Below are 141,965 nucleotides of genomic sequence, written 5' to 3' on the forward strand. Positions count from 1 at the left end.
ATGGCAATGGCTGAGCCCATCATTCATCAAATCGGTGTCCGTTCCTGCAGGCAATCCAGAGGGGCCAAAGCTAATAAACTTGATACATTGAAGGCTTGAACAACATCCATTTGATACCGCAAATCGATTCACCCGAACATGCTAATCGATCGATCCGACCACAAATCTTCAGTTGTGACATTGCAATAATAATAATAATAATCTAAGAGAAGACCACGACGACAACAGCGATGCAAGCTAATTCCAGCAGAATCCATCCACATTGTGGCACAACCAAAGCTTCTTTTCTCCCCCATTTCCAGCAATCCAATCCCACATCGATTTCCATCCCAAAACGAAGGCCGAATCGACCACCGCAAGATCCGATTCGAACACACCCCCACCACCAACGAAACCCCCTTGGGCCAAAGATCATCATCATCATCATCCCAAGAACCGCCTAGCTAACACAAGGCACACGCAATGCGGAAGCGGGAGAGAGAGGGAGGACGCGTACACGTGGTCGAAGAGGTAGGCGCGGCCGAATCGGCCGCGGAAGTCCCGTGAGAGGATGGCGTCGGCGGAGGCGGCGTCGACGCGGCACCGGCGGCACTTGAGCACCGCCGACGCGGGGCCTCCCCCGTCGCCGTGCCGCGGGAGCAGCTCCACGAACAGCAGCCCCATCACCGGATCGACCGATCGAGGGGGGAGCGGGGCGGCGGCGGCCGGAATCAATGGCGAGTCGCCGGCTTCTTCTTCTTCTTCCCGGAGGAATGGAGAATAAGCTGGTTATTACCGTACAGTTTATTGGACAGAGGGAGGTGGTGTTTATTTACCGACAAGTTCTTTCTTTCTATTACTGTCTGTACGTATATCCGTAATTCATCCGTTACACGATATAAGATTTTCTAGTATTACGTAAATTCATATAATTAGATACTAATGATTCTAGGCATATATAGAAAACATAATCAGTAGATAAATCTAGATAACTAAAAAAAGTCTTACAATATAAAATGAGATGGAGGGAGTAATATTTTGGAATATTGGATATGTTTGGTTTTATTTTCTTGCCAAAATAAATATTTTTCGAGTTTGGTAGTAGTAATAAGAAAAATATTAAATATAAATTACCAGAGTTTGGTGGTGGGAAAAAAACAAAGGTTATTTGGATTTTCTAGTTTTGAAATTTATAAGATTATAATTCGACTAATTGAAAAGATGCCGCTGCAGTATTTCTAAAATTGGATACATGACATGTTGTACATTTTTTTCTACCGTATTTTTAGACTAAAATATCACGTCTCCTACATCTCGTACAATCAAGCACCATAAAAAAAATCAAATCGTATGGATCCATGCCGCTGCGACGAGCTCGTTGCCACCGCCGTACTGAGCTGTTGCTGGACACGCCGTCTCCAAGATCTCGCTGACGCTGCGACGAGCATGTCACGCTGGGAGTGGTCTCATGCACCGGTTTGTCGCCAGATGAGAGAGGAGGCGGGTGGGGAGGAGCGACGAGCACGCGGATCCAAGCCCCCTTGCCTCCGTCGTCATCGGATATGCATCGCCTGCCCTAGCATGGACATTGAATCCCGGAGCAACGCCCGACACCAGCAAGAGGCAGCTCACTGGGAGAGAGAGAGAGAGCTGCTCCTACTCTAACGAGGGAGAAGACAATCTTCGTCGCGTCGGATCCACACCACCTTCCTCCTTACCCGGACATGGTTGGATCTGCTGCGCTCAAACACCCTCGCCGGTCACGGCCCGATTTGCCACTGGCGAGAGCAACGCTAAATCCCAGAGCATCGCCCCCACACCTTCACATTCGACGAAGGCAGCTACATCGGCCCTACCTGAGGAGCCCGAGAGTGCTAACTGCTACGTTCAACTCATTGGAGGTGCGGAGACAGTGGAACTCGGCGACGAGGAAACGCGTGGGCGGTGGAACTCGACGATGGAGAGGCGACAGGGCGATACGGGATGGTAGACTCGCTTGTGTCGGCTATCAGCAGCCCCTCCACCTAGAGAGAGAAGTATGAAAGAAGGGGATGAAGAACATGGGAATTTTGTTCTAAAAAATAGAAAATGCTACGTAGTGGCATATTTTGAGTTCCTATGAAATTGTAATGACATGGATCTAAATAGATAAATAATAGATAAATAATGATGGTATTTTTCAAAACCATGAAAATTTTAGTGGCATGAATCTAATTAACCAAAAAAATAGACTGATCATGTTTGGTTTGAGACCTAATTAACTCATTTCCGAACTTCTACCTCTTGTTTTCACGCACACACATTTACCGAATTGCTAAATGATGTGTTTATTTTTTGCAAATAATTTATATAGAAAATTTGCTTTAAAATTCATATTAATCCATTTTTAGAGTTTATTTTAGTTAATACCCTTCCGTCCCAAAATATAAAAGATTTTGGGTGGACGTGACACATCCTAGGCTTCGTATCCAGATTCGTAGTACTAGAATGTGTCACATCCACCCAAAATACCTTATATTTTGGGATGAAGGGAGTACTTAATTAATCATGCTCTATCTGCCACTTCGTTTTACGTGCTGGAGTAAAGGTTACTAACCCTCACTCCCGAACTTGGCCTAACCATGCTGCCATTGTTTTGAATATTATATAACCCTGAACCGATTAAACTACCCATCCGGATTTTAATCACATAAGTACTCATATTTATAATTAATTATTCTTTCAGGATATACGACACGTTGACAACAAGACGTCTGTTGTGGTGACTCTGTCAATACTAAGACATGAGAATCAAGTATTCGAAGATGTATGGTGAGTGTATCGTGTGTGCGTGTATATAAGCACTAAGCGTCTGTTATGGTGACTTCGTCAATCTATCTTCGTAGGTGTTTATATGGGTAGGGTGAACAAAATTCCAAAAAATTATTTTCTATCCTTGTTTTATGCGACAATTAAATTATACATCTATCAATGTCATTATATGAGTAAATATGTATCTGTGTACCTTATGTATCACCGTATCAAGTTACTACGGACCTGTTCAGATTGGTACCATTTTAAACATATCATTTGTTTGGTAAATTGACAATCATATGACAATTAGTTTGCTGCCAACATTTGTAATATCTAGGGAATTTTGGCAACATCATATGTAACCCATTCTACATTTCTACTAAGAGCATATTTAAACTGCTACTAAAATAAACCTTATAAAAATTTGAAAATGCTAAAATTTTAATAGGTTGACAACATTATCAAGTTTTGGGTGGATGGCAATATTCCTTTCACATTACCAATGTTTAGTACTACCTCCGTTTCAGGTTATAAAACCTTCTAGTAAGATTCATTAACATATATAAGAATGTGGGCAATGCTAGAAAGTTTTATAATATGAAAGTAGAAAACTAAATGTAGTCATATGGTTATGAATTTTATCAAACAATTATATTGTTTAAAATGACACCAATCTGAACAACCCCTAAAACTTAGCAATGTTGCAATGTTGCTAACTTGCCAAAATTTTTGCTGCCAAATTTTAGAAAAGTTTATTTTGGCAGTAATCTAAACATGCCCATATCTTAGCGGGTGGGGATTCCCTGGAGTTCACTCCAACTCCACCCGATGGATTTGATCAAATCTCAGTCGTCTCTATATAACAACGGTTGGGATGAACTAACTAATTCCCACTACTTTTTTTTCATCCTAATATTTGTAACAAATCAACAAATACTATATATCTAAAGAATATACAAACTGATTTTACTTGCATAACCTAGAAATTTCATGGTTCATCCACGATATAAAAATCATATTGGGCTTGTGGCTCTAATGTTTTAGCAATATTTTTGTGTGTATATGGTTTATGCATGTTTACATGTACTAAATGTTTAACATAGTTTTATACATGACCATAGCTTCTTGTTTGGAGAAGAAGAAAGCGTGCAAACTTTGTTAATGTTGTTGGCAGAAACATACTCATTAGGAACATAAAAAGAAGAAAAGGTAAGTAATTTTCATTCAAGCCACTGGTAGAGATAACCTTTTTACTCCCGGTTGGTAACTCCCTATAGTCCCAATTTTCTAATCGGGAGTACGAATCCAGGACTAAAGATCGCTATCTTTAATCCCGGTTCAAATACTCGGGACTAAAGATAGATCTTTAGTCCCGGTTGGTGTTACCAACCAGGACTAAAGAGAGGAATCTTTAGTCCCGGTTGGTAAAGAGAGGGTAGCGGCAATGCAGATGGTCCTTTTTTTATTGTTTTTTAGAGTTAGTCCCTATATTTTCTCCTGAATCTAGTGCTATGTATATCCCCAAATCCCTAATTCAAAGTAACATCCCAAATCTTAAGTTACTTATACACATAAATCAAATATATCACAAATCCTAAAAAATACACCGAAATCAAATACATCACAGATTCATCTCAGATCTGTCACAAAATTATACATCTCAATCAATCACAAATTATTAAAAAAAGGAAAGACGTCGGTCGTCAGACGAGAGGGCACGGCCGCCGTGCGCGGCACCTCCGGCCGCCTGCCCACCGCCGGGCGCGCCCCCTCCGGCCGTCGCCGCGCGCGGCACCTCCGGCCGCCTTTCCGCCACCGGGCGCGCCCCTCCGGCCGCCGCCGCGCGCGGCACCTCCGGCCGCCTTTCCGCCACCGGGCGCGCCCCTCCGGCCGCCGCCGCGGCACCTTCGGCTGCCGCCTGCCATGGCTGCCGCCGGGCGCGGCCCCGTCGGCCGCCGGCCGGATGGGAAGGGAGGAGGGGGAGGAGGAGAGGTTAAGTTTGAGGAATTTGAAGGGAAGAGGATAAGTGTGAGGAAGGGGAAGGGATATGTACGTGTGAGGATGTTGTTGCGATTGTGGAGGAGAGGATAAGGAAGAGGGATTATATACTACGCATTAAAGATCATATTGATCTTTAGTCTCGGTTAGTATTACCAACCGGGACTATAAAGATGATTTTTAGTCCCTAAAGATCCTCGGTCACCTGACATCCTACTGACATGGAATGAACCGGGACTAAAGACTAAAGATCATAAAATAGCTATAGGGTTTTTAACCGGGACTAAAGATGATTTTTAGTCCCAGTTTTTTTGGAACCGGGACTATCGTGGTTTTGGGTCGACCTAGCAAAGATCGTTTCTCTAGTAGTGAGCATATGTGATTGAGGGAGTTAATTAATATAAGTTAATACGTGGCTTCATCTTAGCCAGAGGAAACAATTGATGGCATGGATTTGGTCAAATCCACCTGGTGGAGTTATAGCTAACTCTAGGGGATCTGGACCCCATCTTAGCTTGGGCCAATTTTAGTTCCAAAACTTCCAACTTTTCCATCATATCAAAATTTCCATACACACATAAACTTTCAACTTTTCCGTCACATCGTTCTAATTTCAACCGAACTTCCAATTTTAGCGTGAACTAGACACACCCTTGGTCATGGTTTTGTTTGGTGGAATTCTGCCTATGGTAAAAATTCAGGGTAGGTTTCTATTAACACGATCTTCAAAATACAGCCTTGATAGTCAACTTCTATTACAAAAAGCATATAAAAACTCCTATAAAATGTTATACTTTTGAGGACAAACTAGATATAAAATTTCCATACATCTCTTTAGATGTTTAAAAAAGGTTTAGGTTTTAAATTTTGGCGACCAGATGGAGTGTGTCTGTGTGGTTCATCGCGACCATGATAGAGATTAGAGAAAAATGCATCTTGTGGAAATCACGACCAAGAGAGTATATTAAACAAAACTACAGAAGGATTTAGTTTAGACGATCATGTTGCATATTTCGCATTTGCGCAGCTAGAAAACTGCATAAAAGTATAATCAAGCGTATACACTTTGTCATTAGAAATAGCAATCAGCAAGATCAATCCTATTCTCCTTAAAAAAAAAGATTAATCCTATTCAACGGAGTTGTATAGGAAAAATTATAGCACTGCGATGGCCATCATGCTCCAGGCAGTCTCTCATCAGAAAAATTCTTCAACCTGAGCTATTTTCAAGCATGCAGAACACCATGCTGCTGCATACCAAAGGCGCACGCACACACAAAATAAAAATATATATATATGTACTAACTGCATGATACAACACAGGTACACAAATACACGTGCCAGAAAATAGCATCATTAACAGACAATAATACTGATGTTATATAGCATTCACCCAAATTTACAAGCAACTACACAGGTACACAACTGACATAGAAAACTAGCAGCCAACTTGGGCCTGTCTAGCTTGATCACTGAACATTACAACATGTCAAACCTAAGAGCAAGAGCATCCAGCCTTGGATGCAATACCAGATTCCTATATTATACATATTTAGCATGGATAGAACAAGGTTACGACTTCTATGCTACGATTGTCGCACCAGCTGATGTTGAGTATCTCAGATGATCAGATAAGCGTTGAATTAGATGGATGGTGAGCATGGGGAGAATTGAGGACTAGAGATATCCACAGTTATAGTTTGCATTATTCTACACCACTGCAAAGCAAAGCTCGTGTTACATCTTGCACCTGCAAGCTGGAGATGGAGATGTGATGGGACCTGCGAAACGATGGCAGTGTACAAATTAAGCATATGATTTCAGATGTAGGAACATGCAAAATAATTTAAGTACAAATCACTGGAAGATGAAAAATTGTGAGATGCAAACAATGCACGTACATGAGCTTCTTCTTCCAAAGACATGTCAACACCATGCAGAAGATACAACCAATACTCTGTTCTTCCATCCAAGGTAAAGAACACCATCTCGCTCCTCAAGCCTGTAGAAGCTATTGTAAGTATGCAACAGCGTTTTGATGGTACTGTTCACCACTGAACTCAGCGGGTATGGCCGAAACCCTGCCATCGTTAATCTTGCCTTCCATTTTCCAAAGACCTCATGCCTCTCTACCCTCTCAGCACCCTCACATGCGATTAAATTGACAATGTCCCGCGCCACACAGTGTTGCTCTGCGCTCATCCGTCTCTTATCATCCCTTGGGAGAGCGACATCTATCGACTCAAACATGGCTGTGTAGTAGTCGAGAGTCTCCAAGTATCTTGGGAAGAATGGCCGTGTGTTTGTATTTGACTCCTGCTCAACAAGAGTCACCAACCTAGGGGAGAGGCTCTTGACCATTCTTAAAATCCTATCCCGATGGTTTTCTGTGCTTACACTTTCATCTGGAGTGTGATGCAGCTGATAGGCAAAATTCACAACAATAACTTCACCAACTCTTATATCAAGATGCTCAAGATAAACCTCATGGCTAGCAGCTGGAACAGCATTGAACTCAAAGGGCAGACCAAAAGACTGAGCAACTTTATACAATCTCATACCAACTATATCCAGTCCACCACCTCTGGCGTAAGCAGAATTCGAGTCATCTATACCAGTGATTCGTAGAAATGGTGGTCCTCCAGGCCTCGCTGCAAGGGCCTGTATTAATGTCATCCATTGACTCCCTTGTGCAATTTGGAAGTCAATTATGTGAACAAAGTTCTCTCCCTTAATAGCTTCAGCGATGGCGCCATTAGCTGACATATAACCAAATTTGAAGAATGGGCATATCTCGTAAAGAAGATGCATGTATGACATGAGCTCAGAGCTTGTAGGCTCCTTACACTTCAAGGATTTATATATCTTACTGCCAGAGGAAGAAAGTCTGGCAACAAGGCCTTCCAACATATAAGCCCCCAATCGTTGCAATGGATCACCAGAGACAGACACCATCTGACCTAACTCAGATATCAGTAGTTCTGTCAGCCGAACATCATTCTCGGCAACAGCCTTGCCACATGCTATGATTACTTGCTTCAAATCTCCTGTATTAATTCCCAGAAGCTGTCTCCAATTTTCTGGTGTTGCCATTATGTTTGGTTGCAAGGCGCTCTCAGGGCTGTCATAAGCTATGTCTAGCTCAGGCCCAAGAATTGCATTCTCCAGCTCCCTCAGTTTAATCTGGAGATCTGTAATCTCTGTGACACAGGATGCACTTGGAGGGGAATTGTACGTGTGGTCTGAGTGGCTATCATGATGAGACAGGGGGCTCCCGCTAATAGGAGAGATGCTGTGAGAAGATGCAGAGCTATGGGCAGGATGAGCACCATTTGCTGAGGATGATTCTAGAGTGCAGTACGGCGCTTCAAATGCTTGAGGGCTCGAACCAATCTTCTGTGACCCATCATCAGAAGAAGCGTAGTGAGCATCCTGATGATTTTGTGTTATATAGAACCTACCATTTCCCCCTGAAGGCACTGAGTTATTATAGTACGGCATTTGAGAATCATCTGAACATATATATGCATGGTTTGAAGCCCTAGCTGACATACTGGTGAAATCTTGTGGAATGGTACTCAACAGGGAGTTGATCCTGCCGTCCTTTTCACAAACATGTTCAGTATGTTGATACCATCAACTGCAATACAAACAAGATTGATCCATGTAAGAGACGGATACATAAGCACATTGTTAAAAAGGTTTTTTCATTTAACACCTAAGCTTCATATCGACTTCCACTATGCCATAGCATATGGTGTTCAACTAAAATTATATTTTGGAAAGTACGATTAAAGCAAACAGAATCAAGGGTATTTGTTCAATGGATTAGCTTTCAGCATAAGTTACATCTGAAATCAAGAAATCTTGCTAATCAATGAAATAGTTGGGACTTGGGACCCGCTTTGTAATAGATACGCAGGCATGGCCATCAACATATTAGCTATAAAAAGCAGCCAAAGACCAGACATAGGTCCCCAACATTATAAATGCAATTGGGAACCATTACAAACAAGAAGCATTTTTTCACATTACAAGTTATTAATGGCATGTGACCTCTTGCTTCAAAAACAAAATAAATAACCCATATAAGAAACTTAATCTTTGTTACCTAACAGGCCCGTTTGGTTCAAGCAAAGTAAGCTCAAATCATAAGAAACCTGCGCTATCGTGTTTATCTTTTATATTTCATAATTACAAAATCGTGTAACTATACAAAAGAACCACAATATGCTATTACCAAATTAGGGGAAAAAGGGAACCATGTGACACAAGAAAGCTATCCAAAAGAACCAGTTTTGTTCAGAATTAATGGAAAGCTATCCAAGAAGTTGATTAACTAGAAACACAGCAATAAATGTCCCAAAAGTTCAGTTCTACTGGGTCAACTAATTAATTTCTGTTCCAATGGATCCGGCAGGATGCGAAGAAATTGGTAGGGCATTGATCCCATTAGGCTGGCATTATGACAACTTTTCGCTAGCAATTGAGAGATCAAAACTCCCAAACATGTGGAGATCAGAAAAAAAGGCACACAGGTCACTACTACTTCTGGTCAGAAGCAGAACCCCTATATGAAAAAGGAGAACCTAGGAATGAAATCATTGGTGCTTAACTCCTGTGTATCTAACAGCAAACCAAACATAAATATTTTACTACATTAAAACATAAAAAATATACTAATATGATAAACCACCCTAAGACTAGGGCCAAAGCAACTAAACCTACCTCGTTCTTTAATCTCCCAACTCAAGGGTCTCACTTTCACCATAGGGTTTGGAGTCAAGATACACACAGAGCCAAGAATCCATGGCAAATTGATTAGAAGAAACGATTTACATAACAAACCAACAATCAGCAGCAAAATACACCACACACCCCTCATGACCCAAAATTAAGACGAACTAAATACTAATTATCACCACCAACCCCGGAGAAGCTACATCAATCGCACAACCCGAAATCACCCCCCAAAATCAAGAACAGCAAGAACCGCGAGAAAGAGAAGAAATGACATACCATCCCAAGAAACAGGCGTCCTCGAAGCCGGCCAGATCCTCCACCGGCAACAGAGGTAGAGGGAGAGAGCAGCAGGAGGAGGGAGGAGGAGAAAGGGGAATCGGGGAGGTAAAAGCGAAGGGAAGGAAGGAGGCGTGGGGGGTGGAGTGGAGAAGACGACGACTGCGGCTGCTTCGCTCGGTGACGGAACGGATGGATGGATGGTCTAAAAAAGACGTTTTTTTTTTCTTTTTTTTTGTTGAAAGAAAAAGAAAAGCAAAAGGGAGAATGAACTGACGGCCAGACAGTTCGCCGCCGAGGAAAATCACTTTTTTATTATTTACTTTTATTTATTTATTATTTATTTATTTCCACTTTTCGTTTTGTCCTTTATTTCCCTTTTCCCTTGAACGAAAAACTAATACGCGCACGCCGCAATGCACACACTCCATGCTAAGCTACTCACTAATGCTTCCTCTTCTGACTCATGTTATGAGCGACAACTTTCTCTTACTAAAGCTCGGCTCCCGTAGTTTCTCCAATTCAGCATCAACCGACGTTAAAATTTAAATTTTAAAAGTTAAATTTAAAGCTGATTTTAAAGTTTTTTCATCAAAAATTATTTTTAGCATTGGTATTTAAGTCGTCAAGAATTTTTTTATCAAAGATTATTCTTCAGCGTTAGCATTTAAGTCATCAAGAATAAACACACAGATATATACATATATATATATATATATATAAGTTTTACCCATAAATTATTATTATGCTAATACGTATCTGGTCAAACGATGAGAGCCTTCTATTTTAAATTCCCCCTAAATATATATTGAAAACGTATTCACGTGTTTATAAAATTCAGGATTTAAGTCTTGTTGAGTGGCTATAACATTAATATTTTATTTCCTCTTTCGTTCTGGGAGTAGTATATATTTTTTTTCTGGGCATTTTTTGTGTTGCAGCGCAGCCGTGGTAATACGAGCGCGTGATGTGGTGGACTGGTGTGTGTATGTCGTGTTGCCCGTGTTCTGTTTCGGATGATGGCAGACAACGACGATGTACCCTGTCCAACCCATCCATCCACCACCATCACAGAAAATCCTTTTGCTTCAAGCATTTCCCTCTATTAATGGCATGCCGTCACTTCAAAACCGTATCTTGACTTATATGACGACGGCCATTTCATCGAATTGTCCAAATGCGTTTTTATTCAATATGAGTTTTATAAATGACGAAACATGTTTTTTAAAGAAATATTAGTTTTCAAAAATCATGGACAAAGAAGCAAGTTTTTGTGTGAGTTAGAGACAGGTTTTAGTACCTAGCAAATATAAATAATGATGGGAAGCCGATGAAGAAAGTAGCTAAGTTCTAAAGCTATTCGGAAATGCTACCTTTTTCGCCAGAAATATATCGGATTGTTAAGCAATACGTTTTGTACAAAAAAATTTTCTATATAAAAAAGTTTTAAAAAATTAATTAAATAAATTTATCAAAGTTTATAATATTTAATACTCAACTAATCGGACGTTAATGTCCTATATTGTTTCATGTGGCAAAAAATCCTATCTGAATATCTAATTCGAACTAATTCTAAATGTTTTTTCAAGGGAGAACCATCAGACGTTGCGCATTAATTTCCATACAATCCAACACTATAAATACTAATTTGGAAAAAAAAAGACTTGTAATAATTGTTTATACCAAACAAACATTTGAACTCTGTTTTTTCTATAAAAACCGGTTGCTAGTACTGGTTTCCAGACAGAAAATATTTTTTTAGACACGACTAGGTTGCCACTTTTGATAGACATAACGGTTGAGCATGAACCCTGTTCTATTTCTCCTTTTGATATGTAACCATGGATAACTTACAAAAGAAGATGGATTTGATACATATTCAAAAACTAGAATCAAAATTAGTTTTGCCAATATATTGTCAGGGATCTACCGCCTGGCAGCCCTGGACAACCACCCAAACTCGTCGGGTGGATGTGGAATAGAATTTAAATGTTTTTTTATGAATTAGAAATGAAGTTTTCATAGCAAACACTTGATATAATGAGATTTGCTTAGGATCTAAGGGCCCCTTTGAATTGGAGGAAAAACATAGAAATTTTAGAGGATTTCAATCCTATAGGAAAATTTCCTATGATGCCCTTTGAAACAAAGGATTGAATTCTATCTAATCCTTTGAAATTCCTATGAAATGGACATTCCTATAGAGATTTTAGAGGAAATTTAGCAAGAGCTTCAACCTCTTGGTAACTTTCCTTTGAGTCTATCTCTCTCATCCAATTCCTGCGTTTTTCCTGCGGTTGAATCAAACGGTCATTCCTGTGTTTTGTTTTGTAATCCTCTGTTTTACACTTATATTCATATCGAAATCCTACGTTTTTCCTATTCCTATGTTTTCTCAATCCTGCGATTTAAAGGGGCCCTAAAACTTTTCTGGATCCACCCCTACGTACTTGGTCACCGTCTTACGTGTGATAACAAGCATGAGTAAAATATAGCCTCGGCATTCCCTGAAAATAATATAACCTATGCTCATCATTTACCATCATCATCAATTGAATCATTCTCTCCTGCTTTTCCATAAACCTAGTATTGTAATGTGCAGCCAAGTTGACATGAAGAGCTGATCGCTAAGAAGTTGGGCTTCAATTTAAACCAAACCCCGCGCGTTGCTGCGGGAGTTTAGTATAATAACGATAAGTAAAAATAATATGTAAGATAGCCAGAGTGCTTGACAATATAAGATTACGTAAGTTAACATGGTTTATGATAATTTAAATTTAAATAGTATATAGAATGATGATTCAAATGTAAAAGGAAGATCATATGACTTTATAAAAGAAGAAAAGTATTGAGATAGTTTGGACCGTAGATTAATCATCTAAATGCTAAATATAATTGAGGTGATATAGATTAATGAGAGAAGAAAATGAGAGAGATAATTTGGACCATAGATTATTCATTTAAGCACTAAAAACCAATTGATGTGATATAGTGATATAGCATAACGAGAGAAAAGAGAAATGATATTGAGAATGAACTATATAGGTACATAACATATTATAAAAATAATAAAGATATATATTGAAATATTACGTGAATTACGTGGGATGATGATTTAACATGCTTACATTTTAAAAGCTATAAAATTTAATAAATTATAAAATTATAGATTATATAGCATGTTTGTATGATGTTTAAATTTAATGATTATTAGTGGATGATGATATGGCATCTTTGCATGTTAATTTTTTGAAGTTAGTGTATTATAATTTTATAGTAAGTGAGGATCAGAGTAACCATTCGAGAAAAAACTCTCAGGTAGCCTCTGTATCCGCCTCCATGCCTTATCCCGACTGATATTCCTTCACACACGCTCGCCAAAAGTAGCGAAAGGTATTATCTCTTGCTACAGCATCCGTCTCTGCTGCACATCCAGAAGCAATTACGATTATTTTTCTTGAAATTCTCTCGTTACTAAAAACAAATTTTTCCTGACGGTCATTTTAAGTTTTCTCTGGCAGCCGACGCTACCGTCCACGACTAATGACCAATGAAAATACACCATTTTCACTTACGGCTACCAGCTACCAACGTAGATGGATTTTCATTGGCAGACGACCTAGTCCAGCCACCAGCGAAAATGGTTTTGGCTAACGGTTAGGTTAAGCCAGCCTTCTGCGAAAAGAAGATTTTCACATGTTGCCGGTTAAAACGATCGCCAGTGATGATGTATTTTGGCAAAAAAGAAAAACCACATGCATATGGATGCTCATTTCCACGGATCAAACACGACATACAAATCAAAGCATCAGCATCATCTCTGGTATGGAATATAAAATGCAAATCATCTACATCAAATAAATCTGCAAGAGAATGGGAAGATCATGCACACAGAAAAATTCACATCTAGCAACCCTAGCTCCCAAGCATCCCCAAATTCAAATCAAATCTGCACGGAGAACGGAACAAGCATACTAGGGGACCTCTAAACGAGCACTCTAGATATGTGAGTGGAGGGGCAGCCACTACTGTGCCCCTCTGCTGTTGCCACCGCCGGCCTCCTCCCCTCTCCCTCGAGCCAGATCTAGAAGACGGGGAGAGGGAGGGGAGGGGCGGAGAGGGGACTCAGGGCTCCATAGCCACATCGATAGTAACGGGAGGTGAGCGGCGGCGGATCCGCCTCATTCCTTCCTGCCGTCGGATCTGCCGCCTCCCGCCTCCCATCACCAATGCTGTTGTGGCCGTCGTCACCGTCATCATCGGTGAGAGTTGAAGGAGAGGGAGAGGGAGTGGTATGGGAGAGTATTTAAATAGAGTGGATTTGTTTCTCGAGCGGTGCTTGCTACCACCAATGAAAACCCAATTTTCGCTAGCGGGCGCTTAAGAGGTCTGCCTAAAAAAATAGAGTTGTTTTTTTTATGATGGACCTCCTAAGTATCTGTCAGCGAAAATCGGTTTTCGCTAATAGCTCGTGACCCAGAATCCTCCATATATTTTTACAAGCGTTTATTTGTTTTGTTAGTCCATCAGCAAAAATAAAAGGCTGTGATGCCATGAAAAATCGTATTTTAGTAGTGTCTTGTAGTCTTATTCATGTGTTTCTCGTTTATTTGTTTTGTAGTCTTTTAAAAGACTGGTGGTGTATGAGACCAGTATACACGAGTGCTATACTCACTGTATATGTGTTGTCTCTCACTGTATATGTGTTGTCTCTGATGGTTTTCTTCTTTTTCACCTTGATTCAAGTGAAAAACTCATGAACATCTTAGTTTTATTTGTAGTTTTTAATTGGTCACGCTGCACAACTTATAATTAATACGTGTTCTATTGTCAGGTGAAAATGCATTTAAGGATTTATGTCTCACTTTAGAAAACTACAACCCTAAGCATGTCTCTGTTCTTTTTGTTTCTTAAAGATGAAGCATTTTTTTTAATTACACAGTACAACGCAGACACTCACAACGCACGCACACTCACCCCTATCAAGCATGCGCGTAAATCCTATCCCTATGAACATCTTCAAAGACTGGGCCGATAAATCCTGGAGATTAAAGTTACCATAGGCGTCTCGTTATCGACGGATATGTCGTCTACCACTGAAAGCACAAAGTCGTTAAATCCTGAAGATTCGCTCTCACGAAAAGTCGAACTCAGGACCTAAAATGCTATGAGGCTCTTGTAACCACTAGGCTACAGGCACTTTTGCAAAGATGAAGCATTTTGTTTCAACCAAATAAAAGCAATTACTCTCTCCGTTTCACAATGTAAGTCATTCTATGTGAGAAATGCTAGAATGACTTACATTGTGAAACGGATGAAGTATATTTTTTTCAGAAAATTGACTCATTTTTTTATTTTTTAATCCACTGCAACACACGGGTATTTGGCTAGCATTATATATTTCCCAACGGTGGAATCCATTCCACCAAAATAGTTGCACAATTAATTATATTTCCGTTACTTTAGATATTATAAAAAATGACAGTGAAAGTAAAAAAGTTCATAGGCAAATTAAGCAGCTTCGTGTCGATCATTTCCCTTGCACGAGAACGCGACGAGAACGCCGGGGAAGGTTCTCAGTTCTCACGTACAAACATGTAAAAAGTAGCATTTGGAATTAAAAGGCACAAAGTACACTATACATGGGCTATCAGCATCACAGCCAAGCCAACCTTTTCAATTAGCATGATAGGTGTCATTCGAAACAGAGAGTATGAAGACCAAAATGAGGAGCACTATTCTTTGAAGAATCGCATCTTTTTTTTTTTCCAAGAGAGAGGTCGACTTGGATAGATATATAGATGGATGGAGCATCTCAACGAGATTAAGGAGACCATCTTGCAAAATATTATTATATGCTCCAAGGCCAGCCACTTAATCACCTGCTTATTCCTAGGGGAAATTTAGTTAGCCCATAGAATCAGTACTACCCTAATTAGCATCTCAGCTAAGAATAAAATCATTATTAGTGTTCCCTCCATTTTATATTATAAGTTACTTTGATTTTTTCATCAAGTTAAACATTTTTAACTTTAAGTAAATTTATAAAAAAAATATAAAAAAGTTAACAACATCTACAACACCAAATTAGTTTATTTATTAAAACTAAACAAAATTATTCTCATTGAAACTAAACAAATATATAGTATATTGTATTAGTATGTTTATTTGGTGTTAAAATTATTATTTTAAACTAAAAAAATTAAAAAAGTCAAATTATTTATATTAGGCAATGGCGTGGACCATTGTCACTCACAAATATTCGAAACATATAATAGGCATATATATATATATACTCCTTTTAAGCTAGGCAAGCTAATGATGGAGGTTTTTACTTTTAAAAACAAAGTACAAATATGTGCCCATAACGCGCGCACATTCATCCCTATGTACGTACACACGCACGCCCTTTCTCTATAAGTACCTTCAAATGACTAAGCTAACATATTTATTGATAAAGTCACCACGAGCGTCTCATTATTAATGAGTACATCGACTACCACTGAAAGAATAATTGGCCATAAATACGAGCACTCGTGTCAAATCTAGAGGTTTTGGTCGGTTTGAATTAAGTGTAACTTATTTAATTTATAGCATTATCCTATATTTATTAATTAACAGACTACGTGTTTGGGGTGTGAATTTTGCCAAGGAAAATCCTATGCATGAGATGCAAAGTGCAATACTTTGCCCTACTAGAAATTTTTCCCAACATCACGATTTTTATGTTTTCAAGCAGACTATAAAATCATTAATTGTTTGCAAACAACATCACTCTTTTATTTTTCACGCAGATTATAAAATCACTGTTTGCAAAAATAGCTAAAAATACAATAAATCTAGTCCCGTCTACAAAAAATCATTTTTTACAGGCGTGGTCTTAAGAGGTCCACTTGCAATAAACCTTGATGAACTCAATTTAGGATGAAAATGGAGTGGATAGTTTCTGCCCGCTCTAGTGAAAACCAAATACGGATGTCATTCGGAGTGGATAATTCTCAGATAATTCAGATATGGATAAGAAAATTGATATATTTTTTCTCCAGTACGAATACACATATGATATCGGAGTTTCCAACATATACAAATATCAAGTGAACCTTAATATTATTTAGTTTTTAAAATATTTAGATATTTGCTAAAGGCATGAAACATACCCCATATTTCTCATGCCTCTCACAACACTAGTCCAAACCATTAATATTATTTAAATCTTAAAATATTTTATAAATTATAATATAAATTATATGTTATAATATTAGTTAGACTTGTATTAATATGAACAATGTTGTACATGTTGAATTTAATTAGCAATGTTTAGTCTATGATCAAACTTTTTTTACCAAACGAGCTAATTATGTGTGATGGTATTTGTCGTATTAAAAGTTTATAGGTGGTTTTTTTGTTCCAAGAAATATTTGTTTTCATATTCGTGTCATATAATATTCGATAGATAATTCGTATTTGATTTTGTAACCGAGTTATTCATACCTATAAAAAATAGAAAAAAACAAATATGATATGAACATTATCTGTCCCATCCGTATCCGCTTCATTTTCATCCCAACTCGATCTTGGGTTTGAGCAAAATTTCAAATTGCAACACCCGCAGCATTATGGGTGTGATTGGTTGCTCGCATCCCTTTATCCTAGCTCATCTTTTCCATCCAGGCTGAGTTTAGCCTGGCTGAGAGGATACACATGCAGGTGTTTGGTTGTTTGCATTAGAGGTGAAAACGGTACGGAAACAACCTTTATCATTTTCATTTTCATTTTTTTTCGGAATCGGAACCGGAATCGGAAACCTCGGAAACAAATATTATCGAAACCAAAAACAGAGCGAAAACGAACCGGCGCGGATATGGCAACGAAAATTTATCGGAATACAAAAACCCCTCAAACTGAGCTTCAAACTTTTGTTAAGTCCAATTCTCAAGTCTCAACAGCCAACAATTCATCATAAAACATAATTATATCAGGTCTAATTATTATGTCCCAACAGCAAAATATATTCTTCTATAACTTCATATATTTTGCATAACAAATATTCTAAAAAAATTACAGCAAAACACTCCATCGATCCATCAATCCATCAGTACATCATCAGTATTCAGTACATAGTTCATCAATCATCACAGAACAGCAACACACATCAGTCTATCAATACAGTACACACATCAGCTGGGCTGCTGGTTGCTGCGAGGCGAGGCGGCGTCAGCTCTGAGTGTCACGCCCTAAAGGTCCTCTCCCAATCCTAAATGCAATTAATAAATCATTGCAAGAAATTATTTGTTTAAAGGCAAGAGAGAAATCCTAAATTAATGAATGAAAATAATAATCGGAATTGGCATATGGAATTTTTCTTGGGTTCTACATGTCAAAATATGCTAACAAGATTTTTATTGGAATTTCAACTAATTAAAATCGAGCATAAGCATTAAAAAAAACCCTGAAAATTCTTTTTCCTTTTCTTTTCTTTTTCTCCCTTTTTCCTTCCTTCTTGGGCCGCCGGCCTATTCCCTCCTCTCCCCCGCGCGTCCTCAGCTGAGCTGGCCCGAGGCCGAGGCCCAGGTGACCTCTCGCGCCCCCTCCTTCCTCCAGGTCGCCGATAGGTGGGGCCCACCTGTCGGGCCCGTCTCCCTCCTCCGGCCAGCGCTGCCCGCGCCCACAACCGCCGCCTCCCGCCTCTCCCGCGCCTCCCGTGCACGTCGCCCACACCCTGCACGCGCCCCGCACTCCCCTGCAACCGCCGCCCCACTTCTCCGCCCGCGCTCGTGCCCGAGCTGGCCGAGATTCGAAGCCGGCCTCTCTCTCTCTCTCTCTGTCCACCTCCCCCACATCCCCGGCGAAATCGGCCCGTTCCCGGCCACGTCCGACCACTCCGTGCCTATATAAACGATGCCCGCACCTCCTTCTCGCTTTTCCGTTCTCTTACCGAGCTCTCCCGTGCACTCCATCGCCCTAGTGCCGCGCACCCACCGCCGCTGCCTCCCGCTGCCCTGGCCGCCGCTAGCCGCCGCGCCGAGTTGTGCCGTCGACGCCGTCGGGTTCGCCTTCCCGAGCGCCATCCCGTCCGCCGCTTCCCCGACCGATTCCGCCGCCGGAGCCCCCTTCCCCTCGTGCGCCGGTGAGCACTTCCATGGCTACCGCCTTCGGCCGGCGTCCCCGTCCTCTGTGATCTCTCTCTCCCTCTCTAATTTCTCTCGTTGTGTCCCTTAGGAAACCCCGGAGCTCGTCCGCCCGTCGCCGTCGCCGACTCGCCGCTCGCTGTCGTTGATCATCATCGGTGAGGCCCTCCTCTCCCTTTCTCTCCCTCTCGGTGCCGCGCCGCCCGCCACTTAGCACCGCCGCTAGCGCCGCTCCATGCCGCTGCATTGCCACCGCTCTCCGCCACTGGTGGCCGACCTGCGCCGCCGCCGCTCCATGCCGCGCCGCCGTGTCACCATGGCCCACCGGGCTGGCTTGAGCTGAGCCCATGCGTGCCCGGCCGTGAGCCGCCACCGCTGTCCGCCGACGTCATCCGGGGTATTTAATGCACAATGAATCAATTAAGGACTTTTCTGTTATAGTAATAAACACAATGAATCTTCTAAAATTCATAGAGAATTCATCCGTACTCTGTTTAAGCCCATTCAAGTCTCAGTAAATCAAGAAAAATGTAAAGAATCCATTAAAATGGTTTTGTTCTTTGTTTCAGTAGTCTTATAGCCTGTTTGCATTGTTTACTTTGAATGTCGGTTAGAATCCGGCTCTCCCGACGCTTCGGTGTACTTCGAAGTAGTCGCCAATGTCCCTCCAGCAGCAGAACAAGGAAAGTTATACTTGTCACTTGAAAATATTGATCCCATATTGCAAATGCTCTATGTTTCCTTTAAATTTATGCATGGTTTATAATGTTACGATATGGGATGTTTTACCTACTGTTCTCAGCCATATTATTTGTGTACCTTATTTCTTTGTTAGCTTGGGATGTAACATGACTAGATGTTGGACTAGGAATTGCTTACCATGCTTAGTTCAACTAGTAAACAAAGGGGAATCCTATCTTCCTATATAATTGGTACCCACTAAGAAGCATTTACTCCTATAAAGCAAGACATGCAAGAAGCCACATCATCAACAATTTTAAGCCATCGGATCGCATTAGTATAGAGTTATCAGCCGTTGGATCAAGAAGCTAGCTACTCATCCATCTAATTTAATCATTGATTACTTATCCATTCACCTCCCTTTAGCTCATAATCATGCGTGACATTGTTATCCATTCTACGCATACATACAAATCCTCAAAGATAATACTAATCTTTTTTTCTAAATACAACTCCAATTATTATATAAGATGTGAGCTTTGTTTTGTTATAAACAATTGGATAACATACAATAATTAGGTATCATTAATCCAAACTCATTTTGGAAACATGCTTGAGGTGAAGCAGAGAAGTGCTACACTGCCTAATTGTGACGATATCCAGATTGTGCATGAAAATAACTTTCATATATCATAACAATACACAATGGCGTTTCAAAAAATAAAACATTAATTGTATTATAATAACAGAAGCTATATATGAAGCCGTATTATCATCTATTTTGTATATAAAAAAGAGTTGCATCTAACCATTTAAAACATTGATTTTATTCGATGATAAAATTAGCAAATCCCGCGGCAAGGCGCGAGGGTGCCAACTAGTTACATTAATGCATAGACATTGGCTTCTAGCATATCTTTGGACTAGTGCCACCGCAATGGTGTTGGTTAATTAAAATACACTAAATGGTGGGCTGTGGGTGCATGGTTTTGCTGGTCGTGCCCATAGCGATTAAGGACCGGTTCACGGGAAACCTTGGAAGAATTTATCGTACTTACCACAAGCCAGCATGGGCAACGGCTGGGCTTGTAGTGTAGCTTTCCTCTAGCTGACACATCCAGGCAAGGGTGGACGTGATGGAGTTCGAATGGGTCCTGCGACGGCCTATGCGGCTTGCTGATTCGCCTAGGCACGAGAAGGGGCTGCCCGCTGCCTGTTGAGGACCAGGGGCGAAACCTAAGGTGTGGTGTGCTTGGTTAGAGGGGGTTATGCGAAGGGTCCTGTCACGGCCTCTTTCCGGTATGTCGTGGCTGCATGGCGGCTCACGGAAACATGTCGTGGGTCTGTGTCTTGTGGGTACAGTTGTACACCTCGAATAGCCGTGCCCTCAGTTATGGGCGGTTGACCAGATTCATCGTGATTAGTCTCACCCCTAGTTTAGCTAAATGGAATTGATTAGTTCAGGTGGTGGTTTGGGCCTATCTCATCGTGGTGTAGCGTTGAGCAATGATTGGTTAATTACTACAACTGTTTTACTGCTTACAACTACCGTTTATAATTGCTAGCTTTTATGCAAATGAACCTCTCTAGATCTCTTTGGTTATATCCTGCATCGTACCTTCCATTCTGGTATGACTTGCAGAGTACAGTGGGTAGTACTCAGTCTTGCTCTATCTCCCAACCCCCAGAGTTTGAGTATGCGTCAGATGGTGGCTACTCGGAGGAGTAGGCTTCATCCGTGCTGTCGAGGATGCCTGTGGAATGGTGTCACCCGCTGCTATCCAAGTCAAGACCTAGCTTTAGATTATCCTTTAATTTCCACTGCATTTATGTACGATTTTTAGTGTGTTTGTAAGACGTGGACCTGTATGTCAACTTTGTCGTTTGTGTACCCTGGCCAGTCCTGGACAGGGGTTTTAATGCACATTCTGCTTGGAATTCTATTCGGGAATTTCTGGGCGTGACAGTGAGTAAGAGTCGCCTCGTCGGTGTGGCTGTGGGCCTGTGGCGTCGTCGTCAGTGGTGGTGGTGGCGGCGAAACGGTGGGACGGCGCCGCGAGATGGCGGGACCGAGCCGGCGGTGTGAGACGGCGAAGAGCGAGGGCGGCGCGAGATGGTGGGGGCGAGGATGGTGCGATTGCGACTCTACGAGAGAGGAAGGGTGGCGGCGCGAGATGGCGTGAGCGGTGGGACGGCGGACCAGCGGTGGCGAGGATGATGGACCAGTGGTGGCGCGGGTGGTGGGCGCGGCCGCTGTTGGTATTTCTTAGCGACACTACTGGAAATTTAATTCCCAGCAATAGCACTAGAAATAACCCTGGTATATTATGGTCACAGATGTAATCCGCAAGCGCGCGGATATACCATTGTAGCATTTCACCCGAGAGTATTCTAAGGTATCGTATTTATTTTATTCCAAGGGAAGATATGATAAGAGAGAACTATGCTAACAATTCATATATTACTTATACACATCAAAGTCTATGCATGGGTTAATTCAGTTCAAATGGTAGGTTGACACACAGCTAAGGATTTAGCTAACTCCTACATCTTCTAATTATGGCTAAGTGGAAAAGTATAGAAATATTCTATTCCTGTACTTCTAGTATACAAGTACCTAGTCTATCATAATTAGTATACTCTCCTGCGGTATAACCCCTTTAACAATGCAGCACAGCTGAGCCGAGACTCAACTGTGCCCTCCCGATGCATCGCAAAGTTACCCCGGGTTGCCGAGTTTCTTACGACAACCTGTCATAACCATCCAACTGAAGAAGTATACGGAGGAGTATCCAACCCCAGGAAATTGTATGTAGGAATATAAACTGCGGGGAAGATTCCCATACTGAGCTGTCACCATCAGCGGCCCGCTGCTCTCCCGGCGAATATACTCCAAAATAACGATAAGTCTTAGCCTAAACCCCATGCTTAAGCTACTACTTATTACTCTGCAGCCTTGCAATCGGTGCAGAGCATTTGTGTTCCGGAACCATAGCCCTCGGCTTAGCCTGGGCTGACGTATGGCCCGGTAAACAAACATTATACCAGCATCAATACAGATCCCAGAAGGTTTAACCAATGAGATTATACTAAATATAAATAGACTAAGCATAGCACTCATATTCTATAATTGGAATAAAGTACTAAACTTGTATAAAAAGAAGAATATTATATTACCGAAAAGGAAGTCTTAGAAAAGAGAAAAGGAAAAGCTAAGAACTTTACCGAACTCTCCGAAGCTTCCACGGACTCTGAACTATTCTATTCCTATTCCACTAGCACTATACTAATTCTAACTTTGGAGAAATGGAGCTTCAATCCTTGCTTGTGTGTGTTGTGAAGTGAGGATGAGACCTCCTTAAATAGGCAGGTATGACGGTTGTAGAGCATGAGAATTGTCGGAAATGCTCCGCAACTGCCATCAGGAGTTCATCCAGAGCGTCCATGCCAAACCCCAGCCTAAACGGCTGTGATGGGGGTTTGGCCAAACTAGAGGGTTCTGGCAGGCCGACTCCTCGTTTGCTCCGCATTCCAAAACATGGAATTTTGGGCTTAATTGATCATGTCTTTTCTGAGTTCTCAGCCCATCTATCCATAAGTCTGATCCTCACAGTATCTGATTGATCGTTTGTCTATTTTCTGTCGATTCTCCTCCACTCATGCGTGCTTCTCCTGCGTACATGTTAGTTCGCCAAGCACATAGTGGAATAGAATATTTTATTTGGGAATTATGCATTGCAAGCATAGCTAGTCTTCATATATTGGGTAATATTGACGATCGAAATTGGTCGATAACGACCGTCAACAGCCGCGCGGGGATGCGTGATGCCGCGATTTGGATGCGTTGCTCCGCCGCCGGCTCGCAGTTGCGTGATGTTGTGCCACGATCTATCTGTCTCGCTCTAGGGCTAGCCACGATTTGGGTTGGGTTGGGAACTTGGGGACGACTTATGGACTATTGATTCTATGTGCCTTTTTAACTTCGGAATTCCGAAAAAAATTTTGGAATTTTTCGTACCGATTCCGAGTTCCAACGGAAACCGCTAATATCATATTTGATTCTGTTTCTGAGGAAATATTTTCGTTTTCGATTCCGTTTCCGAGAAATTCCGACCGGCTGATTCCGTTTTCGAAAACAGGCCCGGAATCCGAAAAGTTTCCGTATCGTTTTCACCCCTAGTTTGCATTGGTTTAACCAGGCTAGTATAAGATGTTGTTTGGTTGACTGTCCTGGAGATACGATTCAAAAGAGATTTTGTTTGGTTGGTTGTATGAATGATGAATTATTTTTTTTTGAGGGTGAGATTCCTACGAACTCACTATTTCCAGCAGGGTTTACGATTCCGACGAAATCCAACCGGATTTCACGAAATTTCGACGTTTCGACGAGGCTCAAAAGTAGAAACCGTCTGAGATTTCGAGAAGTTTCATCCAAATTGAAATTTGAATTGATAAAAAAATAAAATAAAATCTTATAAATACTATGATATTCATAGAACTTATTAGGATATAAATTTTCGAAAAACATTATGTATTGTGTGTATTTACTGAAACTTACATCAGGAAATAAAAGAATAAAGAATTAAAAAAAGGAAAACAAATTACTGTTTCGATCGGAATTTCGCCAAAACCGACCGGTTTTCGAGAACTTGTTGACAAACTTAGGGAATTTGTATTCAAATTTTGGTTTATGAAATTTGTTCGGAATTTACCAGTTTTTCACCGGATTTCGCGAAATTCCGAATTCCGCCAGTGCACTAAATTCGTATGATAATTTTTAAAGAAATTTATCACGGAGCAAATGCACAATAAAAATCATAGTGCTTATTACTGTCTAACCAATGGAGGAAGGAATAAAATAATTCCTCGATGCATTCGTCGCCTCTTGTGGTGCTTATCACAGTGCTTAATACTGTCGATGGAGAAAGAAATGAAAAAAAAAAAAGAAAATCCTCGATGCATTCAATCGGTTCCTCGGGGAAGAAAGCTCGCCGCTGGTCTGGTCCTCCACCCCCGCCGCTCGCTGCCCCTATCTGCTCCTCGTGGCCGGCGGATCTGGGGCCAGCGAGCTCACTGCCGCCTCTTGCAGCCGTGGAAGAAAGAGAGGCAATCACTCATCGCCTCTCGTCTTCCTGTTGCCCTGTTGTTTGCTGCACCTCATGGCCGCCATGCATATGCAGTTCGTCGGAGTTGAAGAAGGAGGGCGGTAGTGGCATGCGAGGAAGATGGCGGCGGCGGCGCAGGCCAGGGCTGAGCCTCACCAAACCCTCGTTTTTGCTCGCACGCTCCTGGCCAGGCCGAGTTGTGAAGCTCGATTTGAGCGTTTCTGCTCAGCCTGGCTGAGGAGCTCTTTTTGCATGGGAAGGCCATCCAGACAACCGAAAATTGCATCCACAGATACGGGCCAAGCCTCATGCAGATGCAGGCAACCAAACACACCTATATTTCACGGGGTGCATACGCCGGGTGTACGGAGAAACCCCCGCGACGCCCCGCAACTGACGGGCCCGCGGCGTGGTGTAGACCGCCCAAGAATTGGTCTATGGATAGAGAGCGGTGATCCCTCTCGCTGCGGCACTGCCATTTTCCATATCCACCCTTAGAATCTCCGCAAATTCGTCATCTACTCCCTCGCATCGCATGGCACCAGCTTCCACCACCGGCGACGCGCCACGTGGACGTCCGGGGACGCTATATAAAGCCGGCGCCCTCGGCCTCCTCCGCGACCCATCCAAACACCCATCCGCCGCCGCTGGCTGAACTCGCGGGTGATCTGATCGGAGCCGGAGGAGGAGGAGGAGGATGTTCGTGGAGGGCTTCAGGGTGGAGAGCCCGCGCGTGCGGTACGGCGACGGGGAGATCGAGTCGGAGTACCGATATGACACGACGGAGGTGGTGGCGCCGCCGTCGCCGGAGAAGGGGTGGGTCGTCCGCCCCAAGTCCGTCACCTACCACTTCAAGACCACCACCACCGTCCCCAAGCTCGGGTACTACGCATGTATAATTAAACACGAAATGCTAGCTGCTCATCTTTCTTCTCATCTTGTTGATGAGATGAGACGATCGATGGAGAGGAATTTTGAAATTGGGTAGTAGTACCTGTTTGTTTTTCACTTAATTACTTAATTGTGTTCGATTTGATTAACTTTTGGAGTTGTTTATGTATGCAATGGATGAAATGCAGGGTGATGCTGGTTGGATGGGGAGGCAACAACGGCACCACGCTCACGGCTGGTGTCATCGCCAACAGAGAGTAATTAATTAATTAATTAGATAAAATCTTAATTATAACGTTATGTTGAATTGCTCGTTTATCCAGATGTTGTAATTGGATTCTAGTTCATCCACAAAAATGCATGAGTTCATTGCATCATTATTGAATTCCTCACTTGTCAAGAAATGATATGGTGCAGTTGCATTGGATTATGGTTTATCCAAAATAATGCATGCAATGCGTCCTGTCTTTTTTGAATGCCAAGAATGATATGTAGTGTGGCAGAATATGAATTATTCCTCATTTATCCAAAAATGCATGCCTGCCTGCCTGCTTTGGACTGCCAAACAGTGATACTCCTACTATATGTAGTGCAGGGTTCAAAATTCCGGAATGAATTTCGGTCATTTTGGACTCTCTAGATACGAAAAAATTTTGGCTGAAGTTTTATTTTTTTTTTCACTTTTTTTTGTGAATTCAGTAATATTTTGTTCTAATTTGACCAACATTTGTTCAAAATTTCGGTATATCAGTGACCTCTGATTGAATCGGCCAAACCGAAAATTTAAACCCTGATGTAGTTTGCAATTAGTGCATAACTATATGAACTCATCATTTATTTATTTATTTATTTAAAAAAATCGTCTCCATGGATCCTGATTGCCAAATTAAAAATGATATAGTGTGCAACTGAATTCCTCATTTATCCCACATGGTTAATTAATTGTTCTAATTTCAAAAAATATTTCAGGGGAATTTCATGGGCGACCAAGGAGAAGGTGCACAAGGCCAACTACTTTGGTTCCCTGACACAATCATCCACCATCAGGGTTGGGAGCTACAACGGGGAGGAGATCTATGCGCCTTTTAAGAGCCTTGTACCCATGGTGACCCCATCTTCTCAAATTAACCTTCTACCACTCAGATCATATCATAAAATTTCCCCTTTATCTACATTTTCTATCATGAAAAGATATATAAAAAACGACTCTATTTATGGTTTTTGACAATGTAAAAACATTCTGATTATTATACGATGCACCCATATATATATGGATTTGCGTATGCGAACAATCCAACCTATTTTCCTGTAAGCGATCGGGTCTTATACGTAGTTTATTAAGTGTACTGTATTTCAAAATATTTATTTTTAAATATACAGTCGTATTTCTCACGCTTTTCTTAATTCATTGACACCAAGTTTTTTTCTTCATATTCTATTTTCACTCATATTTCTTAGACTATAATAATACCATGATATAACCATATACTAGTCTCTACCTAGCCCTTGAAATTGACCCTATTTTCATAATACAATAAAGAATCGTAATATTTCTGACACTAACTAATTATGTCAATTTGAGATACAAACATACCAGAATTGATGAATCGTAATACTTTGAGACAGGCAGACACTGATGATGATAATTAATTTGATTCGGTTTTTGAAGGTAAACCCAAACGACATCGTGTTCGGTGGGTGGGACATCAGCAGCATGAACCTGGCCGACGCCATGACCAGGGCTCGGGTGCTGGACATCGACCTGCAGAAGCAGCTCCGGCATCACATGGAGTCCATGGTGCCCCTCCCCGGCGTCTACAACCCTGACTTCATCGCCGCCAACCAGGGCTCCCGCGCCAACAATGTCATCAAGGGCACCAAGAAGGAGCAGGTCGAACAGGTCAAGAAGGACATCAGGTAGCTAGTCTCTGAGCTACCAAAATGATATCATCTTGCTTGTTGCCTCTATTTCAGGTTATAAGTTGTTTAATTTGATTTTGGTCAAAGTCAAACTGCTTCAAGTTTAACCAAATTTATACGCAAATATAATATATTTATATTAGCAAATTAGTTTTATTAAATCAATAATTAAATATATTTTTATAATAAATTTATTTTGGGTTGAAAATGTTACTATTTTTTCTATAAATTAAGTTGGTCAAACTTGAAACAATTTAACTTTGATCAAAGTTAAAATGACTTATAATCTGTAACGGAGGGAGCAGTAGACTGTATGTGTGTTATTTTCTTATACCAAAACAAGCTATGTGATTTTCTGTTTGACATGAACTGACAAAATTCAGCAAAAGTTTGTATGTACATTAATTTTGGTTTTGATGGACATGGGTGGGATTTGTTGGTATAAGGGAGTTCAAGGAGAAGAGCAAGGTGGACAAGGTGGTGGTGCTGTGGACGGCCAACACGGAGCGGTACAGCAACGTGGTGGCCGGGATGAACGACACCATGGACAACCTGCTGGCGTCGCTGGACAAGGACGAGCCGGAGATGTCGCCGTCGACGCTCTACGCCATCGCCTGCGTCATGGAGGGCGTCCCCTTCATCAACGGCAGCCCCCAGAACACCTTCGTGCCCGGTGCGCCGCCCGCCGTCTGCTAGCTACATCCTCCATTAACGACGACGACGAGACATTGTTTCATGAATCCCGTTCTTAGGTTGACGATGATGTGCTGATGCATGGACAGGGCTGATCGAGCTCGCCATCAAGAAGAACTCGGTGATCGGCGGCGACGACTTCAAGAGTGGGCAGACCAAGATGAAGTCCGTCCTCGTCGACTTCCTCGTCGGCGCCGGCATCAAGGTATATATGTACATATGATGAACTCCAACTCGGGTGATCGCGATCGATGAAACATGAATTGGTTTGTTGTGCATATGGAAATTGGCAATGGCAGCCGACGTCGATCGCGAGCTACAACCACCTAGGCAACAACGACGGCATGAACCTGTCGGCGCCGCAGACGTTCCGGTCCAAGGAGATCTCCAAGAGCGGCGTCGTCGACGACATGGTCTCCAGCAACGCCATCCTCTACGAGCCCGGCGAGCACCCCGACCACGTCATCGTCATCAAGGTCCGCCCGCCCCCATTCTTGATCCAATTCATTCTTGCAGTAGTGGCACTCATCATGCATATGGTGTGGCTGATGATTTGGTTGCTGTTTCTATGGATTAATTGTTAATTGCTTTGGCACTCATGCACAGGGTTAGAAATTCCGGAATGAAATTTCTGAAATTCAGTCATTTCGAATCCTCCTATTCCGGAATGAAATTTCTGAAATTCAGTCATTTCGAATCCTCCTATTCGATATTATTTCGGCTGAATTTTTTTTTTGTTTTTTTAAATTCGGTAATATTTTGTTCAAATTCAAATTTGGTGACCTCCGATAGAATCTGCCAGACCGAAAAATTATACCCCGCTGATGCACGGTGGCTGATGATTTGGTTGCTGTTTCTATTGAGTAATTGTTAATTGTTGCAGTATATTCCATACGTTGGGGACAGCAAGAGGGCCATGGACGAGTACACCTCGGAGATCTTCATGGGAGGGAAGAACACCATCGTGCTGCACAACACCTGCGAGGACTCGCTCCTCGCCGCGCCCATCATCCTCGACCTCGTCCTCCTCGCCGAGCTCAGCACCAGGATCCAGCTCAAAGCTGAAGACCAGGTAACAACAGCAATGCAATCACATCTTGCACAGATATTGGAATGGACCCAGTTCATCTCTGACAACGAACTCTCTGAATCTACTGTCCGTTCTGCTCATTGTGCAGGATAAGTACCATTCTTTCCATCCAGTGGCTACCATCCTGAGCTACCTCAGCAAGGCTCCTCTTGTGAGTGCATTCATTTCCTGAAATCAAATGCACTTTTGGCCTGTTAACTTTATTGCCATTTTAGACCATAACAAATTTTAGCGTTACCAAATTTTAGTAGGATAACAAACTAAATATAATCTTATTATTGCCATCATACCAAAATTTCGTAGTTCCAGAAGTTCTCTCATGAGAACACTACTCAAATTTGACAAACCTCCAAACCAAACACGTTACACATCTAACGCTAGCTACCAAAATTTGATAACATCAAAATGTACCAAAATTTGGTAATTTTGGTAAGGTTGATTTTGACAACAAGTGAACAAGCCCTTCCATTTTCACTTGCAGGAACAAAACAAATTTCTGTTAGTTTCTGTTGCAATGCAATGTGCTGAAAAATCATTTGAAATTGATGAGGAGTTTGGTTGATGAAACTGCAGGTTCCCCCAGGCACACCAGTGGTGAATGCACTGGCCAAGCAGAGGGCCATGCTGGAGAACATCCTGAGGGCCTGTGTTGGACTGGCCCCTGAGAACAACATGATGCTTGAGTACAAGTGATATAGGCCTTGACAGGTCCTCTTATCAGGAGGGATGATGAACAGCAAGTGGTGGAGGAAGGTGACAGTTTTCTTCAACAAGAAAAAGAACAAAAAAAGAGAGAAAATGAGGAACACCTGAAAGAAATAACAAGAGGCCAAGTGGGGAAGCAAATGAAATGATCAAGTGATATTCATTCAGAAAATGGGTGTCATTCACTTGGATCCTCTTAATTGGGGGCATCTATTGACAGTTTGACACTCTGCTCCATGATTTTTTTTTTCATTTTTTGTTTTTTTAATTGAGATGGAGACTTTTTTCAGCTCTGCTGCTAGTATGCTGTGAGCTGCATGAACATTGGTTAATATTGTGTATGATGATAGGTGAAGCAAGGAACTAATCGTCTTCTATGCTTATGGATCTATAGTACAAGTTGTCAGTATTACTGTTAAGTCTTATATCTGGAACACTTTTGAATCAAAGAACAGCTTTGGTCCTAGTCTGTATTTATGAGGCCATGTTCTGCTTATCAAAATGCAGCAATTTCCTGTTATTATCCTGTAATTATGCAGATAGTGAAAAAAAGCAACCTTCTTCAACATCTGCATATGCTGTGCAAATTCTGTACTAATGGCTAAAACATCTTGGCATCCATGGGTAAACATCAGGTTAATGTGAAATGAGGTGTGATGGTTACAGTTGCCAGTGCCAGGAGGTGTCTTGCGGCAATTTCCAGTTCATGTCACATAATCAATGTATGTTCCTTTCCTATGCACGGTTGTCTCTCACACACACGGCAGATTTCTTCCACCGGTTTACAACTCGAACCAAGGATCACAATATTACTTTCCAATGCTAAATTAGCCCAAAAACCGCGAGCAATTCGGCTCAAAGATACTTACACAGGTTAATGGCCTCTTGCTCCTCGCTCACAGATAGTCTTTTTCAGCAGCTGCACTTCTGGTTGTACAATATATTGATGAGTGTGGTGCACCTTGCTAGGAGGCTAGGAGTGCAGCTTCAACCAAACTTGAGAGGGGGACATCATGGATCATGGATGTCTTTTACAATTTAGATTTCAGATTTCCTGACAATGGACACGACGACGGCTATGTCATCGAGTTTGCCCCCGCTGAAACCCAGGTACCCCACTGCAAGAGCGGCATCTGAGAATGGGGTACTTCCGGCTGCAGATCTACCAACTTCCTGCGCCTTGGCAGCCAGGTGTTCAGCAATCTCCTGCAAGTGGAATAGCCATGCAATGATTCAATGTTCAGATTCGCTAGGCATTTTATTTATGAGGCAAGTTGATTCTAACCGTTGGTTTGAGATCGGCTTGTAAAGATTTCGAGACCATGGTGGCTACTTCTTGCTCATACACATTGTCAAAAAGACCATCACTTGCTGTTACAATGACATCACCATCCTCCAGCTCAATTGTATAATTCTGAAGGAAAAGGGTAAACAATAATGTTAGTTTTAAATTACTTAATACGATTGCACATGATTTATAGTACAAAGGCTAATCTTTGCACCTGTACAAGTTTCAGGGGATTATCGCCCTTCTCAATTTGCAGTGGAAAGTTGAAACCATAAACCATTGGTTTTGATTTTTGGTACACCTCTCCATTTCTTATCACCAGAAATCCAGAGTCTCCAATATTCGATGCATTGAGGAACTAAAACAATGACAAATGTAGCATTGAGGAACTAAAACAATGACAAATGTAACAATAAATACAGTGCAATTGGTTCATTAGAAACAAGAAGAGTCTTGATCAAAAGAACAGACCTGGCCATCAAAGTGAGCAACCAAAACAGTGGAAGAACCAGGAGAGTGCGCTTCATCTGCAGCCTTGGAAAGAACTTGTTCGGGTTTAATATCTGCAGCGCCTTGATTCTCCATAATGAACTTTTTACAACCATCCATTAGCTCCCTTGCATAAAGCCCTGCATTGATACCTGTTTACAAAAATTATACAACAACTTAGCACTTCAGCATTCCCATGAATAATTATGATACACTAAGAACTTCAGTATGAACATGTATCAGACACATAGTGTTGGCTCAAAATTAACTTTGCAGCTAATAAATAAATGAGTGAATGTTAACATTGGCCCAAGGGTACTACCGATATGAACACATTTTGCCCTCTTACTTGAAGACTTGGTCCAAACCAGGTTGTATGCCTTTCATTCTATATCCATATATAGAGCCTGTGGTAGACCAGTGGCCTGTGTGGGTTGACATTTCAAAAGAATATTCTTCTAAAGAAGGATGTTCCTATTTCTTGTACTAGTAGTAATAAACTTATTCTACAACCTCCATTTGACCATTTCCACATCCATTCTACAGTATTATAGTTCCATTTCTTTTGTGCAAGTCAACTTTTGGTGAAGAGTAGATCCAATACGGGGTGTAAAACAGAAAAACCCATATTCATCTCCCAGCACCTGCTATGGCTATTCAACTCGATGGTTATTGTGTAACCCTGATGGTCTTTGAATTGCCATCGTCCTGCTACCAGGCCCACAGGCAGGACACCATTTTCCCATTCCTATGGAGTTTAGAAAGAGAACTCTGTCCCTTGTTCCTCAACCATTATTCTTGCTAGTAGTAACTATCTGGCAGTACTTGATATCTTACTGAGCTGGACGTAAAGAAGCTAAAGTTGGTTCGTATTTTCCCACTACGATGTCAAACCCATAAAATACTCAAGGAACCAGAAAGAAAATGAATACTAAAGTATTCTTTAAATACTGAAAAAGTTGCTTTTGGTTAATAACATCATCAGTCAATTAATTTTCACTATAGTAAAAATGTAAAACATGCTTTATATGTCTTGTCCAACATCTATAGACTATAGATGATATAGTCACTAAGTCAATAAAATCTGCCAAGGTCCTTGTGTTTATTTTGTTTAACAAGCAAACATTTCTTGAATTTTCTGATGGATAAGGATTGACTACATGTTTGGAAAACACATTGTCTTCTAAAGTGAGCAGTAACTAAAATTTAAGAATAGAATTGGAATGTGGAAACCTGCGCCTGGAATGGAAAGCCTAGTTCACACTGTTGCACTGAAATATTCATGCGGTTTACCTTCAAATGACCACTGGCCAACTCCATCAGCCACACCAAACCAGCCATCACACGCAATAAAATATGCATCTTCTCCACCTGTTGCTGCCTGGAAAGTTATTCAAACCATAATTGAAGCATCAGGTGAACCATTAGTGTTTCTGACTTACAGTAATAGTGTTATCAAATGGAGTACCAAAGAAAAGTATGTAGAATGTGGAAGCAATAATTAACTGCTTATTTCAGCAATAGACATACTTTAAATGAATTTGCTTCTGTGATAGGGTCAAGATAGACTAAAGTCCAAAGGTATACAGCATAAAAGAGAACACGTAGCGCAATTATTAGTACCTTAGAAGGATGAGGCAAGATCGCAGCACCTGATGCCAACACAAGCGTTGATGAGGCTACTGGAACCATCCTTTATATGAATTACAACATGACAAAATTATTAAAGCTGTTTTTGGAGGTCCAGGTTTAAAAGCATAAAGACAGGAAAAGCCATAAGATATGTTTGCATGAAAAAGTTGCCTAACTAAATGAAGACAAAATACAGGTCATATCCAGCTTTGTAAGCATCAGATGCGCACAACCATTACTGCACAAACTTGTATGGAAATATATGAGCTATTAATAATTTACTGAATGCCTTTATGATTTGAAACACTTGAAATCGAAGTAAGAAAACAAATTAATACCTATCAGTATTCTTCACCTCTGAAGTGTCCTTTTCCCAATCTACCTTGTTACAAACTTCTTCCTATAGGGAAAAAGAGAGAACATTAGGCCCTCACTTGCACAAATCAAACTAAATACCACCATGCGGTAAATATCTGATAGCACAAGATCTATGCCCCCAAGTACAGATCATATTCACAACAATATTACCATTGTGCGACTAAATTTCTAGAGGCATATACCAAACTCTCAAGGTGTATGTCTGGACCCAGTTTTTATGAAGTGTTGATTTGAAACAGAGGCAGTGTGTTTTAGTATAAGGTATGATCCCTTACAAGATACTGTCATAGTATAAGGCAGGAGCAGACAAAACAAAAATATCGTGACAACAACAGATGATATACAACATTGATCCCGAGTATGAACAGATGGGGAAAGCGACCACATAACAACTGGCCCTCATCCAAACAAAATTGTTACAGACATCAGTGAGCTGCGGTTATAAAAAAAAAAAAAGAGGAAACCGAGGGTCCACCAAAATGCTTCAAGTTTCTGACTTTGTGTGTGTCCATGAACTTAGTAAATGATTTACTAGTGCAGGTACCAACAACATGAACTCTTCAATTTACTCCTTGTAAACAGATACTAGTAAACAAATTACAAATCGATTGAAGCATTAACCGAGTCACCCAACCTTGTCAAGAAAAAATTACCATCTTCAATCATTCACAATTGACAGCATCCTTTTTTCAGAAATTAACCATGTTTCACAATTCACAGCATCCATTTTCAGAAAAAAAATTACTACAAATATATTTTTCTTGATGAAGGTACGGGTGAAATCGGGTGAGGAATATCAATCAGGGCGTATCGAAATCAGAGGAGTAAAATTGAGCAGGTGAGGGAAGGGGAGAGGCATACCGCCGGTGGCGGCGGGACGGCGAACTCGGCGGGCTGGTCGTCGTCGGCGGCGGTGGAGGCGCTGGACTCGGTGTCGACGTCGGTGTCGGAATCCCGCGCGGTGGAGCCATCCGAGGCCTCCTCCCCCGCATCCTCCAAACCGGAGGTCGCCGTCGCCTCCGCTCCTCCACTCGCCACCACCTCCTCCGCGTCCAAACCCGTCGCCGTCGCCGTCACCTCCCCTTCTCCACCGCCATCCCGGGCCTCAGGTTCAGCAGCTGCGGCGGCGTCACCGTCGAGCCCTGATTCGACGACGGCCGCGGCCTCGGGAGCCACGGCGTCCGCCCGCCGCTGCTGCTGCTCCTCGTCGTCGTCGTCCCGGGGGCGCGCGAAGCGGAAGACGATGCTCCCGTCGGCGAGCTCTGGGCGGGAGCAAGAGAGAGAGACAAGTGAGACCGAGAGCGGCAGAGACGCTAGCTGCTAGGCTGCTGCTGCTGCTACTGCTTACCGGTGGAGGAGTGGAGGTCGGGGGCGGCGCGGCAGGCGGTGGCGGTGGAGTGGGGGCGGCGGTGGTGGCGAGGGGAGGGGGAGACGGGGAGGGGCGGGGGAGGGGGAGGGGCGAGCTTGCAGGGGCGCAGGTCGAGCAGCCCCGCCGCCAGCGGCAGCTCCGCCATGGCTCACCTCGAGCAAGCAAAGAGAGATTTGAAAATGGAGATGAGCTCGAGAGAGAGGAGGAGGAGGAGACGAGGTTTTTTGTGCTGGAGTAGTAGTGGTGGGAGTGAAGAGATTAGCGTTGGTTTCTAGGCGAGGAGGAATGAGATTATTATGAGAAGGGGTAAGGAAACAAACAAGGAGGGAAGGGGACACTGGGGGGTGGGCCCGGGGTGGAGTAATGGTGAGTTAATCTGGGTGGTTAACGGTGCAACATAAAGAAATGGGTTTGGACGGTGGTGCTAATTGTGTGGTCGTTATTTTTGCATTTACCCACCGGTAACTCCGTCGCAAAGGTTCATCCTACAAACACAGCCTCCTACTAATTGGCTATAAATAAACCCTAACCTGTATAAAGGTATATACTCGCACACACTATCCTATATATTCCTACTACACATATCTTGTACAAGAAAAATAGAATCACAGGAAACAGGAATAGAAAATTAGAAGAATAAAAAAACACATAGGAGTAAGTAAAAAACAGAGGATTATAAAACACAGAATAAATACATGAATGATCGTTCGATTAAACCACACAAAAATATAGAAATAATCATTTGATTGGACCACTGGAAAACACAGGATAAACACATAAATAATCGTTTGGTCGGACAACACGGAAAATGCAGGAATGATCATTTGATTGGACCACAGGAATTAGATGAGAGATAGAATCAGGAAAATTTTCAAGAGGTTGGAACTCTGGCTAAATTTATTTGAAAATCTCTATAGGATTGTCCATTACATAGGAACTAGCATGGTGGCCCGCGCAGATTGCGCGGCTAGTATCATTATATTTTCTCTCATATAATAGCATATATGTTTTTTATTATATTATTCAAATATATTAAAATGACAACATAATTTTAAATTTTACAATAACTTTACAAAACTACTAATGTGTAATATTCATATTGTATTTTATATACGTGTTAGTTATTAATTATTTTTAATATCAAATTTTAGTTATTTGTAAATTATATATATTCCTATATGGACTCTAGACTCGTCTTTTAATATATTTTTTAATTTCGAATTTTCTGTAAAAGTGTATTTCTATATAGACTCTATACTCTTCTTCCAACATTATTTATTTTTATTTCTAAATTTTTATTATTTCTAATTGTATTTCTATGTGGACTCTAAACTCATATTTCAATATTCTTTAATTTTTAATTTCGAATTTCAGTTACTTCTTGTATTCCTATATTGACTTTAAATTCTTCTTCCCATGTTTTTCTTAATTTCAAATTTTAGTTATTTGTAAATTGTATTTTTATACGGGCTCTAAACTCTACTTTTAATTTTATTATATTTATTTCAAATTTTAGTTAGTTTTAAATTCCTATATGGACTCTATACTCTACTTCTAATATTCCTTATTTTTAATTCTGTATTTCAGTTATTTCCTAATTATATTTCTATATGGACTCTATACTCTATTTCTAATATTCCTTATTTTTAATTCCGAATTTCAGTTATTTTCTAATTGTATTTCTATATGGACTTTATACTCTACTTCTAATATTCCTTATTTGTAATTCTAAATTTCAACTATTTCCTAATTGTATTCTATATGGACTTTATACTCTACTTCTAATATTCCTTATTTTTAATTCCGAATTTCAGCTATTTCCTAATTATATTTCTATATGGACTCTATACTCTACTTCTTATATTCCTTATTTTTAATTCTGAATTTCAGTTATTTCCTAATTGTATTTATATATGGACTCTATACTCTACTTCTAATATTCCTTATTTGTAATTCCGAATTTCAGCTATTTCCTAATTGTATTTCTATATGGACTCTATCCTCTACTTATAATATTCCTTATTTTTAATTCCGAATTTCAGCTATTTCCTAATTGTATTTCTATATGGACTCTATCCTCTACTTATAATATTCCTTATTTTTAATTCCGAATTTCAGCTATTTCCTAATTGTATTTCTATATGGACTCTAGTCTCCTCTTCTAATATTCCTTATTTTTTAATTCCGAGTTTCAGTTATTTCTAAATTGTATTTCTATATGGACTCTAGTCTCCTCTTATAATATTTCTTATTTTTTAATTCCGAATTTCAGCTATTTCTAAATTGTATTTCTATATGGACTCTGTCTTTTCTTTTTCTCCGATTAATGTGAGAATTTCTAGGCCATGAGAGCGAACGTGAAGGCTCCTTTTTCTATTCCTTTAATAATATAATAGATTCCAAAACATATGATATGATTTAATCATTTCTTTAAAAGGTCTTTATAGTAAATTTTCCTATATAATTAAAATTCTCTAAAATTTCTATGTTTTTCCTTCAAATCAAAGGGACCCTTCAAATTAATAAAGTCATCATGAACGCTGCATTATCGAATGGTACATCACCTACTTATAAAAAATAGTCATAAATATGAGCATCCATATTAAATATAGGACATAAACCTGAATGGACTGATTTCATCACAAACAACCTAACTAATTGAGCTACGATCAATTTGTATTTGGAGATAATATTTGACGTTGAGCATATGATTTGATGAAAAATGTTCAAACTTTGATGTTACTTTTATATCGAAATAAGTTTATAAAACCTACATGTTTTTCTAGGACTAAGACCTATATATTATGGTGTTTTTCATGGTAAATCTAGACAGATCATTTTGTATTTTTATAATCTACGGGGCTAAAAGTTTATCTCAAAATCGTCCTAAACATTAAATATATATGCTTGGAGCCTTAGAGGTAGTATAATTTTCATAAAATTCCTGATTCCAAACTAGTAGTAGTGCTACTACTCAAATTGTTTCTCCAAGTGTCATGTCAATGGGTGGTGTTGATACTAGCTAGACTCGCCAAACCTACGCATGGTCTCTACTTAGGTTGAGAGAAAAAAACATTTTTCCCGACGTAAGGGTCTTTTTTTCGCAGATGAACATGACTAGCCAAATGACCGCCTAAAAAATATAAATCGGCTTGTATCTTCTCACGGCTTTCTTTACGGTTACTCTTGATGCACCCCAATAACTACTGTATAGCTAGATTTTGTCGAATTTCATGTCAGCTGGTTTGGCTTGTTTTCCAACTATGGCTAGCCTAACATCACCCCTGTCACACACAAGATGTTACCCCCACCCTACGGCCAGTTGTCTATTTTGTCATATGCAATTTTTAGCCCCGTCTCTCCTCTCCATGACAAACGGCATTAGCAGAGTGATAATAACTTACTCTGTCGGTTTCATATTATAGGTCGCTTTGAGTTTTTTCCTATTTTTAAGTTTAAGTAAGTTTATAGAAAAAACATTTTAAACACCAAATCATTTTCATTAAATCTAGCACGGAATATATTTTGGTAATATGTTTGTTTTGTGTTAAAAAATACTTCTATATTTTTCTATAAACTTAATCAAATGTAAAAAAAATTGACTAAGAAAAAAATCAAAACAACTTATAATATGAAACGGGGAAGTAGACAAAATCAGATCTTCTGACGCATTGTCACCATGATGTCGTAGCTGACATGTGGACTCTAGACGATTGGTCTCATATGTCAATGACCATATCACCTATAGGATGAATATCATGTTCATCGAAGGACTTATGAATACTGTATTAGGATTATGGGCAAGGAAAATGCTCTGGTACTATGTAGCATATATGACTATAAGAATTTTATAGCTAATTATAAATCTAGTTCATAAGAAAAAACAATATATGTACCGATAGATATTGGTAATTTGGTACATAGCCATATTATAATACATATATGCATTATGATTTATCCATTTAATACCCAGATAAATAAAAAGCACAATAAATATAGGCATTTACTTTTTTTATCATACATAAATAAAAAAACCGTGTTCATTTCTTTATGTAACACTTTCTTCCAATTTGTTTCATATTTTAGGTTACCTTTTTCATTTTAAAAATTCTCCTATAATCTAAATAAAACTTTTAGTAAATTTCACAAAACTACATGTACTTTTAGAGGTGAAAACGGAGTGGATTCAGACGTATAGTGGTCATACCATATCCTAAACCATATTTTTTAAGCGGATTCAGAGCGGGTGCAGATAGTGTACGGATGCGGAGCGGATTGTTTCGGATGTCGGAAATGATACGGATTCGGTTCGGAAACGGATTAAATTTATCGGATGTTGCGTGTGTAATACAACATCGAGTTAGCAATGCAAAGAACAATAATACAATAATCAATAAACGATCCATCGTAATAATTATGTGCTTAAGTGTTAAACAGCATGAATATATGATGTTCATAATATAAAATTACAGCTACGCAAGTGTGACATGAAACGGTGAAAGTCTCAGACTAAGAAATCTAGGTTAATTGATGGGTTAGGCTATTAGATGGACCAACTTATGTTATATGCTATAGATAAAGTGGTCGCTTGCGTTGATAATTTTGGATTATCCGGCAAACGGTCTATTGGATAATCCGATGAAAATATCGGATAATTAGTATCCGCCGGATTTTAGAGATACCATATCCTCATCCGCATCCACATCCATATCCGCTGGATATCTAAAAGACCATACCATATCCTCGTTTCAAACGGATTCGGAGCGGATCGGATCGGATATTATCCGATCCGTTTTCACCCCTAGGTACTTTGGTCAAATTACCACAAAACTATAAATTTAACATGATATATTACAAATTTACATATTTAACGCTAAATTTGTCATAGAACTGTAGACTTAAGATAGAATATCGTAAAACTACAGATTTAATAACAAAATTATCACAAAACTATATGCTGAATATCAATTTAATCACAAAAATTGGACATTTATAACTCAAAAATAAAATTAATGCTACGGATTTAAACCCCAAAATCTGTAGTTTTATGATAATTTTATTGTTAAATATATAGTTTTGTAATACTTAGACTTAAACCTGTAGTTTTGTGATAAATTTATTATTAAATCTGTAGTATGATAATTTGAACAAAGTGCCTGTAGCTTTGTGGAATTTACTCTACGGATTTAGGTTACCTAGTTCTTTTACAACACATGTTTCTTCCTCCATGCACCCTGGTGTTGGCCGGCATGCATCTTTGATGTTGATGGGTGGTGGATACCTTTAATCTCCTTTCATTTTAGGTCCTGTTTGGTTCGCGGGACAAAAAGTTTTTGGCGTGTCACATCGGATATACGGGCACACATTTAAAGTATTAAACATAAACTAATAATAAAAAAAATTACAGGTTCCGCCTGTAAAGTGCGAGATGAATTTATTAAGCCTAATTAATTTGTCATTATCAAATGTTTACTGTATCACCACATTGTCAAATTATGGAGCAATTAAACTTAAAAATTCCTCTCGCAATTTACACGTAATCGGTGTAATTAGTTTTTTTTTCTATATGTAATACTCTATGTATGTGTCCAAATATTCTATATGATAGGGTGAAAAGTTTTTGTTTACTCCCTCTGTCCCATAATGTTGCAACCTAGGATGGGTACGAATCTGGACATGCCTCATGTCCAGATTCGTAGTCCTAGGATGAGGCATGTCCAAATTCGTAGTTTTAGGATGGGTCTCATCCTATCCTAGGTTACAATATTATGGGACGGATGGAGTAGAAACTAAACAAGGCCCTAGTGGCCAGCCACTCAGGTGCCGGTGCCTAGCAAGCATTGACTACATACATAGGGTTGGGAAGGAGGTCGCCATGTATGTCATTAACACCCAAAATCCTAATAATAAAGGGTCACTATTTGCTAATTAATCTGAGAAAAGGTGTGGATGTCATCATGCGTTGTTTTATGTATGTAGTTAATGACCGACTTTAAAGTACCCTTTAGACCGGGTTATGTTTGGTTCCGATATATTTATTAGATTGCAAAATGACAAAACAAAGTCAAATCAAAGAGCGGAGCTATAGTGCAAGAGGGGATGCCTACAACTCGGTAAAATTTTTTAACTATAATTTACCTGTTTTTCATTATATACGTATCCTTCTAATACAAACTTAGTCATTCATATCAGCTTAAACTTATCCAAAGCAGAGTAAAGTTTGCGGGTGACACCCCCTCAATATTTTTTTTAAACTACCCCTCAATTTCATATACAACAAAAAAGATTACAACCCTACCATTACAAGAAAAAAACCAAATAAACATATGTTAAAATAGAATAATGATGCTGCACCTCATAAAACACTGAAGATATGTGAGCTGTAGAGTGCAGCCACAGCGCTGGCAGCTCTGGTATGTAAGAAAAAAAATACATTAATAAATATCGGTCACCATTTTTATTTCTTCTTACAGAACAGCCGACCGATGTCGTCAAACATGTCAAACAAGTCGACGACCTGAATCCGCACTGCCAATTGAATTATCAACAAACTAGAAATTAAACAATCTTAATTGATTGATGAGTGATGACATTGTGAACGGGATAACCTTAAAAAGAACGAGGAAGACCCTGTTTCTTTCAGCTTGGGATTATTATAATCCAGATTATTGGGAGTAAGCTGAAAGAAACAGACAACTTATTGAAGTAGCTTATTATAATCTGATAAGCTCATTTAGGTGAGCTTTTTCCAGATTATTGGGTGAAAAATTACCCAGCATGCCACCCCACTCCCTCTTTAGACTGGCAAACCCAATAATTTAGGCTCTAATAATCTATGAAAGAAACAACTAACCACTTATTCTACTACAGATTATAACAATCTAGATTAGAGTAATCTGACTCAATAATCTAGATTATAATAATCCCAAGCTGAAAGAAGAAACAGGGCCTAAAAGACTCTAAACATAACTCTATAAACTTCATAAAAGATAAATCCTAGACTACTAATACTCAATAGATTTTTTTCCTACAAAAACTTTATTGGAAAATCTACAAACTTAGTAGAACTTAGGCTGAGTTCTTTCTTCACTTTCCCAACTCACGCCTCTCGTTTTCTGCATGCACGTTTTTTAAACTACTAAATGATACGATTTTTTGCAAATTTTTCTAGACGGAAGTTGTTTTTAAAAATTATATTAATTTATTTTTAAAATTATTTTAGCTAATACTTAATTAATTTACATTAATAAACCATCAGTTTTTCCTTGTGAGACTAAACTCTACCTTCTGAACAGAGCCCAAGATGGATTGAGAGATGGCATGCTTCCCTCTTGCCTCTAGCAAGAACGCCCAAGGCAGAGGATGGGATAAACGGATCGAAATGGTGACAAAAAGTTTCGAGACGAGTTGCGACCTTGGTAATTTCGTAAGAATCGTATATAGACGAGAATTTTTTTTAAAAAAAAAATCTCATTTTCCATTGCTCTAATCGAAATTCGATAATCACGTCTATAGTGGTCCTACTGTGCGAAAATTAATCATAGAGATGCAACCAGTCATTAACCAAGATAAATTGCAAATGATACGGATTCATCAATATGTGATGTGCAACACACACCACCCACCTCCAGGTAGGCCCGGCCCCCACGAGCCTGATGCTACTGATTATTAAGAATAGAGTTGACAAGATCCTTATCTGTTTGGATATATGCCCTAACCTTCGAAGCAAGAACATAATCTATTCCACGTAGCAAATCATTTTTATTCCAGGGACAATGATGATATCTCTTTCTTTTCACTATTTCTGATCTACACTAGAAGATTAAATACGAACAGTTTTGATTTGATTTGGACGGCCCCTATTTAATTTGGCTCTGGAACTGTGTTAAATAGTACCGTAGTATGAAAAATATACGGGATCTTTTAATGTGGTCGATCTGTGAGGTTCTTTGAAAAGGTTTTTATTAGAAAGAGAACACAACCAGGACAGAATTTTTTTTAGAAACATAGTACAACCACATACGCTCTCCGGAAGACTAGGTCGGTATATCTTGAAATTGATGGAGTCACTGCGGATGCCTCTCGCTAGATATCGACTAGTATGTCACCTAGCATTGAAAGAATAATTAGTAGTAAATATAAGCACCAGTCAAATCTATAATTTGAATCTGGGTGGGCTGGTTCTACCGCGAGCAAGCTAACCAGTTGAGCTACGCGCATTTCGCAGCTGAAACGGAAAATTATGGAGCAAATTTTATTATCGGTGCTAATTAATGACAAGACTGATCGTATGTGCTGATGTAAGACTAAAAACACATTAATTAAAATAATCAAGATGGGAAAGCCTGTATGTATGGATGCTCTTAATTTGGTTTGATGTCTTGGTAGCTGGTTGCTGGTAGATTTGAGTTGATAGAGTGCCAGGAAAATTCGATCGATCTGGAGGTTGTCATCTCAAGATCAATGATAAGTTGGTTTGAATGTCCTTTGCACAGTGACACTCTAAAAGTGACCTTTTTGCCAATAATTGCTGGGCAAAGACAAGATAACTAGTATTCCCTCCATACTCATAAAGGTTTAGGATAATATTTAAGTCAAACCTTAAGAATATAAATTATGAATAACTCTCAAATTATTAAGTTTGAAAATATAAAAATTATATGAATAGATTTATCTTGAAAAATACTTTCATAAAAATATACATATATCACTTTTCAATAAATATTTTTATAGAAACAAGAAGTCAAATTTGTGTTTTGGAGATCGTGTCGCTGTCTTAAACGACTTCCTTTATGAGTACGGAAAGAGTACTCATAACAGGGCTCATATTGAGGTTTTGTACTGATACCTCCTGTTGATAACCTAGAGAGATCGTGTATGCATGTTTCTGATATTGTAATTTAGGCAATCTTCACTCTTTTTAAAAAATAACAGCCTTGCTAAGAAGAGTGACAACCATAATTTAGATAATCTTCAACCAAAAGATATAATTTTTACAATTTTTTACTAGCTTGATCATGAATATGACCAATTAAGTTTTCTTTAGTTACACTACTGCCTACATTTTTTTGTCGACCATAACTCTTAGGCTCTGTTCGTTTCCTGGAGTTCCCAACTCCCCCATCTCATTTTCCGCGCGCACGCTTTTCAAACTGCTAAACGGTGTGTTTTTTGCAAAAAGTTTATATACGAAAATTGCTTAAAAAAATTATATTGATCCATTTTTGAAAAAAAAATTAGCAAATAATTAATTAATCACGTGCTAATGGACTGCTTCGTTTTCCGTACCGGAGGGATGGGTTCCCAACTCAACCAAAAGAACAGAACCTTAGGCTGCATTTGTTCCTTTTTGTTGGCAACTAATCTCTCGCGCAAGTAAAACAGAATGACTCATTAGCACATGATTAATTAAGTATTAGCTAATATTTTAAATTAATAGATTAATATGATTTTTTAAAACAACTTTTATATTATTTTTTTCAAATACAGGAGTATAATTTAGCGGTTTGAAAAACATACGCGCGAAAAACGAGGGATGTGAATTGGGATTCAACTTAAGAACACAACCTAGTACCTATCAGTGCCTTCCTTCAAAGACTTTAGTACTTCTTTTCGAGTTTCAATACAACCTTTTGTGATATCCAGGAATTTTAGATAATGGAAATGTATATTACGATACCGAGACATGTATATATATACCTCTCGATACCTCCTAGCCAATAGGACAATAGAGTATTTCTCTATTGCATCCTCTCAATAAGGACCGTAATTACTCTCTTGCAAGTTTAGTATCACTATCTTTTGTTTTGATTCATCTAGATCTGAATTATAAATAGGTCCTTGGAAAGTTACAACTCACCTTAGTGAAGTTACAGCTCACCTTCACCAGTCTCCCGGAGCAAGAAGTTATTAATTATTATTGCAATTGACATGGTCCATGTGTAAGAGAGTACCTAACCATTAATCTCTCAAAGCCTATGCATTAACAAATTCCTCGATCTACATATTACTAACAAATTAATCGCACATCACATCATCCACTCTGCATATAATTGACCCCTTTTACGGAACACTGCATACTGGTGATATTTTTTGCCACTTTTGAAAGTTTTTTGTTGTTGATAATTAATTATTGAGTTAATCCAAAAGCTCAAATTGATTGATGGCCAGGCAATCCAAGTGTACTGGAGTACATCAGTAATGACTTTCCCCTAGAGTCAATAATCTCAGCCGTCCAAATGAACAATCGAATTGCTTGAAAATGTGCAGTACACAAGGCAAGCTGTAATCACTTTTTTTTTCCTTAAAAAGTTTTTGTGATGTAATGGAGTACCTCCCCATGTGCTAATCGCCATGGTTTAAGCACCGGGTTTTACGCTAATTGAGGTGGTGCGCCCCAATTAGTTGTCATAATCATTATCATAATCACTAAATTAACCTCTGCGAGTTGTGTGAAACGCAAAGACAAGAGGAGGAATACACTACATATCTGAGTCGGAATAAACTATATGTGATCAGTGGGGGTGTACACTCTGGAAGCACTACTAGTGTATAGTATACATATATAGTTTTATGTAATGTTTGGATATGTAGCTAGCTAGCAAAGCAACAAGTTATCATCAATCCACTTACATCTGACACCCCCCCCCCTAACCAACATGCCACTTCTATTCTTTTCTTCTCTTGTCTCACTATGATTCTGAATGTTTTCTTCTTCTTTTGTCTCATTGTGTTTCTGAATGTGTTCTCAATTTCTCACAGTGTGTTCTGAATGATCTCTCTGTACTCCGATCCACCCATTTTTCAGTGCTTGGTGGATTTATGATTTTTATGATCCTCGGAAAATAATGCACTATAATGTTAAATTATGGTATCGCTCAGTATCTCAACACCAAAAAAATATCAAGAGAAGAGGATGGGTTTAAAGAAAAATATGGTAACATCTACATGTCTCGGTATTTGGAACGGGTGGTAAGAGGATGTTTTAACATGGGAGCAGTCTAATCTACGGATTGATGATTCTTAGTATTTCTTGGACATTTTTTTTATTATAAAAACTAGCGTGTGTTAGGAAACGATAGGCGAACAAACGATAAAGAACAATAGATCAATCACAGAAGACACGAGATTTAACGTGGAAAACCCTCCCAAAACAGGAGAGAAAAACACCACGGGCGCCAGCCAGCAAAATATCTTCACTATATCTGAGGTGAGGTTACATCGCCGCACGGTGGATTACAAGAGGTATATATATGGTGGAATCCTAAAAAGGATGACGATATCAATCACAGAAGACACGAGATTTAACGTGGAAAACCCTCCCAAAACAGGAGAGAAAAACACCACGGGCGCCAGCCAGCAAAATATCTTCACTATATCTGAGGTGAGGTTACATCGCCGCACGGTGGATTACAAGAGGTATATATATGGTGGAATCCTAAAAAGGATGACGATCCTTACCGCGGGGGCTCCGCCCCCGCACCCCCGGACGTCCCCAGGTGCACGGCAGAAGCTGGCCTTTATTAAATACAAATGAATTTGGATCACAACTCAACAGCATGCAGGGTGTGCATCTGGTTGTATGCATCTAAGTTATGTCCTTAGTATTTCTCAACATTGTTTTATAATTTTGATGTAAATGATTGACAAAAAACTTCCATGTTTTTTTTTAAAAAAAAATCTGTAAATCGCCTCGTATCTGAATGGAAGGTATGCAACCAAGAGTTCGGTGCTGAAACAAAGCTGAAGGGATGCAAATTTCACAATTTCACGCGAATTAAGATTTATCAATTAATCTCATTCTTGTCTGGTACGAAAAGTCGAAAAGTGCGAAAAGAAAAAAGAGCAAAAAATTTGCCGTACAGACAAATTAATCCATGAGCACAATGCAGAGCATGCATATGCATGTGAGTGGGCATTTACAAGTGCACTTTTTGTTCGTTGTGGAGGAGTGAAGGACCGGAGAGAGGACCTGATCTTGCTTGGAAAGTTGGATAAAGATGTTGGATCTCAGATCTTGGATATTGCTGTCTCATATGGCTTCAAATTCATGCGTCCTGCTCCTCCCTACACATGGCAATTCTCAAGGAAAAAAGTTTCCAACTCCTACACATGGCGGTCACATGGAGATATATAAATTTGCAAAATTTTGAGAAATTCTGCATGGTATATAACTTACAAGGTCAAACTAATGGCAAATTGCAGACATGGTTTTCTGAAATTTTGCCCCATTGTGCATTCCGAAATGTTTTTTACAGGGTGCACTGTTCAGTAACTTTTGTAACAAATCCAACTCGATTTTTTTTAGAGACGAATCAAACTCGAATTTGAATTTGTTCATGGAACCAATTATTTCTGCAGCTTTGCTTTCCAGAAACAAGTACACACAGATAGAGTAAGATTAACTTCTGCAGATTGTTAATTTGGTTTGTCTGTTTCTAATAATCAGTGTTTTGTTTGATTGTTTCCTTCGACGCGAGTGGACGCATATGATGCAGGCCTAACTATGTTCAATGTTCCAATAAATTAAGCACTTTTTAATCAAAGCTGGTCGGCCGGGGACGGCAGACAAAAATTTGATGTTTGAATAGGATCCGAAGTACAATCATAATTGCTCATATGTTCACAAGATTTTGTAACCAAAAGGTTAACATCAACCAAATTCAACTCCATAAAGTAGCACTAAGGATAACACCAAGGGTATATAAATTATTAGCACATATATAGTATGGATGGCACATCAATTTGTGCGTTGAATATGCTTTGATGTTGACAAAAGGATGAGTTAGAAGATAACCTTTTTGTATCATTGTATGCATGAGTGGGCATCTTAATTCATATTGGTTGGAATTTTTGGCTCTAGTGGCACAAAGCATGCTTCATAGTGACTTCAATTGTTCCATTGGGGGCGTGAGAAAAGCCCAATGGATAAAAAGGTTCTCTCCCCACTCGCAATAGGTAGTAGAATATTTGTTTTATTAGAAGAGAACCCACAATTTTCATATGGTGTAAAATATAATAATAATATGGCCATGTGGTTGCTAATTCTGCACTTGGAAAAGCAATTTCAAAGATGGTGAAATGCGAAAAGAAATGTTGACTATTGAAGGCAGCCTATGGCTATGCTATCATCTTACCTCTCTTATATATGATGAAATCAGATAACCTCATATATATGCTTTCTTGAGAAAAAAAAGAACTCCTTCTTTTGTAAAAAAAAAAAGTATTGATCTGTATGTTCAGACATCTAAGTGCACAAACATTAACAGCGAATGACTATTAATCATTCAATCTTTGCTTTTCTGAATATTTGTTTCATAGGATAACTCAAAATTATATGCAAGTTTTGATGCAAAGCTTCATCTGAGAGAGAGTAAAACAACAAGAACAGATATATCAAGCTCTTCAGTGAAAATGGAAACAGAAGAACTACAATAATCAACCCTAATCATGACAATTCCATTGATAAAAAGTAAAACATCGTTCTTTTGCAGAAACATCCATTCTCAAGTTCCCTCTTTTATGATCTTCCCCTTGTGCTATGTCGGCAAACAAGAGAAACAAACTAAATTAAAGTCTTTTGTTTCCTGTAACTTTTGGGTAGTTTCAGAATAAGATACATAGCTATTCTTCTCTTGAGCTTGAAGATGAAAGATTCCATGCCAGAACTTTCTTGACCAACTAATTAATCTGGACTTTGGTTTCATTCCATTCCTTATTCCATATGAGTACAGTAGTACACTAGTACTGGTCTCCTTTCCTGAAAAAAAAAGAGGAGATTCAGAAGTTCAGAACAATAGGCAAACAAATCTCCAATCTGTGGTTGACACGTCACTCCTTCCTCATGGAGTCAATGGGGGTGAGCATCAGCAAGTCATGTGTGCTGCATGTTGTAGGTAGCCTTGAAGGAAAGCAGTTGGATTGGATCTCATTTTAGTTTAGGGCAGGAATGCATAAGCCCATTTGTTGTGTCATTTATTAAGTTTATACTACATTTCAACATATAGTTAATGCAAGGTTGGAGTTGAAACAAACTGTCTCCTTGATCCTAATTCCTGAAACATGTATGAGATTTTGCTCATGGCATATGCCCATCAGGAGTAGTGCACCACATTTACATACATAGTACATGTGGATGCAACTCAATGGAATTTTTTTTTTTTGATATTTGGATTCATTTGTGACCCGAAAAATTTTACGCATATTTTCAATCATGTTCAAATTCTTCAGTACCATCTGAGTGTAGATTTTACCTGTAATAATTAATCAGAAAAAAACCTACAAAATTTTGCAGTCCTTACATGTCTTGATTAAAAAAAACATAAAACATTTTTGCGTTGGCATGGATCGTATGTATTGCCCATTTGAGGGTTGAGACCAAGAAAGTTTCAGCATCGATACACTTTAAATTCCATGTTGGATTCTTGAAGCAGTCCATTAGCACAAACAGGCTTGTCATTAGTGGAAACTTATGTCACATGAACTAGTAAAACTATAGATCCAATCATACTTCCATGCAAACAATGACCCAATAGAACTCAGCAAAGTACAGATTATACAATCCCAACATGAAGCAACTGCAACTTTCATTCCTCGAATCACAGATGGCTGACACGACTCAGTTATAGTGCAGAGCACAGTACAACTTATAATGGTATAACAGTAGAGTAAGATGTTTCAAGCAATTTGTCCATGCAAATCGTTTATTCATAGTACTCAGTTCATATAGCTCTGGTGACACCCAATTCAGACTGATTGTCTTAGTTCTGTGGCACCGAAATTATATGTTTTTCGATCATATCCTTCATGCTCCAGTTAGTGTAATTATTATTATTATTATAATAATATTATTCTTGTAGCTCCAGAAAGCCCAACCAAATGAGGCCTGACCATAGACGTCCATCTGCACATCAGCAAAATTCGTGCGGTCATCGTCGTTTGCACCTTGCACCCCCCATTCCGTAGTCCATTCCCCTGCACATTTGGAAAGACTTCTTCCCACTGTGTCGTCACAAAACAGCCTGTCCAGCTTCACCAAGGTTGGTCGCTGTTGCTCATTGCTCCAAATATATCTTCTTCCAAATAAATACATCTCCTTTCTTGCTGCGAAGTATTCATTAATCAGCGATTGTTTCTAGCATTGTTCTTGTCTACAGCTGAGGCAATTAAATTGAAATCCCCTGTAATCATCCATTTCCCAGGTCAAGCTTCCCGGATTGTTGTCATTTCTTCCGGGAAAAGCAGCTTCTCATCATCTCCTTGCGGCCCATACACTGAAGATAAGTACCAGTTGGACTGTCACAGACCAAATCCCAGCGTGCACCAAGTCCCCATGGAAAATATCACCTTTCCAAGCGATTATTAACACCCCCCCCCCCCGGCAACCCCACCCCCAACGTGCATGCATCACGGCGAAAGAGTCTAAACTAGGGCCACAATGCTTATAGATCAGCGAAGCATCTAACTTAATTAGACTCTTAAAAACAAACAACAGACGCAAACTGAAATTTTGAAATACATCTACTTCTGCAGCATCTTGTTTTATGTTTCTTTCATTTCTGGAGAAGTTGTAACAAGTGATGATGACATCCTGTGTTTCAGGTGCGCCACTCTGCCCTCTTCAGCATCTACTCTAGGTATAATTTGATGAGGTTCTGGATCGAGTATCAATGAATAAGGCATTTCTTCTTTCAAAAAAAAAAAGGCATTTTTGGGCGATGAATGCTTCTCTCGGCAGGATGAATAGGCTTCTCCCACATGAGTAGATGCAGCTGGAAGGAGCACAATGGGTATCGGCTCAAGGAAAGCTTTTGGCTGATCGAGAGAGTGTCAAAGCAGCGGATTGCCCCTGAACTAGAGATCATCCAGGGCAGGACCTTCTCATTGGACACCCTTGAGATGACCAGCAATTTCGATGCCTCTCTTGCCCGGTTGAACAGATTGTGCATCCCTGACCGTGTTGACGGTGTCTCGCTGTCATTGTCATCTTGCAACACTGAAGATATGTAGATAAAACCCTGAAAGAAACATTGTGTCATGGAATGTTTGATGTATAACTCTTTTGTTCTTAATTGATGAAGCATAATATTGTCGATATTCTGGAAGTGGCGACAGAAAGCTTACCTCCTCAGTACGGCTGATTGCAAATCCTAGTTTTGTGTCACCTACTTTAGGAGTGATCTCCAGTGGCATTTCTCCTCCTATGGAGCTGTACCAAAGTCGGGCTGCCTTCACCACCTCAGTGTTATAGCCTTGGTAATCCTCCAAGGTTGCATTTGACAGATCAGGCAACAACCCTGAATTGACAGTTGCAGATGTGGCGTCTCCAACTCTCGATATCTGTACATTATGGAGAGTGAAGATTAAAACCATGTAGAATCAAACCAAGTCGAATCTTGTGTGAGATTATGTGTCCATGTGTAATGCATGAAATTGAAATCTTGTATCTGCACCTTGGTGAGAAGATCATCACTCTGCACACTCATCAACTTGATGGGGACACCAGAGGCCTGCGAGGCATAGAGCCATGTGTTGGCACGAGCCAAGGTGACCTCGAAGGACTCGTATAGATGTGACTTCATGTCCAACGCCATGGGTAGGACAAGCATTGAGAGGTAGCAGCTAGAATCAGGCATGTGCACCGAGTCTTGCATATTCCCCTTCATGGCATATGAGATGTATGCATCTTCTGCCTTTCTTGGTGCTGTTGCAAGTCTTGTGCCTCCATGGATTGATAAGGCACCTATTTTGCATAGGAAGGTCATAAAAATTTCTCAATAAAGTGGATTAAAATGTTCCAAATTCATAGTACATGAAATTTCAGTCAAGAATTGTTCAGAAGAGTTGAATTTGTTAGGAAAACATGCATGTGTTCATTTTAAGATGACAGTAATTGCAACATGACACATATCACCACATTTGCTCGCGAAACAGCCAACACATTGTTTAAATAACCAGAAGCACTGCTAAAGTAACAACCACACGAGCTAGGTCAATCTTTTCCAGTGGCATCATTGACATCTTGGCTTGACCCCCAACCAGCCAGAGTGCTCGTGATTGATGTTAATTGTCAATCATGGTGGTCGTAAATGTAGCTAGATCAAAGACCCACAAATGTTCCAAGGCAGACCAAATCACCAAATCAGACAACAGAGGCATAACACATGCACTAGTGAGTGACTTTGCAATTCTTACTGGGCGTTTTTTTAGTATTAATCTGTGGTACCTCCTGGTACCTCAACACTATGGACATACCAAGAGGTACCTTCTTTTTTTTTTTCACCAAAAGAGGTACTACCTCCATCCCATAAAAATTGAATTTCTAGGGAATTAAGGATATATTAGCAGGATAGACAAATGACTACAGTAACCCTATTTAATAAACACAATACATGCACACATTCCATATATAAACTTGATTAAAAGGAATGTTGAGACAATGGGTTAGAGATGGGATGGAAGGAAAGAAGATTACAAGGAAATGTAATCAGTTTAATGGGTCCCACATCAGTAGAAATATAACTTTTATGGGACAAAGGTTCAAAGGTAAAATTTCAATTTTTATGGGACGGAGGTAGTACTAAATTTTATACTACAGAATGTGTCAATGTGGTACCTCTCGGTAGCACCTTGAGGCTAAAAAGGTTCTACTTTACACGAGTACTTCCCCAACGACAATATCAAAAAAAGATATATGGCATACATGTTCAACTCAAGTTGGAGCATGGAAAAGAAATGTTAGAATAGGTATCAAATATACCAGTCCTATTGGAGTTGAAATAGGTGGTAGGGGGTAGAGTTAGAGTCGGACTCTGTAACCCAGCAACTCTCTTAAATAGGGGGAGGCACCACAATGTAATCATGGCGACTACAATGTAGCGTAGACACGCAGGGAGATGATCACGGCGTGGCCATGGACTCGTAGCGGTTAGGAGCTATATTGGTTAGGGAGGAGCGCCTATAATCAGAGCCCGGGGATGTAGGCTTCGGCTGAACCTCGTTAACAAATACCATGTGTTCCTGTGTCGTCATCTGGCATGTCTTGGGCGATCAATGACTGAAGCGATCGGGAAGGTTAGTCGTCGTTCCGCTATATTGACTAACTTTTATAACAAGTAGTATCAGAGCAGAAGGTTTCAGTATTGGATCAAGAAGACATGTGGAGGAGGAAACACGAGGTGGGGATCACGCATCAGCAGGAGATTGTCAGCTGTGACGATGAGATCGATGGCGACAACGAGGACGTCGCGGAGGCGATGACCTTGCTCGCGATCAGACCGGCGATGGCGGAACGTGACCGGAAGACGGGGCCGGGCGTGGCCAAAGGCGACCGGAGAGATCGGAGGGGTAGCGTCATGGACGGCACGCCTGACGCACGCGGTGGTCGTGGATCCGCAGCGGCAAGGAGGCTAGCGGCGAAAGGGCAAAACCGACGAGCGTGGCGCAGCGCGGCAGACGTGCAGGGCCGATGGCGACAAGGTCGTGGACAGTGAACACGAGGGCTGCGACTGCGGTGCGTGCGGAGGCATGGACGAATAGTACGAGGTATTGTTCTTTGCGTACAACTTGGATGGAGTCGAGCACATCGCATGGAAATGCCTTCATGCGACACGATGTACACAAAATCATCATGGCTGCATGCACTAATAAAGAGTGGCCTGTGCAAGGTGATCATGACATGTTGTCAAGCACATGCATATACTACATTGCTGAGATTAAAGCATGGGAGGCTAGATGAGGACGTTGAGGCACATGGGTGTATTTTTGCATGAGCATGATGCGGCAGGGTTTTTGCTAGGAGGAAGAGGTACGTGAGCAAGGGAAAGCAGAAGAGACCCAAGCAGACACGACTGTTGAGTTGGTTTCTGTTTATGCGGTCATTAGAACCAAAGGTGTGTACTTGAATTGAGTTAGACTCGGTTGTTGGAACAGAATCCGACGGGAACTTGGGCTCGGTAAAGCAGAACCTAGGAAGATTCGATGCAGCAGAACTATCTTAAATAGAGAGGGGAGCACCACAACGTAACCATGGCGACTACAATGCAGCGTAGACACGCAGGGAGATGATGGCGGCGTGGCCATGGACTCGTAGCGGTTAGGAGCTACTTCCTCCGTTTCACAATGTAAGTCATTCTAGCATTTCCCACATTCATATTAATGTTAATGAATCTAGATAGATATATGTCTAGATTCATTAACATCAATATCAATGTGGGAAATGCTAGATTGACTTACATTGTGAAACGGAGGGAGTATATTGGTTGGGGAGGAGCGTCCATAATCAAAGCCCCGGGGATGTAGGCTTCGGCTGAACCTCGTTAACAAATATCGTGTGTTCCTATGTCGTCATCTGGTATGTCTTGGGCGATCAATGACTGAAGCGATCGGGAAGGTTAGTCGTCGTTCCGCTATATCGACTAACTTTTTTTAACAAGAAATGCTTTAACTCAATTGCTGGTTTCATTTCTTCTGTGAAAACTAACTTGCCTAAATTGTGCAAATACAAGTGATTTCAGGCAATGTTTGATGCTCTATTCGGAGTGCAAGAGTTTGCAATAATTTTGTCAAGCTAACAGGCAATGAGTCAAAATCGATCATATCGTTTCCTATGGAAAACATATGCTGCAGATCAATTTGCCCTTTAAAACGAGTTATGGCAACATGAAGGGGAAAGAAATTGTGTGACTTTTACACACTTATTGGATTTGTACAATGAAGAAATAAAACAAGATGCAAAAATTAGTTTGAAGGGTGGCATTCCTACCAGAAAAAATGATCATGATCAATTGTAAATTGGTGTGGTGCAAATTGAGCTAGTTTTGTTGATAATTTGGCAAGTGGTCAAACTAAATTCCCAAGAAGGTAATTAAACTAAGAACTATTTTGGTTTCTAAACTTCCTTATTAGTAAACACAATGACTACATGCCTAATGGCAGAGGCTGGAGATGTACTCCATTTCAGTTATCTAAAAAACTTTGTTATCAGTGCCAAGTTTTTGCAGGAAAGTTTCTTGGACAAAAGTGTTAACTATTAAAAACAATATGAGTAACAAATTTATCCATGCGGTGACACAAGATACACTGCTAATTTCCATTAAAAATTTTGTACATTCAATTTCTAGTTAAATTAGTGCGAAATTGTTGAGATCTTTTCTCCCTTGGTAAAGAGAGGAATTTCACTATGAGGCAGACGTACCATTCAAATTTGACACATCCATACCTTTTAAAAAAGTCATTTGATTAGAATAGCTACATCTCTCATTTTCTGTAAGAAGCTATAATTCATTGGTCGTCAGCTTTTTATCAAATGTTTAGGGGGGAGTAAAATAAATGGTTTCATAGTTGGGGAATGTTTTTTTTCTTATTCCAGAAAGACTCTAGGAGTAAACGAAGTCAGTTTCATGATCGTGGTTGTCCATGATCAGTAGAGACACAGAAATGAATTTTGAATGTATAATTGAGCAGGCCACTCTACTAGTTTATGTACAAAATGCTAATGTTTCTGCATATGAATACAACATTGACAGCCAGAATCAGTTAGAAGCAACGGACTAAGAAATGCAAGAAGATTACCTAGAAACTTCAGATGCCACGGATACATTGATGATACAGACCTGACAACAGCAACCATTTCACCACAGTAAAGTTAGGGTTGAACACGTAGGAATGCATAGGAAGTCATGTAGAAGATCGAAGGTGAAGCAAAAGTGGATTATATCTTTTTATATGGTTTCCTCAAAAAAAAAATCTTTTAGATGGAATGCACATACCTGATATCAGATTGTTTGTACTTATCTGGGTCTTTTGGTGCATACTCATCATGTTCTAAAATCCCATGTTCTTGCTCCCGTGGCAGAGGCACAATACTTCCAACTTGTTTGTTCGCATCACTTGACTCTTTATCTTGAGTTTGATGATATTCATCGAAGTTGGCGCTCATGATAGCATTTTGTTCTTCCTCAGACCCATGATCTTTCTCTTTTGTCACTCTATCACCATAAAAAATCTTATCCACCAACTGTACGTTGATTCTAGGATTGCTTGGGTGATTGCTAACAGCAGATGTCAATGCAGACTCTGCGTCGACACTTGCACCATGAATTTTTACTGAGATTTCTTTGAGGCCTAACAAGTGTCCAATCCTGATAGGTGCAGTACCATATAGATCCCCAAGGGCACTGAAACCTAACTTGAGCTTCCTGAGATTAGGCATTGCCCCTGCCTCAAATTTCAGCCAAGGTACACTACAATTATACTTGAAGTACTTGAGAACTGAGAATCCTACCTTATCAAAGAAAATGTTTTCTACAGATGCTCTGTGCACATTCAAAGATAGAGCCATGAGGGCAGGCAATCCCCTGAGAATATCAACACTGTTCTTTACAAGCTCCCTTACTGCAATCTTTAAAATGCATAGGTTGCCAAGTTCTCCAATCCACTTAGGAACTCTGTAAAAGATGCAGCTGTGCAGCAACCACTCAAATCTCTGGAGAAGAGGTGGAGGTGCCAAATTATCCCACAAAATAGTTACTTCTGAGGCTCCTGAAGCCGCAATTTTCTTTTGAGAGGAAGAAGAAACTAGAGTTAGATTTTTCAGATTACCAAGTCTTCCAAGCAAAGAGCCCAAAATTTCCATGTTTCTCTCTAGATGTTTGGAAGGCAGTGCACAGAAGGTGAGATGAATATCCCGTACGTTGTTCAGATTGCTAATGATGCCCCCACTGGGTGATGAGTTACTACTGCTTGATCCTAGTTCGCTGGGAGGTGTCATGTGGCCCATCAAATCAATCAGATTCATATCAAAACGAAGATGGAGGTGTAACAAGCACGGGAGAAAGATAATATCCCAAGGAACAGCAGTGAGTGTTGTATCCATCTGCAACGTTTCTAAATATTTTAGCCCTCGCATTTGGCTTGGTAGTTCTGTGCGAATATCGCATGCAATCTTCAAATATCTCAGTTGAAATAGTTCAGAAATCCCACTGAGGTCTAAGAGTTCATCACCAACATGACCAGATAATTGAAGGTTTAGAACACGAAGAAGCTTAAACTCTGTAAGAGAAGGCATACACTTACATAATCCAAAAAATGTAAGTGATCGAACTTCTGATGTTCTGATGTTTGTTGGTATTTTTGCATACTTTATGTCACCAAAGTGGACAGAAAGTCGACGAACTTTATCAGAAAGTTCCACATCCTTCCGGTAAAAATCTAATACCAGAACAAAGTTCTCCTCTACAGACTTGTATGCAATAAGATCTCGTACCTCATCATGAATTGTACAAGTTGACACCTCATTGTTGTAGTTGAGTCTGCTAGGTTGGAGGAATCTTCTGTCAATAAGTTCATCGAAATAGCTCCCTGCAACTTTCTCCAAGTCTCGGCCCTCTATTTGATCAATAAAACCTTCAGCCACCCATTTTTCCACAACATCATCCTTGCATATTTTATAACCCTCTGGATACATATTAAGATATAGCAAGCATGTCTTCAAGTAATGAGGAAGATTATTGTAGCTGAGGTTTAATACTTGCCGCGTTCCTTCTATAGAAGAATTTGTCCTAAAAGCAGAGCTTAAAGAATTACGTATGTATAAACATAGATCCATTAAGATGACAGGCTGACTTGCTAAAAGGCTAGCTAGGCTGATTGTTGCTAAAGGCAAACCACCACATATTTGAACAATTTTGTTTGAAACTTCTTTGAATTGTTGAGGGCAATCACTTACAAAACCAAAAAATCTCTGAAGAAACAACGTTGTTGAGTGCTCATCATCCATGGGTTTCATCTCAAAAATATATTCGGTGTCATAACAGCAACATGTTAATGCAAGATCTTCAACCTGTGTAATTATTACTATCCTGCTGCTCAGAATTACCTCTGGAAAAGCTTGATTGATAAGATCCCATACGGAGGCAGCCCATAAGTCATCAATAATAATTAAATACCTGGCAATATTTTATGCATATTAGATACATTTTTTCAGCTAATATAGTAACATTCATGAGAAATATATAAATCGAATAAGTAAATAAATGAGGAAGCAAGTTTTACAGGAAGAGATGTAATGGAAAAGATGTTCAAATTTTGACCCTTCCTATAAATGTTGGGTTCACTATAGAGTCCAAACTGTTATGCAATAGTGTCTGTCTACGTATTGCTTGACGGTATATGCAATAGAATTCAAATGGGCCAGCTAAAGTGGCCAAATTGGCTTATTATCAAAAACCACATCCCCATTAACATAGCTGTAGGTATGGCCCTTGAGAATATGTATCCCCAATAATCAATGGTCAACGGTCATTCTATTGAGCAGTTTTGCAAGAATCATTAAAAATAGTACCATCATTAAACAGAATAAATAAGAGTGGATAACTAGTGTATGCACCCCTGTGAGTAATTGAATGAAAATAAAGAACTCGATTTCGGAATGTACATTAGTTTCAGTTTGGATAATCTATATATAAGCATAGGATTATATACTTCAAACAAATTAGAATCTCAAGATGGGGAAATCATTGCAATTATCATAGGGAAGTCTAGAGACTTAGACCATATCCTATTTATTCTCTAGATTATTTTGCTTAGTACTCCTTCCGTTTCATATTATAAGTCGTTTGATTTTTTTTCTAGTCAAACTTTGTTGAGTTTGACCAAGTTTATAAAAAAATTAGCAATATCTAAAATATCAAATTAGTTTCATTAAATCTAACATGTAATATATTTTGATAATATGCTTGTTTTGTGTTGATAATCCTAATATATTTTTCTATAAAATTGGTCAAACTTAAAGAAGTTTGACTAGGAAAAAAGTCAAACGACTTATAATATGAAACGGAGGGAGTACTATCTATGTACAGAATTGATGCATGGACTATTGGCAACCAAAGGATCTGATGCATTTTGTGATGGATTGGTTTCTTTGGCATGTTCCAAGTTCTAGCACTGATATAAAAATGGACACAAGAGGCACTACTTAGTAAAGTATACCTTCTATCTTGAAGATACTCCCTGATGCTGTCAATAAGCGCAAGCTCCTTATAATCGTCAGGTGGCTGCTTCCGCTGGAGTTGAAAGAACATCTCGCGGAAAACCCTCTTCATATCAGGCTTCCGGGAGATCCGGACGAAAGCTCGACAGTCAAATTGTCCCCCAATTCTGTTGTACAACAGTTTGGCAAGTGTGGTCTTACCAATACCTGAAGATCCAACAACAGACACCACCTTGAGCTTCTGATCCTCATCATTGGCGAGCCGCTCGATGAACTCGCTCACCCGGCCATCAATCACTAGCTGGGCATCTTCTTCCCCATACGGCCTAGATGGCAACATAGGGCCAAATGACACATATCTCCGCCTGTGGTCGCAGCAATCCAGACCATACCTCCCATGCCGCTCAATGGCCTCCTCAACATAAATCCTGAACTGCGACACCATCTTCCCCATCTGCTGGTGCCTCTTGAGCCTCTTGGGAAGACGAGCAACCTTGACACGGCCGATTCTGCAGACGAATCTGGCCATGGTGTTCGCGCGGCGGCCAGGCCGCGGCGCTGCGCAGAACTCGTCGATGTAGTCCTCGATGTCGTAGGACAGCTCGCGCACCTCTCTCATCCAGCGCTTGGCCGTCGGGGGAGGGTCCTCCAGCTCCGACAGATCGGCGAGGTACGCGGCGACCACTCCAAGGTCGCCTCCCAGGAGGAGCATCCGATCCTTCACCCCCTTGGGTAGCCTGCTGCCATCGGGAGCCACAAGCAGCTCCTCCATCTTCCCAAGAAGGGATCCCATGGCTCCCTGTGAAGCACAAATCGGGGCGGCGAGGGGCGGGGCCTCCATCCCTGAGGACGGAGATCGAATCAACCATGGAGTACAGATTGAAGAACTGGGAAAATGGGGAGAACGATGATGGATATACTCACCGAGCTGCTTGTATCAAGCAATATAGAGAAAAGCAAATTGGATGAGATTCATCCTGGACGGTATCGAGAAAATCGCAGCCCAATGAAGATACGAACCCAGCTATCGGAACTTGGAAGTTGGAAGAGCACTGGTGAAGGCCGCAGAGACCAAAGACGGATCGGCGCAAGACACAGCAAGAGCTTTTCGTTCCCGAGGGACATGATCATCTACCTTATCAGCATGTTTTGACCCAGTACAATGGGTCAACGTCTATTACTTTCAATATAAGACGCTTTGATATTTTTTTAATTAACTTTTTTTTCAAAATTTGATCAAGTGTATATAAAATTTTAATGATATCTATGACAAGAAATTAGTTCAATTAAATATAAACTAATGTATATATTGCTTGGTCTTTTTTTGACAGAGCGAGTAGGAGAGATAGCAAGATAACCACAGTCAGATCGCCAGATCAATACTACACTCAGCGGATACAATACCTAAACAAGAGTAGGATATTACCTCTCATTGAGAGAGTATGAACATGTCTAAATCCTTATCTCCGCATCCATACACTTTTAGGTATCGAGGGCTACCCCTTTTATTATTGCCGATTTCTAGAATCAACAGTTGGCGCACCAACTAGGGGTTGCGCCGAGTTTCCTGTCGACAAGTGCGACGGAGCCAATCATCGACGTCGTTGGATTCAATTTCGCCCTAGGGCGAACCTTCCACTTTGGGAGCTTCGACTTCTTTGCCGGCGACTTAGGCGAGCTTCCCCTCTCTAACTCGGATTCTGTTACTGCAAAATACGACAGCCCGGGAGATTTGCTTAACTCCAGTGCAGGTACAAGACTTGTCTCAAGTGTCAAGAGCGTGCTAGCTGATTTGATCCTACAACTAGCAATGAAACAACAAATATAGTTAGATGAACGATAGCCGATCGACCGATAAGCCGATGTCGTATCGTTAGGGTTTAGCCGATGCAGTTAAACCAAATTGGCTCAATCTTTATGATGAACTGAACAAAGCAAACCCTAAATATGTCCCATCGGCTATAATACCATCTATCTTGTTTTTATCAATCACGTTTCAGATTGTATGGTATAAGTCACCTCTTGTTGAGAGATCGCAACCGATGCCCCGACTTGAAGCAAGAACTCGTCGAAAAACTTAAAAGAAAAAAGGGGGCAATGCGCCGAAAGTTGTATTGATTGGATGTTCGTCCCTTTTTACATGATCTTGGGTTTATATTTATACCCAAATTACAAAACCTGTCCATTATAGACACGACTCAAACTTTCCTAAAGACAAAAGGAAAAACAAAAAGACTCAAATTTAGGAGATAAAAGGAAAAAAACAAAAAAAAAGTCCATATGGCGGACTCTTACCATATCTCTAATTCAAGCCGGTATCAATATCCTAATTAATAGATATAATTGCGTTAAATGGACTCTATCTCTATACGGCAATACATCAGCTATCTTAATCTAGGCCCAAACCGAGCCCAAGTGAAACCGTATCGGCTGTCTTCCCATATCGGCTCATTTGAATCCGACTCTGCTTCCAGCCGATGCGCTCTCTATCTCAAATCTGCTTTGATTTTCCTCTTCATCTCTGAATCTGATGCTAATTTTCGTGGTTAACAAATTCAAACTAGTCAGGAAGGCTCACGATCACTTCAATCTTGTTTGGTTTCCCGTATGTCATGAGGACTTGCTCCAAGCTCGTTCTCTCCAACTCGGATTCAATCCAGTTATGGAGATCAATCTTGGCGAGTTCGAATATTTAATTTCCGATATTCCTGGGTTTTTTTCCCTTCCACTTTATCATTGTTCATTAGATTGATTTCTAATCACCGATTAATCACATGTGATGTTGCGGCATTATTGCTGTCGACAAGTGGCTTCACCTCCATGGTTGGTGGACTCCGCCGCCATGGGAGTCTTCGTCTTAACCGCCGGCCGCCTTCACCTCCGCCAACTAGTGTTTTTGCCTTCATGGCTAGCTTATAATGCCACCGACTAGTGATCTTGCCTTCACGGCTGGCCTATTAAGTTGCCGTTGATGGGCGTCTTCGTCTTCACAGCCGACCGCCTTCGCCTCCGCCGACTAGTATCTTCGCTTTTACTACTGCCCTATTCTGTCGCCGACTAGTAATCTCACCTTCATGGCTGGCCTATTACGTTGCCGTTGATGGGCATCTTTGTCTTCACCGCCAGCTACCTTCGTCGCTGCAGACTGGTGTCTTTACCTTCACGATTGGCCTATTATGCCCCCGCTGATGGGTGTCTTCATCTTCACTGCCGTCCACTGCTGACTGGTGCCTTTGCCTCTGTGGCTGCATGATTTCATCGTTGCTATGCGTCTTCATCTTCACCGCCCGCCTCCTTTGCCGCCACCGACTAGTGACCTCGCCTTCACGGCTGGCATATTACGTTGTTGCTGATGGGCTTCTTCGTATAAACCACCGGCCGCCTTTGCCTCCGCTGACTGGAGTCTTCGCTTTCAGGTCCTCTCGATCATCTGCCGTTGATTTGCATCCTCGCCTCCACGGTTGGTGGACTGCGCCACCGCCGTTGATGGGCAACCTCGTCTTCACTGTCGGTCGCCTCTACCACCATCAATTGGTCTTCTCGCCTCCATGGTTTTGCGACTTTGCCGTCATTGCTTGATAACTTTATCTTTGCCGCCGGCCGCCACAACTGCTTCTACGGTTGGTGTCTTGAACCTGTCTAAATTATTGTCTTCACATCCATCAACTTTTAGTCTCATGTGCTATCCCCTTTTATTATTATCGATTTCCTGAATCGAGGGTGCGTTTGGTGGGAAAATTATAAAGAGGGAATGGAATTTTGAGATGCGGTTGGGGGAATTGAGGAGTGACCCCTTGCTTTTTAATACCTGCTTTGGGGTGGGAGTTGGGAGACTATCTCAGCCCTTGATCATCACAAAAAATCTAGACCCATCGAATCTCTTTAGAAATTCTAGGCATTCCTAGCAAACAAGGGATCGAGACTAGGGTCCTATTTAATTTGTAATCAAAACATTCGAATTTTTGAGAATTTCAATCCAGCAGAGAAAAATATATTATGAAGGCATTTGATACAAAATATTTAAACTTTTATGGATTGGATAATCGTATTGAGATTTTGAAGGATAGTTAGTATGAGCTCCAACCTGCCTAATTAAATACCATCCCTATAAGTTTTTCCTGTGTTCTGTAACCTTATATTTTTTTTAAAATCCTATGGTTTTTCATGTGTTTTATAACATTGTATTTTGCACTTGTATTTCTCTTAAAATCCTATGTTTTTCTATTAATTCGTTTTTTTTTCCAATCCCACTTTTTAAAGGAGAATAAAAGAAAAAAAAATCTTGCCTACGACCAAGGTGTTGAGACTTGAGCGTTCTGTCTGTTGCCCGTTGACGAGCTTAGGAATTAGGATTAAGGTGTCAAGAGTCAACTCTAGCAGGCATGGTTTCCTAGAGAGAGGTCTTCGTTGCTGCCTATCGTTCTTGTGTGTCCTAAAAAATTCGAGTGGAGAGGGAAGAACCAGTAGCGCTAGCGCAAGCAGATTGTGGTTGGCGGCCATGGAGACCGCGGTGCTGAGCGCCGTGCTCAGAACGCTGGGGCCGAAGCTCTACGCGTTCCTCCGTGACGGGCACGACCTGTTGCGGCGGGACCTGGAGCGCGACGTCCACTACATCCGGAACGAGCTCGCCATGATCGCCGCCGCGATCGAGGAGCACGACCGCCGCCCGCCGCCCGCCGCAGGCGACGTGCGGAGCGCCTGGATCCGCGGCGTGCGCGACCTGGCCTGCGACATGGAGGACTGCGTCGACCGCTTCGTGCACCGCGCCACCGGCCACGGCCTGGCCTCCATGGGCGCCCGCGCCAAGTTCGCCGCCGTGATCCAGGAGCTCAGGAGGAAATCCGAGGAGCTGTCCCGCCTCAGAGCCAGTTACGCCGCCGCCGCCGGCGAGCCCAGCTGCTGGGTGGCTACAGGATCATCCGCGTTGACCCTGCCGGCGTCGTCGTCTGAGGCGCACACCCTTGCATCTGACATCGTGGGGATGGACGGGCCCCGGGACGAGATTCTTGAGCTGATAGGGGAAACCCAGGGCCAGCTCAAGGTGATCTCCATTGTTGGGTTTGGTGGGTTAGGGAAGACGCTTCTTGCCAGGCAAATCTACGAGAGCGACGCCGTCGCCGCGCAATTCCATCCACGGATTTGGGTTCGTGCCGCGGGGAAGAACGCAGAGGATGTCCTCATGGACATTCTCCAGCAGCTGGGGATGCCGGTACATCACTGCCATGCCAGCAATCTCGTTGTAAATCTCAGAAATTGCCTTGAATCCAAGAGGTAAGAAACCAACCACTGACATGTTCAACTGTTGTTACTGTTTGTTACCAAATCAATCTCTGTTGTGTGTCCTTCATCCTACACCTTTTGCGGCCTCTGAAAGCAATTGCTTCCAAGAACTACGAGGGATTGAGGAGCACTAGAGTTGTTTTTCTTGATTTGTTTTATACTCAACTTAAACGAAGTATCAGAAGGTACAACGTATTTTAGTACTAATCTACATTTCAGTCATACAGAGTAAGGTGAGTACAAAAAGTTAGCCCTCAAGTGCAGAAAGAATCACATGTATGCGGTATCCCTCAAGTTCAGTTTCGCCTTAATCCGTGTGATAGAAAGCCAGAATAGGAGTAAACAAAAGATGTATGAATTGCTGTGTGCATGCATTAACAGTTCTGATTTCCCTGTATATGCATCACGCATGTAGATCTGGTCACCTTATTGATGTAGTTTTTCAGAAAACTGTCCTTTGACTCTGCACCAAGTGACCCATTCTGAATGCTTATTTTCAGGTTCTTTGTTGTAATTGACGACATGCAGAGGGAATATTGGAACAGCTCTTTCAGAAATGCCTTTCCTTCTGATACGGGACTGAGCAGCATTGTGATCGTAACGACGGCCATCCAGTCCATAGCAAATGCCTGCAGCTCTCGCAACAGCCATGTGTACGTGATGAGAACCCTGAATGAGGAACACTCAAGACAGCTATTCTTGAAAGAAGCATCATGGAAAGATTACCCACCAGGTTCAGAAGCAATCCTGAAGAAATGTGATGGTCTGCCGCTTGCTCTCGTCACAACAGCCCAATTCTTGCAAAGCAGATGTCAGCAGCAGCCTCTGGGATGCGCAAAGCTGTGCGACAACCTGGGTAAGCATCTTGTGACAGAAGACACCTTAGCAAGAATGAAGCGTGTGCTTGTTCACCATTACAGCAGCCTCCCTGGCCATGTCATCAAGGCCTGCTTGCTCTACCTGGGAATTTTCCCCAGTGGTCATCCTGTCAGGAGAAAAACTCTGATAAGGAGATGGTCAGCTGAAGGATTCGTGGGAGCAGACCATCACCGGAGCTCTCTAGATGTCGCCATCGACAGCTTCGAGGAGCTCGTTAACCGGAGCATCATCCAGCCTGTTGATGTGAGCAGCAACACTGAGGTGAAGACCTGCCAAACTCACGGTATGATGCTTGAGTTCATCCTGCACAAATCCATATGTGACAACTTCATCACATTTCTGTACGGTCAGGCTCGCCTGCCTGACAAGATCCGTTGCGTTTCCATACAACAGAACAGTGGTAGTAAGACCAGAGTGGATTCAGACATTGATCTGTCCCTTGTCCGGTCTCTGACGATCTTCGGAAAAGCGCACAAGTCTTTCCTGAATTTCTCCAGGTATAAACTTCTCCGGGTTTTGGATCTCGAAGAGTGTGATGAATTGGAGGACGAGCATCTGAAGAAGATATGCAAGCGGTTGCTTCTCAAGTACCTAAGCCTCGGCCGTGGAATTACAGTGCTTCCAAAGGAGATCGCAAAGCTGAAATTTCTTGAGACGCTCGATTTACGGCGAACGGTGATTAAGTTTCTTCCCATACAAGTGCTCGAGCTGCCATGTCTGATTCATCTGTTTGGAGTGTTCAAGATCCAAGATGCTGACCAGCAAATGAGGAAGCTCAAATCCTTCCTGACGGAGAAAAGCAAGTTGGAGACACTGGCCGGATTTGTCACCGATAGGTGCCAAACATTTCCTCAGCTCATGAAACATATGACCAACTTGGCAAAGGTGAAAATATGGTGCGAGAACACCGCAGATGCCAGCAGCAGCAGCAACTCTGATGTTCACCTGTCAGAGGCCATTCAGGAGTTCATCCAGAGAGGCACAGATGTGAACGATGTCCGATCACTCTCTCTCGATGTCGGCGAATGCTCCCAAGAATTTCTCAACTTCTCTTTAGGAGATTCATGCTACCTAAGCTCCCTGAAGCTGAAAGGAAACAAGATATGCAGGTTGCCACCGTTCGTCACCTCGCTGGCCGTTCTCACTGATCTGTGCCTCTCATCCTCTGATCGCCTCAGCTCTGATGTTCTTGCGGCCCTGAGCAACGTCCGCGCGCTGCGTTACCTGAAGCTGATCGCGCGTCACCTGGACAGGTTCGTGATCGAACGCGGCGATCTGCAGAGCCTGCGACGCCTGCACATCGTGGTGGTGTCCATGACGACGATGAGCAAGCAGCAGCCAGAGATCCAGGAGGGAGCCCTGCCGAATCTGGAGTCGTTCCATCTCCTCTGCAAGGATCTGGATGGCCCCTGCGGCCATGGAGGCATCAGGATCGACTCCCTCGGGCTCGGGTGCCTCAGGGAGATTGTTCTTGACGACGGAGTTCGTGAGACGGCGAAGGAGCAGTGGAAGGACGCGGCGAGGCGGCACCCGAAGCGGCCCAAGGTGGTGTTCGTCGGAGCGGGAGACGTCGTCGATCGGCGGCGGGTGGGTGCTGCTGCTGCTGCCGCGCCTGCAGCAGGAGAGAGCAATTCTGCGATGGCACCGGCGGCGGTGGCTTCGGTGGTGGCCGCCGGCGACGTCAAGAGGCCGGCTAGGGAGGAATCCGATATCTCCGCCGCGCTGGCGAGCCTTCCGGCGAAGATGGCGAGGCTGCTCGGCGCTGCGAGCATCCACCAGAGTAGTGGGACTCAGGGCGAGCTGTCCTGCGGCGGGAACGGAGCATCACAGCGCCATTTCAGCTAGACAGAGATACAGAGAGCATAGCGTGGTAACGGGTAACTATCTCTGTTACCTCTGTTCCATATTACATGTCGTTTTTAGTTATATTCTAAGTTGAACTTGTATAGTTTTGATCGAGTTACATATAAAAGTAAATACTACTCCACTATAAGAGCAGGTACAATAGCAAATTATAAGCTAGCTATACACATATTTTAAGAAGATAAAATAGGGGAGAGAAAAGCAGTCGGCTACATATTTGTAGCCAGCTATAGTATGGACTCTGAGACACATTGTGTGTGTATGATAGATGAGACCAGATTTAATAGGGTAGTATGTAACTGTTGTATGAATTAGCTATTAAATTAACTATAGATGATTTAAAGCTATTAGTTGGCTATACTATTAAACTTGCTCTAAAACATGTTAATTAAAATCCACTATAAAACATGTTGTTCTGATAGTGTATTTATTTAGTATTGGAGATGTTAATTATTTTTTACTGTATAAATTTGCTCTTAAAAATAAATTTGACCGAGTATAATACTAGAACACCTCCCGTTGTGGAACTAAACCTCCAATTAATGTAAGCATCTAGGAAGAAGAATCTTTATTTCTTTAATTCAGCTTCACAAGAGAAAGTTACACTCAACCTGAGTACCTGACGTTTTATCTGCGCTTCCGCAACGTCTTATTTGCTCACGGATTACATATGACTGCAAGTACATACACATTTCCAATTATTAGGCAACAGTAATTACTCACTAATTGGCCTTGGTTAGGCTTATTTACGTGTTCTAATTGGTGATAACTAGAGACATATTTAATTATTAGTCATTATTTCTAGCTTTTGAGAGAGATGATCCCATTCTGGATATTCCACTGCATGCTCCAGTGGTTGTTGACGTTCTTGTAAGTCCAATAGGCCCATCCGAAGGTAGCTCGTCCATAAACATCTAGCTGGGCTTGTGCAAACCTCTGATAATCCTGGTTAGATGCTCCCTGCACATTCCACTCAGCCACCCACTCTCCTGCATATATAATTAAGCAACATATATGTATCGATCACGTTCAAGAACTTGTAATCTTCATGTATAAACAGTACTCACTCCCTCTCTAGGTTGGTTGAAAGTAATTGTCATTTTGGATATGGCCAATATTAAATTTCAAGAATTTCGACTACAAATATCTTCTAAAATATTTTTTTCTTCTGAATATGAAGACCATATATATAAATTAATCTTAAAATACACTTTAATAAAATAATATATTTGTTAATATTTACATATATTGTAGTAAAAAATACTGATTAGAATTATTTCTTTGAGACCGTGTCCTCCAAAACGACATTTACTTTCAACATGAAGCGAGTGCTCCATGTTGAAAGTAATTAAATTCGCTAGAGAAACTTGCAAATGAACTTACCCACGAACGTCAGCGGCCCATTCGGCCTTGTGACGGTGCTGAGTTCGTCGGAGCGGTTGGTCCTGACGTAGTCGATGTTCTGGTCGACGGTGAGGCCGTTGAAGCTGCTGGTGAAGAGGTTGTAGTAGTGGACGTCGAGGACGGCGCCGGGGAAGCCGGCGGCGAAGCCGAGGAGCTCCGTGTTGCTGGCGGAGAGGCGGTTGGACATGACCACGTACGCCGTCGAGGTGTACTTGCGGACGGCGTTGTAGCCGTCCTTGTAGTATCTCATGAGAGCCGGGAGAGTCACCCCGGGTGCCAGTGGCTCGTTCAGGAGCTCCACGGCCAGGAGGCTGGGGCTACTCGCGTATCTGTGTAGAGTAATTTAATTATTTGAGAGTAAAGTTCAGCAAACTATAATAATTATTTGAATGAAACTATCATTTCGCTACAACTTTAGTTTTGTGCTGTATTTCACAACGGGTTTATCATACAACTATGAGCAATTTTACGGTCCTTGAGGAGGTAAGTACCATTTTTTCTATTGTAAATTTGGTATCTCATGGTACCTCATGGTACCTAGGTACGATGATGTACCATGAAAATTTTGGTACCTCATGATATCTCCTTAAGAACCGTAGAATTGCTCTAAAACTATAACTGTATCCCCTAGTGGTTGAACCATCTTTCGGATTGTCATATACTCCCTCCGTTTCTAAATATTTGACATCGTTGATTTTTTAGCACATATTTGACCGTTCGTCTTATTCAGAAACATATGTGAAATATGTAAAACTAGATGTATACATATAAGTATATTTAGCAATGAATCAAATGATAGAAAAAAAATTAATAATTACTTAAAATTTTTAAATAAGACGAACGGTCAAACGTATTTAAAAAAGTTAACGGCGTCAAATATTTAGAAACGGAGGGAGTATACTATTATTATAGACTTACAATCACTTGCAGTTATTTGGAATGACAAGCAAAAATTGCAGCAAACTAATAGTTTTGAAAAAAAAACTTATAGCTTACTAAAATTTACTGTTTATTTTACAATAAGTAAATTAAATTAGGACAAACCATTCATGATTAATGGAAATTCCTCGTATTTTACTTCCGAAGAGATAATGGATAAACTAGACAAGACAAATTAAACCTATTTTGTGTAGTGAATTGAAATATCTATGTGGAATAATTAAAATTGTGACCTGTGTGTGAGGAAATCGATGACTTGGACAGTTTGGGCGATGTTGGCATCCGTGGTGCCCCAGTCCTGTGAACCATCTCTGGAGGCACTGTGCTCAAACGGGTTCTGCGACCCAGGTGCAGCGTGCAGGTCCACAATGACTCCCAAATTATACTTCCTGCAATGTACATACGGAGGACACATGCATAGAAAATCTCTGTCATTTGTAAAGTACAACCATCTATCAAGGGACTGCTCATTGTCCTGATTCCAAACCAATTTATTCTTCCCCCAAAATCAAAATTGTTGGAGACAGAGAATTTAATCATACTTGACTTATGCTGGAAATTAAAAAAAATGAGCATATGCTTTTAATTTTGACTAAATATGGAACAATTATACACTTACTCTGCCCATTTGAATGCATTATCCAAGGCTTGGAGGGATCCTCCAACGAAAGGAGCAGGAGGATTGGGGTCGCTAGCAATCCACCATCCAACTGGAATTCTCACTGCGTTTAGCCCACTTGTTGATATGAACTTGAAGTCGCTCTCAACTATGTATGTGCGCCAGTGTTCCTGCAAAACACAAAAAAATAGGATATATACTTATAATTTGTACATGTGCAATAATTAAAAAGAGGTGGCAATCTGCCTGTTATAAAAAAAATTTGCATCAATATCACGAGATATGTAGGTAATTCTCATCAAAATGCAAGGATTTCTGTGTGCTTATCTATATATATATCCTGGCTGTCATTTGTTGACTAGTACTACCTCCGTTTTTTAATAGATGACGCCGTTGACTTTTTCTCACATGTTTGACCCTTCGTCTTATTCAAAAAATTTACGTAATTATAATTTATTTTGTTATGAGTTGTTTTATCATTCATAGTACTTTAAGTGTGATTTATATCTTATACATTTGCATAAAATTTTTTAATAAGACGAATAGTCAAACATATAAGAAAAAGTCAACGGCGTCATCTATTAAAAAACGGAGGGAGATCTATTTCTCTCATGGAATACCTAGGACTGGAGAAAATGTGAGTGGACTCAAAACCTAAATCAGAAACCAGACGGGTCCTTGTAGAAAAATTAAGATGGTTTTCATCAATTTCGTCCAAAGTACTTCCTGGAAACGTTTATTCATAGCGCAGCCATTATTATTTGACTATACCAGTTCTCGCCGTACCTAATTATTCAGAGACAGCTGTCTATATAATTTTGTCAAAGAATAAGAATGGATTGAATGCATCAACTGAAAACCAAACTTGGAAGCCAGCTAGTATGTATCTAGATGCATGGATCGTTTTCAAGAGATTAAGAGCTTTTCCCATCAACAGTCATTTCCCATTGGACTATGGAAGCCAATATAAATATCACTTTCTGGGAATTGAACAGCTGAAAAGTTGGTATACTAAAGATTAATTCAAGTTGGTCAATTAGTCTTTTTTTTATGTTCAATCTTACTGGTTTGTGGTTAACCAAGTCAAACATATTTTACTTCGATCATAAGGATATTTACATTAATATTTCCTCTATATTTAAATATACAATACTATTAACTTTACACGTTAATTATGTTTGATTCTTGTGATTTATTTTATCACTAAAGATATTTTAAGTATAAATTATTTATATTTACACTAAGTTTTTTAATAAAATAAATAGTCAAACGTTATGTCTAAAAATCAGCAACAATATAAATTTAAAATCAGACGGAGTATAACAATAGCACATATATGAAAACAGAGCTATCCTCATGTTTCTTCTCTTTTGCCATATATATACTCCCTCCATTCTTAAAAAAATAAAACTAGTACGGATGTGATATATCCTAGTAATACTCCAACTTAGGGCTTGTTTGGAGGAGCTTCTAGCAGCTGCAGCTTCGAGAAGCTCCCCCCAAACAGTCTAGCTTTTTGTCTAGATTCTGAGAATCTGTAGTTGTAGAATCTGGAAATGAACTAGAAGCCAGAAGCTGGATTTTCCAGCTTCTCCAGATTCTCACCAGCTAGCTTCTCAGCAGCTGCTTCTCAGAATCTTAAGCTCCTCCAAACAGGCATTTCGTACTAGGCTAATTTTGTTTGGGAAATATGTGTCATAACCAACTTAGTATATTAGAATATGATGCATTTCGTACTAGGCTAATTTATTTTGGGATATGGAGGAAGTAGTCAAGTAATTGGTTCTGCAATTTGCATATTCCTTTTACTATATTTCGAGTGTTCAGATATTTACCCCATTCAAGACTATATATCTTTAATTGTACGTTTTGTATCATACGTCCAAGTAACAAGTGGAGCTGAAATGAGTTTGACATGTGTCTTACCCTGAGCACTTGTGTGGCCTTTGCTTTACCATATCCATTGCATATTTGGTACTCCCCTTGTAGACCGCCTACCCTAGTGACCACAAACACAGAGGGGTCATCGTCGCCCCAATTTGTCTCCCCATCATAATCTGCTGTAACTGAGTCGCTTGTCTTCGCCTAGCATCATCACAAGAGAAAAAGGATTCAGATTTTGCATCAAACCAAAAGAAATAATCTTGGTAAGGATTAGAATAAATTTAGCAAGGCATACTAAAAATTTATTTTGACTTGCTGAATTTAATTAGCAATATTTCGTTTCTATTTAAATTCAGCTACAAGAGATATATTGTATTCCACCTATGCTATGCATCCAAGCAAAGAAAACGAGTGGCTATGGTTTGTAAGGGATTAAGAAACCTAAATTAATCCTCAAAACTAGGACTCAAGTGGAACCCTTAACCTACCACTACAAAGGCATATGGCTTTTAATCTTACTAGTTAAGAATATTTGCTGATACAAAAGAGAGAAAATGAGTGGATAGATAAATATTGTTGCTACATGATGGTTGGAAAAAGAACAGAACAGTAATAGTTTTATATTATATTAATGGTCAGTCTTTATTAATTGTTATGACCGTTGTAAGTACAATCATTTAATGTGTATTGTTTAAGAGTTTTTATCGGGTTCTACCTTTACACTTGACATAAGTTAACCAGTAAAGAAGCAAATTGACTAACTAACCTTCTACTCTTAAATATACCTTCTCAGGTTAGACTAAATATGTAATTAGTCAACAAAAACCGAAAAATGTTTCAAGCTAATATATATAGTATTGGTCAAGCTTAGCGGGCAAGAAAAAAACAATTAATTTTAGCCGTATAAAATTTGACTGCCGAACACTTTGACTCTTTGATTTAGTAAGCTCGAGTTTATTTTGTCTACGTTGAATCCCTTTGACCCATGTAAAGATAGTCCAAAGGAACATTGGCTCACTTCTCTTTGCTAAAAAAAAAGCAGGAAGCCGTCACCATCATGCTAAAGTAGATTAATTCGCCCTATAGCTAGCTTTATTATCACTTAATATTACTAACTATGTTTCTCATTTTATCACTTAGGACATGTAGAACAGTTATTATAATAACACTCTTAGCTATACTAATTAGTGCTGAAAAAAAAGAAAGAAATAGGAGATAAAACATCGTTGCTACGATTAACAACGACTCTTAATTTTTTTAAAGTTAAAACTTAGCTGCATAAGGATGGAAAGAAGGAAATAAAGATAAATAAAATTAATGGTTAGAGGTTTTGTTGTCTCAACTGTCACATGGGATGACAGTCTTGCATAGTTTAAGGGCTCATAACAGGCTTTAACTTTAAACATGCCATCCCTAACTTTATCACTTATTATTACTAAGTACTAATTAACTATCTTTTAGCACTACATTATTTGATCCTCCAGCTAGCTTGATCTTTATTGATCTGCATGAAATGCGCTGGCCACATTTGTCGTTGTCACCAATATTGTTCAAAGAACAATACAAGCCAACATGCATATGGACCATGCTCGCAAGTTGGCAGCTATCATCAGCACATGTATATATCTATCCCAGCCTAATCCACTACTAACTTAGCTATAGCTACTTGTTGCCATTGGAGTACTATTATGCAATGCAAGAGGTGACTCTTGTACAGTGACATCAATCAATTTTTCGGCGTCCTAATTACCTGCAGGAACATGCCATTGGGTGCCCTGATGCGCGCGCGAGTCTTGTCGCCGTTGCGCACGATCTGGAACGCCTCCCCGGGCCCCGGCGACGCCACCGTCGCCACGACGGTGACCCCGTCGCCGGCGACGGTGACGAACAGGTTGTCGAACACCCTGAGGTCGAACGTGTCCTCGTCGATCCTCCACAGCTTGAAGGTCTCCCACCCCGAGGCGCTCGTCCGGTTCGCCACCAGGATGGTGCCGCCGCCCTGCTCGGCGCACAGGTACATGTTCTGCGTCACCGACTTGAATTGCAGCTGGGTTCCATCCTAAAATGCATAGAAAAGCGTGTTCTCTGATCATAAATGTTTGATGTTTAGAATAAGATTTGATAAGATTTTTGAAGTTTTTAATCATCCAAATGTACTTACCAGGAGGTCTTTGTTTGGAATGTCGTCGAAGAGGGAGGGAAGGATCCAGCCCTCCGTGACGAGCCAACCTCCGAGGTTCACCGCCCGAATGGGGGGCGACGGGGCGCCCCGTTTCGCGGGCCGCACCGTCCTCCCATCGGAGACTGAGAAGAGGCACGGCGAGCAGAGGAGGAGGAAGAGGAGGAGCTCAAAATGGCGCATGATGAAGACGAAGATTTTTCAGCTCTTGATGACTATCTTAGCTCAGCTTGCCAATGTATATATATACACAACGTAGTGCAGCGATCGATGCATGTGCGTGTACGAACTGCGTAATTAATGGATAGACGTGCGTGCTTAGAATAAAAATGTGGACATCCAGAGTTGAATAGCTTGATGCCTACGTGCGACGTTGTTGGCGTCCTGCACGCTTAATAATGAAGCTGCTTTGACGTTTGACCGCAGCCGTCCGATCGATGGTGCGGCTGGCCGGATGCCATTTGGTTTGACCCGTCAAACTCCGCCGGTGGCCGTCGGATGCTCATCGAACGGATATCGCATCGATCTTCAGATAATCGTCAGATTGGATAACGTATACGGATTAGTTCCGATCCAGGGGTGTGGATTCAGCGGCGCGGGCAAATTCTATTGGCTGCGTGAGCTTCTTAATTTTGTCAGGTAGACATATATATAGTCAGTCCGGCGCTGATACGTAGAAATGATGAATGAATTTGGATAAAAATATTGTGAGAATGACATGAGAAATAACGATTTAACATGTTCATATACTGAGCTTTAAAATGTAATAATATGTAGATGATGTATGTAGTTATATTTATGTTTTAGTGTTTGGTGCGTTTGACTTCCTTGCATGCTTCTTACTCCGTTTTAGGTTATAACATGTTTTGACTTTGGTTAAAGCCAAACTGTTCTAAGTTTGACTAAGTTTATAGATAAATATAACAATTTTTATAATACTAAGTTAGTTTCATCATACTAATAATTGAATATATTTTCATAATAAATTTGTATTGGGTTCAAAAAGTTACTAATTTTTTTATAAACTTGATCGAACTTAAAGCAATTTGACTTTGACCAAAGTCAAAACGTCTTATAACCCGAAACAGAGGGAGTAATTAATAATTGTTATGCTTGCATCTTAAGCTTTAGGTTTTTAGTGTGTTACGTAGATATGAAAGGTATCGCTTTGTTTAAAATATAATAAACTTTGAGTCTGGATACACGATATTAAATATTAAGAGAGTATGTGTAATTAAATGAAGCGAGTTTGTGATTGACCAAGGAAAAAAAAGAGAAGACGAAGAAATTAAACATGAAAAAGGTTATGATTGGTTAAGAAGCGTTTGTTGGTGGAAAAGTTGTTATGTTTTAGATAAATTTTAAAATCTTTTAAATTACTATATTTTGCAACGAGGGAGATTTTTTTTAAAAATCAATCTCTAAGAGAAAAACTATTCGCATGTGCAGCGTACTACACCCTGGCGGAAGAAACATGCATGCAAAGCTTCTATCAAAAAATGCAAGGAATCTCAGATACTGACAGGCTTGAACATATATATGTGCGATCGCGACGATATGTCGATCGATCAGGCGCCATCCGTGCCGTTCGATTTTGTGTGTCAGAAAATCTCGGCCCTCCATTCCGCGCCAGCGGTATGCTATGAGCCTATATGGAATGATGGATGCTCCCCCGGCCCGTGAGGCCATAAGACGTGCACGTCTCCGCCATGACCCGTGAGACGTGCACGATCCCATGCATGCATCCGGAGAGTGGAGACAAGCCAGACAGAGTGGCTGAAAATTTGACGTTTTGTCGCTCTAACTATTTGCCCCTTTGATTACTTATCGTTACAATCAGAGGAAGGATCACTACCATCAAATTGATTTTTTGCACATGGCCAAAATCGATTTTCACTGACGGCTGGACAGCCTGCATGCACCAAAATATATGTGAAAATCGGATTTTTCATGTGGATAGAGCAACCGTTTATGCAAATCCGATTTTGGCATGTGTATGTATAAGCCGTTCGACTGTGAAAACGAAGAGTCGCAAAAAAAAAAACCCAAAATTCAATTTCCTGTTGCCCTGAAACCCCAACACTAGAATTTTAGAAGCCGCCGACACTGTCGACGCTTGAAGCCACTGTCGCTACCGTCATCATCGCTCGAAACCACCGGCAAATCTGTGCGTGTGGGTGGTGGAGAGGCAGCGGGATCCATGCGGAAGGGGGAGGGGGCATCGGACCCGTCTTTCCCATCGCTGCCGTCGGTGGATTCGCACACATGGGAGGTGGAGCGGCGACCGGATCAGCACCAGAGGGGGAGGGGGCGCCGGATTTCGTCACAGATTAAATAGATTCTTGTAGTGCCCTCCCGTTGCCACCGACGGTGGGATCCCTCTCGCCCAAGCCCGCCACCCTCGTCCGCCATCACCTCGTTGGGGAAGGAGGTCCCCGCGCCTAATCGACACCAACCGAGGTACCCCATGATTGATACAACGCCGCTAAGCCTCCCGCCGCCAACAAGCTCTCCACTGCCGCCACCCTCCCCATCGTTGTATCCACTGCCACCGCCGGATCCGTTGCATCCGCCCTCCCTATTGCCCGGCGCTCCCACCCATCCGTCACCGAATCCCTCCGGCGTAGGCCACTCCCGTCTGCCCACTTGCTGCCATCGTCATTTTCGTGGCTGTCACCACCGTCATCGCGACCACGGTGAAGGAAGGAGAGGGGGAGCCACGATCGCTTTGAGGAGAGGACAAGAGAAGATAAGGGAGGAGTGAGAAGAGAGTTGAGGAGTGGGGAGAGGCGTGCGAGTGGAGTGGACGGGAGGAATTAATGGGACTTAGTGAGAGAGAGGAGGGGAGAAAAAAAAAGAGCGGGGAGAGAGATGTATTTTCACATGCGGGTCTCTTAGTAGGGGCCTTTTAAGAGGCTTGCCTGCGAAAATTGATTTTCACACGCGGTTCTTGATCTATGCTTGGAAAATCGATTTTTACATACATGAGAATTATGGTCCGTCTACAATTTTAAGGGGTCTCATTTAAAAAGTCGATTCTATGATAGTGGATATATAGGTGAATGATACGTGGATCAAAATGGCAAATAATTGAGACCCATTCTATGTAAGCCCCTGCACTCCACCCTAAGCTCTTGATTAAGCTTCCGATGCCACGGCCCTTCGCTCTGCCTCTCCACAACTAGCATCGCCATACCAGCCTTGATGGTTCCCGCGTTCGTCGCCTTTAGCAATGTAGCCTCGATCTCGCCACTATCGCTAGCTGACCTCAAACCGTGATGTTGCCGTCTCTCTATGCCACCATAGCTGGTCTAAGAGCGAGTGACTTCAAGCATATATGAAGAAGATAAGAGAGATCCTGTCACTGCATTGACAGAGCTATCCTTGAGCAGCCGAACTATCTGACTACCTATATATATATAGTTGGATTGTTCAACGTAGTTCCGGACTATCCTATTAGGCTTAATTCCACTCCAAGTTTTTAAAATTTCAAGAAACGCCTATTCACACCTCCTCCCTCTAGATGACATATCCGATTGACGGAGCGTGGGGCTCCTCACCGGGAGACCGCGCAGGCCCCCCTTTGCTGGTTCGGCCGGGGGCGCTAAGTGAGGTTCTTCACCCTCGATCTGTGGAAAGTTCGCGAGAGAACAAATGCGCAAGACACGGGCGACGTAGACAGGTTCGGGCCGCTGAGAAGCGTAATACCCTACTCCTGTGTTCTGGTGGATCTGTGTGTGAAGGAGTTACAGAGAGCTGGAGAGCAAGAGTCGTCTGAGAGTCCCCTCCTCGTCCCCCCTTTTTTCGGTGGGCAAGGTCCTCCTTTTATATCTCAAGGGGATACCACATGCACCACTTCTACCTACTCTTCTTTTGGGTGGGGACCCACCCTATCTTCACCAAAACTTGGCTTGCGCCTTCGCCTGGAAGCTAAATCACAGCTTGTCCTTGAGTGAGGCTCAGCGCCGTCACTCGCCTGACACAGGGGATAACCCTGTCATTTCCTCATTAATGGGTGGAGATTTGCAATGGCCGCTGTCCGAATGACTCTCTGATGGGATGGGTCATACCTACCTCCACTCCGCCGAAAGCAGATGCAACGTGGGAGCATGGTTGTCTGCCGATGACGTGACCGGCGTCAGACCAGTCACAAACCGGTCATTCTTGTCCACCACGCGTCAGTTTAGCATGCCGCACGTCTGCCCTTCTTCATACAATGACTTCCTTGCCATGGTTGCGATGAAGCCTGGAATGAATCTGGCCGGGACTGACGTGCCAACTCCAGGAGTTAACACGCCGGCTCCGGCTAGGGACGAGCGCCTGGAGGCTCTCATCATTCCGACGGGACGGGGCGAGGCGTGTGACAGGCCGCCTGTTGCCACCTAACCCGCGATCTGACCGGTCTGTGACCGGTCACACACTGCGACCGGTCACGGACCGGATAAGCGCGCGCTGCGCTGCATTAAATGCGGCGTGGCGCGCTCGTCCAAACCGCAATAAATGCGGTTAGGTGAGCCCTGCCGTGCTCACCTAACCCACACACGTGGCGCCAAAACCACAGGGGGTCGGGGCGTCCCAGCCCTCGGGGCCGAAACGGGAACGGCCCGACCCCTCGGGGAGACAGAGGGAGGGGTGACCATGTCACCCTCGGGCCCGACCTCCCCGAGGGGGTCAGGCCACGGGGGTGACCGCGGCTACTCAAGCCTCTAGTCACGATACCCCCGGTCCCATGTCACCGACAGTAGCCCCCGGCGTTACGCCAGGGCGATCGCCCCCCTCGAGGGAAGCGCTCGGGCGTGACGCCACTCCTTAGGCCCGGTGACAGGTTGGGCCGGTCTCTACAGGCGGGCAGAAACCCAGCGGTCGCAAATCGCGCGCATCGGCAAGGGAAAACCGACCGACAATAATGAGCAGCCTCTTCAAGACCGCAACATTACTCGAGCAGCGTGCGAATCGGGACGAGCCGGTTCGTTTCGCCTGGAGACATGATGATGGCGCTTTTCACGATTGGCAAGCGCAGTTAATGCGCGCACAATCTGCCCCATCTCAACCGCCACGGCCGCACATCTGCCGCGTGCGCTGCAAACGGGCGAGTGGGGTTAGTGGAGGCGTGGGCGCGAGAAACGAGGGGGCGAGGTAGTGGGCGCGGGAAGCGAGGAGCCAGGCATAGCAAGGGTACAAAGACGCCAAGGAAGGGATTCGTTTCCTTCCTCTCGCCACTCTTCCCCTTGCCTTCGCCACTTGTGCTCTGACTCTTCGTTTCCTGCGCCCTACCCTTGCCATACTCGCTCGCTCTCAAGCTCCTCCTCCGCCGGCGTCATGGCACGGGGCTCCGCACCGCTCGATGGTAGCGTGCTGCTGCCTTCCCGCATCGTGAGCGAGAGGCAGGCTGGGCTGCCGCGCCGATTCATGCCGGAATCTGCCACCGGCCGGGAGGTGGTCGCGCTGGGCGAGGGACGCCCGGCGCCACACTACCCAGGGCGGTCCGTCTTCTTCCTCTCTTTCGCAATGGCTAGGCTGGTCCCGCCATTCTCTAATTTTTTCATGGATATTCTGGAGTTTTATGATCTCCAGATGGCGCACCTCACCCCCAACGCGATAATGACATTGGCCATCTTCGCGCACCTGTGCGAGATGTTTATCGGGGTGCGCCCATCTCTCCGGCTGTTCCGGTGGTTCTTCACCGTGCAGCCGGTGTCGCCGCCGACGATAGTCGGTGGCTGCTACTTCCAGCCGCGGGGGCAGGTGCTGAACCGCTACATTCCCTGCGTCCTCCGCAAAAAGTGGGACGACTGGAAGAGCGATTGGTTCTACACCCCCCTCGCCGACGAAGCGCGCCTCCGACTTCCGAGCCAGCCTCCAGCGCAGGCCTCCAGCTGGCGGGCGGCGGTAGATCTGGGAGACGGCTACGACGCCGTTCGTGACCGCTTGGCGGGTCTGCGATCCCAGGGGCTCACGGGGGCCATGGTGTTCGGCGACTATCTTCGTCGCCGGATCGCGCCGCTCCAGCGGCGCGCCCGGGGCGCCTGGGAGTACACCTGGCCCGAGGACTCCATGAGGACCCACCAGGGGCGCACATGGGACTGGGACCCTGAGGACTTCAGGATGGTGGTCCAACGGGTGCTAAATCTCAGCTCCGTGGAGGCATCCCTCATCCCCCAAGAGGTCCTCCCCCTCTGCTGCGATCCAGAGCGCGCCAACATCCTGACCATCATGCAGGAGGTCGGGGCGTCGGGGGAGCGGGCCCTCCGAGGCCACGATGGCGCGGGCGGGAGCCGCAGGGGGGAACAATCTACCCCAGGAGGGGGTCGTGCTTCTGGGCCCCGCGACGGGGGCCCGGGGGGCAGCCGCCCGGCCGACGCCCGGGGGAAGAGGAAGCAGGAGGGTACCCCTTCCCCATCTCCTCCCCGAGGGGGCGGGGCGGTGCGTGCCAGCAGCAGGCGCCCGGAGGGTGCCGTGCCGACGTCGCAGCCCGAGGGGGAGCGAAAGAAGAAACGGCTCTGCAAGATGGGGGGACCGAGCCATGCCGGGGGAACCTCATCTCGTCTCCGAGGTGGTCGTTTAGCCGACCTCCCCGCAGGTTCGTCCCTGCGCTCGCCGCGGCCGTATTCATTCTCCCATCTCCCAAGGCGAGTTTTCACTCACCCGTTTCTTTTTGTCTTCTGGTTTTTCTTCTGCCTCAGCGAGATCCCGTCGCGCCCCTCCCGCCATTCCAAGTCCGGCCGGTCTGAGGCCGAGGAGACGGCGACCGCGGAAGCCCGGAGGCGGGAAGCTGACCGGCGAGAAGCCGCGGACCGCCTCCGGGAAGCCGAGGAGGCCGCCCAGGACGCCGTCCGGGTTCGCCAGGCTGAGGAGGCCGCTCGGGAGGAGGCCAGACTTCGCCGGGCCGGGGAGTCCGTCCGGGAGGCAGAGGCGGCGCGCGCACGCCAGGCGGCCTGCCAAGCCCCCGACCCGACTCCGCCCGAGGCGACGACGACTTCCGAGGCCACCCACGACGAGGCCGCGGGCGCGCCGCTCGGGCCCGACCCCTCGGGCGACGCTTGGGACGAGCCAGCTTCAGGGGGCGCCCCCGACTCCGGCACGTCGATTGGCGGGCCGAGCCGCGCGGCACCCACACCGAGGCGGCTCTCCCCTCTGCCTTCCGCTGCCCCACTGAGCGCGGAGCCCCTCCTGCAGGCCTTGGCCGCCACGAACACCACGGTGCTGGACGGGTTAAGTGCCCAGATGGAGGTCCTGCAGGCAGAGCGGGCAGAGCTCGACGCGGCGTGGGCGCGCGTCGAGGAGGGGCGGCGCTCGGTGGAGGCCATGGTGGAGGCGGGCCGCAAGGCACACCGCCGGCACACCTCAGAGCTCGAGGCCCGTCGTAGGGACCTGGCGGAGATCGCCAGGGAGGTGGAGGAGGAGCGGGAGACTGCCCTCATCGCCACCACCGTGCTCAACGAGGCGCGGGACGACCTCCGCCTCCAATACGGGAGCCGGGCGGCGGAGCTAGAGAAGAAGCTCGACGCCGCTCGGGGAGTCCTTGACGCCGCTGCTGCACGGGAACGGCGGGCGGCGGAGAACGAGGCAGCGTCCCGGCAGCGCGAAGAGGCCCTTGAGGCTCGCGCCACGGCGCTGGAGGAGCGCGCCCGCGCGAAGGAGAGGGACATGGCGGACCGCGAGGCCGCCGTCGCCATCCGGGAGGCAACACTGGCGGCGCACGAGGCCGCCTGCGCTGAAGAGGAATCTGCACTCCGCCTCCGCGAGGACACGCTCACCGAGCGGGGGCGAGCTCTCGAGGAGGCCGAGGCCGCGGCGCAGCGGCTGGCGGATAGCCTGTTCCTCCGCGAGGCAGCGCGGGAGGAGCAGGCGCGCCGCAATCTGGAAGGCGCCCGCGCCAAGAGGGCCGCACTGGATCAGCGGGTCGCTGAGCTCGAGGCTCGGGCGAAGGAGCTGGATGCGAGAGCGCATAGCGGCGGGGCGGCCGTGGGCGACGGCGACCTAGCCGCCCGCCTCGCAGCCGCCGAACACAGCATCGCCGAGCTGCAGGGCGCGCTGGACTCGTCCGCCGGGGAGGTCGAGGCCCTCCGCTTGGCGGGCGAGGTAGGGCCCGGCATGCTTCGGGACGCCGTCTCCCGTCTAGACCGCGCCGGGCGGCAAGCGGGCCTCTGGGGCGGGCGGTGCGCGAAGTATGCCGCCAACCAGGGGGGCCTCGCCCAGCGCCTCTCAGAGATGGCCGGGACCCTCCAGCGGCTCCCCGAGGAGCTCGAGGAGACGATCAAGTCATCCTCGAGGGACCTCGCCCGGGGGGCGGTGGAGCTCGTACTGGCAAGCTACCAGGCCAGGGACCCTGACTTCTCCCCGTGGGCGGCGCTGGAAGAGTTCCCTCCCGGAACCGAGGACGGCGCGCGCGCACAGGTCCGGGACGCCGCCAACCACATTGTCCACAGCTTCGACGGTACGGCCCCTCGACTCGCGTTCGCGCTTGACTCCGACGAGGAGGGCGGTGACGACGGTGCGGGCGATGGCGACGACGAGGCTGGCGACCCGGGCGCGTCGGAGTGAGCCTCCAGGCCCCCGCCAATTTTAATAGCTTTTCCTTTTTCTTCCGAGGCCTTCGGGCCCCCTTCTTGTATAGACTGATTTAACCTGTAATCAAATAAAGAGGAAATTTCTGCGTCAGTTCTGTTTATTGCGTATATGAGACGAGGATGGTCTGTGTCGCGATCCTTCTGTGTCTTGGCTTGAACAAGGGCTCGTGCCCAGGTCCCAACCTCAAACAGCGCGGGTCGGGGCTAGTGCCTGGGGAGATCCACGTGTCGAGATTGGCCAGGCCGGGAGCGCGGTGACCGAGGGTTATGGATTACCCGATTGTGGGCCTTTGCCGATTCCCCCTCGGAGTTCACCACGCCCCGGGGCACGGCTCGGTTCTGGGCCCCGTTTGGCGATTTCCGCCGGCCCGGGCCACCGAGGGCAGGGTCGAGCACGAGTGTGCTAATTCAAGCCAAGATTCTTCAAAAGGAAACAATGGCACAGGCATAGTCCTTAGGAAATCGAAAAAACTTTTATTGAAATACGGAAGAGAAAAAAGATAAGTATATGCATGTGGTGGCCCCCGGCCAACCCTGCACGCCCGAGGGGGTGCGGGGTTGGCCCGAGCCCGAGACCTGACACCCGACCCCCACTAGGGGTAGAAGCGACGAAGGTGTTCGATGTTCCATGGGTTAGGCAACTCTGTGCCGTCGCCCGTGGCCAGCCGAACGGAGCCCGGCCGGGGGACGCCGATCACTCGATACGGACCCTCCCACATTGGTGAGAGCTTGCTCAGTCCAGCACGCGTTTGGACGCGGCGTAGGACGAGGTCGTCGACGCAGAGTGATCGGGCCCGGACGTGGCGCTGATGGTAGCGCCGCAGGCTCTGCTGGTAGCGCGCGGCTCGGAGGGCCGCGCGCCGCCTTCGCTCTTCCAAGTAGTCGAGGTCGTCTCTGCGAAGCTGATCTTGATCAGCCTCGCAATACATGGTGGCCCGAGGGGACCTCAGGGTGAGCTCAGATGGGAGGACCGCCTCCGCGCCGTAGACGAGGAAGAAAGGCGTTTCCCCGGTTGCTCGGCTTGGCGTGGTTCGGTTCGCCCAGAGCACCGCTGGCAGCTCCTCGATCCACGAGTCGCCGTGCTTCTTGAGGATGTTGAAGGTCTTGGTTTTGAGGCCCTTGAGGATTTCCACGTTGGCGCTCCACTTGGCCATTGCTTCTGGGGTGGGCGGGGGAGGCGAAGCAGAGCTTGATGCCCATGTCTTCGCAGTAGTCACCGAAGAGCTCACTAGTGAACTGGGTGCCGTTATCCGTAATGATACGGTTAGGCACCCCAAACCGAGCAGTGATGCCCCTGATGAATTTAAGCGCGGAGTGCTTATCGATCTTGATGACCGGATAAGCCTCGGGCCACTTAGTGAACTTATCGACAGCGACATAGAGATACTCGAACCCGCCCGGGGCCCGCCTGAACGGACCCAGGATATCGAGCCCCCAGACAGCAAACGGCCATGAAAGAGGTATGATCTGCAGGGCCTGGGCCGGCTGATGGGTTTGCCTGGCGTGAAACTGGCACGCCCTGCAACGCCGGAACAGGTCGACCGCATCGTTGAGAGCCGTCGGCCAATAGAAACCCTGGCGAAAGGCCTTGCCAACCAAGGTGCGTGAGGCGGAGTGGGCTCCGCACTCGCCTTCATGGATATCGGCGAGAAGCTCGACGCCTTGTTCCCGAGGAATGCACTTCAGGAGGACTCCGCTAGCCGCGCGCCGATAGAGGGTCCCTTCCACCAGCACGTAGCGCTTGGAGATGCGTTGGACGCGTTCACTCCCTTCGCGGTCCTCGGGTAGAGTCTTATCTGCGAGGTACGCCTGGATCTCAGCGATCCAAGCAATCAATCTAAGGGAGCTGGGAGCGCTCCCCTCGGGTCCCGAGGCCTGGACTCCGACGGGCCTCGGGGGCCGTTCAGGCGCGTCCGTCTCCCCTAGGGGGTTGGGTCGCGCCGACGGCTGGACAAGCCTTTCTTCAAAGGCGCCCGGTGGGGTCTGGGCTCGCGAGGAAGCGAGCCTTGAGAGTTCGTCGGCGACCGCGTTATCCCGTCTGGGCACGTGCCGAAGCTCTATCCCGTCGAAATGGCGCTCCATACGCCGCACCTGGCGCACGTAAGCGTCCATCTGCGGGTCAGAGCATCGGTAGTCCTTACAGACCTGGTTAACGACCAGCTGGGAGTCGCCTAACACCAGGAGGCGGCGGATCCCCAGTCCAGCTGCCACTCTGAGTCCCGCAAGGAGTCCCTCATACTCTGCCATATTGTTGGTCGCCCGAAAGTCGAGGCGGACCAGGTATCTGAGGACGTCTCCGCTCGGCGAGGTCAACGTGACCCCCGCTCCGGCGCCCTGAAGAGACAGGGAGCCGTCGAACTGCATCACCCAGTAGGCGGTGTGAGGCAGTTGTGAGGGGCTCGAGCTGGCCTCGGGGACGGAGACGGGCTCAGGAGCTGGGGTCCACTCTGCCACAAAGTCGGCGAGGGCCTGGCTCTTGATCGCGTGGCGTGGTTCAAAGTGCAAATCGAACTCAGAGAGTTCGATTGCCCATTTCACCACCCGTCCAGTACCCTCTCGGTTATGCAAGATTTGGCCGAGGGGGTAAGACGTAACCACTGTGACCCGATGCGCCTGGAAATAATGGCGCAACTTTCTCGAAGCCATCAGAATAGCGTAAAGCATCTTCTGGGCCTGAGGGTATCGGGTCTTGGCGTCCCGGAGGGCCTTGCTAATGAAGTAGACGGGCCGCTGCACCTTTCGGCAGGGCCGATCCTCTTCGCCAGGGGCCGCATCTCCAGGGCGCTCTTCGTCCGAGAGGCCACGCGGGGCGCACTCGGCTTCTGTGCCGACGACCTCGGGGTCAGAGGGCGACAGGTGCGGCCTTCCCGCAGTGGCCCCGGGGCCATCATGGGGGTCGGGGGCGCCTGGCACCATCAGACAAGCGGGCGGAGGGCCAGCTCCGGCCGTCGGGGGCCTCGGGCCGCCGTTCGGCTCGGGGGCCTCTCCTCCCTGCTCTCTCCCGGGTCGAGTCGACACAGGGTGGGGATGCGCGGAGTGAGGGTTGTCCTCGTTGCGCTCCACGACCAACGCCGCGCTGACCACCTGCGGGGTTGCCGCCAGGTAGAGTAGCAACGGCTCATCTGGCTCCGGGGCGACCAGGACTGGGGGAGAACTGAGGTACGCCTTCAACTGAGTGAAGGCCTGCTCAGCCTCCTCCGTCCAGGTAAACGGCCCGGAGCGTTTGAGGAGCTTAAATAGGGATAGCGCCTTCTCTCCCAGCCTCGATATGAACCGACTTAGGGCGGCCATGCAGCCGGTGACGCACTGCACATCCCTAAGCTTGCTGGGGGGGCGCATCCGCTCTATAGCTCGTATCTTCTCGGGATTGGCCTCGATGCCTCGGGCAGAAACCAAGAACCCGAGAAGCTTGCCCGTAGGCACGCCGAACACGCATTTATCGGGGTTCAGCTTTATGCGGGTGGAGCGGAGACTTTCGAAAGTTTCCGCTAAATCCGAGAGTAAGGTCTCTTGGTTGCGCGTTTTCACAACCAAGTCATCAACATAGGCCTCAACATTGCGTCCTAGCTGGCTACCCAAAGAAATTCGAGTAGTACGTTGAAAAGTAGGACCTTGTTAAGGTCGGTGTAGTCGATGCACATCCGAAGCTTGCCGTTCGCCTTGGGAACGACGACCGGGTTCGCCAGCCACTCCGGATGGATGACCTCACGGATGAATCCGGCCTCCAGAAGTCGCGCCACCTCCTCGCGGATGAAGGCTTGACGTTCCGGGGCCTGCCGCCGCACTTACTGCCGGACCGGCCTTGCGCCCGGCCGCACGGCGAGACGGTGCTCAATCACCTCCCTGGGGACCCCGGGCATGTCCGCCGGTCTCCAGGCGAAGACGTCGGCGTTTGCCCGCAGGAAGGAGACGAGCGCGTCTTCCTATTTGTCGTCCAGAAGACCACCGATTCGTGTGGTTTTGGACGGGCCGTCGCCCAGGGCAACCTCCTTGACCGGGACTTCGTCGCAGGTGACCATCCGCTGCCTCGGGGCGGCCGGGACGGAGGTGCTGAGCCTCTCGTCGCTGCCCGCGGGCTTGGACGCCGCGGCGAGGTGGTCCGCGCGCTGCTCCATACAAGCAAGCGCGACTTTGAGGTCGCCATGGACGGTGATGGGGCCACCGGGGCCCGGCATCTTCATCTGGAGATAGGCATAGTGGACCGCCACCATGAACTTCACCAACGTGGGCCTCCCCAGGACCGCGTTGTAGGGCAGACTGAGGTCCGCCACATCGAAGTCCACCCGCTCCGTGCGGAAGTTGGCGGGACCACCGAAGGTGACCGGGAGGTCGATATGACCCAGCGGCCAGGTGTGCCCCGGCGTCACACCGATGATCGGCTGGGACGGCCGGAGCACCATCCCCGGGGCCTTGATGGCGTCAAAGGCTGCGGGGGAAAGGATGTTGAGGGCTGCACCCCCGTCTCTGAGGACACGCCCCAACTTCACATTGCAAACGGTGGGGGAAACCATCATCGCGATCTGTCCTCCCCGGGCAACGCACGGCGGGTGGTCGGTCTGGTCGAAGGTGAGGGCAACCTCCGACCATCGCGCCCGCCGCGTCGCCTTATGGGTAGGGGCCGCGGCCAGAAGCTCTCGCTTCATGGCCTTGAGGCTCCAGCGAGAAGCGTGAGCGCACGCTCCCCCATCGACGGTGGCGACGGTGGCCCCAGGCTCCTGGAACCCCAGGTCATCGTCGCCATCGTCGACGTCCTCGGCGGTGGCCTTCTGCTTGGCCTCACCTCGCCGGTTGCCGGCGGGAGCCGCCGGGGCCTTGCCCTCACGACGCTCCTGCCTCCTCTCCTCCTCCCACTTCCTCGTCCGCTCAGCCAAACTTTTGACCACGGCAGTCCGCGAGGTCGTGGAGGGAGGTGTTGTGCACGGAACACCACTTGCCGGTCGGGCGCTCCCTGCTGGGAGCGCCGGCCTCCTTCTTTTTGTCGCTCGCAGGCCTCCCCTTTCGGGTGGCCCGCGATGCGCCCTCGACGGCGAGGACGTGACCCTCGTCGTCGGAATGGGCCGACCTCTTCTTCCTCCTCCTGTCCCGCCGCTCTGACCGAGCGGCGGACCCGGGGGCGGCCGGAGCTGCCACACCGGAACCGGAGGAGTTCCAGGTCCAGGCCTCCTCCTTGCGAGCCACACGGTCCGCGAGCTGGAAAAGCTCCGCGGTGGTCTGGGGCTCCTTGGAGGCGATCTTCTCGAGCATGCGGTTGTGCCGCACGCCCCCCCTGAACGCGTAGATCACCGCGTGTGCGGGGATGCATGGTATGGTGTTGCGGACTTGACAGAACCGCTGAATGTACGAGCGAAGAGACTCATCGTCCCCTCGCTGTACCGCATGCAAGTCTGCTTCTTCACCTGGGCGCGGATATGTGCCCTGGAAGTTCATGGTGAACTGCTGGCACAAATCCTCCCAAGAGTGGACCGACGCGGGTGGCAAGTTCATTAGCCAACCCCGCGCCTGACCTTTCAGGGCCATGGGGAAGAAATTTGCCATGACCCTGTCATCACCCCCGGCGGCCTCGATCCCGGTCGTGTAGATCTGAAGAAACTCGGCGGGGTTGACGCTTCCGTCGTATTTTTCGGTGATGGTGGGCCGGAACCTTGGGGGCCAACGGACGTTCCGAAGGCTCGCCACAAAGGCTCGACAGCCGGCACCGCCAACCGGGGACACGGGAGGCTGGCCCCCGTGCCCGGACCGAAGTGGCGCTCCGGACGAGGAAGCGCCCTTCGTTGCATGGGCAGCACGACGACCATTGCGCCGGCGCTCGATATTGAGGCGGGCATCCGGCCCCCCACGCACATCTTCTTGGGTCGGAGGCGTTGACGAGGGAATGGCGGACGAACGGCGGGTAACGGCCGCCGCTCGCCGCGCCCTCCGCCTCGACGACCTGGAGCCGGCGGCGGCAGCGCCAGAGGTCCCGGTGGCGGAGGACCGCCCGCCGGCACCTAGGCGCTGCTGCGTCGTCATGACCAAGTCGGCCACGTCATCCAGCCAACGTCGGGCTGGAGTCTCTGGATCGGAGACGACGGGCGGGTGACGCAGGAGCGCGCCCGCAGCCTGGAGCGCGCCCTGGGGCGTGCCGCCATCGCCGTAGACGAGGAGGCGACGCTCCCCGTCTTGCCGTCCTTCTCCATTGCCCGCGGGCGGCGAAGTCACGGATCTTTCGACCTCCTCGAGCGCCTCCTCCCGCCCAAGATTTCGGCGAGAGGGGGACGGTGGAGTACGAGCTCGACGGCGCGGGTTCTGCTCCCCGTCGTCACCGCTAGCGCTCGGAGAGAGGTTGTGCGCCACTGCCCGTTCGGCCATTTTGGCTGAGCGGGAGAAGCTTGGCGCACACGAAAGAGGACGAGGACTTCGAAAGACACTTGCGCCCCCTACCTGGCGCGCCAGATGACGGAGCATGGGGCTCCTCACCGGGAGACCGCGCAGGCCCCCCTGTGCCGGTTCCGCCGGGGGCGCTAAGTGAGGTTCTTCACCCTCGATCTGTGGAAAGTTCGCGAGAGAACAAATGCGCAAGACACGGGCGACGTAGACAGGTTCGGGCCGCTGAGAAGCGTAATACCCTACTCCTGTGTTCTGGTGGATCTGTGTGTGAAGGAGTTACAGAGAGCTGGAGAGCAAGAGTCGTCTGAGAGTCCCCTCCTCGTCCCCCCTTTTTTCGGTGGGCAAGGTCCTCCTTTTATATCTCAAGGGGATACCACATGCACCACTTCTACCTACTCTTCTTTTGGGTGGGGACCCACCCTATCTTCACCAAAACTTGGCTTGCGCCTTCGCCTGGAAGCTAAATCACAGCTTGTCCTTGAGTGAGGCTCAGTGCCGTCACTCGCCTGACACAGGGGATAACCCTGTCATTTCCTCATTAATGGGTGGAGATTTGCAATGGCCGCTGTCCGAATGACTCTCCGATGGGATGGGTCATACCTACCTCCACTCCGCCGGAAGCAGATGCAACGTGGGAGCATGGTTGTCTGCCGATGACGTGACCGGCGTCAGACCAGTCACAAACCGGTCATTCTTGTCCACCACGCGTCAGTTTAGCATGCCGCACGTCTGCCCTTCTTCATACAATGACTTCCTTGCCATGGTTGCGATGAAGCCTGGAATGAATCTGGCCGGGACTGACATACCAACTCCAGGAGTTAACACGCCGGCTCCGGCTAGGGACGAGCGCCTGGAGGCTCTCATCATTCCGACGGGACGGGGCGAGGCGTGTGACAGGCCGCCTGTTGCCACCTAACCCGCGATCTGACCGGTCTGTGACCGGTCACACACTGCGACCGGTCACGGACCGGATAAGCGCGCGCTGCGTTGCATTAAATGCGGCGTGGCGCGCTCGTCCAAACCGCAATAAATGCGATTAGGTGAGCCCTGCCGTGCTCACCTAACCCACACGTGGCGCCAAAACCACAGGGGGTCGGGGCGTCCCAGCCCTCGGGGCCGAAACGGGAACGGCCCGACCCCTCGGGGAGACAGAGGGAGGGGTGGCCATGTCACCCTCGGGCCCGACCCCCCCGAGGGGGTCAGGCCACGGGGGTGACCGCGGCTACTCAAGCCTCTAGTCACGATACCCCCGGTCCCATGTCACCGACACCGATCCTCAAGAACCTTTCAGACCATATGGTCATATGCTAGCTTTCCAGTCTTTATCTCAATTCTTCTATGAAATTCGGGTAAAGTACCTCCACTAGCCTAGATTTTCTTAGAAAATCTGCATTTAGCATCCCCAATACATTACTTTGATTTGAAAGAAAACATGGAATTCTGTAGGATTCCAATCCTGTAGGACTTTTTCTATACGATAGTTTGTAACAAAGGATGAGATAGTATTGAAACCTACGTGTTAGCGTTTCGGTCAAGGAGTCCCTACTTTACCAGTTTGCTTAATTAGAAAGGCAAGTCGATGTATCTACGCGATTAGTGGGCCATCACATCCTCGCCACACTTTAAGCCAAAAACCTTACGCAGAGATTCACATGTTCTCTTGCCGTCCAATTCTACAATTAAGGAAAAGCTGGAATTGTTCGAGAGTCTGGTAGGTGGCCCTAGACCTGCTCGGAGACGACTACGTGTCCTCTGCTGGAGCATGGGACTATCTGGTTTTCTACCCATGAACAAGGTTGTTACATCATTTGGAGGTGAGACCCATATCCTGGCTTGCCCGAGAACTACCAAGGGTGTTGCGTCTTTCATGTAGCTAACCATAGCAAGTGGCTCAGTCCTCTTTGGGGCTTAGCACGTGGCTCAGTCCTCTCCAGGGCTTAGCACGTGACTGTCCCATAAAGGAGGCCAGTCCCACACTTCAAGTGTGAAGTGTTTCACCGTGGGAACCCCTCATTAGCCCGGGAAGGGCTAGCATGATGTTCTCGTTAGCTAGAGAATGGTGGAGGCGTATCTTACAGGATGCTACGCCTCCATCGGATGTGTTGTGCTGGCTCTCGTGTCTATCTATATTATTGAATTTCTCGAGTTGTCTCATTGTATTAACATGGATAGATAACCTATATATATATGGGCATCTCGTTTTCACACTACCATAATGGAAACAATAATGATAACCTTGTAGATGGGCCCGACGTGAAGTTTCACAGGCGGGTTACATCGGTGGCTAAATCGGTGTGGAGCTCGAAGGGCAGAAAGTGATCTAATGATTGTAAATAGTGTAATGCGCTTCTCAGATATAAAAACCCAACCGGGACTCTTAGAAAGTGTTAGGTTCTTCATAATCGGCAAGGACTAGATCTGCTAGCTCGAGAGCTCCCAGCTTGTACGAACATTCATCTCATAGTGATGTACTCCCTTCTTCCCTAAACTTTTGATGCCGTTGACATTTTCAAACATGTTTGACCGTTCGTCTTATTAAAAAACTTTTGTGAAATGTGTAAAACTATATGTATACGTAAAAGTATATTTAATAATAAATCAAATGATAGGAAAAGAATTAATAATTACTTAAATTTTTTAAATAAGACGAACGGTCAAACATTTTTAAAAAAAAGTTAACGGCGTCAAATATTTTGGGATGGAGGGAGTAAATACTAGTAGGCTTGTTATCCTTCAACAGGCCCAAACCAGTATAGTTGTTCCGTGTTCTTTGCTTCCGAGCACACTCAGGCTCACCATCTCGGTTAGAACCCCTGGTTCATCTAAACTCGAGGTCTCCTACATCTGCCGGAGCTCATCCCTCCAACATTGCGAAATTCATAAGGAATGCCTCAATTCATATAAGTTAGGAATGCCTTGATCCATATAAGTTTTAGAGGAATTTATACATGAGGATCATTCCTGTATTACTTTTGATCCATATAAGTTTTAGAGGAATTTAAACATGAGTATCATTCCTGTATTACTTTAGTCTAGTTAATCGATCATTCTTGTGTTACTCTTATATTATAAAATTATTTGTTTTGCACTTACATTTCTGTTAAAATAAAATCCGGGGCTTCCTGTTACTCCGTTTTCTCAATCCTGGAGACAGAACAAGAAATGAGAACACATTTGCAGGAGTATATACGCAGGGCATGAGCCCTTGAGACGGAAGAATGGAGTACGTCACGATGATGACAGTGTGTTGTTGCCTCTGAATCTGATTGAGCAGTGCAGGAACTGCAGCAGGTTGAGCACGCTGAGTGCAGCCATCATCCAGAAGAAGTAGTCCAGATGGCCCTCGTCGAGCTTGTCCGGGATCCACCCGGCGCCGCCGCCGCGCGCCGTGGCCGCCGCCACCACCCTGAGCATGCCGGAGTTGAGGTAGTTGGCGACGGCGACGGCGAGCTGCACGAGCGCCGTGCCGAGGCTCTTCATCGACGCCGGCGACTGCTCGTAGCAGAACTCCAGCATGCCGATGACGGCGAACACCTCCCCGGCGCCCAGCACGAAGAAGGACGGCACCTGCCACGCGATGCTCATCCGCGTCCCCGCCGCCGCCGCCGCCATCGCCAGACGCCGCGCCTCGACCAGCGCCGAGTACGCCATGGCCACCGCGGACAGCGCGAGGCCGACGCCGATGCGCTGCATGTGCGAGACGCCCCTGTCCCTGCCGGTGACGCGCCGCGCCAGCGGCACCAGCGCGGCGTCGTAGACCGGGATCAGGGCGAGGACGGCGACGACGTCGAAGGTGGCGAGCGAGGCCGGCGGCACGGTGAAGCGGCCGACGCGGCCGTCCATGGCGACGCCCTGCTCGATCAGGGTCGACGTCATCTGCGCGGTCACCATGAAGAAGCCGACCAGCGACGCCCAGACCGGGAACGTCCGCAGCAGCATCTTGAGCTCCTCCACCTGCGACACGGTGCACAGCCTCCATGGGCTCGACGGCGCCGCCGGCGCGCAGTTCTTGTCCGACAAGATGGCAGCCTTGTCCAAAAACCTGGACATCATGGAAATGTTAAAGTTAAATAATCAATTTATAGAAACTTACACAATTTAACATAACAAGATTTACTACGTTTTTAGATTTACCATCATAATCGAAGTATATCATTTATTTCCTTTTATAACTATGGAAAGTCCATATTACCCTTGATTGATAAGTGATGGCACACTCATACATGATAGGAGTCAAATCAACCATTGGAACTTCTAAAACATTATGGTCTAGAATAACATGGCAATATCTTAAAAGAATCTTTCTTGACAGTGGAATTTGTTCCTACTAATTCACTTAGTTTGTTCTATAGTAAATTAAAACAGGTTTGACTATTTTGTCCGACAACTCTTGTGGTAATTTTGATGCAATGAGCAATACCTGAATTGATAGGTATGTTGAGTTCTGTAGTCACCTTCAGTCACTCCTGGAAGCTCATGCAGGAGTGAGCTATCATCAGGCAAGTTCAGCCTATGATTTCTTACAGCTGCAACCAGCACCTGAAAGACCCTTGTCAGAGGGCTCCCTCCCAGTTTCTTGTACCTGTACGCCCTCCTACCGGCGATGAACATGGCGAGGCCGAACCCCAAGAGTAGCATTGGGCCAGCAAAACCGACACTCCACCCTATGTTGTCCTGAACCCAGACAACCACGGTGGACGACAGCAGCGAGCCCACGTTGATTGAGAAGTAGTACCAGTTGAAGAATGAGCCCTTTGTCACCCGCTCCACCGGGTCGGCGCCGTCGAATTGATCAGCTCCGAAGGCCGGAATGTTTGGCTTTATACCTCCAGTTCCAAGGGCAAAAAGGTAGAGCCCTAGGTAGACAGTTAGACGAGAAATACCCCCATTGTAGAAAGAAGCATTCAGGAACAATGGTGATGCCGAAACCGTCAGAACGATCATTCCCTGACAAAATAGAACTGTTTCAGAGTTGCAAATGACACATGAAACTAACTACAGATTGTATCTTTCAGTTGCTGCTCTGCTTGTTGGCCTTACAAGGATGATAACAAGGATGGACATTACTACTGTCCAGTATCTTCCCCAATATGTGTCAGCCAAGAAGGCTCCAATGAGTGGTGTGAAGAAGCAACTGCCGATCCAGATCGACACACTTTGTGCAGCATTGACGTTGCTTTCATGGAGCACACTTGTGAGGTATGTGACTAAGTTCTTTGAAACCCCGTAGAAGCAGATGCATTCAGTGAATTCAACACCTAGGACATGTTCAGGACTCAATAGGTCAGTTGTGTATGTTGAAGAAGGAAGTTTATGAGCATCAACAGAATAATTTTGTGAACTTCTCAGAAGTACCTAAAATGAAGAAACATGCTCTCCAATTCCCCGTACTCTGCTTCAGCGCGGGCTTACTGTCAATATTAACCGTTCCATCGCATGTGTATTTTGAACATTGTTCCTGAATGACAAATGCCAAAACTAATGTATGTTGCACAGGATTTAACATTAAATATATGCAAAGATTCGCTGAAGAACAAGAAACTGCAAGAACTCATTTTTTTTGTTTCTGTGTAACAAACTGAAGCCAAAGTGGCAAAGTATCAACTGTACATGTCATGGGGTCACATGGAGATACAAAAGTTTGGTACCTACCTAGGCAAAAAAAAAAAAAAGATAATGGGAAGGTTATCGATTAATACCTGTGGAGGCAGGTGATGAATCAGTGGCCTGTCCTCATCAGATGCCTCCATTTGAGCCTCTGGCTTCTTCAGCAATTTTGTTGGAAGAAAACCGACGACTCTAAGCTACTTGCAATTAATTCAGTATAATCTTGCACCTAAGGAATTTTTCGTAAGCCATCTATGTGGGCAATGATGAGATAAGAAATTGTTAGAAGATAAATAAGAAATTATCTAACAAATTGCATCACATACCCGACAACACCCATTTGTGCTGTCTTGGTCTTCTGAAAATTCAGTGACATTAGGCCACTAGCATATCACTCGCACTTTTTCTGATTGATTACTCATATCCAATTCTGCATTTTGATTAGCACAATCACGCAATTTTGGTACTGGAAGTTATATATGAACTCTATTGACTACATAATTCTGTAAACAACTATTTCTTGCAAGCAACACCCTTCTGTCAGCTGGGAAATTAGGAAAGTAATTATCATAAAAACAGAAGAGGACAAACTGACCTTTTTTTGGGGGGTCAGACCGTCAGACTTCCTACTTTCTAGAGAAGGAAGCATTCCATGCAAATTTTTTTGACAATTATTACAATCTTTTTAACTTGGGCATTTAAATTGAGAGCTAACCCCTATGTCTTGTCCTATTCAATCTTGAACACAAACACACCAAAAACCTAAGAAATGAAGTGTCAAAACAAAATTAGCCTTGAACCATCAGGTCCATCCCACAATTTCTTTTATTTCTTTGAAGCAAACATCCATCCCACAATTTAACCAGGGGAAAATGACCACACACTACTCATAAAGAACTAGTAGGCTTCATTCAAAGCTGATACACTTTCTTTTTTATCCAAAAAAAGTTCAGGTGCAGTATTAATTCCAAAAATGAAGAAAGATTTGGCCTGCAACAAGCATGCTTATATCTATCCCTAAAATCCTCTAAAAACATATGTAAGCCATCGATTCCAGCAAAAGTACCAGGTGGAGAGAGAGAGAGAGAGAGATGAGACCTGAGGAGAGTGAGCGATGGACGATTGGAGAGGGAAGGGCAAAAGCGGCGGTGGGAGGTCGGTCTGGGAGGGAGATGGAGATGGGGTTGGTGTGGTTGCCGCTCCCCAATCGTAGCTCACACTATAGCAGTACTAGCCAGTAGCACAGGAAAGCCAAAAGCAGTTAAGGTGAGTGAGACAGTAGAGGCATCGAAATGATTCCGGTTCTTGGACAGCAATCAATCACGTGACGGATATATTTATTGTGGCATGAATATTTTATTCGTATGACCTAAATCTGCGGAGAATACAAATAGAGGGCGTTCGATGTTTTACTTGAAAAATCTTTTTGACCGTTGTTTCATCGCAACTTAAAAAAAATTCATTATTAAATGAAAAATATTTCAGATTATCAAAATGGTGAAACACATGTTAATCACGATTGAAACATATTATTCTCACATATGAAACATCAAGCTTCAAGAGCTGAAACATCACCAAACTACAAGAGTCATGTACTAAAATATGAAACACCATCAAAACATGAAGTGCAACATTAGCTGAAACATCACATACTCATAAAAAAGTATCGGTTCAAACCTAATTTTATTTCTTCTCTTCGATGGGCTTCTCAAGTTTCTACTACATATTCATGTAGAGACGTTATTCTTCTACTCCATCGATGTGGGTAGCCGCTGCTCCCAAGCTTTCTTCACCTCGTCGTCATTGGTATCAGGCCCTCGTTGTGTCATCTTCGCTGGCGAACGACACCTCCAATTCCACATAAGGTCATCATCTTTCTCTAGCTAATCAATGAGCACTAGAGCACAACGTCGGCGCTCCGCATGGCCCCACAAAACCCACAACCTGTGCATCCCAAACTTCTTTGCCACCTCGTCGGAAGCCATCCCTCCGGCCGGCCGCGCCACCATGTTCATTGCACCAAAGCATGCCGCAGTAATGCCCACAACATCTAAGGGCAAAAGAACCGCTTGCAGAAAAATAAGGGTGAAAACGGATTGGATAATATCCGATCCGAATCCGTCCAAAACGAGGATATGGTATGAGCTTTTAGAAATCCGGCGGATACGGTTGCGGATGCGGATAGTATGAGGCGGATGCGGATGCGGATATGGTATCTCTAAAATCCGGCGGATGCGGATTATCCGACATTTTTGTCGAATTATCCGATAAGTTGTTTCCCAGATAATCCGAAATTATCAACATATATAACCACTCTATCTATTGCATATAACATAAGTTGTACAACCAGTGCCCTCATTCATCAATTAACAAAGATTTTTTAGTCTAAGGCGTTTATCGTCTCATGTCACACACACGTAGCTATATTTTTTATATTATGGATATCATGCGTTCATGTTGTTTAGCACTTAATCATATAATTATTACGATGGGTCATTTATTGATTATTGTATTATTGTTCATTGGATTGCTAACTCAATGATGCATTGATTGCATATACACGTAACATCCGATAAATTTAATCCGTTTCCGAACCGATTCCGCACAGACTCCGCACCATTTCCGACATCCGAAACAATCCGCTCCTCATCTGCATCCGTATACTATCCGCACCCGCTCCAAATCCGCTCAAAAAATATGGTTTAGGATATGGTATGACCACTATCCGTCCGAATCCGCTTCGTTTTCACCTCTACAGAAAAAGTCGTGGGATCTCATCGGAGACACATGGCGAAGACGCCCCCACTGCTCATAGACGACACAAGAAGATAGAGAGAATGGATAAGAATGCAGAGGAAGATAGATATATGTAGAGGATGAGTGGGCTGTTGAGCTCTTGATTGTTTTTTCCCCGTCAGTCGACTGATGCAAAGCATTCTCGGACCTAAGAATGTGTTCTATTGGCAACTCCAAGCGACAATTTTTTTTAGGAGTTTGTTACCAAACTGCTAAATAATACTCCCTTCGTCCTAAATAAAATCGATTCCTAGATCCACGAGACAAGTTTAGGATTAATGTAAAATTATTGAAGGACCCTCGTTAACTACGTCCATCCATCAAAACTCCAATTCTCTCCACACATTAATTTAGTATGCTACTCGAGTACTTTGGTGGAGGAAAGGAAAAAAATAAATTGCATTGTGTTGATGTAAAAAACACACACTGGTTTGGGAGATCTGCTTAGGTCTAGTGCAGGTCCAAAACTTGATGAGATGCAGGCGTGCTAGTCAGTTTGATCCTGCAACTAACAAGATATGTAAATAGTAGATCAAATAGCCGATCGGCTGATAAGCCAATGTAGTAATCCAGCCGATGCCGATACTAGTTGGTGCCGATAGGGTTTTGAGCTATCGGCCATGCGTCCAATGTATATTCTGACACTTGATGTAAATACCAATATAAAGACAATCGGCTGATGATAATATAATATAACAGTATAATCCAGAAGAAACAAATTGGCTAACAATGATTTGATAGAATAGAACAAGCACTGATCCGAAGGTTAAAGAATATATCGGCTGGAGGTCCGATGTCATAAAATCCACAAGATTAGATTAAACAATGAAACATCTGTTGTCATCGGCTAGATCCAACTTATATATACAATCCTTGTAAGCCAATGCAACGTCCAGATAACTCATCAGCTAAAACCCTGATGAAACCCTTATTGGCAGTCAACAAACAGGCTAGAGATTATGATTCTAAGCACGACTTAGTAGATGAAACTTAACTAATGCAACACTAAGTATGAAAAGAAACATAATACCTATACAATCAAACCCTTGACTGATTTTCAGGGTGATAGATACCCGAGCTAATCTAATCTAGTAAAGCAATTTAGCCGATACCGGCATAAACCCTAAAGCGAGAGAGCCAGTCTGACCGGCAGAGTCCGAGCCCGAGTTTCTTTCGTCGGGTCTCAAGTTTTCCTTGCTTGGGAAGGCATGTTTCGAGTTTCCTTTGGTTTCTATCCTGAGTTGGATGTGGAGGAGAGCCTGTAGAAGGTAAGACCAACCCCTATATAAGGGGATAAGGCCGGTTCAATTGTAAAAAATATTCTACAATCAATCAATCGAATCGTTTTTTCAATATTGCTTCTAGTTCTAGTTTAATTTGTCCATCTTTGTCGATTTGCACCGTAAATCGTCCGCTGCCGCTGCGAGAGTGCGACACCTCTTTGTAGGTTTGTCCTGAAAACCTTCCGTTTGTCCACGAAACGGGTAGTTATCCATAGTTTCATCTAAATCGGCTCCGCTAGCCGGTTTAGTTTATGAAAACCCATCTTGATTTAGTGCTTGCTAGATTAGGGTGGTTGGTGACTCTAGGATCACCGCAAGGCGTTTAAGATGTTGCGATCGTGCTTGTCAACTTGTTAAAAAAGTTGCCAGCACTTAGCACTAAAATAGAATGGTTATATTTATGACTCGGGTCTTTTAACATGTCATATCTTAACATTAGAGTGCAGGTTCCCTCCTCTACAAAATATAACATATCCCTCTGATGTAGAAGCTGCAAAGATTGGTGCCATCTTTTTGTCTAAGGATCTAGTCATGTACGAAGACCTTGGAATGTTGATGCGTACCCCACGTATCTTCCATACGATCCTCCGGACCTGCAGGATCTCGCATATGCCCTATTTAGTGAATTTATAAGAGTTTGACAATGACCAATCCCTTTCCTCAGACTATAATATATGACAATCTTACTGTTGTTGATATTCTTTTTTAAGATTACACAACAAATGCACACGCATACACACCACTACACGCGCGACACCACACTCTCACCCCCGCAAATGCATCCTCTAACACATGCTCTAAGACGAAAACCAATGACACATTCCCGATCTCACTAAAATCATGTTAAAAGTACACCTGCATGTACATAGTATTCGTAGGCATCAGGATTTAAACCCTATGGGTAGAGTCATGCACCCACGACTACACCACCACACCACTGGTGCTTCCCCTACTGTTGTTGATATTGATTACGAAGTTATAAATTTAGTGCCATGATATGCCCCAGGTATAAACTGAACATTATATTCAAATGCTCATTCTTTAGTGGAAATGTGCACTTTGATAGCATGTAAATCGCATGAAATAAGACATGACAGAGGCCAAATAAAAGCAAAGATCATACATATTCAAATATGTGAATGTTACAATACACAATATAAGTCTTATAATACAAGCATGCATCTGGATGCATGCTTCCACCTGGCTAACAGAACTGATTTATTGGCCGTAATTAAACAAGATTTACAGACTTATTCTAGTTCGTGTTAACCCGATTGATACTTCGTTTTAGATAATGGAAAATCATTATTACAGTTCTGGGCTTCTGGCCTTTGCATTAGGTGTAATGTGTATTCACCCACCAGACAGAATTATGGCACTATTTCTATATTTTCAGTGAGATATACCCGTTCTTGATCATCCATTCCAAGCTCCAATGGTTATTGACGTTCTTGAAGTTCCAGTAAGCCCATCCGAAGGTAGCTCTTCCATATACATCAAGCTGTGCTTGCGCAAACCTTTGGTACTCCTCTTTGGATGCCCCGTTTACCTTCCACTCTGCCGCCCATTCTCCTGCACCGGAACAATAACTTCAGTGACCTATTGACCGTATATTCTTCTACAATTTCAAATTCTCGATCATTTAGAGAATTAAAAACCTTCTGATGTCTAAATTCTGATTGAAAGGCAATTTCCAACTTTTCAATATATGCCAGTCAGCAGAGAAGAGGGAGACCGTTCAAGCAAGAAAATAGGAAGAGGAAATCAACCAGAGATGTTAGAGCCACCTCACTACTTACCAACAAACGTGAGAGGGCTCTTTTGCTTCGTGATGTTGCTGAACTCAGCCTTGCGGCTGTTCTTCACAAATTCAATGTTTTGCTCTACGTTTAAATTTTTGAATGTGTCGTCATTGAACAGGTTGTAGTAGTGCACGTCGATGACTACGCCCGGGAACCTACTGGCGAAATCAAGAAGCTCAGTGTTGGACTCCCCTGCCAGCCGGTTTGACATGATCACGTAGGCCTTCGCGGTGTATTTCCTCACGACGTTGTATGCATCCTCATAATATTTCTTAAGCTTTTCTAGGGGTACATCCGGTCCCCATGGCTCGTTGAGTAGCTCAATTGCCAGCAGACTCGGGCTATTGGCATATCTGTAGATTAATTAAGGTGAAAAATAGCGTTACAAGAAAATCATAGATTTGTATGGTGTGTTTAAGGATGATGGTGAATTCTGTTAAGAGACCTGGAAGCGAGGAAATCAATGATTTGCACTGTTTGGGTGATGCTTGTATCAGTGGTGCCCCATTCTAGTGATCCATCCCTTGTGGCGCTATGCTCCCAATGGTTTTGTGACCCAGGAGCGGCATGCAAGTCCACAATGACACCAATATTGTAATTCCTATATACATGTGCCAACAGTTCAACAAAAAGTTTAGTTAATGGTAAAAAGGTGGAAAATTTGCTTGAACTTTTTACAAGCCTGCCATTTCAATGCACATTAGCAATGTAAGCACCAATGTCCTCTTTATAAGATGAGACTAAAACCATCTGTGTTATATTTCTTCACCCGACATGGCCATCAGGGTAAGAGGTGCTTATTCATAAATAAATGGCTGCATGGAGATACTTACTCTGCCCATTTAAATGCGTTATCCAAGGCTTGGAGGGATCCTCCAACAAATGGAGCAGGAGGATTGGGGTCACTGGCGATCCACCATCCAACTGGGATTCTCACTGCATTTAGCCCGCTTGATGAGATGAATTCGAAGTCACTCTCAACTATGTATGTGCTCCAATGTTCCTGCAAAACATACAATTTCAGAAAATGTGATAGTCATTGCTATGATTCTTCCTGACAAGATGTTTACCAATTTCTACACAAGATACATTAGTAACTTTTCTAAAGGGAAAATTATGTACTAGTAGTTATCAGAGAAGGATTTGTGATTATAATATGTATACAAAGAAATGCAATTGTTGCTTTCCTTCTAATCATTCAGGAATGCTTCTTCAGAGTCCCACTGTCATTTGTTGACTAATAACAATTTAGAGAGGGACAGTTCAGCACAGTGAGACTCACTGGCCTCTAGTTTTATCAATGAATATAAGACAGGATATATAGGATATATTGCATCGACTCAAAAAATAAGTCAAAAAACAAAGGTTTAGCAACATGGCAGAAATTAACAAGCCAATTATCAAATCCATTGAAGCAACATATGTAAATATTAGTGGAGGAAACTTTGTTCTTTTTTTAATGAAGCCAATATGAACCCTCTAAGATGCTAACTACTGAAGGTAAAATGCTTAGGTTTTAAGGGCAACACAAATAATTGCACAATATTGTAGTGTATTTGCCTCTTCTTCCTGCAGTTCTCAGGGAAAAAGTGTTTCTGCCATTATGCTTTATATCTACGTATACTCCAATAGTTAGAACATAGAAATTATGAAAGAACCTAACCTGATCGGCTTTCTTTCTGCCAACAACCATTCTATAGTATAACAGTTCCAAACTTGTAGAATCAGTATACAGTTAGTAGAAACCACAACCATCTTAATTTTTTAATAGCTATCATGAATGTTATAACCGTACATAGTAGGCTAAGAATTTTTTTCTGCATTGTCTTACACATTGCAGTGAGTTTTCTGCTATTCTCCATCAAATAATAGGTTAAAAATACAAGTGGAGGAAAAGTGGCCTAGATGTCTTACCCTAAGCACCTGCGAGGCCTTCTCTGCACCATAGCCATTACAAATCTGATACTCCCCTTGTGGACCACCTACCATATCTACGATAAACACTGAGGGATCATCATTGCCCCAGTTTGTGCTTTCACCATAATCTGCTGTAACAGAATTGGCAGTCTTTGCCTAACATCAAGAAATAGAGAAGACTGATCATTTTGAGTCAAGGACGGAGATAGCTAGATAAACTACTTTCAATTCAAAATTAGTGAGTAAATTTAGAATGATCATAATTTAGAAATGCCAAGTGAAGTATTTTTCATCTTAGAAATCTTTCTATTCATAAATTTTATTCAAATACAAGCTTTCTGTTCAAGAGCACACAAGTAATTCTTCAAGAACCCAAGCTTATGAATCAACTCTATTTTAGTCCAGGTACTAACCCACCAAGAACCTTTGGGGTAGTAGGGTTAATTCAGTCAGTCAAAGCATTACATGCCCTTGAACTCGGATTAAGCTAATCCACATAATATATTTTAAATCGACAAGTTAAATGCACTCACAATGCAATTTTTTTAGGGAAAACTTGGGCTATAATCCACCTAACCAGAAAAAGGATGGAACAAAAGATACATGCTAACTGGAATTTTTAGTTAGTACATACAAAACCTCGCATAACCTTTTTTTTTGGGTGAGGAAGCTAGCATAGTCTAATTAATTTTAACCCTAAACCAAACACAACATGTTAGAAGGCATATTCAAGCAGCTCTAGTCCTCCTTTTGTTTCTAGAGATTTATTTGAAAATACTACTAATTTTTGCCAATTGCATCCAAAGATGTTTTTATCCTGTGGTGCATGCCTGTTTAAATCACATAAGTGTACAAGGTTGTTTGGTTCCTGGCCGCACTTTGCCAACATAGACCAATAAAATGTCCATAATTAGCCCTGCTAGCAGAATATCCATAGTGAACATTACCTGAAGGAAGCTCCCATTTGGTGCCCTGATGCGCACCCTATTCTTATCGGTGTCACTGCGCACGATCTGGAATGTTTCTGACAGACCAGGCGTAGTCGCTGTTGCGATGACTGTTCCATTGCTGTCAATGCCCATGAATTGCTTTTTGAACACCCTGAGATTGAATGTTGTCTCGTCTACCCTCCACAGTGTGAAGCTCTCCCAATCAGAGGCCACTACTCGGTTGGCAACAATGGTTTGGCCGCCGCCCTGTTCGGCTGCAAGGTACTTGTCCTGGATCACAGACTTGATATGGAGAGTGGTACCGTCCTATAAAGTTACATGATTTTTGAAACACCATGAGATCACTGCCAAAACACAACAGGGAACCATCCAAATGGCTAATGTTCTAACTGAAGGTACCATGAAATTGAGTATAGACATACCAGGAGGTCATTGTTGGGTATACCGTCAAATAGTGACGGTAGAATCCAGCCCTCTGTCACAAGCCAGCCGCCAAGGTTCACCGACCGGATGGGTGGTGATGATGGAGGCAGATTATTGAGGGAGATGTACCCATTCTTGATCATCCACTCCATGCTCCAGTGGTTCTTGACGTTCTTGAATGTCCAATAGGACCATCCAAAAGTAGCTTTCCCATACAGGTCTAGCTGCGCTTGCGCAAAATTTTGGTAGTCTTCCTTGGATGCATTATCCACGTACCACTCGGCCACCCATTCTCCTGTTGCAAAGAAGAGCGCATACCAAACAATGTATCAGTTGAGCACTCCAGCATTTTCAAATTTTCAATAGATCTGACCAAATATAATTTTTTTTTGTCAATTTTGCTTATTGTATTAATCAAATGAGATCAATTTTGCACTTCTCCCATATGAGTGTAATGTGAAACAGAAGAGGAAGAAACAAGAGAAAAATGTCAGTGCCACATATTTTCTTTGAAAGGGATCAGTGCCACATATTAGTACCTACCGACAAATGTTAGAGGAACGTTCTGCTTTGTGACCGTGTTGATATCTGATGAACGGTTATTCCTTACAAAATTGATGTTCTGCTCCACAGTGTAGTTATCAAACATGCTGTTATACAGGTTATAGTAATGCACATCGATAACCGCACCAAAGAGACTGCTGGCTACTGAGAGAAACTCCGTTGGATCCCCTGACATTCGAGTTGACAGGATTACATAGGCTTGCAAAGTGTATTTTCTTACAGCATTGTATGCGTCTTGATAGTATTTTGTTAATGTATCCACAGGTACATCTGGTGCCAGTGGTTCGTTGAGTAATTCTATTGCTAGGAGGCTTGAACTTTTGGCATATCTGCATTCAGAGGAAAAAAATAAGTTAAGAACATTTCAGAAGTTCTGTTAGATGGATTGAGCATAATCTGAGTACAGTTGATTTGCCAATTTTTTATTATTGACCTGGATGCAAGGAAATCTATGACACCCACAGTTTGTGCGATGTTTGCAGCAGAGGTGCCCCACTCCAATGAGCCATCCCTGGAGGCACTGTGATCCAACCGATTCTGAGACCCTGGTGCTGCATGCAAGTCCACAATGATACCTATGTTGTACTTCCTACACACACAAAATGGCATATAGCAATATCATGACATTTGCAATAAAACACAATAATCACAATAACAGCTTAAGCATGTAATAGTCTTTTCAGTCTGTAAAGGAATAATATATATTTATGTCCATCTCTATAAAACTCAATCGCACAAGGTATTTCTTCTCTCATTATTTTTAAATAGAAACATGTGCATATGCTTACTCTGCCCATTTGAATGCGTTATCCAAGGCTTGTAGAGATCCACCAACAAAAGGTGCAGGAGGGTTGGGGTCGCTGGCGATCCACCATCCAACTGGGATCCTCACTGCATTTAGCCCATTTGATGAGATGAATTTGAAGTCATCCTCAACTATAAATGTGTTCCAGTGCTCCTGCAAACAAAGAACTTTAGATATTGAACTGCAATTATGACTATATTTTCGTCTCAAGAAGAAGAGTATTTTTATACACTACAATAGTAATTTATTTCAAAAAAGGATATGCATATTGCTCTGTTTTTTGGCTTGCCCATTTGACAACTAGAATTAGTAATGAATACCATAAATAAACTATGTAAGTGCTAGCTTCTCTTTCTTCGAAAGATTTCTTCATAAGAAAGACAATAACTCTATTCAGTGAGGTTCTACCATTTCTTTAACTAGTACAAAATTGGAAGGAACTCAGCATATATTAATTGTTGAAGATTACTATTGAACAAAACCAAAAGGAATTGTTGAACCAATAATAACAGTGATACAAATATAACACTTTGGTTTTTAAGGATAGAAAAAACAAGTGATCTAAACATCGTATGCCTACAGTTATCCATTCAGTGTCTCAACAAAAATAGAATAGAAACAACAGTGTCACATCTTACCCTGAGCACCTCTGTGGCATTGCCTGCACTGTAGCCATTGCAAATCTGGTATTCCCCTTGCAAGCCATAAATATTATTTACTACAAAGACTGATGGGTCATCATTTCCCCAATTTGTGCTAGCACCATGATCTGCAGTGACTGAACCCATGGCCTTCACCTAACATCTCAAAAGGAGAAATATATTTACAATTGACGATGCAGTTAATCTAATAGAAGTACGTGCGACTGAAAGAAACCTTAAAAAAAATGATTTGCATAACTACTACACAACTTGCCCGCTTTATCAAACCAAATGCAGTTCTCGAATAGCCACACTGTGTTGCCAGACACACACAATAAAAAACACTAACAAATTAAGTTAGGTTAAACCAGATAACCATGATAAAAAAAGTTTTTTTAAGATCGACTAACCTGAAGATTTCACAAATCTAACCTGAAGACTGTTTTATCTGAATTTTAGACATCTCCCTTAAAAAAAAGATGAATTTAAGATATGGTGTTACATATGGAAATTAAAGGTGGCTACGACATATTTGCAAAAGAAAAATAATTTGTGAATAAAACTTTTATATACGCGTTCTTAGCGATCTAAAAGCAAAGGCTGAAAAATAAACTTTGATAAAAAAAACCCAAAATCAATTCCAAATTTAAGGTTGAAAATTTAAATTTTGGTTAAAAAGCATAAACATAAGTGAAAAGATGGGGCTAATAGCATTTCCATAAAAACAGGTGGCTGCAGAATTTCCATAGAAATACTCCCTCCGTCCTATTTTAAGTGCAACCATGTGTTTTTGTATCTAACTTTGATTGTCCGTCTTATTTATAGTTTTTTATGATTAATATTTTTATTGTTATTAGATGATAAAACATGAATAGTACTTTATGTGTGACTTATGTTTTTAAATTTTTTCAAAAAATTTTCAAATAAGACGGATGATTAAAGTTGGGTACGGAAAATCATGGTTGCACTTAAAATGGGACAGAGGGAGTATGTCGCTATAGAACTTCCCAAACTAAGTACATTTTCACCCTTGCACCGTTTGCGTCCTAAAATCTTGTATGCGTGTAGGCTCTGTCACTAGATTTAAGGTGTGTATTACTTAGGTGGTGGCTCTAGTCCTTGAACATAATAATAATTTCCACCGCTGCGCAAACTAGTTAATAGTATAGAAATCTAGCACCTGAGCTCTACCAAAGGTGCATGAGCATAATACAACCACTACACTAACAACTTGAATTAAAAAAAAATCACTCCTTGAAACTAGACGATTGTTAAATCAATAGACATTCATCAGTAAATTGAAATAATCACATATGTTCCGCAGATATTGAGAGAATGCATACATGATAGTAGCAGGTAACAACTAGATGCACACTGACAAGGCATTTTTCGTTTTGCAAATTAACCTTACCTGCAAGAATTTCCCATTGGGTGCCCTTATGCGCATCCTGCTTTTGTCGCTGTCAAGGCGAATGATCTGAAATGTTTCATTCGGCCCCGGCACGGTTGCTGTTGCAATAACTGCCCCATTGCCACCAATGCTCACAAACTGGTTGTTGAAAACCCTGAGATTGAATGTAGTCTCGTTGATCCTCCACAGTTTGAAGGTCTCCCAACCAGACGCTTTCTCCCGGTTGGCAACAATAGCACTGCCACCTCCGTTCTCAGCGGCAAGGTACATATTGTTGGTGACCGATTTGAATTGGAGCTGGGTGCCATCCTAACCAAGAGATCAATAATGGAAATATAATATAGGACATGAAAATAGCTAGCTAATTGTGGTATAGTATCTCAGCAATTAGGATTACTTATCATTACGTGGTAGGGTGAGCACAAAATGAAAGAAAGAGGGTATCAGATAGTTTTGGTCAATAGATATACCAGGAGATCTTTGTTGGAAATGCCATCAAAGAGTGATGGCTTAATCCAGCCCTCCGTCACGAGCCAGCCGCCAAGGTTCACTGCTCGGATGGGTAACTTAGGCTGATTTAGTGAGATGTAACCATTCTTGATCATCCACTCCAAGCTCCAATGGTTCTGGACATGCTTGAAGCTCCAATAGGCCCATCCAAAGGTAGCTTGGCTGTACACATCCAATTGTGCTTGCGCAAACCTCTTGTAATCTTCCTCGGATGCATTATTCACTTTCCACTCAGCCACCCATTCCCCTGTAGCAATCAAGAGCTCATACCAGACAATATACCACTGAGTAATAACATTTAGATAGTGTCGAGTGTCAACAAACTATATAGTTTTGACAAATACTACTCACTCTGTTCCATATTGTAATTAAGGTGTTTCGTACTAAATCAAACTTCTCTAACTTTGGTAAAGTTTATAGAAAAAATGCACCAACATCTACAACGACATCATCAATTTAGTTTCATTCAAATGCACGATGAAATATGTCTTAGCTTAATGTTGTAATTATTTTGCACTTTTTCTATAAACTTGATCAAAGTTAGATTACTTTGACTTAGGACAAAAGTAAAACACCACATTTTGGAACGGAGAATCACTTAGCTATTGTATTATTGATCAATTGATTGAATATAATTGTCGCTGTTGATCCAATGGAGGAGTAAAGCACACCAGCAGACATGTTAGAGCGACAACTTACCTACATATGTGAGAGGCCCGTTCTGCTTTGTGACACTCCTGAGCTCAGCAGAACGATCATTTCTCACAAACTGTATATTCCACTCCGCTGTTGTGTTGTCAAACGATCCATTGAACATGTTATAGTAGTGCACATCAAACACAGCACCAAAGAAGCCACCGGCAAACTGGAGAATCTCATTCGAGTAGTCTGCATTAATTGGATTCGACATGATCACATATGCATCTGATGTATATTTTCGCACAGCATTGTACGCATCTTGGTAGTATTTCTTTAGCATTCCAGCTGATACTTTTGGTGCCAACGGTTCGTTTAGTAGTTCAACTGCCAGGAGACTTGGGCTTTTGGCATATCTGTAGACCAATTAAGACGAAAGATGAGATCCCTTTGGTTTTTCTTTTCCGGTTTTAAGATAATGATAAGGAAAATATTATTTATTGATATCTTTGTCAGACCTGGATGCAAGGAAATCAATCACTTGAACAGTTTGGATGATGGTTTCATCGGTGGTGCCCCATGTCTGTGAACCATCTCTACTACCACTGTGTTCCCATGGATTCTGCGATCCAGGTGCAGCATGCAAGTCCACAATGACACCTAAATTGTACTTCCTGTGCACAACAACAAAGATCGCTTATTACGTATATGACATCCTTTTTTCAATCCAAGCTAAGAGAATTTATTTAATGATGAAGAAATTACGGTGGTTTTGCTAAAAAAAAAAAAGAAACTACTATACTGTGGTGACATGGAAAAGTAAATATTCTTACTCTGCCCATCGAAATGCATTATCCAATGCTTCTAGAGATCCGCCAACAAAGGGTGCAGGAGGGTTTGGGTCACTGGCGATCCACCATCCAACAGGGATTCTTACAGCATTTAATCCATTTGATGAGATAAACTTGAAGTCGTTCTCAAGTATGTATGTGCTCCAGTGTTCCTGCAAAACAAGGAACAAATTGAGAGCAAGGATAATAGTTATATTGTCATAGTATTTCCTAGTTTGAAGAAAATAATCTGATTTCATATAGGTTTCGTTCTGCACACATAAATTAAGGGTGTCTAATAAACTTCAATTCTGAGCAAGTCGAAGCAAGTTTTCTAGGCCAGATGGTTTTTCCCTTGCAAATCGTTCAAATTTGCTAATTTTGAGCGTACAAATGACATGGTTGAGTAGAAATACACATTACACCTATCTAGCATTGTTGAAAAATAACTGGACATGATTTGGATTCCCTAAAAAAATAGATTTGAAGGGCAAAGTATTGTTTTCTGAAAAGTTCACCAAGTAAGGCTTGGACTAACCAGCACCAGGTTTCTGTTCTTCACCAAGTATTGTTTTGGAAGATTTACTTAGAAATTACGAATATACCATCCAAAGTCACAAATGTCAAAAATGCTTGGTACCGGCAACGAAGTCGAAGTCGCCGGCCAAGCCTCCCCCACTCAGCCGCCACCCAGGCACCGGCAACGTCGTGTCCCCCATGACACCACACCACCGAGGTCACCGGCCACGGAACCCCTTCCCGCCGCCGCCGAGGCCACCTGCCACCGAGGTCGCCGGCGACGAAGCCCCTCCATCTCGATGCCTCCACCGAGGACGCCAGCAACGCCGCCACGGGGATCCTCTCCCTCGCCTACCACTACCGAGGCTGATTCGCCGGCCCAGCCGAGCTATCGAGATCGATCGAGCCCCCCTCCCCCTCCCGCCGGCGGTGGAAGCGGAGAGCGGCGGCGAGCCTCGGTGGCACCCTCGGGCAAAGGGAACGAACTAACGAAGACAAGTCTGTCTGATGTATCGGTTGCGAGGGTAGAGGCGTCTTTTCCCCTCAGTTTTTTTTTTTTTTTGGCAGCAACAACTAAATCTAAAAATTTCCATTCATTTCTACGAAGTTTTTATGACTGTAGCAATTACATGTTTACGAATTCCGTGACATCCAGAGTGCAAATAAATGATATTTTCAACGAAATAGTACTCTCTCTATTCTTTCGTGCTCCATTGACAACTAAAATTAAGAGTGAATTACACTTTTGGCCACATTTTATTGGGTGGTCCTAGTACGCGATCACTCGCTGGAGGGAGGGTCAAGCGATAAAAAAAACGATCAGCACCCCCTATAGCGATACGCTCCTCCCTCTTCTCCCCCTTCCTCCTTCCATTTTTCCCTTCCTACTACAGTACACCACAAAATATTTTTTAAAAAAAACAAAAAGTTAGAAAAATTTATATATAGAAATACTATATATAAAAAATTTGAATTTAAATTCAAATTTGAATCGGGTATGTAAACTTTTGACTTATAAACTTTAGATCTATAAACTTTAGGTATATAAATTTTAGATGTATAGAAATACTATATATAGAAAATATTTGAATTCAAATTCAAATTTGAATATGATATAATTCAAATTCAAATTTAAAACGGTATATAAACTTTTGACTTATAAATTTTAAGTCTATAAACTTTAGATGTATAGAAATACTATATATAAAAAAAATTGAATTTAAATTCAAATTTGAATCGGATATATAAACTTTTGACTTATAAACTTTTGGTCTCTAAACTTTAAATGTGTAAACTTGAGGTGTATAAACTTTAGGTGCATAAATTTACTAAAATAGGAAAGTAATACGGTGCCAAAAACGGAAACCAGGTGGAGGGAGGGAGGGGGGGCGATCGCTACCCGATCGCCACGGCGATCAATTGCCCATTAGAGTTTCCGCATTTTATTGTCGTAGTTTTATTTTGGATTACGTTTGGTCTAATCTTTTTATTTTAGACTAACTAAGTTTACATTTGTTTTATTTTAGACCACCTAAAATCACTTCTTTATCACATCAATAACCTTGAAGACATCGGTTATAACAGCTAGCAAAATTCTCCGTCTATGAGCAGGTCGTACATTTGCCGGAGTATAGGTAGACATGGCTAATGAAGAGAGTTGAGATGATCCAAAGTGCAATAAGCATAAATTTAGCTAGTACAAAGTGAAAAAATTGACTAGGGTGATCTAAAGTGAAACTACAGCAATAAAAGGTGGCCCAAAGTGCAATTCACTCCAAAATTAATTTATCCCTTAAAGACTTTATTGCTAGGAATTGTAGCTAATCGGATTAAGATGTGTGTATTTAATTAACGATTTTGCTAGATATTTGTCATCAAATTTCTCCCCCTGATATTTGTCAGATGTAATTACAGTACAATCGTAGTGTAATTACACTGTAACTTGTATGTAATTACACTGTAACTATAATGTAACTTGTATGTAACTTTCAAGAATCTCTCGGTAACATGTTATTTCAGTAAAATATAGGTCGTGGGAACAAATCATTTCACATATGTGTGTGATGTGATTTTTTTCTTCGTCCATAGAACAAATCTTGTAATAGATGTAACGATTCAAAATTACGTGAAACTTACATACAAGTTACACTGTAGTTATATGCAAGTTACAGTGTAATTACATACAAGTTACAGTGTAATTATACTACGATTGTACTATAATTACATCTGTCAAATTTTTAGTAGAAAATTTGTCGACAAATGTATAGGTGGTCCCTTTAATTAACGTACAAAAAGTATTAATTAAGGGCACTGTTATTATTTACTAATTTGTGTGAGAATGTCCGTAAAAAAAAATTGTGTGAGAATGGTCAGTAGTATGGACGGTCTTTCTAGTAAACCGAACAAGTGAAACATATGGTGCTGCTTTTTCCATTGGGCCAGTTCGGTTTTTTTCTATTGTCATGGCACATCACATGCCTTGTCGTACTAGTTAGGAACATCCCATCTGCAAACTCATATATTTTTATAAATCAAATTTCAAGTATTTTCCATAATTCATCTAACAAGTGGTCAAGTGGAGCTGAACCAAGGATTCATATCTTACCCTGAGTACTTCCGTGGCCTTCTTCATGCCATAGCCGTTGCATAGTTGATACTCTCCTTGAAGTTTCTCCCCCCGGTTTATGGCAAATACTGAAGGATCATCATCACCCCAGCTTGTACCCTCACCATGGTCTGCCGTCACTGAAACCGTGGTCTTCGCCTAACATTTCCGAAAGAAATTTCGACCTTTTATTTAGTGACAAAACCCTATCTTTCACAAAAATAAATACTCCATATGTTTCAAAATATAGCTAACTTATACTTCATCCGTTTCATATTATAAGACTTTCTAGCATTCTCCACATTCATATAGATTTATTAACATCTATATTCAAGAATATATGTAATGCTAGAAAGTCTTATAATATGAAATGGAGGGAGTATTAAATTAGTATGAATTTAGATTGTCCAAATTCATGCTATTAAGCTGTTTCTAATTCAATAGTAAGTTGCCATATTTTGGGACGGATGAAGTAGTAGCTTAAAATGGATCGAATAATAACTGATAAATCAGAATTTCCATATTTAGACACACTACAATAATCTTCATCTTTGTAAATGTTACTGCCGGCCTCTGTTAAAAATACTTGGCGTTTGACTTTTTAAATTTATGAAAATTTAAATAATAAAACATTTTAAATATTAAGTTAAAATATAAAAATAACATGTGCAGATTTGTCTTGAAAATTATTTCCATGATATCATAATTTGTTACATTTATAAACTTATTTTCATAAAAGTTATGTCAAAGTTGTAGCTTGGATATAAAGAAAAGTCAAATGCATGTCACGTAGAGGGAGTAGCGCATATAGGAAATAATATTTCTAACTTAGACTGAGCTAGCTCGTACACACAAACCATGGATTATTTGGTCTACCGTCCTAACAGCTTATTCGTATCCATGCTATATATTTTGCTCGCAAAGCTTAATCTAAACATTTAAACCTCCATTCCATACGGATATACTATAAAATAGATTGAATGGAACTAACTTAAGGTCGTAGATATTATATAATATTATCCTATAAACTTGTTAAGAAGTTTGAGTTAAGACAAACTCAAAAATAATAGGGAGCAGGTTTTTCGTTCATGATCTCATAAATATTTCCTTTTTTTTTACCAAATAACCATTATATACCTGCAGGAATTTCCCATTTGACGCCCTGATGCGGATCCTGCTATTGTCACGGTCGCTGCGCACGATCACGAACGTCTCTGACGGCCCCGGAGTGGCCGCCGTCGCGACGACCACGCCATTGCCGTCGACGCCCACGAAGTGCACGGCGCTGTCGTCGATCGCCTTGAGGTTGAACGTGTTCTCGTCGACCCTCCACAGCTTGAAGGTCTCCCATCCCGATGCGGCCGTCCGGTCGGCGACGACGATGTCGCCGCCGCCATGTTCGGCGCAGAGGTACGTGTTGTGGACCACCGACTTGAACTGGAGCTTTGTTCCATCCTGCAACACACATAAGAGTTTCAAATATCAGGTTCATAGTTAATTAGGTTACAAATGTTGATTGCACGGACTCAAGAAATATTGACAAACACTCGTTCCGTTCTAAAATGTTCCGTTCCAAAGAGCGCTGCCAGCGAAAATAGCTCATCATACCGCCAGTGAAGATAAACCTATTTTCGCTGGCGGCGCTCAGAAGGTACCGCCAGCGAAAATAAAAAAATCTTCGCAGGCAGCCCGTATTACTCGGCCGCCAATGAAAATATTTTTTCATTGGCGGTCGTTGCCTCCCACCCCTCGTTAAAACATTGCTGGCGGTTTTCATATTTTACCGTCAGAGAAAATATTAGACCAACACCATGAAAAATCGTTTTTCTCCACTAGAGAAAGAGAGGGGAGGAAGTACGAGGAAGTCGTTGTTTGGAATGTCGTCGAAGAGGGACGGCAGGATCCAGCCCTCGGTCACGAGCCAGCCGCCGAGGTTCACCGACCGGATGGGCGGCACCGGCGGTGACGAGCTGCTCGGCGTGGCCATGGTCGGTGTACTATCGATCGCAGCTGGAGACGAGATAAAGAGAGAGGTATGGTGGCTATAGCTAGCTAGTAGGCCTGGAGGAGAAGAGAAGGAGAGGCACTTATATAGATAAGCTGACACCCACAGTTAGCTAGAGGGCGCTGAGTTGCCATTCCAATTAATTGTAGGTTTAGCTCGCCACTAGACAATTTTCCATCGTCAACTTGGCTTAATTAATCAAATATGAGTGATCATTCTAATTTTGTCCTTTGAAGATAAGAGTGTCAGACCAAATTGGCCTGCTTGCTATGTACTTTTAACAGTTTACTAATCCTCTACTAGGTAGGCACATGCGTCGCGTTTAATCTATATAATCTAATTTCTCCATGCATGCATGTCTTGACTTGACTTGTAAGTAAGATCATGTACAGAAAAAACATCATTGAGATGAGGATATATATATATGTGAATGCATGGTACATCAGTACACAAATATACACATATGAGATGTTGCTCTCCGAGTTAGCTACATTACTGGCAGATGCATCTATCTCACTCTGCATACTCAACTACTAGTACTTAGTTTGTGATCGATGATTATGAAGCATTGCCGCTGAATTAAACGAAATTCCACACCTCCGGCCGCCGGTTTCTCCCACAGACACACCGGTGACCCGCTGGCTGTGTGTGGACGCACGCTTTTGACGACAAGCTCGCAGATCTGATCTCCGTTCAAATGCCTAGTTACCTGTGCTTTAGCTCTCACACGGATGACAACGTGATCTGGTGTGATTACTAAAGATACGTATACAATGCTAAATTCAAAGTTTGTCTAATCATGGATTTTTCATTCGTCAAGTATGAAACAACTCATTTGATTTCCTCGTAAAATAACTTGTCTAATTTTTATTATAACATTCTTTTATTACAGGTAAGATGTTCTTGAAGAGTGTAAGGGATATGCAATCTAGTGGTTGTAGTGACCTAAGTAGCACCCCAATGTCCTAAGTTCAAATCTCCATAGGATCGAGCGGATTTTAGATTGGGTCATTTGAGGGCTAAGTTTTTGATTTAAGAAGGCTGCATATATTCCCTAAGGTCCTGAGTTCAAATCTCCATAGGATCGAGCGGATTTTAGATTGGGTTATTTGATAGCTAAGTTTTTTATTTAAGAAAGCTGCATATATCGGTTGGATATAGAGGCTGGGTAAAAAAAATACCCTTCTTAAAAAAAAAAGGTAAGATGTTCCTGTCGACGGGGAATACCCGTAGACCGGATATAGAGGGTATTGGGGTCCGTTGGTACGAGGATCTACGTAGTACGACATCAAGCAAACAGAAGACAAGGATTATACTGGTTCAGGCCCCTTGGTAGGTAATAGCCCTAATCCAGTTGGTATGGGATTATATGATAGAGACCACAGATTACAAAGGGAATAGCAGAACTCGATGATACCGGCGAGACTGTAGTCGAGTTGGTCCGACTAGATCTCCCGGCGACTTGGCTCCTGTAGGCTCCAGCTCCGTAGTCTGTGGTGGGTGTGTTGGCAGTCGTATTCGATGCCTTAGGTCATGCCTAGGGGGTCCCTTATATACCGCGGGTCAGTTGATCTCCAAGTAGGACTCGGAGATATCGGACCCCTCACGATATGGTAATGACCCAGTCTTGTCCGAGTAGGACTCCTTCCGTCCGTAGATTCTGCTTCTATCACGTGATAGATTTCCTTAACGTATACTGAAACTATTCGTATACGCGTGGGTATACCGTATCGGTACCCATCGTACATCCAAGGATAGAGGGTATACCTTATCCGATCGGGAAATTCTTCCGGAGTGCGCAAGAGTGAGGACAAAGTGCGCAGAAAAGACCTGTGTTGATCTGTGAGGGCAGTCTATGACCTATGAGAGCTGCTAGATGTAAGTGGGCCCGGCCTGGGAGAGGCGGGATGTTACAGTTTGGCTGCTAGATGTAAGCGGGACCGATCGGGAAATTCTTCCCGAGTGCGCATGAGTGAGGACAAAGTGCTTAGAAAAGACCTGGATTGAAATTCATTGAAAGAGTATTTGTTTGTGCGTGATATTTGTGGATACTAGGATTTAAATCTTGATAGGGGGAGTTACGTATTCACAACTCTATCAATAAATCACCTTTCCTATATTCTTTGATCTTGATGCTTCCACAAGAGGAGCAGGATAATATGTGCAGTGATGGTGGTTTAGACTGGTGTGGCACCAACGTGACACATTAACATAGTCTTTGTACTACATGGAGTAGCTATGTAGCTATGTACTACATGACATTAAAGTTGACAAAATAATAAGGAAAAGTGAGACCCATGTGTCATCCTCTCCCACCTTGATCCACCCTTAACCAATTTCTTCGTAAACTCTCCCCTTTCTCCTCTCTCCTCTCTCCTCCCTTCCCTCTTCCTCAGCTCTCAAGTCTCACCTTCTAGCAGTAGTAGAGAGCTAGGTTGGGAGGATGGCAGTAAGGCAGAGCCAAAGCCAGGGAAGGCATTAGCGGCTCCTCCCCTCTTCTTTCCCTCGATGGGTTGAGGTGCCAAGGCCATCAGAGACGGGAGGGCACGGAAGGAGAAAGGCAATGGCCTGCAGATCTCGGCGAGGAGGTTGGTCCAAAAAGGAAACTAGCAGAGCGTGTAATGGCAACAACCCTCAATCTAGCGCCACCGATCCGAGAGCCTTGCGGTGACCCATCGTGCTCCTCCTCTCTTTCTCCCACGCTGGTGTTAGGGACTGTGGAGGCAGGTAGCTGGCGATGGAGAGATCACAGGAGTCAACGGGGAGGTGTATCACCTAGAGCATGGGTTGGTTAGCGAGAGACAAGAGAATGAGATGGGGAGGCGTATCCAGCGGAAGCCAACAAGGGTGTCATCGTTCGGTCGTCGGGACTCGTGATAGATTTGGCACCTTTGAGTTGTATTGCTCTCCCGCCTTCCCGCACCACGGTTGCTTCCGTGCCCACAACTACTCCCACTCCCTCCTCATCTCCGCATCTAGTGACCGCCTAATTAGCCTCCTTGTCCTTGTTGGACCCCTCCCAACCCGCATGGCTCCAGAGAGCACCACCTGTCAAACACTAAGATCCTCTGTGACCCCATCCTTTTCTTCAACACAACCATCCCTAGGCTCCGCCTGGCTACTATCCCCCGGGTCGGGCCACAGCTCTCCCACTAACAAGGTCGTTGTTGCCTCGGCCTCTGGATCCAGCTCCTCTTTCGTTAGTCGTGGCCCCTAGAAGCTAGAAACCACTGGGAGAAAAGAGAGAGATAGAGAGAAACAGGGAAGAGAAGAGAGGAAAGGGTAGAGGAAGAGAGGTCACTGACATGTGGGCCCCATAATCGTACCGTATTATTTTCTCACACTGTAATGGCATATGTAGATGCCACATTGGATAGAGAGAGCCAAAATGAATCAGATTCGGTTTCTCACACTACTTGAGGAGGTAAAATGAGCCGGTTTTAATAGTTGAGAGAGAGCCTTTATATTTAGTTTTACGGTTAAGAGATATGAATCAGATTCGGCAAATAGTTGAAGGAATCAAAATGGACTTCAGCCAAAATGGACCATCGTCAGGTTGTGATCTGAACTAGAGCATTTGGCAATGGAATAAGTTAACCTAACATCCTCCCTCAATTGTATGCCAAGTCTGTTGAGGTCCCTAACAACAATATTAGAAATATGTACCCTGAACTATGTAAAACCGTCTAAAAAAGGTCCTGAGACAGTATAAATATCTGGTTTCACTGATGTGGCATCCTAGTTAGTAAAAAATAAAAAAATAAAAATGTGGGGCCCACATGTAAGTGAGAAGAAAAATGTGGGGTCCATGTGTTAGCATCATCTTTTTCCTTTTGCTGAAGTGGCATCCTAGTAAGCAAAAAAAAAATTAAAACAAGTACGTGGAGCCCACATGTAAGGGACAGCCCACATGTAAGTGACAAGAAAAAAATTGTAGGGTCCACATCTTTTTTTCCCTTCTCTTTTCTCTTTTCTTTTATTCTCTTCTTTTCTCTTCTCTTCTCCTCTCCTCTCCTCTCTTCAGCCGAGCGGAGGTGGCAGTTGGCGACGGGCGGCGAGCAGCGTGCGAGAGTAGCGGTGGCAGTAGCCGCCTCTTTCCCCCTCTCCGCCGGCATGACCGGCATCCTCACCCCACTCTCCTACTGACCTCATGTCCCCCTACTCCAGCCGGCTTCCTCTCCCCCTTTCCAATCGATCGCTTGGTGAAGGTGGCATCATGGAGCGGTTGTGGGCCTTCTCTGCAGCCGACGCGGCTAGGCAGGAATGTGGAGCAGGAGGGGTAGAGCTGCGTCAGGTAGCCTCTTTCGAGCTTCTCTGTCGCCGTGTCGCCGTACTCTGCGAGCTTGTTTTGGGCGGCGGTGTCCATCGCAACGCCAAGTGTGCGATGCCGGCGCGGTGGTGCTCGGGGTGTGGCACGCCCTCGTCGGCTTCTTCCTCGCCTAGCACGCATGCGCGCTCGGTGCGGTCATGCATGATCTCTTGTGCCGTCTCTCGTGCATGCTCCTCGGTCCTCGGATCTCCACTGCTCCGCCTGCCAACCGTTGGTCGCCCGTGCTCGCCCACCATCGCCCCCGCTCTGCTCCACCGGCCATTCCACCCTAGCCCTGCTCCGCCACCACCTCCCTGCCACCCAGCTGCTGACACCGTCTCCTCACCCGCCTCTAGTCGGTGCCGCCTCCTCGTCAGCCCAAGCCGTCGACCGTCGTCGGCTTGTCGTTGCTGTGGGCCCCAGCCGACACCCCCACGCCACCTCCTCACCACCCCGGCTGCAACAGCCGCCGCCACCATCACCTCATCGAGGGAGGAGAGACCACGAGCATGGGATAGACTAGAGAGCAGGGGAAGAGATAAGGTGGAGACTGAGGATGACATGTGGGGCCCACTTTCGTTTTTGCCACATCAGCGTCTAGCCAACACGAGTGGACCGGGTCAAATTTGCCACATATAGACACTTGGTTTTGCTGACTAAATTGGATGGTTTTATATAGTTTAGAGGTGAAGATTTCTGGTATTGAGGATAAGGGATGTCAAATAAACTCGATGTTAAGTTGAGGCACGGCTGGTGAACTTATTCCTTTGGCAATATATGGACAATGAACATTTGGGCTTGGCCCACGTGAATAGGGAAAGAGAGTGCAAGCAACAACGGGGGTACAGTACCATGGATGTCGCGTGTACTCCAAAGTTTTTGTTGCTTTGGTCGCGTATCTTCAGTTTGTAAGACGTAATAAGAAAGCTCAAACGGGCAGACGTGAAGACATCATTTGGATGTACTCCCTCCGTTTTTTAATAGATGACGCTGTTGACTTTTTCTTATATGTTTGACCATTCATCTTATTCAAAAATTTTATACAAATATATAAGATATAAATCACACTTAAAGTACTATGAGTGATAAAACAACTCATAACAAAAATAAATTATAATTACGTAAATTTTTTAAATAAGATGAATGATCAAACATGTGAGAATAAGTCAACGGCGTCATCTATTAAAAAAACGGAGGTAGTATAAACTACGAGATCTACGGGATTTAGATGCGTAAATAAATTATGAGCTATTTATACATGTCGGCACACATTGCATTACTAATAGACAAAGAAATTCTACTCTAGCCCAAAATTTTTAAACTCAAATTCACACTATAAAAACTTGATAAATTCAATTCAATTTTATAGGAATGATCTATTATATAGAGAGACAACTTTGTACAAATTTTTGGCTATTTATATATGTGGAGTCATTTTGGGTTGAATCATGCATTCAGAGCTAGGTTCTGATGGTTTGGTTCGGTTTGATCCATTTATGTTTTGTAGCGTTCCTAAAAATTTATTGGACTAAATTTATGCATCGATGTAAGGAATAAGTAGATCGAACCTAACCATTCCTATGGCTATCCTGAATGGTCCGTCCGCTATTTATCACAACCATGTGCGGTGTGACATGATCGATCAAAATGTGTAGTAACATATTGGTATGCAATAAGCTATATACATCATGAGCATACATTCCTTGTCAAAAATCAATTATAGCGGAATAGTTATATGATGCTGGATGCATTCAATTTACTGGATTAGAAAGCCAACTGAATTGGTGGCAAAGTCGCAAATCTCAGCGCCATTACGGCTGACGCTGAGTTTTGGGTTGAGAAAAAAAAAATAGCGCTCCCTGCCACGTCGGCAGGAGATCGGCTCGGCCGCCATGCTGGCAGGGCGTTACCGCCAACCACCTTGATGCGGAGACGGCTAACCTCAGCGCCAACGGTTCTGGCGTTGAGCCCGCGGTCTTTTTTTTTTTTAAGCTTCAAAATAAGGTTTTGAAAACGGCCAATTTGTTAAGAAAAGGAGCAAACTAAAATGATATTACTTAACCACTTTCACATTTATGCATGGGTCACCACGGCAGGAGTACTATAACCTACAAATTACGAAACTTAAATTTACACGTGGACCATATATAAACCAACCCGATTGTGCTAGTTATAAATGGCCTTGGAGCCCATCCAGCTTGGAACTTAGCACTATTTCTTTCCACAAAATTTGTACGGGTCTACGGGAAACCTAGAAAGTAAAATCCATGTCCGGCTGGGCCCTTCATGTTACAGATAATTAATATATAATTAATTAAGTATATTAACCAGTATAAACTTAATAAATATATTTATTTAATTTTTTAAAACCACTTCGATATAGAAAGTTTTTTTTTAAAAAAATATACCATTTAGTAGGCGAGGAAAATAGCTCACTCCATTTATACAAATGAAAGTAGCGTTAGGCTGCGTCTGGCAGTAGCACAAAGATTAAAACTCTCTTGTTTTTGTGCGCGCGCTTTTAGAAAAAGTTGCTTGACAAAATCAAATTAATTTTTTTTAAGAAAATTCGAAATAATTTACATATCTTCTTAATCTTAATATCTCCCTTTCATTTTTTTTTAAAAAAGTTGAGAATATACGTAAAACGAGGTGATGCATTAACGCATAATTATATTAACTATTTTAAATTTCATAAATAGATTACTATTTTTTATTTTTTAGAGCGAAAAGCTCTTCTATCATTCACCACCAGTGAAAAGGTGAGGTGGCCACGGAAAAAGTGCAAAACCGCGTCGGGTTGGGGTCCTCCTCCAGCAGTAGCACGGCGAGCGAGGTATGGCTGTGTAATCCCACCGTCCAAAAACTCAATTTTAACGTTTGACCGTACGTTTTATTTAAAAAAATTATAAAAAAAATTAAAAAGATAAATCATGCATAAAATATTATTCATATTTTATCATCTAATAATAATTAAAATAATTTCATATAAGAAGAGGTGGTCAAACATTGGACAAAAAACTCAAGAATTAAGGGTGTGTTTGGATAATAGGAAATGAGAGGTGGAATTGGGATTAGGAAATAAATAAAGGGTTAGGATTAAATGGATGACGAAGAATGAATGGTTAGAATTTAAAGATGGGTTGGAAATCATTTTCCTTAGATATTTGCCAAACACTGCCTAAGTCTTTTGAGACGGAGGGAGTAGCTGTGTAGGTAAGCGAACCGCCGGTGCGCGCATACGGGGAATACGGGAAACGGCGCATGTGATCCTCCGCACCGACGCTGCCGCCCCAGCTGCACTGCAGCAGTCGACGGCCCGTGAACGGGGCTGGATGGATGGACCGGCAAACGTCCAAAGCCGCACGAAATGGCGATCGCTCCTACTGTCATCCTTGCTTTTTTGAGAACATTGCTACTCCATCCTTGCTCACATTGAATTTGAACGGATGCGTGTCGCTATCTTCATCAAATCCAATTTGATTTCAGGGAGATATATGCTTCGTCCTGGACGGAAATCTTCGGCGAGAGCACGAGACATTCTCATGTTCTAATGCCTTGTTTAGATTTTAAATTTTTTCTTCAAACTTTCAACTTTTCCGTTACATCGAACTTTACTACACACACAAACTTCCAACTTTTATATCACATCGTTCCAATTTCTTCAAACTTCCATTTTTAACATGAAACTAAACACAGCCTAAAGGTCATACGTGAACTTGTATCTAGACCTTCTCCACTAGTAGCGTAGGTTAGCTTGTGTACAATGTCAAGTATTTAGAAATAATAACTTTTTAAGTTATAGTTAAATTAAAAAAGAATAGAGGGAGTAGTATATATTATTTAGCATCACTTGATTCAAACTAATACATGACTTATGGCATTACAACATGTAAGACAATAGACGAGAATATCATTCTTTTTATCAACTTATACGTACAGTATCTTGAACTTAACATGTGAGCTACAATAATATAAAAGTTGATGGCTTATACCATTTTAAACCAAAACTTGCCTACCAAATATTTGGTAACTTTGGTATATGCTTCATGTTTGAATTGCCACCAACTTTTTACCAAACTCGTGTTTGGCGCAACCCCGGTTCTCAAATCCACAGGAGATTTGAACTTTGTACAGTTTAAAATTTTAGATTTCATTAAAATTGGAAGAAAATATTTTATCCAAATATTATCAACGTAATTGTGTGTCAGGGTTACGAATAAGACATACCTTCTATCCTAGAAGTCATAAAGTATGCGGATACATTATATCTTCAAGTAAACGGAAAGGATCCATTTGAATTAAGGAAATTGATGAGTCCTTACGAAAATAATATCTACGAACAGGGGATATCAGAGTCCTACTTATAGGGGATAATTAATGACGTTGTCATATCGTGCGGGGTCTGTTGTCTCCAAGTTCTACTTGGAGACCAAGGTGATCTGCGGTATAAATAGATACCCCCTGAGAGGTATAGGGCATCGAATCTTAGTGCAAGACACCCGCCACCACATAAGCAATCCGGAGGACTTGAAGCCAATTCATCGATAGATCTCGTCGAGGCTCTCTCGACAAGAATCTCGTCGGTAATCTTGGAGTTATGTTGTTCTCTGTTGTACTCTGTGGATTCTTCTATAATCCCATATAAACTGGATTAAGAATATTACCTTGTGAGGTGCCTGAACCAGTATAATTCCTATCTTTTTATGTGCTCGATGTCGTATCGTGTAGATCCTCGTACCAACATACCCCGATACCCATAGAATACGGTCCGTGGGAATCCCGTCGACATTATAAATTTATAGAGTTCAAGAAAACTTAGATCCAGTGTTGTGCTAAAACAATCTTAATATGACTTATATTTACAATATCTTATTAAACATTGCTTGTGTTAAAACTTAGCCAAAGTTTAACAGTAGACAACCAAACCGACACTAAGTATATCTTTAAGAGCGAGTAAGTAATAACTTTGGTATATGGCGTTATTCCACATTTCCTAAGTTCGAAAACTATTTTGTAATAATACACGTAAGTTCAAAAACTATGTCTACAACATTCAACGTTACAATGTCATATAACCTCACAAATTATTGCTGCTGTAGCGGTTCCAATCGAAAAACATCAAATTTCGTCTTGGAGCAACTCGATAGATTATGGAGAAAATCTCAAACCCCTAAGTAGAATCATAAAAAAAAGAATGCGAGAGACCAGATCAGATAAAGAGTCTATTTGAGAGAGTTTATGGTCCTGTAGTTTCCTATCTGGCCTTAGGTTATAAGTCCTCAGCTATTTGTCATCTTGCTTAAAACTGTAATCTTTCTCAGACTGTAATCTTTTATGAATTAATAAAGCTCCTTGTATTCGTCGAAAAAAAAAGCTTTCTCAAAAAATTTAGATTTTCGTTCAAATTAAAAAATATATAGTCAAATAAAAATAATTGTACGATAGAAACCGAGAAACCCAATTTGTTAGATTTTCAGAAAATGATTAGCAACGAGCTTTGCCTTTGATTCTCCTGGGTCCTGGCCATCACCGACTCACCGTGCGGTGCTCGCACCCCCACAAAACCGGTCACATGCTGCGCATAAATCCATCCACCCCATCACGCGACCCCACACGACCATTATTCCTCCTCCTCTCTGGAGTCTAGTCTCCTCTCCTCACTCCTCACTCGCCCCACTCCGCCGCTTCACTCGCGAGCTCGTCGTTGGCGCCGGCGGCAATGGCGTCCCCCCGCGCGCTCTCCCTCCTCCTCGTCCTCCTGGGCATGGCCCTCGCGTCGTTCCCCTCCGCCGCCTCCGCCTCCCGCGACCTCCGCCCCCGCCGCGCGGGCTTCGTCGTCCGCGGCCGCGTCTGGTGCGACACCTGCCTCGCCGGCTTCGAGACCCCCGCCTCCACCTACATCGCCGGTAACTAAACCACACTTACTCCACTCCCTCCCGGTCTGTGTACGGACTCGGTCCCCCGTCGGTGAGCCGGGAGCTCAGCAGTTGTAGCCTGCAGTAGGATCTCGCTTAATGCTGAAGTTATCACTCTGCCACCGTGTGTTGTGTGTTCTTGCCTGCAGGATGCCAGCATTGGCCTTTTTTCTGCTGGTGGTTAGTTATTTTCAGATCGGCTTGCGGAATGTGGAGTTTGTTCGAGTAGATCTGCAAATCTAAGCTAAGTGACGTGCGTGTCTAGTATAAATGCTAGAACCTATGGTTTGGTAGAGGTGCTAGATCTTTAGATTCCAAGACCGGAACTGCCGAATTCGAGTCTGCAATCTTCGGTTGGAGAAACTGTTTTGAACATTTGTTCAAATACCATCCAGATGGTTACGGAAATTTCTCAAAAAAATTGTCAGCATTCATACAACATACATGTACCACTCCACAGATTCTTGAGCCTGGACTTAACTCGCACATAGAGGAATAGAAGACAAATTCGGAAGTATATGAACAGTACCTATACTATTCGCACCAGACTTGAGTCTTTTTTGTGTAGTGGGTGGTGGGATCTGCGCAAGACGGTACTGATTTAGGGTGTGTTTGGTTCTTTGCCAAGCTCAAACCATACCAAAATTCTGGGAATGGCAAGGTTGTGCATTGCCAAAAAAAGAAGAGATGGCAAGGTTGCTCATTTGGTTTGTTGCCAAATCTTTTGAAATGTGCATGGGAATGAACAAAACAAGCCCTTAGTTTCAAGGTGGTGCTGAAGGGTAAAATAATATAAACATCTTAAGGCTCATTACCTTCAGGTTGGATGGTCCCTCAGAAGATTAAGGTGGTGTTTGGATCCAGGGACTTAACTTTAGTCCATGTATTTAGACACTAATTTAGAGTATTAAATATAGACTACTTACAAAACTAATTACATAAATGAAAGCTAATTTACGAGACAAATTTTTTAAGCCTAATTAATCTATAATTAGAGAATGTTTACTGTAGCATCACATAGGCTAATCATGGATTAATTAGGCTCAATAGATTCGTCTCGTGAATTAGTCCAAGATTATGGATGGGTTTTATTAATAGTCTACGTTTAATATTTATAATTAATGTCCAAACATTCGATGTAATAGGGACTTAAAAGTTTTAGTCCCATCTAAACAGGGTCTAAACATGTGTGATCACAGGCTGTGTGCTGATGGATCTGCTACTGAACAAACTAGACCTGTCATGAATCAGTTTGTAACCATGGTTTCCCTCCAGATTTCCTTCACTGAATCATTTATAACCATAGTTCTGAAATCAAGCAACAATCAGTTGTCTCATGGGTTAGTGCTCGGTTTCTTCTAGCCATACTAGATGGAAATTTTTGGGTACTGAACTATGCCGACTTTCACAAAATGCTGGGCTGGATCAACATTCCTGACTATGAAAAGTTTAGAGCCATGCTTGTAATACCTGCCAAAATGTTGCATGTGTTTCATATATTCCATTCTCCAAGCCTGTTCTGCCTAATGTATTGCATGATTCATTGTTGTATCAACTATCAAGGGCTAGAAACTCTGCATATTTGTAAACCGAAGTGTGACATCCATGGCTATTTTACTCAACATTTGCAATCTAGATGACCAAGGTTTTGCATTATGACTAAAGTAACAACTTTTAAGATAAACCAGGTACTGTGGGGTCTGGTGCACTTTTATGTGAAAATACATGGTTACGTGAACCTGCAAGACATCAGTTACAAATCTTATCTGCAAAAATGTTGTCAATTTGTGGTTGCTGCTATGTGCTACATTAGGAAATAAGGAAACCACAACTGGGCTGTAGAATAAGGGAACCATATTAATTTGAGCAGAATTTTTTTATTAAATCATAAGCTAACTCTTGATGACATAATAGAAACTAAATGCATGTTTTTGATAACCTCTGCAACGCCTGATGGGGTTTAAGTCAGCTTGCAATTTTTTTAGTATATTATAGTCACATAGGTGACTAAAATCTTATCAGTAACCTTCTATGGCTAAATATTTGTATGTTGACTTTCCTTCTATCCATCCATCCACAGGAGCGAAGGTAAAGGTTGAGTGCAGATCGAAATCCACTGGCGCCAAGACATGCAGCTTCGAGGGCCAGACTGACCACACTGGCACCTACAACATCCCTGTCAACGATGAGCATGAGCACGAGCTCTGCGAGTCTGTCCTTGTGAGCAGCCCGGACGCAAAGTGTGGCAAGATTGTTGCTGGACGGGAGAGGGCTCCTGTCTTCCTCACCAACAACAATGGTGTGACATCTAATGTTCGGTTGGCGAACGCTCTGGGCTTCCAGAAGGATGCTCCTCTTGCTGCGTGCGCACAAATCCTCAAGATGTACGAGGAAGTGGACGACCGCGTTTGAAGGATGTGAGTTATGTATCAATATTCGTACGTTGTTGAAATACTCTAAGAAGACTTCTATATACCTTTTACTGAGAGCAAAACTATCAGCATCAGATGTTGCGTGCTTGATAAGTTGTGATATAGCTTAGCACTTGAGTATGTTATATGTATGTTCGTCTGCAGCTGAACTGCAAAACTCATCAGTTACTAAATCGACATGTTGTGCTTTCTATCAGGCAATTCTTCTGTTATCTAGTATGTGTGCAATTGTGGTTATGCATTCTGAAATGGTTTTGACCTAAGCTACCTGATGTTGCTTCAGAGGGCTGGAGCGCCAAAGTTTGGTTGATTGGTTAAGTTTTGCCGTTTCGTAATATGGATGATGACCCAACAAAATAACAAACTGCCTTTGATATATATATGTTCCTTTCTTGTTGAGATTGCCAAGCTGCCTAAACTTTATGAAATACTGGTTTAAACATGTAATCAACAAGGGTCTGTTAGCTTAATTAGGATAGGATAGCTTCCTTTTACAAGTACATAAATCATTGTATTATTGGAGGCTACAGGAAGCAGTTGGTCATGTGAATAACAGTTTCTTCTCTATCTCAATGAGCTACAGTTAGGGCAACAACAATGTATATAGCAAAAGTAGTCCATATAGATGGGACCCACATATATGGACTATAACTATTGTTATCTTCACAATGTATATAGATAGCAACTAGTATTAGGAGGAGAGAGGAAATAGAGACAAATAACATATTTTATTCTATATGGGCAACCTATATGCTGATGGGTAGCTTTTGCTATTTTCTTACTATGGACTAGTTCCACAATGTGGTGAGGTAGCTGAATGAAATATTTTATTGCTTATGGACTAGTTCTAGACTATATTGTGGATGCCCTCGTTACATGTTGTCTTCTATCTGTATGTGAAGGTAAACAAAACTATTTTAGCTAATCCAAACTCAATTCGCATTAAAAGAACACGAATGAGATATACTCTTTTTTTTCTGGAAATAATAGGAGAGGAAAGAATGAAGAAGATAACAAGAAAGAAAAATAAAGGACACTGCACGCCTCAGTTGGTCAGTGGTCACCACTAAATTGAGAAAAGGAGCATTCTATTAGCGTATAATTAATTAAGTATGACCTATTTTTTTTAAAAAATAGATTAATATGATTTTTAAGCAACTTTCGTATATAATTTTTTTTTAAAAAAGACACCGTTTAGCAGTTTGAAAAGCGTGCACAGAGGAGTGAGTTAGTAATAACTATGAATACCGAATTCAGCCGCCCCTAAACAACTTATTAACGCTGACAACACCTGAAAATCTGCGTTTGTGCCGTTGTGTACATATATGTCTTCCACGTGAGTTGGAAAAAAAACAAGACACCTAAGGGATCAGGAACGATTTGCACAATTAGTTACTTAGCAATTTCCTGCGCATGAGTTTTGACAGACAAAACTAGTTATCATAAAGTGCAGTCTAAATTAATTAATTGGTTTGGTTTGAGCCCAACATAATTAACTATACCGTATAAACAAAAAACAAACAAAAAAAAAACTGTACCGTATAAACAGATTTTAGGATGGTTAAACTAGAGACCTTTGAAAAGTCAGCTTTATCTAAATAGAGCTGATTAACTGAAGAAAAACTTACAAACTATCAATTGAAAAGTTGATTGTTTTGTGATAGTAATTCACGAGTATAAAGGAATAAATTAACTATTATAAAATTAAAAATGGATTTAAATAGTATTATAAAAATTTATATATAAAAATTGCACCGCTTATAAGTCCAGAAAACATAACTGCTAATCACACTTATTTTAATGACTAGTAATATACCCATACTTTTGTGATGGGCCAGACCAATATGATTTGGGATTGGCTGAATGGGTGGATTGAGAATAAATTACTGAATCAACAATTATGCACACACGAACAAGCGGACTTCGTACGGTGGAAAAAGGAAGAAAAGAGTATCGTGCTTTTAAAGTAGTAGAGAACGTAGAGTTAGCTCTACCTTACATGGAGAAAACCACAAACCACTAGTCATGCTTCTATTTCTTTTCTAGGCCATAGTATATTTGGGTCCCTCAAACTCTCCTCCAAGTCTAATTTTCTTCCATGCATTTGAAAGAAAAAAAAGGGTATGATGCAATTTAATCCAATATTTAGAGTTATTTTTTAGCTTAATTAGGACAAGCTTTGATTAAAAAATTTTAAAATCCCAATCATAAAATAAGTTTATAAAGTCTAATAAGTTCATGTTGTCATAATAGTGTTTTTAGGCAAATCTACGTATACAAGTTTTTTTTTAAAAATATGCATTTAAAAAATTATTGATTATAAATGTTAAAACTTAAAGTCAATCCTGCGATAAAAATCAAATAACTTTTACCAGAGTAGTGCCCGACTACCTGTATGGCTGTATTACATAGGAGGCCTTAACAGTTTACCTTCTCTGGTGAAAATCTATGCTTGGATTGGCTGACGCCTGTCTCCCATTTCTGTCCTCTCCCCTAAACTTTCCTCCGTTTCTTAATCCTTATCCTCCCATCTCTTTATTGTTATTTAATCACACTTTTACGCTTATTAATTAATCTACCCGCTGAAAAAGCGCAGCCACCCGTGGCCATCACCAAATCTGTCACGACATGACGCGAGCCTAATTAACCACTTCGTACACTGCATGATTAGCCGTCCCCTAATCCGTCATTAGCCTCTTAATCTTTAATTTATTTTTTTTGGCCTCCCGAACTAGCCGTGGCCACTAGTTTGTGCAAATTGTTAACAAATCCAGCTCCGCCCTCCGTTGAAGGGTGGCCACAGGATTCGTTTAAAAAGTTTATCGCCTCTCCGGTGTTTAAATTAGTTTTTTTTTGGCTTAATTTTGACCTGATCGAGATTAACAAGGTTATCACCACACATATAATGCTTGCAATGCTTGGTTAGATTGATGAGCCGTTGTGTGGAGATGGACCAACCTAAACGGTTTTTTGTAGCGACAAGTGCAACGCATTCTCATTATTTTTTTTCATTTTTTTGGCTTCTGTCATTTTCTTGTGGATTAGTTCATTATTACAAGAATGTGAATGGATTTGGTTATGGCTGCATTGTGCGCATTATTTATGAAGGCATAGACAGATTTGTTAAATATAAGTGCTCTACAGATTATATGTATTATTATTAATGCGCAAACTTGTAGTTAATTAACACATAGCGTTACTTATCTTTTACATTTAAGTAGTGTATGAATTTCTACGTTTTTAGGTATGCAATCAGCGGGAATGTTATATATGCAATTTTATGATTAGTTTTGTTGTCCATTCAGTAAGAATTAAGTGATATTTCAAGATATATTTATTACTCAATTTACTTATTAGTCTGATAGATCTTGTCCATATCTTAACGAATTTTAAGATACTATATATCTGATTCAGGAGTGGAAATTAGATTGCTTTGGAACTTTTGGTTATCGAGAATCTTGGTCCACTCATGTTTATCATTAGATTACAAAATCGATCGTTTCTTATGATATAAGATAACAGGTATTCTAATTAATCTATTCACACTAGGTATAGGTAACAGAACAAAAAAGTAGTTATTTGGCTATCTTTATTGGTCAAAGTATTGGAGGTTCCTGTTCCTTTCTATTTCATGAAAAGTTCATTTACCACTTTATTCTTTTTTCCTGCTCTACATAAACTGAAACGTTTATATATCCTGGATATACATTTTTTCCTTTATTGTGTGGCTCCTTGTGCAGATTCTTCGCTCTATGCGTATCCATTGTACTCTATAAAATTTCATAGTTACAGCCACCTAGTATCTCTTTTGACTAATAATTGAACCGCACACGTGTAAATTTATACCATACATCTTTTATATCAAGAATACGTTTCAACCGATGAGTTATCATGTTGCTCCACACATTTTTTTATAGAAAAAAAAACCCTATGGGTTGGTATGCTCAAAAGAAAAAAAAATCCAAAACTTGCAACTCTTGCAAAATTGCGACATTTGGTTCGAAGATGACCCTAGAATTACAACATATAGCATATTTTTCCCTTTCTACTTGCTAAAAGGATCAAAAATCATCATGGAGATGCATTATTAAAATAACACGGAGAGAATATAACAAGTGAACAAAAAGAGGGGGGATTTTTAATTTGCATTGCCTTTTGGCTTTCTGTACGCCTGGCTGAGGATGAAACGATGAACTGTTGGCCTACATTCCTTATGCTGACACATTGATGGATCACGCCATGTCCAATCAAATTGCAAACCGTCGACCAGAAAAGGTCTCCCTGCATCAAATCAAATTGTACCGGCGGCTTCTACATCACCATCGCATCACTATTTGCTCACACTTATTTTTTTCTTTCTTGGTATTTGATTTCATTCTTCCACGATCATATACCTTGGACTTAAACCAACAATTTTGGAACTCCATGGAAAGCAAGAGTTTTGTACACGTACCTCCGCCCTAAAATATACTACTCCCTTTGTCCCAAAATATAAGTATTTTTTGCCACTGACATGGTCTCTGAGATGTTACTTTGACCAACAATATTTATAAAATTAAGATGTTTTAAATAAAAAGAGTTGCATTTTATGATAGTTTGTTTAATGATAAATCTAGTAACATCAATTTTATATGTAATCTTTTTTTTTATTATTATTAATAGTCAAAGTTAAAAATGTTTGACTTGTCACTATACTAAAAATGCTTATATTTTGAGATTGAGGGAGTAGCTATTATTAAAATATACTTAGCTACCTAGTAACTGTATTTTAAGATGGAGGGAGTAGAACTTTCACAAAAATTAGTAGTTCAATTCTGACCCAATAAACATCCTTCAAAATTTATTCATCCATCGTCATAATTTTAATTATATGCACAAAAATGTTTTTTTAAGAAAAAGTGATAATAATTAAAGTGATAAAATATGCTTTTCATCCGGCCCAAGCTTCATTGACAAATTGTCTTGAATTTGTACAGTACAGCATGTGCCAATATCATCTGAATGAACAACACATTGTACTTGTCCATATCGAATTCAATATTGAAATCATAGGACAACAAGTACATGGAGGAAATTTGTGCAAATAGAAAAAAAATCAGCATGCAAAAATACAACTTGCCATGAAAAAAAAATCACATCATTCGTCGTCAGGTTCTTCCGCCATTGGAGCTCCATTTCTCAGCCAATCCCCAGCTCACACGTGCCAACTCTTCCACATATGTTGGTTAGGACAGTGGACACGTGGCAGGAGAGGTGCCACTTGGCACTTTCCCATTGGGTGAGATCACTACTCCCTCTCTGCCTATAAAAACACCATGGAGCTAGATAGCAAGCTTTGCTTATTCACTCATTCAACTTCCAAATTAACACGATTCTTCTTGCTGCGTTTGCTGATCGATCGCAAGGTAGAAGAAGAAGAAGAAGAAGCAGCCATGGATCGCCAATGGCGTTGCCTCGCTGCTGCGGCTTCTACTAGTGGTAATAGTAAGCTTCCTCCGCTGCCGATGGCGCTGGGCGGCGCCGTGGAGTACGGGCAGCTCGTCCATGGCGCGGCGGCGCCCGTGGCGCCGTTCTTCGTGGACGCCGAGCAGCAGAGCCTGTCGCCGGCGACGGCCATGGTTCTTGGCGCCGGGTGGTATAACTATAACCTTGTCACGCCGTCGCAGGCGGCGCAGCTGCACCACCGGCTGCGACGGGCGGTGGGCGCGGCGCCGTGCTCGATGAAGCGGTGCGGTGGCATGGCGGCGGCGGCGGCGGGGCGGCTTGCGCTGGTGGGGCCGGCGCCGGTGCAGGCGAAGCTGTACCGCGGCGTGCGGCAGCGGCACTGGGGGAAATGGGTGGCGGAGATCCGGCTGCCGCGGAACCGGACGCGGCTGTGGCTGGGCACGTACGACACCGCCGAGGACGCCGCGCTCGCCTACGACGGTGCCGCGTTCCGGCTGCGCGGCGACGCCGCCCGCCTCAACTTCCCCGAGCTCCGGCGCGGAGGGCGGCACCACGCGCCGGCGCTCAGCGCGTCCGTCGACGCCAAGATCCTCCAAGCCACCACCACCACCACGGCGGACACCGCCGCCGCCGCAGCACCGGCGTCGACGAACACCACGCCGCCGCCGTCGCCGCGCGTCGTCAAGACCGAGCCGGGCTGCTGCTCCGTCTCCGAAGCCTCCACGACGACGACGGCCGACGCCGCCGACGTCTCGTCCACAGGGTCTTCCCCATCCCCGACCTCATCGAATCAGGCCGCCACCGCCACGCCGCCGGCGCCGCGGCCGCCGCCGCCGTTGCCGGAGACGATTCAGCAGCTGGACTTCACGGAGGCGCCATGGGACGAGGCCGACGGCTTCGCGCTGCGCCGGTATCCGTCGTGGGAGATCGACTGGGACGCCATCCTCTCCTGATTAATTTCCTGACGGCTTCATGCATGACGTCAGCATCTGTGTTGTTGTATTAGTTTTTGTTCCCGAGTGTATTGGCCTTTGCAGCTACTAGCTTTGATCTATCATCAGTGTCTCCTGGCCTCTGCTGAGTTTGTTTTTTGGTAGATGGCATTGTCCAGGAGGAGATAGACTGAAGATTACTCAGGCTGAATTGATTTGTGTGCATGTGTGTGGTCAGTTTGTGGCTGTTGCTCTCATGAACAAATGCTATGTGCAATATGCCAAAGACATAGATACTGCTGCTACTCTTGTGTGATACATGTTGTTGTTTGTGGCATGTGTGTAATTAGAAATGCAGTGATTGATGCATCTGCATACCTTGAATTGACACATTGGATGGAAAGGAATGGCTGTTGGTTTGTGTTTGTGTTCCTGGTCAGAGAACCCTTTAATTTGATATCAAATTTTATTGGGACCAGTTTTATCTCAACATGCATGACTAAGGGTGTATTTAGTTCATAAAAACAAAATTTTTTGGTGTCACATCAGACATTTGACCGGATGTCGGTTGGGGTTTTCGGACATGAATGAAAAAACTAATTTCATAACTCGCCTAGAAACCGCGAGACGAATTTATTAAGCCTGATTAATCTGTCATTAGCACATGTGGTTTACTGTAGCACTTATAGTTAATTATGGACTAATTAGGCTAAAAAAATTCGTCTCGCGATTTCCATGCAAATTGTGCAATTAGTTTTTTTATCTATATTTAATGTTCCATGCATGTGTCCAAAGATTCGATGTGACGTTTTTGGGAAAATTTGTTGGGAACTAAAGAAAGCCTAAGGCTGTGTTTAGATCTAGGGGTGTAAAGTTTTGGCGTGTCACATTGGATATCCGACACACATTTGAAGTATTAAACATAGTCCAATAACAAAATATTACATAATCCGCCTGTAAACCGGGAGACGAATTTATTAAGCCTAATTAATCCGTCATTAGCAAATATTTACTGTAGCACCACATTGTCAAATCATGGTGCAATTAGGCTTAAAAGATTCGTCTCGCAATTTACGCACAATCTGTGTAATTAGTTTTTTTATTTATATTTAATACTCCATGGATGTGTCCAAACATTTGATGTGATAGGGTGTAAAATTTTGCTAGGTGATCTAAACAGACCCTAATTAATTTAGAACCTTATCAGTCACAAAAAGAACCATAAAATTGGCATTCAATTAAAATGCAATGAAAAATATGTGCGGTAATGTTTCTTGAGCAAATGCTCCTTCCATATTAAATTTGAAGTTACATATCTCTACTTTATATAGAGACTTTTAAAAAACAACAGAATTTTACTTATAAAGTCAGTAAAACTCATTAGAACGGGATTGGTTATCTCTAACGGACCTAAAGCCTCATCTCTTTCAGACAGAGCCTCCGTCACTAAGCAAAGATTACTGATGTGAGAAAATATCTTAATTGGGCATCCGGCCATCACGAATGACAAACATCTCAATCAGGCCAACACTATAGCCCCATCACGGATGACTCTCATATCTAACGGGCCAACACTATAGCTCGTCACGGATAACTCTCATCTCTAACGGGCCAACATTATAGCCCGTCATGAATGACTCTCATTTCTAACGCGCCTAAACTATAGCCCATCACGGATGACTGTCATCTCAATTGGGTCTAAATTATAGCATGTCAAGGATGAGTATAATCCAAAAAAAAATATTTTTTGGCTAGCCTCAGGCCTTTGGGGGCCACGCCCTTGGGCCGGTCTTTTCTGCGCACTTTGTCCTCACTTGTGTGAACCCGGTCGGTCACCATCCCGAAATTGCTCCACCCGGGAAGAATTTCCTGGTCGGTTCTCCACCCTAATCTCGCTTAACCTCAGAGTTCTTTGGAGATCAGCTTCCAAAGAAGAAGTTGTACATTCATTCACATACACAACCATTAATATATTTAACATAACCACATTCACATAACATCCATTTTTTTGAAATGACACGTAACATTCATTTTGATCACATATTTCACATCCATTCACATATTTCACCAGCAAAACCAAGTTAATTGGATCAAATATGTAAGTATTAACATGATGAGGAGGCAAATCAAATTTCTAGGAAAAAAAAATTTTGAATTGAATTTTATGATACTAAATGAACTCATATGAAAAAGTTGTCAAAGACAAAGTTGTAGAACTCATTGAGATCTACCAATTTTATTTTGGTCATTTCTCCATTCGGGTTTGATTGAACTATATAAAATTTAAATTTTAAAATATAAGAAATTTAAATAATTTTTCGGGTAGTAAATGATTTCAAATAGAAAAATTGTCAACAACAAAGTTGTATAACTCATCAAGATCTATAACTTTTATTTTGGTCATTTTTTCACGTAACATTTTTTGAACAGTTTGAATTTGAATTTGAAAATATGACAACTTCAAAATATTTTCAAATACTAAATGATTTCAAATGGAAAAGTCATGAACAACAAAGTCACGTCCATGTGGCATTGTCACATCAGTGCCACACAGGATCCTAGAGGGGATGTGTCAATTTGGGACCTAGATGATACACTTTGACAAGTTCTGGGATCTAAATATGCATTTTGAGAGTTTAGGGACTCTACAAGTTTAAGGACCGCCAGCACTTTACTCTATCAAGATTTACAACTTTTATTTTGGTCATTTTTCTATATAACATTTTTTAAATAGTTTGAATTTAAATATGAAAATATGACAACTTTAAACAACAATTTCAAATACTAAATGATTTTAACTGAAAAAGTTATCAACAACCAAGTTGTATAACTCATCAAGATCTATAACTTTTATTTTAGTCATTTCGTCATCCGACAAAGTGATAATAACATTGTTCATAAAATTCACATATCTCTTATCTGGTTTTATAAATGAATGAAGGGATACACGGTTTAGCGTGCTGCCAAGTTGCTCAACCGATCAGCTCCTTCGAACTCGCCCTTCTTTTATGGGAAGCAAAAAGGGTACCCAAGAATGAAGGGATATACGGTTTAGCGTGCTGCCAAGTTGCTCAGCCGAGCAGCTCCTTCGAATTTGCCCTTCTTTTATGGAAAGCAACAAGGTACCAAGAATGAAGGGATAGACGGTTTAGCGTGCTGCCAAGTTGCTCAGCTGAGCAGCTCCTTTGAACTCGCCCATCTTTTATGGGAAGCAAAACAGGTACCCATGCATGAAGGAATACACGTGCAAGAATCACATAAATGGAACTAGGGAAGCCTACATGAGGAGAAGTTTTTCTATTACCAGTTATATGCCCGAATTCGGAGATATCAATATATTCCAGTTTCTTTTGTGCTGGTTTTTTCACGATATATAGGTTGGGTTTTGGGGAGGATTTAGGAGCAGTTTTTTTTTTCAGAGAAGGGATCGTCTTTTTTTCTTTGGGGCGGAGGGAGGAGAATAACTGTATTTTTCAAGTTGTTAGATAACACACTTGGGTTATTAACTAATGAATGGAAAGTTTCATTTACATCTAGTATATCAGAAAATTCCTGTTCTCGTGTTGCAAGCCTAATTAATCTGGTTTCTCTTATTTTGGAGTAACTTGTAATATGAACTATCTTTTCGTTCAAACAGCTAGCTTTAAACTAAACACAATTAGTTATATTTTGAAAATCCCACTACACAATTTATAGAATGCATGACAGGTCAGACTATCATCTCAGCAGAGTTGGTGTATAGCTCGTTTTGAGTCTTGCACTTTTCCTTTTCTCAAGGGAAAAAGTGCAGAGGGCTTTCTGCAGACAACGAAATATAAAACTAGAGTTGAAAGCAACGGAGTATTTTGTGACAAGAAAAAAAGAGTGAAAGCATGTAAGCAACTAACCTGACACTGACATATGTGTATTAACAATTTTCTGTATATTTACACTCCAATCAGTTACTCCACGCGCACACTAAATTATTTAGAACAGTAAATTAATAACATGCACTATACTACTATGAAGACTGAATAGTATATACACATACTGTGCAGGGGAAGCAGCATCCAAATTTTACTACTTGTTTTCAATATATAGATAAAGTTATGGATATTTGGACATAATGTTTGATCATTTAATAAACACTTGGAAGTATCAATATTTTGTTGACTTGTTGTTTCATCTTTAAAGTTACTTTAAATATGACTTATAGTTTTTTTGTTAGAGTTTGTATCCAATATGTATACAAAGTCGGTTATAGATTACGACTTCGAGTTATCGTACTAGGTGTAGGAATAGAGTAAGAGCTGGACTCGATCCTAAGCTCTCTCTTAAATAGAGGGACGGACCGGTTGTAACTACATGACGACTTAACATAGGTGAGAGGTAGCTGCCAGTAGTGTCAGCCGATGGTCGTTGTAACTCTGATATATTGTAATACACTGGATCCGGGAGGAGCACCCGTAATCATTGCTCCGGAGATGTAGACTATGTCGTCATCAATATTTTGGATCTCCTATAAGGTTTCTTCCGTGTTTAGCTACTGATGACGATTTCGGGGCTGATTTTATAACAACTTTATTCAAATTTGTACTAAATTTTGAATAAGATGAATGTTGAAATGTCATGTATGTCAAAAATCAACAATGTTATTCATTTAAAAATAAAGGTGATATATATTCAATTTCTCTCAAAGAACTAGGACTCTACCTTTTCTACGCTATATATATATATATATATATATATATATATATATATATATATATATATATATATATATATATATTACTTGAGATAATACTACAGTTAATTGGTTATCATACCTTCTCGCGGTAAATAAATTACTTAAAAATAACGTATTGATATCATCATAAGATTTCTCTTAGTAAATAAATTACTATTACACCAATCTCAACATAACATATTGATATTGCCAAAAAAATCTCTTAGTAACCAAGTTACTATCACTGATGGTTCTCAATGTCTCTTAGTAACTAAATTACTATTACATGCACGAATCCAATAAACAAGACGGCGCTAGTGCCACATATCGATGTTGAGCCGACAAAACACTATAGATCCTTAGGTCTCCCATCGGCAGATATCCATCACCCACGAACATCTAGAGAGGCATCCCACAGCCACCTGGATATAGACAAAAACGATTACATAATTTACACTCATAAATGACTCTAAATGAGATATGATTCGCTGAAGAAGAAATAAAATGCTTCATAAAAAATTGAGCTACCAGTTTAGGTTCCTTCATGCGTACTTTTAGCCAACAGATCATTTTTTATTCAGACAAGCATGGAGGTCACATTATGTTTCCTTAACAGTAATTCCTGGGCTTGCCTAGTCCCAATCTATAATCGATGACATTGTGCAAAAAAGAAAATTAAGAATGCAGTTGGCTGAAAAATGTAGAATACGTAATTGGGATGCTTCAGGCTAAAATATCCAGATATCTCTGATTAATAACATACAAGTTATAAGCTACACAAAACCTGCCATCTTTTCAGATGAAAAACGATTTCAAGAATAAAAATGGACCGAATGTTCTTAATGAAAAGAATAATCATAAATTCAGAATGATCTAGCATTCACTACAAATTGATCTACAATGGATCGATGGAACATGCATGTATGTTATACAGCGCATCAACGAACACAAGCAATCACCACATATCTGGCGCCGGCAAATAAGCTGCAATTAACTGATCAAACATGGCAGCTATGCTTCCTCAAAGAAAAACAAGCAGCTATTGCCTATAGAGATTGATTGAGTAGATAGATCATGGAGAGAAAATAAAACAAATAAAACATCCTGACTTTCATTGGAACACATACGAATTGAACATCCATCCATCCATCGATCCTGACCGCCATCCCCATGCCTGCTTTGCGTGGCCAGGGTCTCCAGCGCCTGCTGCCGACCGGCGCGAGTGCAGACTGCAGAATGTGAAGGAATCAGAATACAGGAGCAAATTAGCAGAACTGCAGCAGCAAATCGGTAAAACAACAAAGATGCAAAGTAAAAAGTTCAAAATTGCATGGACTCAGCTGCTTACCCTCATTATCATCGTGCATCACAGATCATGACGCCACCGCTGTGGGAGGGAGGCAGCGATGGGAGGCCTGATCCGTGCCAGATCCTTCGAGGGAGGAATCAGGGTGTGGTCAACGCAGCAGGAAGCTCCTCCCCGCATCCCGCCGTCAACCGCCCCCTCCTCCTCAAGAGATCCTGTCGATGTCGACGCTGATTCATGGGCGGGGTAGGGAAGGGAGCACCAGATCGAGCGAGGAAAATAGTCAGAACCACCTCACCTCTCCATGGCTCGGCGCAAAGGACGTTGGCGACCCGCGACCATCGCCGCCTCCGACCGATTTCAGCCGTCGTTGACCAATTTCGCCCATCGTCCACCGCCCGCCGCTGGAGGACACTTCCACCGCCAGCCTTCTCCCGTGCCCTCTCCCTCGAGCTCTTGGTCGATCCGGGAAAACCGGCATGGGAGTGGATGGACTCTAGATCCAAAAAAATAGGGTAGGATGGTCCGTTGCATCCTAATATACATATTGCATAATAGGTGAGTAAATAGATTACCGGTAGTTTAGGTTTGGTGGGGTAGTAAGAAAATTACTATTACACATACTACGGATGGGGGTGGGATGCAGTAGGGGAGGGGGGTGGGTGGGGGGGGGGGGTGCGGCGGGAGGGGGGTTGTGTTTTAATATTATATATATATATATATATATTATAACCTAGTTTACTGCTGTGTTGCCACGGAGAAAAGAAAATACAAAAAGATCGAAACATCTCTATGAATATATCTGTTTTTTTTATAAAACCACTTAGGGACTGACACCACATAACATGAGGAGCACATATATGGTATATCAATCTGCAAGTGACTATCATGAATTAGGTAGTTGGTTATACCAATAACCAACAACTTTCTTCATGTCCACGTTTGTAATAACTACTCCCTCCGTTTCACAATGTAAGTCATTCTAGCATTTTCTATATTCATATTAATGCTAATGAATCTAGACATATATATTTATCTAGATTCATTAGCATCAATATGAATATAGGAAATGCTAGAATGACTTACATTGTGAAACGGAGGAAGTAATTAAGTATTTAGTATATGAAATGTAATGTGGGTCAATTGTACAATCGATGTTTGCCATGTGTCACGCATGAACCATGAGAAATGCATTGGTTGAGAACTTTTGATGCAAACTTGAAGATGCAGCTCCATATTTATTATGAATTCAATAAGACTGATATTCTTAAAAACTTTATCACGTATTACATTGTATAAAACGTGAACAGAAACCTATTTAACAGGCAAAGTTGATATTGAAATGGCATTGCAAAAGAAATACCATATAGAACGCAATCCTCGTACTTAAGGAACTGATTCGATAAACGACCTGCATTACTAATTTGCTGATTCGATAAACATTGATAATATATTTTGTTTGTTGATATATGTTTCATTACTTGTTCAATTCAAATTTTGCAGGCCAGAATTAATCTAGTATATATATGCTGGTTGATCATGGTACTTTACATGTCATGTTTATCCTCAGCCATCTTCCTTTTACTATGGCGTTTGTATACTATATATTAGCCATGTGATTCCAACTCGGTGTTGACCTTTCTTAATACATACTCCCTCCATCCTAAAATGTTTGACGCCGTTGACTTTTTTAAAAATGTTTGACCATTCGTCTTATTCAAAAAATTTAAGTAATTATTAATTCTTTTCCTATCATTTGATTCATTGTTAAATATACTTTTATGTATACATATAGTTTTACACATTTCACAAAAGTTTTTAAATAAGACGAACGGTTAAACATGTTTAAAAAAGTCAACGGTGTCAAATATTTAGGGAAGGAGGGAGTATAATATATAGACATATCCTCTGATCATGGAGCTTAGATATGTATATCTAGCACTTGCATAAAAGCAAGACAAACATATGCCATTAGCTTATAAGTCTCCCCCCCAAAAAAAATTATTTACAGGTCAACCTGGGCCATCCACTCAGTTAAAATATAGTGGACACCAATAGAGCTTGGACAAACAAACCCTCTCCATTACATTGTGTATATCTTTATGTTGTCAAATCCCTGATAGTTTTTTAGTTGACTTTGTTTTTAATTAAGGGTGTGTTTAGTTCGCGAAAAAAAAATTTGGGTGTCACATTTGGACGTTTGACCGGATGTCGGAAGGGGTTTTTGGACACGAATAAAAAAACTAATTTTATAACTCGTCTGGAAACCGCGAGACAAATTTATTAAGCCTAATTAATCCGTCATTAGCACATGTGAGCTACTTAGCACTTATGGCTAATCATAGATTAATTAGGCTCAAAAGATTCGTCTCGCGATTTACATGTAAACTGTGTAATTAGTTTTTATTTTCATATATATTTAATGCTTTATGTATGTGAATTTTTGGGAACTAAACAAGGCCTAAACAAGGCCTAAGGTCATGG

At 42.8% G+C, this 141,965-nt stretch overlaps 12 protein-coding genes and 1 long non-coding RNA gene across 22 annotated transcripts in view; 5 read left to right on the forward strand and 8 right to left on the reverse strand.

Annotated features, from left to right (window-relative positions):
• LOC9271275 (putative yippee-like protein Os10g0369500) overlaps positions 1-780 on the reverse strand; it is a 3,315-nt gene extending 2,535 nt beyond the window's left edge. Inside the window, exon 1 of the mRNA XM_015757945.3 lies at positions 497-780. Coding sequence (XP_015613431.1) covers positions 497-663 — 167 coding nt within the window. The 5' untranslated portion in view covers positions 664-780. The remainder of the gene's footprint in view (positions 1-496) is intronic.
• Positions 781-6,108: 5,328 nt separating this feature from the next.
• On the reverse strand, positions 6,109-9,971 carry LOC4348466 (scarecrow-like transcription factor PAT1). Of its 2 annotated transcripts, XM_066304718.1 has the most exons (4): positions 9,790-9,971; positions 8,325-8,410; positions 6,672-8,240; positions 6,109-6,551 (listed from the first exon to the last, which is right to left on the reverse strand). In XM_066304718.1, exon 3 carries the CDS (start codon positions 7,861-7,863, stop codon positions 6,697-6,699), a length of 1,167 nt encoding a protein of 388 aa, XP_066160815.1. In that variant the 5' UTR covers positions 7,864-8,240; positions 8,325-8,410; positions 9,790-9,971; the 3' UTR covers positions 6,109-6,551; positions 6,672-6,696. The 2 variants fall into 2 exon arrangements, with proteins under 2 accessions (XP_066160815.1, XP_015614551.1); XM_015759065.3 differs by having other exon boundaries at positions 6,672-8,410.
• A 15,355-nt stretch (positions 9,972-25,326) lies between these two features.
• LOC4348467 (inositol-3-phosphate synthase 1-like) lies at positions 25,327-30,570 on the forward strand. Its single transcript, NM_001423936.1, has 10 exons — positions 25,327-25,585; positions 25,783-25,851; positions 26,564-26,699; positions 27,264-27,511; positions 27,961-28,187; positions 28,297-28,412; positions 28,507-28,683; positions 29,091-29,279; positions 29,386-29,448; positions 29,871-30,570. The coding sequence occupies exons 1-10, from the start codon at positions 25,401-25,403 to the stop codon at positions 29,988-29,990; spliced, it is 1,530 nt and encodes a 509-aa protein (NP_001410865.1). The 5' UTR covers positions 25,327-25,400; the 3' UTR covers positions 29,991-30,570.
• Positions 30,571-30,613: 43 nt separating this feature from the next.
• Positions 30,614-35,424, reverse strand: LOC4348468 (probable protein phosphatase 2C 71). The gene is made up of 9 exons (NM_001423937.1): positions 35,138-35,424; positions 34,651-35,051; positions 33,750-33,811; positions 33,403-33,472; positions 33,073-33,160; positions 31,762-31,931; positions 31,505-31,648; positions 31,288-31,416; positions 30,614-31,208 (listed from the first exon to the last, which is right to left on the reverse strand). The coding sequence occupies exons 1-9, from the start codon at positions 35,301-35,303 to the stop codon at positions 31,041-31,043; spliced, it is 1,398 nt and encodes a 465-aa protein (NP_001410866.1). The 5' UTR covers positions 35,304-35,424; the 3' UTR covers positions 30,614-31,040.
• Positions 35,425-49,726: 14,302 nt separating this feature from the next.
• LOC4348469 (disease resistance protein RGA5-like) lies at positions 49,727-60,246 on the reverse strand. The gene is made up of 7 exons (XM_015759006.3): positions 60,072-60,246; positions 59,147-59,990; positions 55,927-58,104; positions 55,730-55,770; positions 51,610-51,899; positions 51,281-51,496; positions 49,727-51,174 (listed from the first exon to the last, which is right to left on the reverse strand). Exons 2-7 carry the CDS (start codon positions 59,986-59,988, stop codon positions 50,848-50,850), a joined length of 3,894 nt encoding a protein of 1,297 aa, XP_015614492.1. The 5' UTR covers positions 59,989-59,990; positions 60,072-60,246; the 3' UTR covers positions 49,727-50,847.
• A 3,283-nt stretch (positions 60,247-63,529) lies between these two features.
• On the forward strand, positions 63,530-67,516 carry LOC4348470 (disease resistance protein RGA4-like). The gene is made up of 2 exons (XM_015758545.3): positions 63,530-64,418; positions 64,928-67,516. The coding sequence occupies exons 1-2, from the start codon at positions 63,646-63,648 to the stop codon at positions 67,149-67,151; spliced, it is 2,997 nt and encodes a 998-aa protein (XP_015614031.1). The 5' UTR covers positions 63,530-63,645; the 3' UTR covers positions 67,152-67,516.
• Positions 67,517-67,714: 198 nt separating this feature from the next.
• On the reverse strand, positions 67,715-74,411 carry LOC4348471 (probable glucan 1,3-beta-glucosidase A). Its single transcript, XM_015758554.2, has 7 exons — positions 74,177-74,411; positions 73,766-74,074; positions 72,058-72,216; positions 70,132-70,301; positions 69,746-69,901; positions 68,553-68,902; positions 67,715-68,158 (listed from the first exon to the last, which is right to left on the reverse strand). The coding sequence occupies exons 1-7, from the start codon at positions 74,375-74,377 to the stop codon at positions 67,971-67,973; spliced, it is 1,533 nt and encodes a 510-aa protein (XP_015614040.1). The 5' UTR covers positions 74,378-74,411; the 3' UTR covers positions 67,715-67,970.
• A 7,007-nt stretch (positions 74,412-81,418) lies between these two features.
• On the forward strand, positions 81,419-83,022 carry LOC136353533 (basal body protein 10-like). Its single transcript, XM_066304539.1, has 2 exons — positions 81,419-82,688; positions 82,940-83,022. The coding sequence occupies exons 1-2, from the start codon at positions 81,419-81,421 to the stop codon at positions 83,020-83,022; spliced, it is 1,353 nt and encodes a 450-aa protein (XP_066160636.1).
• A 9,144-nt stretch (positions 83,023-92,166) lies between these two features.
• LOC4348473 (protein NRT1/ PTR FAMILY 8.3) lies at positions 92,167-95,973 on the reverse strand. Of its 9 annotated transcripts, none has more exons than XM_066304719.1 (8): positions 95,836-95,973; positions 95,333-95,499; positions 95,064-95,167; positions 94,830-94,966; positions 94,486-94,588; positions 94,171-94,388; positions 93,551-94,077; positions 92,167-93,172 (listed from the first exon to the last, which is right to left on the reverse strand). In XM_066304719.1, exons 4-8 carry the CDS (start codon positions 94,878-94,880, stop codon positions 92,359-92,361), a joined length of 1,713 nt encoding a protein of 570 aa, XP_066160816.1. In that variant the 5' UTR covers positions 94,881-94,966; positions 95,064-95,167; positions 95,333-95,499; positions 95,836-95,973; the 3' UTR covers positions 92,167-92,358. The 9 variants fall into 9 exon arrangements, with proteins under 9 accessions (XP_066160816.1, XP_066160817.1, XP_015614033.1 ...); XM_066304720.1 differs by having other exon boundaries at positions 94,830-94,989; XM_015758547.2 differs by lacking the exon at positions 95,333-95,499.
• A 3,948-nt stretch (positions 95,974-99,921) lies between these two features.
• Positions 99,922-114,515, reverse strand: LOC4348474 (uncharacterized). The gene is made up of 19 exons (XM_015758544.3): positions 114,288-114,515; positions 113,567-113,884; positions 112,430-112,588; positions 109,309-109,478; positions 108,994-109,149; positions 108,539-108,891; positions 107,800-108,086; positions 107,330-107,638; positions 105,916-106,074; positions 105,261-105,430; positions 104,906-105,061; positions 104,452-104,801; positions 103,908-104,203; positions 103,483-103,791; positions 102,533-102,691; positions 101,452-101,621; positions 101,064-101,219; positions 100,616-100,971; positions 99,922-100,388 (listed from the first exon to the last, which is right to left on the reverse strand). Exons 1-19 carry the CDS (start codon positions 114,414-114,416, stop codon positions 100,201-100,203), a joined length of 4,350 nt encoding a protein of 1,449 aa, XP_015614030.1. The 5' UTR covers positions 114,417-114,515; the 3' UTR covers positions 99,922-100,200.
• A 9,842-nt stretch (positions 114,516-124,357) lies between these two features.
• On the forward strand, positions 124,358-127,294 carry LOC4348475 (pollen-specific protein C13). The gene is made up of 2 exons (XM_015757348.3): positions 124,358-124,652; positions 126,742-127,294. The coding sequence occupies exons 1-2, from the start codon at positions 124,466-124,468 to the stop codon at positions 127,071-127,073; spliced, it is 519 nt and encodes a 172-aa protein (XP_015612834.1). The 5' UTR covers positions 124,358-124,465; the 3' UTR covers positions 127,074-127,294.
• Positions 127,295-132,434: 5,140 nt separating this feature from the next.
• LOC9270685 (ethylene-responsive transcription factor RAP2-13) lies at positions 132,435-133,788 on the forward strand. The gene has a single exon (XM_015758276.3). The coding sequence runs from the start codon at positions 132,526-132,528 to the stop codon at positions 133,489-133,491; it is 966 nt and encodes a 321-aa protein (XP_015613762.2). The 5' UTR covers positions 132,435-132,525; the 3' UTR covers positions 133,492-133,788.
• A 4,501-nt stretch (positions 133,789-138,289) lies between these two features.
• Positions 138,290-140,018, reverse strand: LOC9266459 (uncharacterized). Its single transcript, XR_001540367.3, has 4 exons — positions 139,780-140,018; positions 139,524-139,696; positions 139,303-139,404; positions 138,290-138,597 (listed from the first exon to the last, which is right to left on the reverse strand). It is a non-coding gene; the product is annotated as an uncharacterized lncRNA (long non-coding RNA).
• Positions 140,019-141,965: the final 1,947 nt, after the last annotated feature.

Source organism: Oryza sativa, chromosome 10 (genome assembly GCF_034140825.1).
Source record: "Oryza sativa Japonica Group chromosome 10, ASM3414082v1".
NCBI lineage: Eukaryota > Viridiplantae > Streptophyta > Magnoliopsida > Poales > Poaceae > Oryza > Oryza sativa.

What these genes read in the sequence shown, in the direction of transcription:
- LOC4348466 (XM_015759065.3), bottom strand. Translation starts at nt 8,322, where the DNA reads ATGTCAGCTAGGGCTTCAAACCATGCATATATATGTTCAGATGATTCT.
- LOC4348467 (NM_001423936.1), top strand. Translation starts at nt 25,401, where the DNA reads ATGTTCGTGGAGGGCTTCAGGGTGGAGAGCCCGCGCGTGCGGTACGGC. An exon ending in GGTGTCATCGCCAACAGAGA is followed by an intron (nt 25,852 to 26,563) that starts GTAATTAATTAA and finishes AAAATATTTCAG; the next exon opens with GGGAATTTCATGGGCGACCA. An exon ending in CAGGTCAAGAAGGACATCAG is followed by an intron (nt 27,512 to 27,960) that starts GTAGCTAGTCTC and finishes TGTTGGTATAAG; the next exon opens with GGAGTTCAAGGAGAAGAGCA.
- LOC4348468 (NM_001423937.1), bottom strand. Translation starts at nt 35,303, where the DNA reads ATGGCGGAGCTGCCGCTGGCGGCGGGGCTGCTCGACCTGCGCCCCTGC. An exon ending in TGGCCAGTGGTCATTTGAAG is followed by an intron (nt 31,932 to 33,072) that starts GTAAACCGCATG and finishes TTTTGTAAACAG; the next exon opens with GTATCAATGCAGGGCTTTAT. An exon ending in TTGCTCACTTTGATGGCCAG is followed by an intron (nt 31,649 to 31,761) that starts GTCTGTTCTTTT and finishes TCATTGTTTTAG; the next exon opens with TTCCTCAATGCATCGAATAT.
- LOC4348469 (XM_015759006.3), bottom strand. Translation starts at nt 59,988, where the DNA reads ATGGAGGCCCCGCCCCTCGCCGCCCCGATTTGTGCTTCACAGGGAGCC. An exon ending in TACAAACAATCTGATATCAG is followed by an intron (nt 55,771 to 55,926) that starts GTATGTGCATTC and finishes TGCTGTTGTCAG; the next exon opens with GTCTGTATCATCAATGTATC. An exon ending in GTGATGATCTTCTCACCAAG is followed by an intron (nt 51,497 to 51,609) that starts GTGCAGATACAA and finishes CATAATGTACAG; the next exon opens with ATATCGAGAGTTGGAGACGC.
- LOC4348470 (XM_015758545.3), top strand. Translation starts at nt 63,646, where the DNA reads ATGGAGACCGCGGTGCTGAGCGCCGTGCTCAGAACGCTGGGGCCGAAG. An exon ending in AATTGCCTTGAATCCAAGAG is followed by an intron (nt 64,419 to 64,927) that starts GTAAGAAACCAA and finishes GCTTATTTTCAG; the next exon opens with GTTCTTTGTTGTAATTGACG.
- LOC4348471 (XM_015758554.2), bottom strand. Translation starts at nt 74,377, where the DNA reads ATGCGCCATTTTGAGCTCCTCCTCTTCCTCCTCCTCTGCTCGCCGTGC. An exon ending in AGGCCACACAAGTGCTCAGG is followed by an intron (nt 70,302 to 72,057) that starts GTAAGACACATG and finishes TGTGTTTTGCAG; the next exon opens with GAACACTGGCGCACATACAT. An exon ending in AATGCATTCAAATGGGCAGA is followed by an intron (nt 69,902 to 70,131) that starts GTAAGTGTATAA and finishes TGTACATTGCAG; the next exon opens with GAAGTATAATTTGGGAGTCA.
- LOC136353533 (XM_066304539.1), top strand. Translation starts at nt 81,419, where the DNA reads ATGGAGGTCCTGCAGGCAGAGCGGGCAGAGCTCGACGCGGCGTGGGCG. An exon ending in CGAGGAGGGCGGTGACGACG is followed by an intron (nt 82,689 to 82,939) that starts GTGCGGGCGATG and finishes GCTCGTGCCCAG; the next exon opens with GTCCCAACCTCAAACAGCGC.
- LOC4348473 (XM_015758553.3), bottom strand. Translation starts at nt 94,880, where the DNA reads ATGGAGGCATCTGATGAGGACAGGCCACTGATTCATCACCTGCCTCCA. An exon ending in AGCATGTTTCTTCATTTTAG is followed by an intron (nt 94,389 to 94,485) that starts GTACTTCTGAGA and finishes AACATGTCCTAG; the next exon opens with GTGTTGAATTCACTGAATGC. An exon ending in CAACATACCTATCAATTCAG is followed by an intron (nt 93,173 to 93,550) that starts GTATTGCTCATT and finishes CATGATGTCCAG; the next exon opens with GTTTTTGGACAAGGCTGCCA.
- LOC4348474 (XM_015758544.3), bottom strand. Translation starts at nt 114,416, where the DNA reads ATGGCCACGCCGAGCAGCTCGTCACCGCCGGTGCCGCCCATCCGGTCG. An exon ending in AACGCATTCAAATGGGCAGA is followed by an intron (nt 105,062 to 105,260) that starts GTAAGCATATGC and finishes TTGTGTGTGTAG; the next exon opens with GAAGTACAACATAGGTATCA. An exon ending in TACCCAACAATGACCTCCTG is followed by an intron (nt 103,792 to 103,907) that starts GTATGTCTATAC and finishes GTAACTTTATAG; the next exon opens with GACGGTACCACTCTCCATAT.
- LOC4348475 (XM_015757348.3), top strand. Translation starts at nt 124,466, where the DNA reads ATGGCGTCCCCCCGCGCGCTCTCCCTCCTCCTCGTCCTCCTGGGCATG. An exon ending in CGCCTCCACCTACATCGCCG is followed by an intron (nt 124,653 to 126,741) that starts GTAACTAAACCA and finishes ATCCATCCACAG; the next exon opens with GAGCGAAGGTAAAGGTTGAG.
- LOC9270685 (XM_015758276.3), top strand. Translation starts at nt 132,526, where the DNA reads ATGGATCGCCAATGGCGTTGCCTCGCTGCTGCGGCTTCTACTAGTGGT.